Here is a 103,056-nt window from a genome sequence, read left to right as displayed (position 1 = left end):
GGGGCCCATTACTGGTACTGGTATGGCTTACTGTTTAAGCACTCAGGCAAGATTTCCAAAGGGCGTGAAAATGTCAATGGTAGGAATGATTTTCATTGCAACTGTGTATCATTCTTGTGTAACAACATACTTGTGAATAAAGTGGAGTTTAATACAGAACAAACTGATGCTATAGGAAAAGATTGTATGATCCGCACACCATTCCTTGCTGGTGAAGGTTAATATTTTATCCTCCAGTTTGCTCATTCAGTAGAAATAATTCTCCACAAAATTGGTGATTTAATGTCCAAGGACACTTTTTAAGCCTTCTGATTGAAACGTGTCTTTTAATTGTCCTTCAGTCACATCCTCTTAACTGTGTTCATGCTTCACCCCTTAGAATTAGCCAGAACACTTTGACAAGTACATTTTGCTGGTTAGAATTTCTGCTATTTCTGCCATCTTTATGGCTCTATAATGTACACTTTGTAAATCAGTATATACCTTAGTGACGAGGTGTGAGAGAGATAAACACAACAAACACTTATTGGATAAGAGATTTTTTTTACCTGTGATGTGGCACCATGTTGGACAAAACAGTAGCATTTCATTAAGGGAAGGTAGTCACTCCGGGGCTCCTTCATTAATCACTCTGGTGCGTTTGGTAGTTACAGACAATGGAAACAGCTCTTGCTTTGATGGTGACGGTGGTTAAGTGATAGGGGCAGTATGGGCTGAGAGCCTCTAAATAAGGAGAGAAGCTGCGGGGTGAAGTCCTCTTGTTGCAGGATTATACTGTCTACAGTACAAAGTCTGTAGTTCAGTCCGTCAGAGCGTCTGGCACACGGACAGAATGAGTCCAGAGCACTCTGCTATGATACACATCAACATGTTTGGTTGGACTCTCATCAGTCGTCGAAGGCGATTTGTGGTGCTGGTAGACTGGGTGATGAGCGAAGATGAGAAAAAAGTGTGTGTGTGTGTGTGTGTGTGTGTGTGTGTGTGTGTGTGTGTGTGTGTGTGTGTGTGTGTGTGCGTGTGTGTGTGTGTGTGTGCGTGCACATGTGCGGTGGTGTCGCTGGGAGGGGTGGGGTTTGGAGACGGGGGGTGGACAAGTGAGTGTCGTTGATGGCACTGTGGTCCTCAGAGCGTCCATCTGTGAAACACAGTGGGAGGAGAGTTAGACTGAGTCACCCAGCAAGGCTGTTTCTTCTTAAGTCTGTGCATGAGTCCAAGCACAGTGCTCTTGGATACACTTTAGTTTAATTACGTCGAGGAGTGCATCATTAAATTGTAGTACTGTATTGAATAAGTCCCTTGACATGATAGATTTGCCAATCCCATACTGAAGTTCATATAAGCAAGACAAACAAAAAACAAAAAGGATTTGTTTCTATAAAATGGGAATAACTTTGACCCCATCCCCTACAACATTATGCTCCTATACAACTAACCTGCAATTACGTTTCCAGGGAAACAAACAATGAAACAACTTGGTTAGGTTTAGTATAACGTATAACATCACAGTTAGGCTTAAAATGTGTCGTTTGGATGCCTCATTTTAAAGAGGCCCTATTTTCCTTTTTGGAATTTTCCCTCTCCTGTAGTGTGTTATAAAGGTTTATGTGCAAGATAATGGTTTGCAAAGGATAACATCCTTAGTTCCCTCCAGAGGGAGTTTCTCTCCCACTATGTATTTCTGATATGTCAAAAACACTTTGGTGAATAAATGTGTTTCCTTTTGAAACGTAAATGACAAGGCAGTTTTATTGAATGTGAACACAATTTTAAGGAGACCAGACTAACGAGGGACACCAAACTGCCATTTCAAGTTAAGTGGAAGAAAAGAGCATGTACAGTACAAAAATGACACAAAATCACTTAAAAACTCTGAGGATGAAATTGTAAAACATGCACATTTTCAGAAGGGCTTCCTAATTTTGGGTTTATTATCTACAGTACGTGCAATCAGTATCAGCTTGAGGGCACTTTGGGGCAAATAAAGAAGTAATTATTCAGCGCCTGCTCCTCTGGTGGCATACATTTTACATAGTGTTTTAGATCATTCATAATGAATGCCTTGTGATATGGCAGACAAGGGAATAAGGTGCGATAGGTGAGAGAGCATATATTTTGCATTCTTTAATATCACTTATCAAATATTGTGTATCTTTAGGTACCTGAAGGTTACATAAAACATTTTCTCAGCTGCTGGTTTGCTTTTAGCAGTACTAACGGTGCATGTGGCTTGATTTCCATCGTTTGTAGTTACTAATTACTCTAATTCATAGTGCTCGCCTCATGTTACCATAACTTCAATTGCTCTTCAATTGCTCTTGAATACAATCTCATTTAATTACCAACTCGGGGAGTGCATCATTAAATTTGGCATCAATGTGTTGAATATATCCTGTTTCATGATAGACTTCCCTGTTCTGAGGCCATAGAGGTAATCTGCCTGTGACAGTAAATTAACAAGTAAAATGGGAGCAATGTGCCAGATAATGAGGAAAAAATGTGATATTAATGTTTTGGCAGAACATACACTCTAGAAGAAATGCACTAAAATAAAAACTACAACAACAAAACAAAGCAGGTATTTTACCCTTTATTATGCAAATGTTCAGGTAGTATGTTGTTCCTCTACCTTCAAAAAACTCTTTCTTTGTCTCGTACTGCCTGTGCTGCAGCACTTCTTTTCAGCCTGTGTCTGTCTGCTCTGATTGGTTAGCTGGCCAACTCTGTTGTAATTGGTCAACGGCTTGGAGAGGTCCCACCCCTTAGCCATATAAAGTACAATGTGGTAGAGTACTAGCTAATTGCAGCACTAATGTTACGCAGTGATGTCTCAGAAGTAAACAAAGGAGTCCAATGGAGGCTTTGGTAGAGAATTTCAGAGAAACTTTGAGATTGTAGCCTTTGCTAATTATTTAATATATAATCGTTATTGAGTTTTGTATATGTAATATGTTAATTAATGTCCCTGCGAGTGCAAGTGATATTCAACAACATCAGATGGTAAGACTAAACATCAATACTGAACAACTTGTTAAGGAACATTTTGGAAGTAAAGGAGATCATTTCTTCAAAGACACATGCTGGGAAGATATTTGAAACAAGAATTTGTCTAATCTTTAAAGGGTAACCCACTGTGAATTACAAAATGTCAATGAATAATTTTTGAAAACACACATTGCACATACAGAAAATTGTTTGTGGAAGCACAGTGGAGTGAACCCACCTTATTTGTTTTGATTGCGGATTCGCAGACACCTCCTCTTTAGCGGCGGCTCCAGCTCGGGGCTCCCATCCGCTGATAAAGGAGCACTGATGGAGCAGGACAGGATGGCCGTCTTGTCAGCGCCGGGCTTTGGCACAGGCTGGATGACAACACAGCCTCCGGTGGACAGCAGCGGCAAGGCGTAGGCGTGTTCACCCTCCTCTGCGTTGGAGTCAGGATCAGGCTTACCCTCAACCGCTTCCGCCATCTCGTCTTGCAATGAGTCCCGCTTCCCCGGCTCCCAATCTCCAACTCCAACCGAGCAATTGTTCTCTTTCAGTGCCTCATGCTCAAGGTCACCGTTGGCTGGCTGTGCCTCCCCTTCTCCTGCCACACTGTTTCCCTCAGGGTAAGACTCAAAGGCAGGAGGGAGAAGCGGATGCCACCCTGAACCATTGACTATGACATTACACGGGGTAGCAGGGTTAGTTTGGAGGTGGGGTGGGGTTTGGGTCCATAGTGTGCTTGGCAAGGATAGTGTGGTAGGGTTAGAAATACAGGGATTTAGCTGGCTCACTGTTGGGTCATCATGGCAAGAAGGGCTGCTGTAGCTGGAGGGAGGACCTGATGATTCCAGTGTGTTTAGTTGTGTGGCCCCTTCCAGCTCCATAGCACTGAGGAAGCCCTGTGAGAGGGCCCTTTCTCCCCCATCACAACTCCCCTTCCTTTCCCAACTCAGCCCAGCAGCTGATGGAGATCTTGAATCAGTCTCTGCCTCTACTTTGACCTGGACCCCTGGTAGCATCCTCTGAATTACCTGCTGTTGGCACGTCCTCTGGCCCACGGTTAGATCAATCACCCCGTCCGTGGGTCCGGGGCAGGTGGTTGGACACAGGTTGCCTGAATTGTCCTCTGCCTTCACAGTCAAGTCCACCATCCCCGTCCTGCTTCTCTCTGAGTGTGCAGGAGAGAGACGCTCTACACCTGCTGGCTCTACTTTGTGCTCCGCTCTGTCCCCTCCAGAGGAACCTGGAGAGTGAGGCCCCGAAGCTGAAGATTCTGAGGACTCTGTAGCACTGCGGAAGGGGCCACTGCTCTCCGGCTTGTCCCTTGAAGCTCTAGGGTTGTAGGGAATAGGGATTGGAATAGGAATTGGGACTGGTAAGGGTACAATGACAGGGTAAGGGACCAAGAGAGTTGGCGGGGGTACCAATGGGGATAGAGATGGCATGCCAAAATTCATCATTGGGGGCATAGGAAACCGTCCATTGGGCATCATATTGACTGGGGGAAAAGGAGGGAAGCCTGGCATGGAGAAACCGGGGTGGGGGGGCATCATGCCAGGGTTGGGGTTAGATGAGGGGTGAACATGTGGAGACATCTGAGGCCTGTGCATTGGGCTCGACGCTGGACCCATGGTCCTCGGAGGTGGACCAATACCAGGGATCATAGGGTTTGACAGGGGGCTATGGGGCCCCCCTGGGTGGGCAGATGGCCGAAGATATGATGGACGCATCTGCTGCATCATTTGATGCTCCATGAACAGGGGCAGGGGCATAGGTCCCCGAGGTGTCATCACCATTGGAGGGCTACCAGGAGGAACCCCGACAGGTGGGTGCAAAGTCAGACCAGGCGGAGGGTGGAGTGTGGGGCTCTCGTGGGGTCTGGGTGTGGGGATCTTGGAGGAGGACGGGGAGCAGACAGCTGCTGAGTCTGAGGGGGAGGTGGCAGAAGAAGTGGAAGGGGCCATTGCAGAGGCGGTTGACGGCCCCCCTGGCGAGGGAGCTTTACGCCGGAGGTCTGTTAACGGCGTTCCCCAAGATTCAGGAGTAAGCAGCTGCACCCCTCCACTACACTCCATCTTACCATCACCTCCTCCCCCATGTCCTGGGTTACACAACGCTCCTGGCAGCGCAGCCTGGGTCTCCTTGTAGAAAATGTCCATCTTGTATTGGTTCAGGCATTTGGCACTGCAGAACTGCAGCCTCCGCTCACCAGCACCAAAGTCCAGGTACTCCTTAGTGTGGCGGATATGTTTGCACCAGTCACAAACCTGTAGCAGAAAACACACACAGTATACACACTGAATCAGCACTTGTCGCTCTGCATACGAAATATTTGTTTTTGAATAAATACAATTTAATCTCCTCTGAGGTACAATGATAAGCAAATGCTTAGCCTCCAAACCATCTGTAGATTTAAAAATATACAATATACTTTTTAAGAAAACTAATGCTGTTTGCAAATACTTTGAATGTACAGTATATCAAGAGCAAACAGTTACGTAAGTGTGTGTGTGTGTGTGTGTGTGTGTGTGTGTGTGTGTGTGTGTGTGTGTGTGTGTGTGTGTGTGTGTGTGTGTGTGTGTGTGTGTGTGTACATTTCCGAAAATTGTTAGATACAGAGAGCTAAATGTGCACAATGCCAATCCGCTGCTAAGTGGTATTAAAATGACGTTGTGTTTAACTTCCTGTCCTAACAAGGAATGCCCATTTACACCTTACTTTGGCAATTAAAGCACTTCCAGTCCCATTTAACCACAACCAAAGCACAACAAACTAAAAGATATTTCATAAAGAGAAAAGTCTTTAAGTGTATGGTATTGTGTTTGATGCAGCATTGTGTTGTTGGTTGGCAATGTTACAATCTTTTTAAACGAGTATAGCCTCAAAAGACCAGAATGCAATGCACCTATCTTTTTGAAATTTTTTCAAGCATGTTTTAGAAACTTTTTACTCAGAAAAGTGCATAAGATTAATATTTGTTTCTGCAATACATTTCAAATTAAAGCTCTCATCTTTCAGAACGTTGTGATTTAAGTGATCTGTGATCTCTTCTGTATGCAGAGGGAAAACAAGAGGAGGCTAAATTGAAAAGTTGTCTTTCTGGTAGTGGCAAGGATCCCAAAACATCCGGCTGCACTGTTTCATCACTGTTATACACCTTTGCAGCACAAAAAATGCACATTTTCCTTCGGGAAGCAAATGAATGTGACCCTGGTACAGCAGATAAGAGTGGGCGAGCCCCGAACACGGCGTTACTCGTCAGGCCACACACAGCTCACTCTGTCAGCTCTGGGAGGAGTGGCAGGTCCTCGCCGGAGATAATTAAGGCATTAATCAGTTGTCAGACCCCTCAACGACATCCATCTATCACATGGACCCTTAAGCCCCCCTGCTGAATCTTAATAAGTTGCAACCGGAAGGTGGATAAACTCCCCTTTTGCATGCTGCATTGCAACATTGGTTTAATCGGCAGGATCCTGTCTGGCAGCTGCTGAAAGACAGTGGACTCACATGCACTGTTCGGGCAGATGCACTGTAACACTGGCCAGGATTTCAAAGGCATACATAGCATGCTGTCCTGTAGCTGCTACACATGTAAAACATCAGGTTCCCAGCATATTTTATGAGTTTAAAAGAAGATTGTCGGCTGGATCAGCTCTAAAAGTGTTAGAGTTCTGCATTTGTTATTATCCACTATGCAGTGTCACTCAGGATGGATAACTTGCAAAATGCAATAGATTCTGACTCATGAAGGGAGCTCAGGGCAAGCAGCTGGAGAACATAAGGAATCAAAGCGAAAACACATCAGAGACTGGACTACACTCAAACAGCACGCTCCAGCATCTCTTCAGCATGTTTTAACTGCCCATTTAGTCCTGGCTAATTCAATGAGCCATGACTGAGTAAAAGTCAAAAAGGTGCTCCTGCAACTTGAGTTTGGCCCAGGATATTTTCAATAATAAATGTGCTGAAATTTTTCCTCGACTCAGAAAGACAGATGGAGAGCACTTAACGACTTTCTGCACCGCAAGTGAAATTTCACTGCGCATTACGCTAATGGAGTTGTGCTTTCTCTCCCTTCACTCGCGCACTCTCTCTCTCCACCACTACACAGATGTTTGCAGTTGAATGTAATTACGGTCATTTATTTTGATCGTGGCCAACGAAGCGGCGTCGGCGTTGCCGTTTAACCGTTTGCATTACAGCAATTATCGTGCTTGCAAACAAGTGCAACCACCTCGGCAGTCATCGTTTTTCTTCCTCTTCTCAAAGGGCCAGTGACGAGTCCGGTGACATTTAAGATAATGCACGAGCTAGTTTTATTGTCTGTTTAAATAAACAATTAAGGTAAGATGATGATCCGAGACGTTTTAGGTGTTAATGGATTGGATGAAAGACTCTTAAATTGAATGAGCGCGTTGTGGACCGACAGGTTGCAGATGAGGATGAATAAGTTTCCGGCAGTGAAGATGTGCAGATGTTAAACCGATTGCAGAGGATGTGGACAATTTAGATAATGAAGAGGAAGAAGAGGAGGCGGCTGCTGAGGGTTAAGAGGCTGGCGGGTTTCAGGCGGCGCAGAGATTGTAAGGTTTCCCCAAGAGTGCTTGAAGTGGTTTTATATGTAGAATGAAGAGGTTCAAGCAGTAGACGTGCATAAAGGGAAAGGCTTGTATATCACCCCCCTATTAAGGTTGATATGTGATTCTTTTGACCCTTCTCAGATTGCTGCTATAATCACATAACACAAGGATTAAACCCCAGGAAAATGAACCAGGTGCTTGGAGTGAGCCAGTCGCTTCTTTTTAGTCAAATTGTCTCACACTCCAAAACAATCTGTGGCAAAGTATCCACTCTTGACAATTCTAGTCTGTCAATGATGGCAAACGGAAACACAGGGCTTGTGGATTGAGTCCAAACAAAACTAGATTATGTAGCGAGAGGCTGCCATTTTAAAGCACCTGGTCCATTAGAAAGAAAACTGAATAAAGCTTCCACTTACACAAGAAAATTTAAGTTTGGCAGAGCTTAACAGACCATCTGCAACATGTGGACTTGTGACTATGATTAGCCAAGATATCAGTTTACATTGTCCTCATTTATTGGAATATCTATCATGGTGGTTATAATTACCTGGCTTACAAAAAGGGCAAACATATCTGGTTCAAATCCTTTTCCAGTGTTTTTTTTAATTGTTTTATTGGCTACACTACCTGATGTCTTCATTAAAACCTGAGTGGAGCATGAAAAGTTTAAGCTGCAGATTAAAGCCAAAGAAGAAGAAAGCTGCACTTCGTGTAAAGCCACTCTTATCACAGGCAGCCATCACCATCGGTCATTAAAGATGTGACAAACAAAGGCCATTCTCACTCTGCCTAGTGAAGCTCTATCGCACTATATTTAACAGCACACGTTCACGCACGCACAGTGAGTAAAATATCTCCCCTGTAAGAATGATGAGACAGACGGTGGATTGTGTTTGAATGTCATTGCAGCAGACTGAGACCAAATATTTCTTTTAGCATGCAAGTGCCTTAGCTTTTACAGGTGGGACATCTTTACCAAAGCAAACGTTTGACATTTTGGGAAATATGGAAATTCATTTTCTTGTAGATCCTTTCTGTATATCAGGGATGCACCGATACATCGGTGAGACATCGGCCGATGTTAGTCCTATGTACCACCATCGGCACATCGGTAAAATAAGGGGACATCACCGATGGCAGTCGCCGATGTTTATGTTTTGCTACGTGAACGGGAGAAGTCGCATTAGCGTCATTGTTTTTAAATCTGATGGACCAAATCTGAAGTCAGGGCATAATTTTAAAGGATTAGAACAGTGACTGTAGGTCTGCCTTAACTTTAAAGTCATTCGGGCATGCACACACGTATCCCCCACTCTCTCTCTTAAAGGGATAGGCTGCCGTCTGCGTTGTGCTACCATTACAGGTTACATAGTAAAACATCGGCCATCGGTATCGGCAAAAATGTTATTCTTAACATCGGTATCGGCCGACATTTTTGCAATCGGTGCATCCCTAGTAGATATATATATATATATATATATATATATATATATATATATATATATATATGAGGCTATGAGCTTTGTTAGTTTGTTTTTAGCATATTAGCATTAAGACTGGAAAATAGATCCAGTCCAGAGATGATAAAAATCAACGCCTGTAAAGCTCACCTGCTGTTTGTCTGGCAACCTATCAGCATTAGTTAGGTAAACTACTTTAATTTACATTCATTTTTCTGGTACCATGCACAAAAAACAACACAACAAGGACATAAACTACTTTAGATTAGCTTATTTCTGTCTGAAGTCACTCGCTTGCTGTTCCCTGCCAGTTTCAGTCTTTGTTTAGCCAAGCTAACCTTCTGCTCTCTGTAGCTTCATATTCAACTTAAGTTTAGGTTTATCTTCGACCAATGTCTTTAAGTCTTTTTTGTGGATCTTGCCACTATTTTTATCAGCTGTGATAACCCAAATATTTTCAGAGTCTGAGACCTGACACAAAACAATGTTAAAATATAAAAGTCCAATTGGGTAAAACATGAGCAGTCAGACAATCAGAATTAAAAATGAGGTTATTTAAACAACAATATTTATAGGTCAAATAAATGTTAGCTTAACTGTTGCAAATGCTAAGGTGTCCTAACAACAACAACAGCAAGTACAATAGGTCAAGTTCAGCTTATACTTTTAAATTAAGTTTTTTTATCCAAATTAGTTTGGCTAACCTGATGAGTTTAACGTTAATACAGAATGAATGCTATAAAAAGTATGGTTAAAATGAAAAAACGAGCAATGTCGTACCAATCATGAATCATACTTTGATCTCATTTAAAGCATATGTTAGTGGTGTAATATTCCATTGACTTTTCCGTTGTGATGAAGGGTTCACCAACTTTTCTTTTTGTTGTACAACCTATGTAATATATATATCAGATTGCTCAAAAATACCCCAGAAAATACCCAATCACATAAATTAGGTTCCTTGCATAATAACTACTAATCCCCAACAGAAGTCACTGAATATAATGTATAATGAAAATGAGCAAAGCAAATGATTACATATGAAAAAAGTTCAACTTAAATGTGTGCAAACTTTATGTAAAACATGAGTATCTCGTGTACTGTGTGTTAATTCTTGGTCTGACTTGAATCTGAAGGCTAATGTATACTTCTACAGAAAAGCCTAAGATGAACATCTATTAACATGTCAGAAAGAAATTAGTTGAAAATGATACACTTTTAACAAAGAACAACATCAAGACATATTTGTGCAATAGCTATCAAGCTTAAACTCTATCTGGTGTTAAATGTTTATGGTCCTTACAAGCACATCGCTGTTTGTCTTGAAGACAAGCCTGGGCGTGTCCTGAGTAAAGCTGTGCTGGGGTAATTTCCCACCGAGGCCATCGTCGTCTCTCGCCTGGGGGGGAGAAATAATGGCTGCTTTTTACGAATGGACAAAATAAACAGGTGAACAGAGGCAACAAGGAAACTCAGAAATGGAAAACAACAGTGAGAAAGATGAACATAAATGGTGACTTTAAAATGGGTGAACAGTCATTGGTTTGTGGACAAACCAATCAACAGGGTTCTCTGAAACAAAAATCTATTTGTGTGTGTGTGTGTGTGTGTGTGTGTGTGTGTGTGTGTGTGTGTGTGTGTGTGTGTGTGTGTGTGTGTGTGTGTGTGTGTGTGTGTGTGTGTTTACATGCATGTGCAGGTTGAGGAGTGTGCAAGACATTGAGTTTACACATTCAAAGTGCTGCCTATTATCACAGCAATGTGTGTTCATTGAAACAGATTTAGTCCAGATAAAAATTAAAAATTAAACACATTTAAAATAAATTTTAAAAAACATAGTGATCCCGCTACACTAACGTGAAGAATTTTAAATATATGGAAGGTATGGAAGACAGTCCCTAACTCTTCAGTAATAGTTGTTAACGTGTCTTGTATTTCCCCAATTAACTCAATGGGAAGTTAGATACCATATTTAAAAGGTCCTGTAAACCAACAGTTATACTTTTGTAGGATATGTGATTTTGTTTTCCACATGTTTGAAATTGAATACGCACCAAACAAAATGACAATGTGTCTGACTGTTTGTTGGTTTGAATGAATGTAATATTGTTGTAAAAATTCAAACACTGTGCTTGTTTTGGGGCTTTTTCGGGGGTGAACAGGGAAATCTTCTGGTGGGGGTGGGAGAGAAACTCCCTCTAGAGGGAGCTTTGGGATTTTAGCCTTTACAGACCATTTACATGCACAAAAACCTATATAACACACTAAAGGAAAGAGAAAAACCCCAAAGGCAGAATAGGGCCTTTTTAATGTATACTTGTGGAAATAACAGTTGTAGCTTAACTAAGAGAATGTTTGATTTGCTTAAACAGTTGCTGTTGTTGGTTTGATTTCCATGCTATCATATTAGAATACCAAACTCTAAACATTCACACCATCTGAAAAGGAGCAACTTCTCCTGCACTGACTCACTCATTATGCACAGTGTGAAGACTATTACGCCAGGTGTTAGCAAGGAAGTTATTCGAGAAGCTTTGTCTGGCTCCATGCCAAATAACTCCAATGTGTTCCATTGAATGAAACACACAACAAATACCTCAGTGTGAAGTGATTGGTTCATATTTTACGGCCACAGGGCACTGAGGAACGGCTATTAGAAATTGAGATTTCATGTCAATTTAACTTGTTCATCCTGCTGTTTAGAGCCCAGAGCTGACACTCCATGTTGAGCTCATGCCACTAACAGGTGAGTCACTTTGAGTCTTTCTTTCTTATCATATTCACTTTAACTTGCTCGCTTGCAACCTTTCATTTGTAATTTGCCCTCTAGCTCTGCTCATTGCTCAATAGCACCAAAAGACGATATAGTCTACATTTTTTTGTCCAACGACTGATTAGGTTAGCCTCTGTTTCCATCTGCTTCCCTCACCTCCAGCTTGGGTGTCCCATTCCAAGCATCACATAAATCAAATGTGTGCACCATGGAGATTTTCACACATGAACATCACTGACATTTAAAATGGAACGTTTTTTTCCCTTTTTTTTTTCATAAAAAGGTAAAACATAACCGTAGATTATGAGGTCATGTTATCTAGAAGCTGTCTTAATGAACAGTCGGTGTAGGCTGACCTATTGGGCTATTGCCTTTCACCCTCACACGCACAGAAAACCACAAATAGGCACCCTGTCTCGTCAGTTTGAGCACTCAAAGATAGGTAAACGCACATAAACATACGTTAATCTGGGCATGGAGTTGCGGACACACACACACACACACACACACACACACCATTGTGCTATTATTCTGTCTCCAGTTTGTGCTCTGACCCTCTGGCCCCGCGCCAGTTCATTTGCATATTGTACTAATGAGGTGTTGGCACTGTGAACGAGGCGTGAGGCACACAGGGAGCCACACACAGATAAAGGAGATGAGATTAATACAGACAGACAGACAGACAGACAGACAGACGGGAAATGCTGTTTTAAAGCTCATTTTGCTTTTGCTGCTCGATTTGGCCATACAAATTCCTCTGAGATTCCTTATATGAACGTCAGAGTGGGACATCGTCCGCCTCACTCCCCTCTGGCGGCTCCCCCGTCCTGAGAGGACGTCACACCAGCTGCTGCTGCTCTAGCTTCCATCTGGGCACGGATACATGTCCAGGTGTGTGTGCCCGTCACCTGCCAAAAGAGTACCGTTTCCCAAAGAAACACTCTCGTAGGCAGGCTTTCAAAATCCAAAGACAAACAGCCGAGCACAGCAGAGCTCATCCCAGGTCCTGAAACCAAGGTGCAGACCTGGCACTATGTGTATGACAGGCGAGAAAACAACAACCTTCCTAAAAAGACTAATTTGTCTCTACTTCCCATGTGTAAAAGCCATTCGGACTACTAATATGTTATGTATGTTAATATGTTTTTGGTGTAGAAAAAGGTTTTTCTCAACACGGAAAGATCCAAACAATAACAAAAGAAGGAGTTTGGTTGTAGTTTCATCATTGCGGTCAGTTTCTCGCAGAATTAATTCAATGTTTAATGTTCAGGAGTTTTTCATCAGTAGATTTCTCCCCTCCAAACAACCCCCACCAGATGCATACTGTAAATCTGTTAAAAACACTGATTTAATTAGATTGACTTTAAAATGTATTGTTTCTCTGTTTTATCTCCCACATGTCTACTGCAGGTCAATGACACTAATGTTTGTTCAGTTTGTTCTCTGATAACTTTAGATTCAGACGATAAATCCTTCAAGCCATCAAAGAGTCCCTTATGTACTTTTTGGGTTTTTCCTTTCCTGTTGTGTGTTATATAGGTTTTTGTGAATGTAAATGGTCTGCAAAGGATGAAATCCCTGTGTTCCCCTGTGAGTTTCTCTCCCAAACTCTTCCACGACTGTCCTGAAACGCCTCCACTGGACTCCTTTGTTTTTTTCCATAACATAGTGACCATCATAATGTAACACTCACTCTTTTGTCGGCTAGCACTCAAACACATTGTACTTGGTATGTTTAAGGTGGCGGGACATCTCTAAGGGGTTGACCAATCACAAAAGAGCCGACCAGCTAACCAATCAGCGCAGACTGGGCTCTGGTTTCTGACAGAGGGTGAAAAGAGATGCTGCAGCACAGGCAGTATGAGAAAAATAACGAGCTTTTTGAACATTAAAGCAGGGAGACATGTCCCAGTAGAGACACAAAATACAAATATGAAAAACTTAAAAATGAGCATGATAGAGTCCCTTTAAATATATTTTTAAAAGCCAGAAAAATCTAAAAGGTCTATCATGGCAACCACTGATGCATGTATATAGGGGATATTAATTTATTACAGGCGGCCAAATTAAAATGATCTGGGTTAAAATATGTGTGAAATCATTTGATAATGCAAGGTCTAATTTTCACTAGAATTTAAAATCCAGAAATGTTATATAGTCTACTATAATAATGAAAAGTTTATCACACCTACAAATAAAAAAAAAGACAAAGAATGTGTTCATGTGCTTAGCTCCACCTTTACAAACTCAACGCCTAGTTATCCGGGGTAACTTTTAGACTTTATTTGCGCTGGATGGCTGGCAGCTATGAGATAATCACCTTCCTCTCTGTGCCCTGAAGCTGTGTCAGGCAGGCCTCAAGGCTGCTTCTCCTGAGCGGCAATATGCAGACACATTTCTTCACACACACACACACACACACACACACACACACACACACACACACACACACACACACACACACACACACACACACACACACACACACACACACACACACACACACACACACACACACACGAATACAAGACACAGTTACACACGCATGCTCAGAGTCTTCTCTCTTATTCACTTGGCGTGCGTGGCGAGGAGCAGGGAGGCAAGTGTGTGTGTGTGTGTGTGTGTGTGTGTGTGTGTGTGTGTGTGTGTGTGTGTGTGTGTGTGTGTGTGTGTGTGTGTGTGTGTGTGTGTGTGTGTGTGTGTGTGTGTGTGTGTGTTCGAGGTGATGTGACATTTCTGGGCTGACATGAAGCGGCACTCTGCCCCCTCACGCCTGGAGGGAGCTCCCGGGGAAAGACACTGATGGAGGTCTGGGGTCTCCTGGGGGGGATTTCATGGTGTGAACAAAAAGCCCTGCGCTGCGGCAAAAAAAGACTCAAGCTAGCTGCTTTATGCTCTGTTGAACCTTGGGGAAGCAGAAGAGTGTTTACTTGCATGATGTAGAAAGATTTAAGGCACATTTTTAAATATTCACGCATCTTGGGGTGCTTTTCTAAATCAAGAAATTATTATAAATCACCCTGCAGATGACACATGATGACTGTTAACTCAAACAGGATTCTGAACCAGTTCCTCCTCCAGCCGCTTTTCAACCACAACATACCAGCCAACAATCAACCAGTTCTTTTTTTTTTTTTCCTGAGTAATTCAAGCCCGAAAAACTGCTGAACGCAAACCAAACTGCACAGAAAAGCAGATTGTCGGAGGTATTGCAACAGAAACAGGCAACATTTCATCACTTTTCTGTCACAGCAACAGCATCATTTAAAATCAGACCCTAAATGATATGTGAACATCCCTGCGGAGTATGAGGCCGTAGCAAAGCATCCTCACTCTAACCTACACCTGTTTTTTGCCGCTGTGGTTCACACTCAGGGTAGTTCATCATTGCTAATTGCCTAACTTAATCTTGGCACTGTGTCCAATGAGCAAGCATGTTTATCGGTGTATGTGTGGGCGTCAGATAGTGGGAGAAACCGTACGACTGCGTGTAAAAGCGTGACAGTTCAACAGCTTCTGCCTACAGCTGAAAAGCAAAACTCCACCATACATTTAATACCTTTAATCCGAAAAAATGTCAAATATCGCGCTGCTGTAAGTGTCTTTTCTCACATTACTTTCACTGTTGGCGTCTTTCTGACTCAAACTGGGTTTTGCGCAGCATGCAAACCTGTGTCTCGACCAATAGTGGACAGTCCAAAAGTTAATGAAAGTGAGCAGGCTTAGCGAGGTGACAGACATAATAATTATGTAGTGTGAGCATCAAGGAAGCAGCACCTTCCATACAAACTAATCCAGAAGCTTAAGGCATACAGTAAACACGCACATAAGTGATTATCCCCCGTTAAACTATCAATCATCTTTCGCCACACACAAACACACGCTATAATAAAGAGTTATGCAGCAGGGATGTGAGAAAGTAGCAACCAGAGTCACCCTAGGAGGGGATTGGGTTTCATGGATGAGGCAGCTGAAGATATTTCATGCAACATAATGCCAGAGCCATTGCCCCCCCCCACACACACACACACACACACACACACACACACACACACACACACACACACACACACACACACACACACACACACACACACACACACACACACACACACACACACACACACACTCCTCTTCCCCCACGTCTCTTCTCCACAGCACACACACAGACATGAAATACTTCTTTTCAGCCATGACAATATTTTTTTTACAGTTGGAAAAAAAGACAGAAAGCCTGCAGGCCGTGTTGTTGTGGCCAACCTTGTGGGTGCATGAGAAAAGAAACATGTGGGTATCGCTTACACAAATGGCCCGCATGAATGTGCCTGAGCCAGACAAAATATAGAATCCGAGCCTCTGAGGCAGCGCAGGCCTTTCCTGTGTTTGTGATGTTTGAGCATTCTGCTGATGATGGGTGAAGGAAACATCCAACATGGCCGACTGGCTTCTAACAGCAATGAGTGTTAATACAATGACTCCTTTAAACTGTGTGATGTCCTCTGAATCTGTGCAAAAACATTGATGTCATTGATTTACTGTGGTTGCACATCTCTGTACTGCTAATGTATAGATCAAATGATGGTCCATGCGTGAAACTCAGGAGTGGCTCTAGTGGTGGGCCAGGAGGGTCTGTTGTTGTTTTTTTATAATGTAATTTAATATAAGTGTAACTAATTAATTGACACACATTCTGTTACGAAAACAAACACCAATCATGGTATTTTCTGTGGTCTATAACTGCCAGTAAAAACTGTCACAGGACGCAATTATCAATACTATTAAATATGACAGCTTTAGTGTCTCGATTCTGCTATAATTAGAGCAAAACATTTACTTCATTAAGGTCAAATTGCTGCCTAAAGTTAAAAACAGCAATCTGATCTCTTAATCTGACAATAAAAAACTAAAGAAAGTAAAACAAAATTAAAATACTCACTTGACTTTAAATTTCAGTTCCTGAGTAAAATCAAAAGTAAACACATAATATATATCACGAGTGCTCACAATTATCAAAGCCAGTTTCTACAATGTTGAGATGAAAATGAATGTTATCATTTTAATTTGTATAACTTATTATAAAATATTTATGTGGTGGATGTTTTCTTTGGCAGAAATGGGCTTCCATACAATATCTACCTCATTATCAAGATGTCCATTCATTCTAATGATTCTAATATTATTTTGCCTCCAAGTTTCAAATAAGGAAAATCTACAGGGCCGTCCTCAACAGCTTTTTTTTATAAACACTGTCTAACATTCTTTGTAAGGCTAACAAAGTGGAGCACTTCATCTATTATAATTGCATAAGTACTGTTACTATAATGAAAAAAGTGGGTTTAAAGTACCATGACTGATTGCTAATTTATGAAAATGAAACACTACAAACCAGCAGAATTAAGGTAGTTTTGAAACTTTTTTGTTGGAACACCATCAAAAATAGTTTGACTAGCATGCTATCTATCCAACCTCATACTACAGTTATGATCTAATCTTTCTCTTTAAATTCAGAGTTTTACTCAACTATAACTTGAACAAAGAGCTGTCTCCGCAGTGAGAGGACATTCTTTGAAAAGACTCTCTGATGTTGATTAAGGGGAGAGCAACTTGAAAGAGCAGCGTTGCATCTTAGTTCTTTTTACATCTTTAAATCTTAGTCAGAGTATTCCCTGCAGTAGTGTTAGTAGAAACAGACAGGAGTGTCAGCAAGCTAACTAATGGTGGACATTGGCAGAACCATAATGTATTATTTCCATTACATATTATTTTCAGGCTGAACCAGAGAGATGTACTGTATGTGATTCCAAGATTAACTGAGGAACGGTTGTTTACCAAAGTTGTTTACCAAAGTTGTTTATCAAAGCGCTTTACATTTACAAGTCATCATTCAGGGGTATGGGGCTACCACACAAGGTGACACCCGCTCAGGTGAGCTACCATTCACACAGAGTCGGCCATCCATCAGGAGCAAGTTGTGGTTAAGTATCTTGCCCGATATATTGACGTGTCGACTGCAGGGGCCAGGATCTAACCCACAACTTGCTGATGGAAAAACGACAGCAATATCTCACAGCCACCGTCGCCAAACAGAGCTAACTTTTTAAAACACTAATGTAACACATTAGGACAAACAAACTGACTGTTTGAGGCAGGTGTAGACTGGCAACTCCCATGTTCTTTGAGGTATAATTACTGTTTTAGTCAATGGAGTCTGGTGGTTTTGCAGAAACCACAGATAACGACTTCAGTTACCTGTGGGAAATGGCTGTCTGACAGCAACGTAAAGCGTTGAAAATATTCTTGGGGTTCAGGTTGTCTTTCTCTTTGGTGTCTTTAATACGTTTTACTGTTGGCCCCATTTCACAGCAGTACAGTTCTTAGCTTCTTGCTGGTACTTACGTTTGTTTTTACAAATTTTGGGAGAGCCGACCATTCCTTACTGCAGGTAGTACACTCACTATGGGTAAGTACCTCATACAACCCAATTTCAAAAATCTAAATGTCCTTTTAACAACTTCCCTTATAGATTTCAGATTGATATGGAGTAGCAGAGACTTTTTTCCTGACCTCCTCTGAAGCTCAGAAAGAGAAAATGTAATTCAAAAGAAGCGTTTTGATCCCATATGAAGCTCTAATAGCTCCTGCAACTGTCACACGTTCTCCCGCGAGGTTTCCACATGTCAGACTCTTCTTGTCATCACCACGACAAGACAGATCATTTGTCATCACTTCAACATTTAGTGCAATGAAAACTACAGACTTTTCTATAAAAGTAAATGGTTCTAAAATGTTACGGTAGAAAATGAAAAACACATAGTATGAGCGACAGTACAGTAGACGCAAGGCTCAGCTTGATTCTCATGCTTTGGGAAAAAGTGTCAGAAAAGAAAAATAAATAGGATTTTACTAACTGAAATGAACAAATAAAGTCTAAGTGCACCCCTACTTATTCCTGCTCCAGTGCAGTGCTTAAAAAGTGATTATGTTTAGATGAATAACTGACTTCAGGACAGACAAGCAGGAGAGTAAAACACGTCATACTCACAGCGTAATTCCTTATATATCCCAGCTTTGGTACAAGAAAGAAAGGAGATTGTTTAACTACAGTCATTGGGCGGGAAAATGAGAACACAATAACAGCTTTGAAATGTTCCCTCTTGCTTGTTACACACCATGATGACCAAGTCATTTTGCAGTCACCGGCCTGAAAGTGTTTTTGTGGAAAAATCCATGATTCATTTTCAGTGGTTTCTTGGTATTTATTATGTATCATGCATTTTGTATTTCAACCAAACCTAACAAAGTAATGACGGGTTTTTTAAGTGAAAATGACCTTTTGAAGTGTTGACTCACAATTTTCTCTGGCTCTGATAAAGTGCCCACACGTTTTTGTAGGCCAACCTGAAGTCAGCGTCCCCGTGGTTCCCTTAACAAGAAGCCACTGGGATTTTTTCTTCAAAACTTGGAGTATTGCTAAAATAAGCTATGTGGAAAACCAAGCTTTATGATACTTTACTGTATATTTTTTGTTCAGTAAGATCATTTCAAAAAGCACTTGATTTTTGAGGGGTAAATGTAATCACCTGCAAAAAAAGCTAAAATCAGGCTTTAAACAAACGACATTACGGTCGCATGTCGCTTCTGTTTGACGTAATGTTCAGCAGTCTCTCTTGTTAACAAGGGCTTTTTTTAAGACACGCAAAAGCTTCAAAATTCACAAATATTTACCAGCTAATTTCTGTGTTTTAGGACATATTCCTGCAATTCTATAGAGATAAACCAATTGAACTTCCAGTTTTGATATCCCACAAGACCCTTATAGCAATATTTTAAGTGAATGTCCAGCTTTTGATGTGTAAATAATGTAAACATCTTACCTAGTACAATCATAGCATCACGTTAGCTAACCATCAGGCTAATATTTTCATTAGAGGTGTCGAGCTGTTGTCTGTAACATTCAGTTTGAAGTTAAGCGCAATCGTACAGTTAAGTCTGCATCTATCAGAGTTAAAACTGTGTTAGCTTCATTTGGAAATAATGTACGTAGAATTGTTTCCTCCCCACAAAAAGATTACAGGTAATATAAAAGGTATAAGAAACTAGAAAAAGCAAGTATTTCTGAGACTAAGATTGCACAGTAAAATGTAGAGTCTTGTCTGGTTAGTAGACTGCCATTTATACACCCTGTGTTATGTTCTTGTTTCCAGTACAACCATGAGTAGCCTACAACAACCTGTCATATTTCAGACAGATTATTTTAGCTAACCAACTTAACACTAACTTTAACTTAATTTCTACTTGTCTACATTTTTGAGTAATTTTCTGGTTTTGGGATATACGCTTATTCATCAAGAAATTGTTACACTAAAAGCAGTTTAAGCAGTTTTCTAATATAAACTTTTCTTTTAGCTCAATCGGGTAGCAGTGCATGTGTAAAGGATGCTTTACATTCCTGGTTGGTGTGTGTTGGGACCTTTAGTTCTACTACCAGATGTGATGCTAAGCTGTGCTAATTACCTCCCGCATTAAGCTGCCTGCTTCAAACACAGACATGAGAAGTGTATCTATATAATTGTATTTAAGTAGGTAAAGTAAAGCTAGTTAATGTTTCTATTAAATTGTGAAACTAATCCTTTATCATCATGTCCGATTATACAATTACATGTATATTTGGAGGTATATATGTATGTCGTGTGAGAGATTGGATCCATTCGGGACTCATTGATGGTGACCACATGTACTTGCCAGGAGATTTGTGACATACTGTATCTGCAAAGCCTATGAAAGAAATTGTAAGTGTTTAAGTGCTGGTTAAAGGAAGGAATGTTACCTTGTTTCTCTTGAAATAGGCTCTGCGGCAGGCGGCAAAGCACTTCTCGCTGCAGAAGCTCTTCAGCTCACTCCCCATGCTCAGAGAGTAGCGTTTGACGCCAATCTTCTGGCACCAGGCGCACATGATCTGCACGTTGGATGCATCTTCATCTAGAATGAAACAAACAATGGTGAAAGTAAGTCAGGATGGATATGGCCTTATGTAAGTATTCCTTTTTGCTTTAAGTGCAAGTCCATGGCAGAGAATGTCAACAAGCATGCATCAACTGGATGTATTAAACACAAGGACGGCAGGGCTTGTTTAACCACTCAAGCCACAAAACCACTGTGAGATTTATGAGCTGGGGTAACTGGAAGTTGCCTGTTTGTGGCTCTGCTCTGGCGGCAATAAAAGTTGAAGTGGACACAATTAAGGACTTTGGTGATGCTAAAGATCAGAAGGTCTGGTCTGTGGATGTGTATTTTGAGTGGTTGTGATTTGCTACATCACGTTTACAAAGAATTTTTAATTATACTCACAACTTGTGTTTTAACCCACATTTCCGATGGAGGAGATTTGTTTCACAGATCAATGCATCTAAGTACAAAACTGTTGAATTCAACATTTTAAGACAAGAAGAAACACAACTCAATATGAACTGAAGGAAACGCCATACATCCAACATTCAACCTTTATGAATTCCTCTAATTACTAACGATGAGGGCACTTGAGTGCAGAGAAATTGAAAAAAACAAGTGAAAAAAATAAACAGAAATAACAGACAAGCAAATATTCACATCATCAACGTTGAGTCCTAGTCATATAAAGTTGGGGCTTTTGATGTTAAAAGTGCCCTATTATGTGTGTGATATAGGTTTTTGTGTATGTAAATGGTCTGCAAAGGCAAAAATCCCTGTGTTCTCTCCAGAGAGAGTGTCTCTTCCACACCCTAATGCCTGAAACGCCTCCAGTGGACTCCTTTGTTCACTTCCGTAACATAATCGCATGTATGTTAGACTCACTATTCTATTGGCTAGCGCTCCAACACATTGTACTTTTTTTTACAGAGGGTGAAAAGAGGTGCTGCAGCACAGGCAGTATGAGAAAAATAAAGACCGTTTTTAACATCAAAGCATGGAGACATGTCCAAGTACAGGAATACAATTCAAATATGAACCTGAAAATGAGCGTAACGTGGCCCCTTTAACGATATGGCAAAGGATATGTTGATTGTAGAAAGGAACTTTGTTAACTGTTCAAGTGTAGAAAGTAATTTAAATAATGAATTTACACCATTAAGGCACAATTCCAACATAAAAGTACTACATTTAAAATAAAAATACATTCCAAATAATGTGAGATATAACTGAAAATACACAGTGTGTGATGCAGCAGGGCCCTGGTAGTTAAGGTCTGCAATATGTTATCAATAAATACAGTATTCCACTATTTCCTTCAGTTAATAAACAGTATGTTAGTCAGTATGTTTATTTCTCAGATATTGCTGCTTTGCCCGAATTCATGACCTGTGTGAAAGTGTGCCCACAGGGAAGGCATTCTCAAAATGATTGTACATTTAAAAGGTCAAAAACATGTGCTCTGACTTAAGATTTATGGTTAGCCCTAACACATTTCTGAATAAATGTTTAGTTGACCCCAACACATCTCTCCTTTAAACGGAATTCATTTGGTGCATAAAAAAAGTTTTTGGGAGAACACAATATAATCTACTGAAAGCTGCAGTAATGGCTTAAAACCCAGTTCCCGATTTGATTTAGAGGCCAGTGCAGTACTGCTGGGTGATCAGTGTGGGCAACGAATTATTTTAACAGAGCCTCAGTGACAGTGAAATGCCTCCTCTGGTAAACTGTGACTGCCGGTGATGATCTGCGGGCTTTTAGTGCCGTCGCTGTTGCAATAAGAGAGATCCTTGGAGATTCCCTCCAGTTTTTCCCAATTATCACATTATGACTACACGAGTGTGAGGGCGAAAACGCAGGCCCATTAGTCTTTCACCCCCGCTCACTTCCTTATCACACGCTGGCCAGGATTTTCACCTCTTGCTGAGCTTAATGGATCTGCGGGGCCATCAGATTTTAAGTAAAGACTAACTCACAATTAGGGGAATAACTCCCAGAGGCCCTAAAGATAGCACCGTAGACTTAACATGCATATTTTATGTCTATCCTCTCCTCTCATTCCAATAGTCTCCCTGCCTTTTGGTGTGTAATCTGGTTTGGTTCCTGTTGCAATGATAACAGAAAAACATCCTGGGCTGAGTCGTTGGGTGGATCGGGGTTTCTACAATTCTCAAATATGTCGGTACTAAAGCATGACGAACAGGATCGAAGGCCAACATGAAATCACAACATCTTCCATATTATCTCAACATTTTCATACAAAGAGACATCTTGAGATGGAGTTGTTTTTCGCCTTCCCATGTCCTGGCATCTCGTAACAAGCTCAAAAACACTCACATCTGCATGAGCGGGGAAAAAGCCGGCAGTAATTATGCACTCTCCGTGATAAATGCCACCATCATCTGCGTACCTGCACCTCAAAAGGTCCTTTGTCGGATTTTTGCGGGGCACATGAATAATTCAGCATATGTCTGAGGGTTGAGGGGGGTGGGTGGCCGGGTGGCGGGTTGGTGCTGGGCTTTAAGTGGGACCGCACCATCTGCTCTGCGCCTGGGCAGGGCCAGCGGGGACTCCTCTTGGGCGATGCCAAGGCGGTGCGCTCCCTCCGCTGGGGCGTAGCAGCCTCCTGTGCAACAGCAGACGCAGGGGATAATGAAGCCCTCTGTCTGGACCAGGAACGAGGACATTTCCACAGAGAGTTGACAGGGTTATATTGACACTTGGGCAGGTGGAGGAAAACAAGGTGTACAGCAGGTAGCTAGCTCATTAGTAGCCTGTCCTTGCCTGCTTCGGATGCTCTCACGTCGCGCAGACAGAAAGTTGATGCATAAACATTCCGTTTTCTGCTAAGTGCTGAACTTAGCAATCAGCAAGTGGGTTTTTACTGTGAATACATTTATTCTGTGGGTGAGATATACTGTATGGCAGTGCTTTGTATTCCTCCTGTGGAAATGATTGTGGGTGCTTTGTGGTTTGGTTCAAATTGACCTTTATAGATCTTTCTTTTTAGAAACGTTAAATATAGACATTTCAATGCATTTCCGATTTTTTGCAAACGTGCTTCAACAGCCCAAAACGCTTCCATTAAGAGAAAGGCGTAGGACTTTTAAGAACGATGCAACAACCGCCATATAGCTCAGTTGGTATAGCTCAGTTGGTAGAGCTGGTGGCCTATATACTTGAGTTTGGTTTCCAAGCGCGCCATTTTCTGCATGTCATCCCCTCTGACCACTACAGTAAAGGCACTAGTTTCCCAAAATAAAATGCATATATAAAAACACAAATGTTCCAAAACACAAGTACCAACTTGACCACAAATGCAGCATTTAGAGAAACATTCACCAACATGCGCAGCATTTACTAAAAGCGCTGCAAAAACGAGATGATGCAAATATGAAACGCTACAAATAAAAAAACAATGTAAGAAACTCAAAACACAATGGAAACAGGGACACACAAAATTGATGCACACAGCTGGAAGCGGGGCGCTTGTTGACGTCTGGGGATTATGAAGTTGGCAAACAATCAAGTCACTGGAAAACTTTCCAAAAATGTACGTTTTATTGGTTTATTTTAACAATCTGATTGCATGATTCCTTCCGATATTATTGCAGATCTGCTATAAGCTAGCTAACCTAGTCAATTTCAAATATACTGACAAAACACTTACAATTATGAACCAGACTAACTGCCAACAGACAGTTTATCATTCCTGAGTGTCAACAACCTCTCCGGTCCCAACTGTGTCCCCGTTTTCCATTGTGTTCTGAGCTTCTCGAAGACACTTATTGTTGGCAGTGTTGTCGCGAAGTTGGTGAATATGTTTCTTCATTTATCATTTGTTTTCGGCACATTTATGTTTTTAAAACAGTGCGTTATTTCTAATGGAAGTGTTTTGGGCTGTTGTAGCTCGTTTGCCCTTGTCTAAAAGGTAGTTTTACTTAACAAGGAGTTATATGAACTATTTCTCAATCTCAGTGTCTTTCCAAATGTCAGCACTCCTTACCAGTGGGGGGCTTGATCAGTGGCGGGGGGATCATGGGGACAATGATGGGCAGATTGCCATGTTCCTTGGTGCCGGGCATGGAGGTGGAGGGATTGGTGGAGGACTCTGTGACTCCATTCCTGGAGCCTGGCAAACACTGGGAGCTATTGGCTCGATCCGGAGAGCCTTCACCGCTCTCTGTTGAGGCTGGGATTTTTGGCAACAAGTTTTCTAGATAGGGGGGAAATTGAGCAAAATAATTTAGCATTACTGAACAACTAATGAGATGCTGTGCAATAATCTGTAAATCATGGAATCATTTAAAAGCCCAGTATGGCTTAATCTGACACAAAGGGTTATTTTGTTACACATAGTTGAGGCACAAGTGATAAAGCATGTTAGAAAAAAGGTATTTTAACAAAAAGCTACAATGGAGGTTAAAGCCTAACTCGTTAAATGACCAAAATCAATGTGAAAGGGGTCCGTCATATGGACAAGGGGGTTGAATACAGATGTTTCCTTAAACATGGGATCTGATTAGGGCTGTCAACATTAACACATTAAAGTTTAAGATTATTCTGTAAACCTTAACGAGTTAAAAGGGATCACGTTACCAAGTAATCCCAGGGCGGATTTTTACCTCGAATAGCATGGAAGTAAGAAGGCAAAGAAAGCAGGGGAACTGTGCAAGTGTATGTCACTGACAGGAGACGCCTGGACTATCTATGTCACATCATTAACTTCCATACAAAAACAGCATACTTACAGTATTTGAAAATAAAACAGAATATTTGAGTAAATCTCACCTAAGTGGCTTATTGCCTAAACCTAAGAGATGTCTTATTAAGTGTTCAGTCCATGGCTCTCATTAGCCGTGTTTTAGTTGCAGCAGTAGTCAGCTGTTTTAAGTGGAATGTAATATCAGGCATTGAATGGCAGATTGATAAGCTGGTTAAAATTGGGGAGCATTCAACAGCTAAGAGGTCAGATATCTGCCCTCAGGAGTAGGGGGAGACCAAGACAGAGCTAAAAAGAAAGAGGTTTTTTTCGCTTAGATTTCTCAGATGGACTCAGACGACCCTCCAACTGAGTGCTAATGTCTCTCCGTGTCTCCTGGGAGAGTAGCAACAGTTAACTAACTGCTAACGAGCGCACCATGTCAACGTAATGAGATGACAGTGTGTCAATGTTGAATTTGCAGCTCATTGCATTGCTCCCAAGAGGCTTTAGTTAGAATTACTTCCATTTCAATTTAACAAACATTATAAACTGTCAGCTAATGTGGTTCATCAGAACAGTGTGGTAGTGGAGGTGACTTCACATCAGATAGACAGTTTAGGAAGCATGAGCTAACACTCCATTGTTGTGTTGTCTTTCGAATGCTGAACTCTGATTGGTTCATAGAAAGGATGTCATGAAATCACAATTTTCCAACTGAGCCCTGCCCACTTCAGTGCAGTGAGGATAAATATAGTCTTTTAACCTTAAATGTGACCTTTAAAAAAGCCTTCTTACTATGCATTTCACGTAGTTCATTTAATAAGACTATGAAAAGAGGTTTCATGTTTATGTTATGAAATATTAATAATCATTTTCAAGCACTTATTTCAATGTCTTACGGTGGCGGCCCCGCCAACATCACTAGAAGTCATAATTGAAGTGATGGTTTTTCAAAATGTTCTGATGTCTTTCATTGTCTTTCCATACCTTTGAGGACAGAGATGTGCTGTGGCATCTCGCCTATCTCCAGGTTGTCAGAGTCTCGCAGCTCCACCTTGTCGTAGCCGTACCAGCCCAGCAGCTCGTTCATGGTGTTCTCTGCAAAACTCTGCAACACAAACAGGAATCACTCAGACTAGCTAACATGTAAACATTATCCTATATGAGTTATTATTCTAGCAATAAAAGCTGCTAAGGAACTGATTTAGTCAATAAATAGTACGACTTTAAAGGTAAGCCTATACAGTATTTACCTGAAGCAAACGCCTGAACAGTTGAATGAAGAAGAATGAGAATTCAGGTTACTTGTATTACTCTGTTACCTTTGCTGTTTAAGACCTTGACTTCAAAACTAGCTCTTTGGATATGTCCACAATGCCACATTTCTTCAAGTAATCATGCTGAAATATTGCAAACCCCAAACCAATGACAAATAGAATATCATAATGTAGGTTTTTCCTCAAGGTCTGATTCATAATTGGGATTAACTCTGACTAAATGCTGCACAGCCAAACTAATGGTACTTACAGTAAAATAGGAGGGAGGACACAGAGTGTAATAAAGACTGTGGTCACAAAAAACTAACCACAAACACCTTATCACATAAGAGTAAAATAGAAACCACAGTACAGTACAGACATATTTACAGTCTGTCCCATTGAATTAAAAAATGTCCTTCATCAAACATGGCAGGGGGGGCCATACTTTATTATCAAGTTCATTTATGGTATGTTATCTTCATAGTTCTCAGTGCGCCCTTAACCCACCATAAAAGACAACTTAGTTATGGGTTTTAAGCCTTTATTTGTATCTTTATCATATCTACATGTTTTTATTCATGCATTTGATTTTCATGATTTCTTTTTATATAACAAGTTTAAAAAGAATGCCCGTTGGGGATAATAAAGTATGTCTTCTTCTTGAAAACACATGCTCAGCATTAAGAAAACATTCACCAACGTCACGAAACACATGCAAATGTTTTGGGCTGTTGTAGCACATTTGCACGTGTTGGCCACCGTACACTACATATAGTCTACATCTCCATCTTTTTGAACAACCAATAACAATACAGTAAAAACACTAATAAAGAGTCAAATACTATGGGATTTTAGTTGTCACTGAGCAATAAAGCGCACATAGTAACCATAGTCCAGGACACAGCCATGCCTTGTGACAAATGCCATGCAAGTTGCTTTGAGCGCGGCAGTAAAGTCCTAATATTCAGAGTGCTCTGTAGGTAGTTAGTGCAGGCATGCAAAAGTAAGTACAACTATATGCAGGTGAAACATATTTCATCCACAACAGCCACCGTCAGTAAACACTGTCCTCCAGATAAACCCTGCTAATGCACACAGTCCATTATCTATACACCTCTCCGATGGAACATTCCCATAAGCCTTAATTCACTGACCCAGAAACTTTGGTAAAAGGTTTAAGCGATCGTTTGACTCTAAAAAATGGAAACAAAATGAGGATGATCAGCTGTAATTATTTGGTCTGTGCGATTTAGTTTAGTCACAGGTCACTTAACTATCAGCTTAGAGATAGCACTGCTCCTCTGCGCTTTAAATAATGTTTACCACGATCGCTTCTGAATAGTTTCTCTGTACATTTTTGCTATGATGCTCATTTTAACACTAAAGGATTTCAGCACAACAACATCTTCTAGAGTTGTATTACGGGCCTGCCAGGGCACCATGCAGCAGTGAGTCAACGGTTCTATACGTTGCCAAGGAGATGACCTGCCTAGACATGCCATTGGTGGGTTTGTTCCAGGTCAACTTGACAAGTTTTTTATCTTATAGCCAGTCCCACTTTACTATGTACTGCATTATCTCATCATGTCACTACACACACAGGTCACTAAATCAGGAAGTTTAATGTCAATGTAATGTACATTTGCCGTGTCTAAACAGCAAAATACAGACAAATATAGATTCTTGGTAAAGCAAATATGTTAGTGAATCATCCATCACTGTTGCCTGTTCCTCTTTAAAGCAGCAAAGCCCCTATCATGTTCATTTTCAGCTTCATATTTGTATTTTGTGCTTCTACTGTGAGTAATTTGCTCTGATTGGTGAAACTCTTAGAAAGTCCCGCCCTTTAGCCGATAACGTACTATGTGTTGGAGCGCCAGCCAATAGGACAGCAAGTGTCACCAAGTGATGCAATTATGGAAGTTAACAAAGGAGCACATCGAAGCGATTTAACACATTAAACGTGAATTGATAAGAGGAGGGACATATCTGACACATAAGATTGACCACAACAGAGCCTTCCAGCTAACCAATCAGAGCAGACTGGTGCTGCAGCACAGGCAGTATGAGAAAAATAAAGAGCTTTTTGAACATTAAAGCATGGAGACATGTCACAGTCGAGGCACAAAATACAAATATAAACCTGAAAGTCACATTATATGTCCTTTTTAAAGAGAAAAACTTTGGTTTTGGACTTATGAAACAAAACATCTAAAAACAACCTCTTCAACTTTGAGAAACTGGGTTGGACATTTTCTCTATTTCTGACATTTCATAGAAAAATCGGTTAAACTTTGAAAAGAATCAGCAGATTAATTGATAAAGAAAATGATGGTTGGTTGCAGGCCATCATTGCACACAGTAAGTGTTTATCCCGAGAGGATGAGAGAGAGGAAGGTCCTAGCTTGAGTGCAGATTTCTCTGGAGAGTGTGCTCTCACTGCTGGAGGCAGGACTGAAGTATTGATTCGTGATTTCCTGTGGGTGGAAAAGTGACCGAGTCTGAAACCAGAATTTAATTCGGGCAAATAAACTGAAACTGCAAGGTCTCAGTGGAGAGGGGTTAGGGTGTATTTTCACAATAAAACACCTTATGCAGCTCTGGACTGGTGGAAAACCAACATGGAGACAGGAGGGTCCACTGAATCAATTAGTGAATACAAGTTCAACTAACAGGAAGCCAGCGCAGTTTAGCTATTGCTTACAGAGGTATTATAGTAAAGGTGATGTAAGCGGGAAAGAACCCACACACACATACATATGTATTGACACGTTTTGTTGGACTGTCTTTGCATATTTGAGACACTGTGGCCGATGTCCTACTGCTTCATCAGCACATTCATTCTGTTTACAGGCATTCATGATGTGATGTATTTGCAATTATTAAGAGTAGTGTCACTGCTCTAGGATCAGTTTTGCTTCGTTCATACAGAGCATAGGGTTTCTGATTTTCTGTGCAAAATTGAATTATCCACACCAAGTAAAAGGTTTAAATGCTGGAATTAAGAATGACAGAAGTTATTGATCTGCCTGTTATGAAATACCGCTGTGGTGGGGTTGTCAATGGGCAGACGGGACACAAAGGTGGACGGTTCACTTCAAGTCAATTACAGGTGAAGCAGTGTGGACAAGAAACACTGACAGGATTTGCGGTGATTATTAACAGTAATTAAAGTCTAATCCAAACACTTAGAATCTCCGGGTTTCTCTTAGGAAGGCTCGAGGTGAAAGCAGTGCAGGCTGTTCATGAGGACTTTGCTCATGTGAACATGCTGAGTGACAGCTCACTCTGCCTGAAGGTTCCTGGAAGTCAGATTTACTAGCCTATACCACTTCCTGAGCCAAGCTAAAGTTAGTTGCTGACAGTTATATAGATTGTGTTTTCACCCAGGGAGAGACAACAACTTGTGTTTCAACTGAAACGGCTAATTCATTTCTTGATTTCACTCGGGGACAGTTCGATTCTTGTCCATCCTGTGTGTGTTTTACATGTCTTCTATGTATATATTTGGGTTCCCTTCCAATTTTCAAAAACATGCAGGTCAGATTAGGTAAATGCAATAAATAGTCCAGGTATAACTGTAAGAAGCCCAACTCTGGTGTAGCTAAGGCCAGTGTATAAAAGAAGCGGAGGTAGCCAATGTGACGTCGACAATTGGTTTGTTGTTTACGTCTTTGAAGCCCTGAGTTTTGGCATTTTAGCCTTTGACATCTTGGTTCTTTTGGAACCAGAGATGACACAAGATGCTGAAGCTAAATATTTTCCACTGTTGAACACTTTTAGGCAACCAAAATAATGCAAGTAACTTTTATAAACTGGTTGAGCAATCTTTCAATCGGAAGGTAGCCCCACCTTTCTTTATTGTCTATTTCAATCATGAACATTGTGCTCTATTAAATATGTTTTAAAACTAATGATTGAGAAGATAAAACTTTCAATAAAAGGTGAAAAAGTTGTGAGTATAAAGATAACTACGGAGAGTCGTAAGCAGCGTCCCAGGTTTGTATCCGAGCTGCGGAACTTTACTGCACATTTTCGTCACTCATTCCATCTTCACTGTCTATCTTAAGGTGCACTTAAAAAAGCAAAACGTCAATAGAAAATAAAAATGTATAGGTTAGGAACATGTATGATATCTAAACCCAAGAAGATTTCTAATAAAGTCCCTGTTGCATCGTTTCGTAACAATTAACCAAAGTGTCTCAGTGCTCTGGCAGACTCAAAGTGAACACTGGCAAACACAACTGTAGCAACTAGCCCAACTTGAAGTATGAAACCCTGTGTAGAAAAAGTCAAGAAGAAAAACCTCCTTTTGAACGAATGAGTTGGAGCATAACCTGACTGGATGTCCTCCTGTGGCTGTAAAATAACCGCATCACAGAGACAAAAAAAACACAGCATCTCTCTGTGTCTCCCTTTCCTCTCTGCCATCCTGTCCTCTGTGTCACCCTACTACTTTGAGAAAGTGGGAGTAATATTAAGAGTGGAATCTAATCCCGGTTGGCGACTCATCAAAGCAGTGGCACCAGCTCTGGCTCTGGGTTAGCTGGGGAGGAAAAGGCGTTGGAGGCACAGAATGGGCTACCGAGGTCTATAAGTCACACTAAATGTATAGCCTTTTTATCTGGTTCCACACTTACAAAATCCCTTTTTTATATCAGCGTTTATTTATCCCAAAAGCCTCAGCTGAACAAAGGTCAGCTGGAAGTGCAGTTTATGCTTGAGGTTGCCAAAATGAGGTGATTATTTATCGACTTACAAAATTTGATAAAATGTACGCCTCCAGGACTTATTATATTGCTGCCCTTTTAACCCTGACCTTTTGTTTCCTTCCAAAATCAAGTCCAAAATCCCCCCTGCCAAACTTTCAGTCCATGTCAGGGTTATTTAAAAAAAATTAAAAAAAAGGCAGCAGCTCCATAAGATCTGCTCTGGTAAGCATGGTCCCCAGAGAACGATAACTTTTTGGGTGATTCCCAAAACTTTTTTCTACCATCATCACATCGATTTGTCCATTTTACGAAACACACCAAAAAATAGCTCATTCAAGACAAACCCTTTCCTTTTAGTGTCACCATCAGATTACAAATAAATCTATACATTTTACTGAGCATCATCCGTCCATCTTCTACTGCTTATCCGGGGTCGGCTACCAACGTGAGCAGTTCCAGCAGAGGGCCCCAAACTACCCTTCCCTGGTCACACTAACTACCTCTGACTGAAGGAATCTAAGGTTCTCCCAGGCCAGTGTGGAGATATAATTCCTCCACCTGGGTCTGGATCTACCCCTTGGTCTCCTCCCAGTTGGACGTGCAAGGAACACCTTACTAGGGAGGAGGCCAGGTGATTTACTAGGGGCCCGGACCACCTCAACTGACTCCTTTGTACGCAAAGAAGTAGCAGTTCTCCCTCCTTTCATTGAGCATGCTTATTTAAACGTCTTCCCTCTGACATCAACCGTGTAGTAAACTTGACAGTGTTTAAAGGGAATATTTCACCCCCAAAATGACCTTTTGCTTATCAATGACCCACTCACTTGTTCTTGTATGACTCACATAGAACGAAGGATCGAAAAACTCAGAAAATTCTTCTTCATTTGATGCAAATCAGGGCTTCTTTAAAGAATTGCAAAAATGGATAAAACATATGTTTGCAAACTGTTATTCAATTATTCTGCATAATCAGTCTCACACGTTACTTGTGCGTAATGTTTACACAGAATTTGGGGGTTTTCCGTTCACCATGGAAACATGCGAGACAAGCAAAAGATGTTCTTGAAGAAATCAAGGTAACACAGGTTACAATGAAGGCTCCAAGAACAACTAAAATACTGATGCGTGTAATGATAGTGCAGCCTTTAATGGCCATCACAGTCTTCACAGGTTTTGGCTGGCATTGTCAACAAAGCAGTAGCAATGGAAGCTAATTGATTGGATAACAGCAGGAACTGATCAAGGCAAAAAATGTCAAAAATGGCCTTTAATTAAAAGCTGTGTTTAAAGCAACCCTATGTAACTTCTGAAAGAAGAAATATCCCACTCGTGCTGTAAATATAGAGAATACACTGTAAATATGTCCACATTATTTCCTCCAAATTCATATATTATTCTATGAATGTCAGAATCTTCTATGTGTAATAAAAACGGCAGCTGATAACAAGTGACTAAATAAACTACTAAGCGTCATCGCAGTGAACAAAAATCAGCCTTCAGCTTAGCAGAGCTGATGCTCAGCACTTCGATGTAGGTGTAATTTATAGCCTAAAATTGGGTGCTTACTTCTGGCGACTGCATTTACATGTCAAAAATGTATGAAGTGTTGTTAATATGTGGAGAGTATCTTGTGGAACAAGACGTGTATATAAAGCTTATTTTCTGCTATGATTCAAACTCTAAAGGACAAATCCCATTGGCTTTCTGTCCAGAACTCCATGTGATGGTAACTTCTGGGTCGGCCTTTACTGTAAAAATAAGGGAACACTCCTGCACTCTATATACTCACAGTGTGTGATATTTTAAGATTATTGTGCACAATTAGGACTATTTGTGCCATCAGCTTTGAAATATCTCTGCTAAAGCATTTGTGCACTGAGGGTTTGACCTCTAATATGACAGTCTGACAATATTTTTTAGCATTTATACAAACTTTCAACAAGACGAAACCATAAGCAGAAAAACACCCACTTTGTCCTCGTTAAAGACAAGATGGTGGTTTTACAGAGCCTGTGCTGGACGATGATACTTTCACAACAGATTCACGAGCTGGCACTTCTCTGCCATATATTCAGCAGTGGACACTGATAAAAATACATTTAAATTCTCCACAGTCTTCCCCTCAGTTTGCCTCCAGTAAGACCCAGTGGTGGCCGGCAGGGCTTGTGGTAATGATGATGGTGGGAACTGGATACCTTGTGGCTAGAAACCAGAGCAGGTCACTGTACACCGTGATAAAATTCCCAAATCCACACGCCAACTTTCCCCTTTGCCTCCTCCTCCACTTTTCCACTCCTTTCCTCCTCTGCTTCTCCCTCTCTCCTCTGCTTTCATTCCCCTCTACTTTCCTTGATATCTGATCCGGCGGAGACACTCAGGTTACAGTTTTTACAGCTTAGCCAGCCCCGCGCTGTATACATTCCTTTCTCCACTGTTTCTTAGCCCACTCTCTGCAGCCCTCTCATATCCCCTCCATGCCCACTCCTCCGTGTCCTTGATTACTCACCGGGGCTTATTTTACCGTGGCACACATTAAGCAGCCAGATGAAGGAAACACTGTCGGACTGGATGATCCCTCACAAGGGCACATTGTGTGTCTGTCTGTGTGTTTTGGTCTGAAATATTGAGGATGAGAGACGAAACTGGGTCCTTTTGTTCTGAACACTTGATAGAGCAAAATCGAAGAGTTTTCTGCAGGAATTCGATACTTTTAACTTATTATTATGGCACATACTGTTAGTTAGGAGCCACTTGTAATGCTGCATTCAGATTTTCACGCAAATTTGCAACTAATGCTTCCAACCAGTGACCTTAATCAGATCAGATACATGTATATTTGTTTGACAACTTATTAACTCCTGTAATTTCACACTAACAATGAAGGTATTGAAAGAGAAGCTGCAGCTGTTTTTCATGCATCTGTGGATCGCTGTTTTCCTAAATTAAATCTGTAGACAGCCGCTTTTGTGTGTGTGTGTGTGTGTGTGTGTGTGTGTGTGTGTGTGTGTGTGTGTGTGTGTGTGTGTGTGTGTGTGTGTGTGTGTGTGTGTGTGTGTGTGTGTGTGTGTGTGTGTGTGTGTGTGTGTGTGTGCAATAGGATATGATATTCAAGGTTATGTAATGAGCTACAATCAAACTTGTTTAGCCTTTGAAAGTGTTTTGACACCTTAACCACATCTGCTTCTTCATTCAGTCGCTTCTCCCTGGTATGGACGGAGATAAAGCAGTTGTTGTGGGGAGAGGTGTTTTTCACCAACAATAAAACTGTGTTTTTGACTGACATATCTATGGAAAAAAATCAACAAGCTACAGCTATTTTCATTTTGTCAGATATATCTGAGTAACTGAGGATTTGAAATTGCAATGTCAAGATTATTCTGGCCAAAATATTTGAGATTTGGTATGTTATTCTGATTATATACTGTTTAAAATGTGCTTACTTAAATTGGCACACAAACAGATTGGAAGCACAGGAGATTTACAATTCTTAGGAAATAAATATATTTTGTTGCATCACAGAAAGGACAGATTTTAAGTAAACATAATTTTAAGGAAAATAAATAAAGGATTGTATGAGTTTTCCTGCCTTGAGTAAATCAGGCTCTACTTTTTCCACTTTTCTACCATGACAGATGAAAGCTTCTTAATGTCACTCATGTGAGGATATTCATAGTTATCCAGATCATTTAAATTCCCAACAATCAACTTACTTAGTGTTATAATAATATCCTACATCGTCTCAACCCTAAGTACATCTTCATAGTCCCAACTCACAGCCATGACTGATAACCGTAGCTACATTGTGCTTACAAATCAAAAAGACACATTAGGCTGCTTTATCAAACTAAATGTTTAACTGACATGTTAAAAACATATTGTGAAATCTGTCAATTCCCTGAACCCTGAATGATGACCCACGTCAAACAGCATCTATCATAAACCCGCAAATAAAACACCATATCTGACTGACATCACATAATAACTCTGTCTATCTGATGAATTACCACAGGAGACATTTAATAGATTTTCACAGTCCAAATAGATTTATGGTAATATTTAGCTCTGAAAAAAATTAGCAAATAAAACCGTGGACAGACAAGATTGTGTTTAAACGATGCTCATAAAGACTCCATTCATTCTCAATGCTCCACTGAGATTACTACAAGTGCTCTCCTGATAAGAAATAAGGAAATGTCTCCATGGAGAGACCCTGGCCGACTCCATTCCCCTCCCACCCCCTCTTTACCACCACCACCCTGCATCCCCGCCTCCTGTCATCAAGACCAGACAACACTAGGATTTCTTTTAAAACTGAGGATCGTAAACCTTTTTTTTCAATTATCAGGAAAAATTTGCAGTTCGTGCTGTTATTGAAAGAAACTCCCTTTTTGTATCAGTCTGAATGTTTATAAGTGTGCAATCAAATAAAATTCCTCAAATTCAGTAGATTACACTGCTAAAAAATGTATTCAAATCATCTTATAATGTTACTGCATGATCCTTTATTTCTCTATGTTAACCACCAACAAAGCATCTATTGTCAGCAATACAAGAAGTGGTACACTAACGCGCCTGGTATTTTGGAGAGGTCTCAATGCTGAAATAAAAAAGGCTTCTTTATCCCAGGGTTGTTTCAGGACTCGCTCAGAGGCAGCACCCTCGCGTCTCTCTCTGACAGCCTAAAAACCCTCATTTTCACAATTATTCTCCCCCACGTGATCACCTGCAGGTCCACCCGTAATAGGGCAAATGTGTCTCCGGCCAAATGTGTACAAACAATGAGGAGATGAAGACAAAGCGGACACACATCCTTCCTTCCTCCCTCTCTCTCTCTCTCTCTCTCTCTCTCTCTCTCACACACACACACACACACACACACACACACACACACACACACACACACACACACACACACACACACACACACACACACGGAGCACTTTCTTTCTCCACAATGAACTGCACAGCTCAGAGCTCAAAATATCACAATATGCACCAAAAATGTAAATAAAAAAAGAAACAAGGTGTGGGTGAATATTGGGGATAGGCTGACTGGAGACAATGTGCTCCTGTCGAGTGCGTAAAGCTCACAGACGCACATCTGGATTACGCCTCTGGCCACACACACACACACACACACACACACACACACACACACACACACACACACACACACACACACACACACACACACACATAAACAAAAACACACACGCAGCGTGGAAATGCGTGCGTGCCCCCCCATTGATTTATCCTAATTATGCACATTGGTCTGCTCTCCGTTGTGCCGTAGTGTAACAGTATTAATAGTAATAGTAGAGGCACTGTTGACGCCTTCACTGACGCACTGGATTTTCCATTAACTCCATGAAAGGCAGGCAGGGCAACACAAACGGATAAATGATGGCATGAGGGCGACACACTGTATTCCTCATTGATTCCAAACTTACTACAGGAGCGGTGAATGGGTGCCGCATCCAATTGTGCGAGGCGATTAATACTGCCGCTGCTCATGCTGCCATTCAGCGTCACAATAGAACTTGGGTATTAAAAAATAAATCATAAATCAAAGTTTCACTATCATGCAGCCTATAGCACTTGAGTGTATTCCCACAGAGGTGCAAGCACTCCACGCGTAATCACATGCAAGTGTGCACAGAGCCTGTTTACCTTCATCTCTTCATTTATTTCCCTTTTCACCGGGTGCGCTGGCTTTCGGCTTCTTTTATTTTCCGGAGGTCTGCCCTCTTTTTCCATCTCTGCCATGTTCCCTCTGAGATACTTCTGTCAATATTTGCGGTTGAGGAGGGGGGGTGAGGAGGGGGGTGAGAGAAGAGAGGCAGCTGTTTACAGTCTCCAGACGGCGAATGTCTTGCAGCTTTTCAGCGGCCCGCGTGACGCTGCTGGTGATGCCGCCGAGGGCTTGCGGTGCCCGGCTAAGTCAGCCATCTTCTGCCCGTATCCTCCACGGTCCATGCGCCAGTGGTGAGCCGCCTCTGTGAGTCAAAGGAGAGGTTGAGTGAGGGGAAAAAACGAGACAGGGGGAGGGGCGTGCGCTGAAACATTATATGACGCGTTGGTGATCAGAGGGGGGCTATTTCTTCTCGCTTTCCCATGGAGTGCAATCAGAGCAGTCACATCCACTTAACGTTGCTCCCTATGGTGGGGGGCTGTAAGCAGCAAACAGGTGCCCACACACTCTGCAGTCCCATTTGTTCTTCAGGGGAGGCTAACCCACTGGTTAAAATACAATCTTGTGTTTCTTTTAGTTTCTTTACAGGTTTAGACACAAACTCAAGTTGAAGTTCCAGAGAGTGAGCCTTAAAGACCTCATGACACCTAGAGACTACCTTTTTTTATTTAGTCTAAAATAACTTTTATTTTCGATTTGAAATACATAATTGTGATAAATATGCCCGGTTCTCTGTTATTTTCGAAATTTGTACGCAAGCCACTGAAATCCACAGGCCAGTGTCTTGACAACGTTCCAACATAAAGATGACGTATGCTCCGGAACGCTTTTAGACCTGATTGCACCTGCTGCCACCCTTGACCTTGATCATTTCTAGTCACAGTAAGTCGTACTCGCAGTTTTAGCATCTTTAAAGTTTTGTTCTTAATATTTTTGTTGAGAACATGCCTGAGCGGTGTGTTGCAGCGTATTGTTCAAACACCAGGGAGAACGGTTTTACCCTTCATCGGTTTCCGAAAGACCCTGCTTTGTGTGAACTCTGGACGCAACAAGTTTGTAGGACAAGAGCTGGTCCGAAAGGAACAGTATGGAAGCCAAGCTCGTCGTCTGTACTTTGCTCAGCGCATTTTGAAGAGGAGTGCTACGACTCGATCCCCGCTCTGAAGGAGCAGCTTGGTATTGATGTTCGTCTGAAGAAGGTTTTGCTGCCCAATTCGGTTCCGCGTATATTTCATCGAGGGACAAGCTCGAGGTTAGCCCCGGGGGCGAACGGCGACGTCAAGAGCCGGAGGTCTCATGCTCTGGAGAAAAGGCAGAGATTGGAGGTACGTACCTTCTTATTTTGGACTATATTTTAATAATGGAAGGGAAATGAAATGCAAAGGAATGAGTGTTTGGCACTGTGTAAACAGCTTGCGGTGGTTCTTCATAGTTGAAGTTGGCGCTAGCTCTGAACACTTCAGCTCAGCTGGCTACTAGTGCTAAGTGCTTTAGCTATTCAGCTAAGTTCACCTCAGAGTGTTAGCAAAAAGTCAAGTCTCAAGTGTTTGTTTTAGGTTTGCGGTAGCGTTTTTTTCCCCCTCCAACTCACGCTAAATCTTGTGATTTATTTATTTATGTTTCAGGTACTACAGGAATGCCAGTCTGAGTATGTTGCTGAAGAGGAAAGCGATGACTTTCCTGACGGGGACCCATCTACTGATGTAAGTTTTCGGAAAGCGTTCAGGTCAACTAAGTTACTGACTAAAGATTTTATTTGACTAACTACACACAGCATTACAGTATATCAAGTGCCAGTGCCCCCTCTCTCAGACCTTCACCCTCACCATCTCCAGAGGTGTTAAAAGTAAAAGTACTTTTGTGGTGTAATTACAACAGTAGCACATATAACATAACCGTTACACCATTTACTCCATTGTACCTAACTAGATAGATGGACTGTCATTACTGAAAAACACTAAAAACCTAACAAGGACCCACCACAAACTCAATTCAACCAGTGCAGAATCAGCTGATTGTAAGACAAATACACTGGTCTACTTTTTACTAGGTTACCTGTGTTGGAAGGAAACTCTATTTTTTAGTTTTTTTTTTAACTTTTACACACACACACATATGTATACACACATTTATTTATTTACTTACTTATTTATTCAGGTGAATTCAACAGAAGATCAGCACAGTGACTTTTCCGTTCAAGTGTGTCTGAGGCCACCAACAAGGACGGTGGCTATGCAGTTCAAAGGAAGGGGACGGACTAAAGGTATTTTATCATTTATGTACGTATTTTAGCCAAACAGATGTCCGGGGAAACGGGTCTTTTCAGCATTGCATCTTGTGTAGATAGATACATCACTAATGACAATCCTTTTCTATGTCAAACATCTATTTTCACATCTACACAAGAATGTTGGAAAAACTATCTGTCTTAGGAAAAGACTATTTTACAATCTACAAATTTACTAGTGCGAGCAAGCTTCACAAAAAGTTGTGTGTATTGAATGAAGATTTCCTTCAAGCTGACACTGATTTCTATATACTAAACATTGTTTTTTCCCCAGGTGTGCAGGCTACTACATCAATGGTCACTGTTGGGACTCAGACTGAGGATGACTGCTTTTGCTTTCACAACACCGACAACTCAACCTCTTGTGGCTCTGACTCAGATGACAACATGTCGACAGATGATCCCGACTACAAGCTGCCGTCCTCTGATGATTCAGCTGAAGAGAGTCCTGAACACAATACTCCACCAGTGCCGCCACCTGAGGCGCCAGCAGGTAGCGTTTTTCTTGTGTTCTGGGAATGCCTGGTGACGCTGTTGTCAACATGGTGCAGCTGTGGACTTTGTGGGAGCAGGTCACTGTCCTGGCAGTGTAAAGAAGTAGGAACACAGTTGCAGGTCACCATCCAGTGCGGGGGATGTGGGAACCAAGGACTATGGAACAGTCAACCTTTCTTCGGCAGAACAGCAGCTGGGAATGTGTTGTTGTCCGCTGCCATTCTCTTCAGTGGGGCCACTGTCACCAAGGTGCTGCGTGTCCTATCCAGATTGGGCGTTGCTGTGATGTCGGAAAGATCGTTCTTCAGACATCAGGACCAGGTGCTTTTCAAAGCTGTGAAGCGAGTTTGGGGCGAGCAGCAGTTTGCCATGCTCTGTCTGCTACAGGCAGAAGGGGAACCCATCGTGTGTGGTGGTGACGGGCGTGCCGACACCCCAGGGCATTGCGCTAAGTACGGCACCTACTCAACAATGGAGCTCCGGAAAACAGCTGTTATTGACGTACAACTTGTACAGGTACATTTCAGATGTATTATGCCTCTATGTGAGTCCTGCCCAGTATAGAAAACACACTCTTCTGTCGTAGTAAGGACAATTTTATACTAGTCAATGTTATGCTCATCAAAATCTCCTGCTTTTTATGTTTTAGAGCAATGAGGTTGGAGGGTCCTACCACATGGAGAAAGTGGGACTGCAGCGATCCCTTGAGAAAGTCCAGGGCTTTGTGGATGTCGGAACTCTCGTGACAGACAGACACATAGGCATCAACATGATGATTAGAGAGGACCATCCAGACATCACGCACCAGTTTGACATATGGCATGTAGCCAAGAGTAAGTGCAACATGTTTAAACCTGTTTAATGTAATTTTTAAGAGAGACTTGAAGCACTACCTTGACATTCCTTTTTGAAAGATATGATTTTTTGGGTTTGGACAAATTTTATGTGTGAAATCCTTGTGTGTGTGGAGGACAGGGCCTATTTCAGGCTATTACAGGCTGTTCATGTATCTAAAAAGGGTTTTAGTTATGCCCTTGGAGTCAAGACCTTCAAGCAGTACATTAGATTTCTATTTATTTATTCATCTACACATGTTTACTCAGGTGTCAAGAAGAAGCTGCAGAGCCTTGGACAAACTAGAGGTTGCCAGGACCTCAAACCCTGGGTGGGAAGTATTATAAACCATCTGTACTGGTCCGTGGTCTCGACGCCTCCTGGCAGTGGACAACTTGTGGTGGACAAATGGACATCAGTCATCGATCACATCCACAACAGGCACACCGGGTTCGAGGGACTGTTCTCTTCTTGTGCGCACGGAGTCCTGGAAGGCAGGGAACAGCGTAAACCGTGGCTGAGTTGTCGTTAGTATACTCCTAATGTTTATTTTACAGAGATTGTGATCACAGTATCATGTTGCATCATGTTGCATAATTTACATGTATTTTGTACAATGTTCTTCAGATACGAAGGTGTCTATTGAAGTGGAGAAGATCATCCGGAACAAGAGGCTGTGTGCAGATATACAACGCCTGTCCCCGTCACACCAGACATCCTACCTCGAAGCATTCCATAGCGTGATTACCCACTTTGCGCCAAAGATGTGCCACTTTTCATACAAAGGGATGGAGAGCAGGTAATCAAAGAAATATTCCGTGAAACATTCTTTTAGGACATTATTACATTCTATTACATTACACTTGCCAGACGCTTTTATCCAGAGCGACTTACAATCGAGGACAAAATCACAGCTTGCAACATTTGCAGTGCACAGGAAATGTACATGTCCTGAAGTGGTTTTGTAGGCAAGGGTCAGGGCCTTGTGCCTGGTTTGGGCAGCCACTGTTAGGCAGTGCAACCTGATAAATAGAGGGGTAACATGGGCTCTTTTGGGTTGACTTGTTTATGTTTCGCTGTTAAGAATGGTCATCTTGTTCCTGATTATTCTGTTTGTGTTCTGTTCTTAGAGGGATCCTGGCTGCTTTGCATTTCAACGAGAATGCCAACAGGGAGCAGCGGAGCAGACACGATGGCGAGATGATGTTCAACCTGCGGTATCCAAAGTATAAGAAGGGCGGCTACATTGTGAGGAAAGTCTTACAGGAGCCATCTTTTGGTAAGCATAATAGAAAGTTGATTGCAGATATGATTTGTATTTTGAGATGTACATAGTCGTGTGTCATATCTATGGTTGGATTAATTTGAACCTTGTCCCATATTCCTCTGCAACAGGCTATGCTGAAGAGCTGATGCGGATGGTGGAGGCCATGTGTCGAGGTGAGGACTACAACGGTGATGACTTTGACATCCCAGACCCGTCCCCTGTTACAGAGCCACTCAATGCATCATTCGAAAAGCCGGATAAGAGGGCAGCAGTCAATGCACATATGACCCGCTTTAGCATTACAAATAACACCTAAATGTACACATGAGAACCGGACTGAATGGAATAAACACAAACTTAATTTCATCTTTGCCGTGAGTGCTTTGATTTACTGTGTTGGGAACCTCCTGCTCCATCCTCACCTTGGTGTTCTGAAAAGTGTCATTACAGGGTGTGTAGTATGTCTGTGTTGCTACAGTTTTCCCCCTTATCCATGTGGGCTTGTATTGCATTGTCCCTGAAGTACAGCACATCTTAGACACCGTATGATCAAAAATATCAGCTACCCTTCCATGGTGAAGGTGTAAATTGATTTGCTAGGCCTATTTGTTGTAAGCTGTTGTAAGTTGTAAAAATGAAGACACATTCATGTGAAGCCAGAGGTATCATGTATTGACATTCATTTTCATGTATTTACAAACTCATGTATTTAAACTAAAAAAACAAAATTAACAAGTTAACAGCATACATGTATCATCACGGGCTGTTGGTGTCCTGGAACCCCCTGTAATCAATGGAGGGAAAAGTTCTCCGGATACACCACACCACACAGGAAGGTATGGGGACCCTGACATGTCTTCCCAGGTACTCGTAGCACCATCGCACAAACTGTCTGTATCCAGTGTACCTCTTCCACCTAAAAGTTGAAAGAAAATCAGAAGAAAAACACAGGTGTTTTAGATGTAGGCCTAGGCCTACTGTAACCTACATGACAGTTCGTTTTACGCATACATTTACGTCATTGGTGATATCAAATCATACAATTCCTACTAGTCCATACAAATGATTTTACAATAGGATTGTATACTCACTCGTTTCCCTCTACATCCCCGTATTCTTGCCGATAGTGGAAATGTGCGGTGCGCAGAACATGCAGATTCAGACAAACTGGCTCAAAGCCAGAATGTTCTGTGATGCAGCGGGTGTCTGCTCCCTCCTCCTCTCTCCTCTCGCACACTCTTGACTGTTCGCGGCAGCACACCGACTCCACTACCAGTGGCATTGGCTCACATCTCCCACAAGAACACCTAAAATATAACAGATAAAGGCAAGGGGCTTGAAACAATCTTACAATTGTCACAGAACTTTACAAAGTGTCAATGTCATGGGTTGATTCGCGTGAAAAGCCGACGTAGAACTAGCCTAATCGCGGAAGGATGGCCACTGGTCAGGAGCTAGGTTATAGCATAGGCTACTACTGGGTTATAGCATAGGCTACTGTATGAGTATGACGCAGGGCAAACTAATATAGTAGACCTAATTGGTATTTTCATCGCTCTCAAAAAAAATAACATAACTAAATAAAGATTAAGACTATGACAAGCACCGGGAAACAACAATGGCCCTTTGCGATCTGTAGGCTAGTAATGGTGACTATTTGGCTAATTCTGGGAGGTGAGGAGGCAGACTGCACACACACATGCTCGCTGGTGCAAACGCTGGTTGTGGTGGATATTACAAAGTACAATATCTTACGGAGTGTTCATTGTCAGAAAAGTGAACAAGAAGGAAGTTACCATTCCACGTGCTGTAGTCTGCCAAAATCCATAGGCATCCGACCGTCTGCCACAGCAGCACCACCAACAGCGCCTTCTGCCTCGCCATCCGAACTTTCCGTAGAACCCTGTGGCTCCAACTCATCCAAGTATGGCTCGTATCTATAGGGCATAACGCCCCTCACATTGTCCTCCAGCATTGGGTCGGACTCTGCCACTTCGAAAAATGTGTCAGGATCCGAGGATGAATCGGAGTTGTCAGAATCCATGTTGTTGACAGGTGTCAGGATAGTCGTGAGTGACAGGTGGGATAGTGTCTTGACCAAGGAGCCGTTCCGGAGTGTACGTCATAGGTCATGTGACTGACTAATAGGAAGGTCGGTAGCAGATCGCAAAAATCGCACTTTTAAAAGGCCGTACAAACTCAATTTCTCTATCATAATGATTAAAACCAACTTCAAGTGACTATTTTGTATGTGTACTTTCAATGTGTGTATGTATATTACTTTATTTTCCACGTGTCATGAGGTCTTTCACTAGAAAAAGATGTAACCTTGCTCAATGAATACTTAACCTCCAAAATGATCATCTGTATATCCGTGTTTCACCTGCTGTTACCTTGAATTTTTGAAAAGACCTTTGTTTTATCGCATTCCTTAACGTTGAATGAATAATCCAACACATTCTTTTGAATTGAAGTAAAGGGGGCTGTGTTTCACAGCGACACATTTATATAAAAACCTTTGTTTTCAAACTCTGACACAAATTGCATGATATAATCAGAATATAATTTATCCAGTTGTACGCTCACCGCTTTCCAAACACATGTGTTTTTGCTCAATTGTTAGTCTTTCAGACATTTCTAACCCGTCCAAATTTTGCGAGTGAAGGTCTATTGAAAATGCAGTTGAATGGATAAAAGAGACATGGATGCTCTGGCCCAGTTCGAGAGTTTGTTAATGGATATTATCACTGAAGTTTATAATGTCCTTCAACTACCTGAATTCATTGAAGAATTTGCTCTTGTTTTTGGGTTCTTCCCTCATACCAGAGAAAAGATTTCTTGAAGATTTCAAGGGAACACAGGTGTTTATTGGGGGGGCGGGGGGTAGATTATACAGCGGCCAACAGGTGAAAATAGCTAAAAAGTCCAAAAACATTTCCATTAGGAGAAACGTGCTGCAATTTCAAAAACAATGCAAATATAAAAACAAACAAATGTGCTGAAACACATGCAAAAGAAGATACATCTTCACCAACTTCACAAAACATGCCAGGGTTTACTAAAAGCTCTGAATAAACGAAAGACTGCAAATAAAGAATGCTGCAAGAAGCTCAAAACACAACAGAAACGGGGACACTACAAAGTAATGCTCATAGCGACTGGAGCTCTTGTTGTATCCGGGGATTATAAATTTGGCCAACTGTCACAGTCACAGTTTTATTGGCTTAATTTAACAATGTGGTCGCATGATTCCTTCTGATTATATTGCAGATGTGCTCTAAGCTAGCGAGCAAACGTAGCTAACATAGTCATTTCTAATATACTGACAAAACACAATTATGAAACAGACTTACTCTACCAACAGTGACAGTGACAGTTGGCCAACTTTAATATTCCTGAATGGCATCTTTTTTTTTAAACTGCAGGGCGTTATCCTTAATGGAAATGATTTGGGCCATCGTTAAAGTATACCTTTAAAAAGACAGTGGTCAGTATGTCAGTGAGAGTTGCAGGGATTAAAAGCCAAGCGATGTTTGTCTTCCGGTAAGAAATGTTTTTGATGAAAACAGGAGCATCTACAGAGGTGCTTGATGATCACAGTATTCTCAACTGAGTAAAACACACTGTGTATGTCCAATGGGGTTAAAGGTTAAACACTCAATTTCATAAAACATGGGATCCATTTACTCATTATGTGAGTATGTTGCCTGGCCTGGAACTGTAGCTATATGCTGTCATTGTCCATGTGCTGTTGATCTGTCCTATTCATGTTGGAATATGAGATGCCTTTTTATTTTTGTTTTGTTTGGTTTTGTGTTTTTATTTTTTTATCAGTATTTATTTATTTATTTTATTATTGTTTCCCTTATGTCTGTCTAGTAGCGTGTCGTGAGAGATGTCTGTTGTTAGTGTAACTATATGTTATACAACTGTGAAAATGTAATCTGATATCTGTTTAAAGTCACCATAAATAAAGTGGGGAAACAAAAGAAAGGTTAAACACTCTCTCATAGGAACAAAGGGAACATTTTATAATAATGCATAAAATATCAAAAGATTCCAGTAATCCTCAGAGTGTTGCTTCTTCTGCATCAGGTTGTTCCCTCAGGCAGCAGCATGTTAGGCACACGTTTTTTCTAGGTGTCTGAAGTATTTGCAAGAATCTCAAGGTTCAGTTATCAGACTTTTAAGGGAATAGAGTAATTAAGGGTAGCAAACATACTGTAGGTCAGATTCAAACCCAAGATTAACCCATTTTCAGCCTTGAAGTGGTTTTGTAACTTGTTAGATTTGCAACACATTTCCAAAGAACTGCTCCAACAGTCTAACGGTTTCAAGAAATGACAGCTCTAAAACTGATTTGCAATGTTTTTTCTATAGGAACTTATCCCTTCAAGTCTAAAGTTAAAGCACAATTAGCCATGTGTTGCCACAGTTACTCTTTTTTATATAATTTTGGTTTCCTTTTGTAGTCTATGTAATTTGGACCAATCATGTTTGAGTGTCCATTGGTTGACCGATTTTTCTTCTAATCCATATGCAGATATCTGTTTAAATAAACTAAGCTTAGGAAAGAGCTCAACTCCAACTCCGTTTTTGCATTTTAAGTTGCTAATCGTCCTTTAAACAAAGACCTGTACACAAAAAAAATTATTTGGTCTGTTAATACCAGTGTCGTAAATTACAGTAAAACCGATAGCTGAAGAAATACAAGATAGTAGATAATTACAATGCGTCTACAAATGTTTTGTTGATCCAGATTTCCACATACCTCTTCCATAGAAAAACATCGAATGAACCAATGCATGCTGTAGGACTTCTCACAGCAGACGCTTCAGAAAGCACAGGTGTGATTGATTATGTTGATGCAGGGTCGTCGTTAACTCAATTAGTTTCACCTGTGTGTTTCCTGCTAAGTGTAATAGCTGCTGTGTAAAAGATACTCACAAACAGTATAAGGGAGTAACTGGTTACATATAACATTAATTCAATTACAAAACTAATTTTTGTAAGTTTCAGTTAGTGAGAAGAGCTTAATAAGTGTAAGAATATAACATGAATTCTGTGTTCAATCCTAATCCAGTTTGTATTGAATAACTGTTTTAAAGAAATTGACAATAATTAGTGTTGAGCACTGTTATAATGGTTTACACTGCTGGGTTTAGGTTTATTTTTGTAAGACTTTTCAGCTTTATTGTCCTGTAAAACATTGTTAAAATAAGAATCTGAATGCATTTAATAAGTAACGAAAACTTTACTTTTTTATACGGGGAACTAATAATACGTTTTTTTCAAAAGTAACCATCCCAATGCGTAGCATACACATGGCCACATATAAATATGTCCACATGTGCATATAGGTTTTTACCATAATGTGACAGTTCAGTTACAGCATGATGGTTTACAGTGGGTTTTCTCAGCTACGGCCACTCATAGGGTCATTATTGGTATATAAAACAGTTGCAGATATAAAAATCTTGAGGGAATAAATAAACCTGTTTCATGTGTGTGCTACATGCTGTCCCCTGACTTGAGCTGGAATGACAATGAGTCGGCAGGTGAAAAAAGTGCCGGGGGGATGCTGCTCATGGCATTGTGACACCCATGTAAGCCGGAAAATCGGCGGAAACAGAATCAGTGAACCGTGGTGCAGGGTCAGGGGGAGATGACTTGTGTGGTGGCCTACAGTGCTGCTCTTGTCATGCTTTGCAAACCAGAAGCTCACCTGAACAACAACACTCAAAATGTGTGTGATATTTGCTGCAATGTTTTTGCTATACCTAAATGGTTGTAGCATGTTACGGTGCTCTGAATCAGGATGGATTATTAACAAGTTAAAATGCAGTTTGCAGATAATACATGGATATACTGTATGTGAGTTTGTTTTGTAATCCATAAAGCAAGTTGTCCTTGACAGACTTTCGGTCCAGTCCAGTAATAAGTACATTGTGGAGGATTCAATGAAAGCATTGTTAAACCTAAGGCTGCTGAGGCACTACTCTATCAAATTGGTGAACTGTTATATTGTATTACATGAACTGAAACATGAGTTGGTTCTTTTCCCCAAAAATGTTAACACTTTGGCTTAGCATAATTTATTTTCATCTGGAAGTCGTTTAATTTGAAATCTCAGCATTTGAGTTACATAAAATCCAATTTGTGGTTTGTTTTCTGACACTGGCCACAATATAAACATATAACAGGACGGGACTTCAGATTCTATCCAAAAGTGTTTCCACATTGGTGTAAAGTATGTTTTTGATTCTCAGCAATTGGACTTAATAGGAAACATGCACACAAAATGTCAGTGATGTTTCAGTGTCAAATAAATGAAGAACGCACTGTAAGGCAGAACTGTCTGTTAATCTGTCAAGAATAAGACGAAGATATCAGAATAAATCCATAACATTACATTAAGGGGTCTCTCCCACAATAATCGTCAAACATGCATCAGATCACAGATCAGTTCTGCCCTCATGCAACAAACAAAAACATCCACAGCAAATGGAAAACAGATGGGCATCAGATTACTGACATAGGTTGTGTAAGACTGTTAGAAGAATAGTGCTTGAACTGAACTCTTATATTCTATCTCTGTCCTGGACAGATGTTTTTTCATCAGCTAATCTTAGAATTTGGAGCCTTTATCTTTATTATAGAAAACTTAAAGTAATTATCTTTCTGTCAGAATTTAGTGTTTTTGTGTCACAGTTACTGGTTCAAACCAGAGGTGGAAAAAGTGTGTTTCTGTAATTACATAGCTGGTGGACAGTGAAAACAGGTGTTAATCAACTGTAACATTTTACATTTCAGAAGTGTCACTTTGTACATTTTATACTTTGCGAAAAAGCACTGGATCATACCTTATGAATGGCCCCATCTCACGTTCTTCCAGAGTGTAACTTAGACAAAAAAAAACAAATGAATATAAAAGCTTCTCATTCTCTTACGGAGCTGGCAGGAAGCGCTCTCCATATATGAATTTAGCAACAAACGTCATTACGTTGGACAGCGACGTAACGTATTACGCGTTCAAAGATGGCAGCCTACAGTGACAGGTCGTGTGTTGTGAAACACAGCTAGTTATTCACACAGTAACAGTATGTTTTATCTGTCAGAACAGGAAGTGATACGTTTTAATTCATAATACAAACACGGTGCTGTTTAAGAGCATGCCATTACATTAGCGGGCGAGTCTGGCTATACAATTTAAAGATGGTGGAAGGTAACTGAATTACACTTTATGCAACTGTCTCACTACCAAATACATTAGAGTCAGAGAAAATGTTTCCTGCTACATGGTCACGACTGTCCCGCATGGCTTTGTCCAGCCGAGGACGGAGGACTCTGAGTCTGTTCTCCAGCTCAGCACCCTCCAACTGGAGCAAAGCGGTCGCAGACGCAGAGAAGATCGTCGGATATCCAACCTCCTTCATGAGCCTCCGCTGCCTGCTCAGTGATGAACTCAGTAATGTGGCCATCCAAGTGAAGAAGCTGATCGGGACTCAACACCCTTTACTCCACACTGCGAGGTAACATTGCACACATGATCTTGGTTTCCTTTAAGCTCCGACTCCGGGCTTGTTTTCTCCATGTAGTAATCGCCTAACCAAACTGCCTTCAATTATCTGACAAAATAACATGACTCTGTCTTTGAGCAAAGCTTAAAAGACATAAAATGAACATTCAGAGTAAAAAATGACTACCTTTCCTCTAAATAAATTGAGCAATGCAAGTCCAGTGTTCACTTATGGAGCTCACTCTGTGTGCCTTTTTAAGTTATAGTAGTTTTCACTTACAATAGTTGTGCACTCGAACAGTTGATAAGCCTCCCTATTGTTAAAACACAAATACATTTGGAAGCACTGCTGTCATTGTGGAATACATTTATGTAAAAACATAAACACACATGACCTCATCTACAGATCCATAGTATCGTCTTTCATCATTGCAGACTTATGGGTAAACAACAATCGTAGGAAATCAGTAAATCTATTTTTGTGTCAAGCAACAGCCATTGTCAGCGGTTGGGGTCTTTTATGATAGCTTTCAGGTGCTAAAATATTAGTACTACATTTTTGATAACCACTTAGAAACAAATACATGCGCCTCATATGTACACTCACTGGAGTGTTTGAAAAAAAGTGAATTTTAACCACAACAATCATCATTTTGTAACAGCTCCCTTAGACAGACTCTAAACTATAATGTATTGTGAGATTATCATCATCCGTCCCTGCAGTGTTAAAGATTATTGTTTGCTGATCTTTGGCAGGTCAACTCACACTTAGTCTAGTGAAGCCCTTAATTGATCTGACAAACTCAAGCTCAATTGTTATAGATTTTATAACTACAAAACAGCCAAGGGATTGCAAAACATTTGCTATCCTTTCCTACTGTTTTGGGGAATACACAAAATGCCGTTTTGATCCCAACTGAATGCACCAGTTCTGTCATTTCACCTGCCTTTGTGTTCTCACTTCTTATTTTTCATTTCCTGACTGATGTGCTTATCCAATTGCTGTAATCTGTCGTACACTTCATAAATAGGGCTCACTATCTCAGATTTTCATTACAGATTGTGGCAACTAATCATAATATTGTGATAGGTCAAATTCTTCTTTCACGTAGTTTATTGTGCATTTAGTCTCTGTTTTGCAAATGTATAACAGCAAAATACAAATGTATACGGGTGGAGAAAGAGCCTTTTACCATAACTGTACAAAGGCTTTCGTTATGTGCTGGATTATTTACAAATCAGGCATTGTGTACATTAACATTCAGAGGCAATTTGTTGAGTTTGTGGGTTTCAACTGCAGAGATCTCCCCTGTGCTTCAAGCTGTATCTTAGGACAACCAGGAGCAGGTGGTCAGCAGGATTTAGTGACATTGAAAGGTTGTATGGTTGTAAAAGGTCAGAGAGATAGGCTGGAGCAAGCCCATTCAATCATGAAGCGGTTGTGACTGATATATAGTGTAGTAAAAGACGTTATAACATTTTATACTCGTGAATCAACTTGTTGAAACCATTGTACTTCTGTATCTGTCATAGGCGGAGCTAGTTTTAACTTTTAATTGTTTTTTTTTGTTTGCTACTGAAGAGAGTTTTTACTCTTTTCTTTCTTTTTAATATTTTCTCCCTTTTTAAGACTTTGCATAACTTGTATAATACAGTACAGCTGCTAAGAAATGGTGAGCAGTAAAAAGTCCATTTTATTATCTGATATAGTGACTATAATAAGTATTGTATAAGTATACAGCATCACACAGTGAAGTAATGGAGCTGTGTGTAATTACAGTCCTTTATTAACAATAAAATGTCCTTAGACTGAAATAAAGCCACTGATAACAATACAATTGATAATTTACAGAATGTTAATCAAACTATATGCATACTAACATGTATTAGAGCCACTAGCCTTGTGATGAAATTGTAAGATAAATTTGATTAATAAAAAAAATAATGTTTGTTCTTTACTTTACTGAATTGAATGAAAAAAAAATGGACTAAAGAAGCACAAACTAGCGTTAACTTTTAGGGAATCAAATATTGTGAAATTCTGGGTCTAATATAGCAATGTGTCCAATAGCCAATACAAATGTTTGTTTTGTTTTTTGTTTCCCTATTATTTAAACAAATCTTCTATCCCCTACTATATAACTATCTACTCCCTGAAAAGATTTCAATACTTGAATAGCCAAACAAAAACACTATTTGTGTGAGACTTGATTCCATGTTTTTAAATGAAAATGTAAAAGCAATAACAAACGTAAACTTTCATCTCCGACTGAGCAGCAGCAGTAGCAGTATGCTAGTGACTGGGATTTGTGCTCGTGAAAAAGGTTTTGAACACAACAATAGACTGTATATATATAAGAACAAAACAGATAAACATTGGCTACTGCTCTAAGGTTAATGTCATCTTATTTGCCTATAGGCAGATGACAGGCAACAGGGCAAAAGTCAGCCAATGCTGACTTTTGACCAATGAATTGGTGCATCCCAAATACTGTGTTGTTTTCTCGTGCTAAAAGAGGACCCAAGACAAGACATTCATCTCTGTTGCAGTCATGTCATTTTAGGTATTAATCAACCTAATTAGATGTTCCTTAACAGACCTGTGGCCATACCAGACATTTGTTTTCATAGTAATCAGATCAGTTGCATAAATCCAGACAGGACTTGAGATGCAACTGCAAAGCCATGCTTGTGCAGTGATGAAGGAGGAGCTACAACGGGTCACATCCTCCAAATATTACCACTTTATCACAGGAGTTGCCCTGTCTTTCATCTTATCAAAGAAATCAAGAACATGGAGAACCAAGGAAAGAGAACCAGAAGAGAGAGTCCTCAAACTCAATCCCGCCATGCAGATGGGTGTGTTGGAAACAGGAGCCCAAGGGTGTAATAACCTATACACCTAAATCTGATATGACAATCCATTTGGGTGTTGTAGCATGGGGGTGGTGGTGGGAGGGGGGTGGAAGGGGGGGAGCAGACCTCTTGACAGTCTGACTCCTCACTGTCAGCTTGGGTTGGCTGGTTCGTATTTCCCTCTGTGTCTCTGCCTTAGACGCGCGGCAGATAAAAATATCCACAATAGCAGACAGGCAGACCCTCGTGGAGTTGGGTTTCGGTTTTTCCTTTCCTTTCATTCTCAAAAACTGCAGCTCAGCTAACTTTGCCCCAAAGTCTGGAGTTACAGCGAGGGGACTGCGGCCCTGGAGAAGAAACTTAACTTGCTTTAAGGACAGTCCTTGAGAGTTTGACTTCGACTAGTATTTCCCTCAAGCGCTTTCTCGCCTTTTCTTTCTGGAATCTCAAGCATGAGCTCCAATATCTTGATCAATGAGATGACAGCTAAATTAAAGTGGTGCCTCATTAGCCTGCATATTTCAGCTTCATTGTGGACATGAACGTATGTTGAAGTGAAAGTCTTCTCCAGTCTGTATGACATGTAAAAATAATCTAAAGTTAGTCTAAAATGGGTTTTCCTCAAAAAGAAAATGTTATTAGCGTATTCGAGTTTCAGCCACCCTCAGAGCACTGGAGGTTTCAAGTTTCCACATCACAAGTTGCACATTGGACCAAAACTGGATATCTCTATGTGGTATCATAAAGTCCTGCTTGTACAGACATGTGTGGAACTCCGATTTAAGGTGAAAAACCTTCTAACTTCAACAGATGAATGTGAAAACAGCCTTCTAGTGTCAATCTAAGGGTACAGTCAGTGTATAGAGTTGGTGAGAGACTTGATTGACGCCTAAGTCAAGAATTGTTTGCCGTTAGACAGAACCTCTTGCAAAAATTAGTGTCTTCTACTAATAAAAAGTGATTTGTGCCAATGGGAAGCCTGGTAAAAAAATGTGAATATGCCTGTCAATGTTAACGCGTCAATGTTGTTCTTTAAAAAAATCAAGTCATTACATTACCAAATGTGACCTGGCTTCTCAATAAAACCCCAAAATAAATGTCCTTAAGGATTGGTGGTTCTCTGTTCAAATCTGATGCCTGCAGTGGGCCATGAAGCAGCGATTGAAGCATGTCCAACGACTGGTCAGTGATCTCTTTCAGTGTGTTAAGGCCTTCAGAGTGTCCAATGGGATAGTTTATGTTGTCTCTTAAAAGACACCACGGTAAATGGTTCTGAAAAAGGCTTAATTTGGGTCAGATGTTACCTCGCAATCAAATCACAAGCAAACTTTTATTCTTTTATTAGTCTGCTAGTTGGGTCTGAAATGTGTTTTGGATGTTACTGAGCACTCCTTGGGACTTTCTTTACGCAGCAATTTAAGCGGCTTTAAGTTTAACCCCGTAGTCATCCAATTTAAGTTAAGATCAAATAAAAAACAACACTTAAGGTTGTGTAGTAAGTTTGATTGTTTATTTTACTTTATTTTATCGTTTCAAGCACGGGTGCCAGTTGGTTCAAGTAAGAAACAGTGAAGGGATCTTAATGTTTTATAAAAACCATAGAGAATACTGTACTGTAGTCTTTTCTTCAAATCGGGAGAGTCAAGTCTTAGGAAATGGGAATAAACCTTGGGGGATTTTCTAGAAAAACTGCATAATCAATAAAGATATCTGCACTGTAGAGACTGATGCATTGCATAAACTCCATCATAAGAAAAGTACAAGCATATTTAGCATTACTGCAGTCTTTCAGTACTCGGGGGAGCCAGAGGATCAATAAGCCACCACACATGTGAGGTCATTCATTTGCATGCATTAATCTCAGCCCCTGCATACAGCCACTAAAGTTCCAGAATTCCTGCGCTGCGGTTGCGGAGCGGAAGGCGTAGTGACCTGTTCACAACCCTTTAAAAATGACAGCAGCCCATTCCTCTCCCTCCACTCCCTCTCTCCCTCTTCGAAACCCTCACTATCTCTCGCTTTCCACCTCATCCTTTGCCCCACCCCTTTGCGGGAGGGCGGTTGTGATTGATTGATGTATGCCGGTGTGGATAGTGACATAAATATTAATCATCTGCCACCCTCAGGCCACTGGCTTAACCGGACTCCCCAAGAGGAGAGCAGCTTCATCATTTTTTCACTCTCTAGCCGTTTTCTGTTCGGCCGCCGATGCTTCTGCATTCATCAAAGCACCAGGCTCCTATTTTTCAATTGAGTAAAAATTTAGAGTGACCATAAATAAATCCCAAAAGCTACGATAAAAGACAGCCCTACAGATGTCAGATGTATCGTACATGTTCGAGAGGTGTTTTATGTTTTCTTGGAAAGGATTTTAGATGTTTATTCCCCTTTTAGCATCAGAACACTGTGAATCACCGGTGTGTTTCTTCTGTCATCTTTTCTTGCATTTCTGCTTTTCCCTTCACCTCCCCCCCCCCCACCCGTTCCCTCCCACTCTTCATGCTTTATCTTCCCACATCCATTCTCTGTCTCGTTCCTCCACCTCCCCCTGTGGTGCAGGGGTGGGTCAGAGAGGGGGGGGGGGGGGCTGGAGGTAGCCGGGTTGGTGAGGCCGGTGTCTAGGCATGGAGCGGAGGGGGGCGTGGTCGCTTGTCTGCTTCGGAGCCCCTAACGAGAGCGTGATTCATGGCACAAGGGGCTCCCATAGGGACAGGATTAGAGGTGCTCTGTCTAAAACGCTCCCCAGAGACAGTAAAAAGATATTTAATCTGCCCACCACGCAGACAGATACCTCTGGGCTCTGTGGGTGTGTTAGCGCCCCCCTTCCTTAAAAGAAAAGCTGGAGAAATATACACTCCTACAGCAAACTGCGTGATTATTTTCCTTTTCTTTTCAGTTTAATCCTTTAACAATTTGTCATTCTTTGTCAGAAACGGTCAACATTGATTGGCTAATCATGAGGTCTTTTTCAATAGCGTCAAAGTAATGTCTGGAACTAAGAAGCTATTTTTTACTATACTGTGTATAACAAGTATTTCTTTTTTTTTATACCCTGAATAAATTAAAATATTAAAATACGTTTGTGTCTCTTGGTATAACCTTCAAAAATGAAAGCGTAAACAAAAATAGTAAAAGAAATGCATTTGTCTTCATTGGTTTTCCTGTTTCATTTTTTATTTTTTTTATGCAATTGAAATCGTGAAAATGTATTTAAAAATATTGTATTTAATAAAATAAAAAAAGATAACTGATTAATAATTTACCTCACATTACAAACATAAAATCAAAAAATGTAGTAAATACCGAAAATGTAATAAGTAGGGCTTGCTAGATCGCTCAGGCAATGTCTCCCCTCTTTCAACACTGCATCTTTCAATAAAAGAGCCCAAAACAAATCTTTAGAAATACATTAAAAAAGGAGTCAAGTTGCTCAATATTTCAATATGATAATATAATACAAACAAAATGAATATTCCTACCTTAACAAAGACTAATTGTAATAAAAACGGATTGTTTATAGTGAGGAACCCACAGAGAGTGATCCGCCTGCTATCAGCTCCCTTCAGCCCTATGTAGCATTTCAGCATCTTCTAACTCATTGTTTGGGTTTTGTCAGCCGTTAACTTTACGGTTTTGGTTTCGGTCTCACCACTCTGAATAATAAATCATTAGCATTTTATGTGTCAAACACTATTGTAAGCAGTCATGATGATTAGCAGGCTTTACATAGCATTTCACACCGAGTACCTTTCTTTGGAATCAACGGGACTGGGTTTCAAGACAAAGAAGAAAGAGCCTTACTTTGGGAGTGTGTCGTAATGATTTTTCTTAAACTACTTAGTCTCATGTTTGCATACTGGATGTTTTCAAGCTGTTACCGGTTTCTTAAACATTGAACAGGGTGAAGCAGTGGGAGCATAGCTGGACTCAGGCTCTTCCAAACAGATGGCAGCAGGTTGCAGGAAGAGATATTAAATGTACATGTTGCTCCTATTCATAAAGCCTTTGCTGCTCACAATGATTGGAAAAATACAAAATAGAGATATCAATGCAAACTGAGCTGTATGCCTGTGCCATATGATAGTAGGTTACATTTAAAGTACGTGCCAAACAAGGGAAGCAAGCTCATAAGAGAAGGAATTGTGGCTCTATCTATGACATCTGGGCTAGCTGTTTGTAAAAGTTGGGGGAAAATAAGTGATGCAGTAAGAAAGTGATGGTGAAGATTTAGCAGATCTTCGTATCCAGAGAACTCATTCAGACTTTTGACGGTTTGTCTATTTGTATTTTAAACTTCTGATGGTATATCTCTGCAGGGGTTTCGTCTTCGACAGCGGGAACCATCTCCCGACAAGAGGACTGATTGTTCTGCTGTTGTCCAAAGCAGCAGGGCCGAGCCACACAGCCTCCGATCTTCTGGCTCAGGACATGGTCAGCGGCATTCACACTAGGTAATTAAATCATGTGGCCAGTATTATCTCAGTATGTTGGGACTTGGCTTGAGAACTAGAGGGTTGCAGGTTCAAGTCTCAGTAGGGACCAAACACGTTCCCTAAAATACTTTTAATGCAGAGTCTAAATTTGACTTGGGTTTATTCTGTCCTTGTGAAACAATAAAAGAGGATTTCAAAATCCTCCATTTTCCATCCATTCAACCATTCACCATTTTTGGATGCCAGGAACCTCAGTTTTTGGGTTGACTGTGCGTTCAACTCCCGTGAACACGATATCTGAGGGATTCCTTCCAAATCTGGCTCAAATGTCCACTTGGACTCCAGGGTGAACTGATTAGATTTTGGACAACACAACTTAAGTCTACATATACTCGTTACTAGGGGTGTAACGGTATACATATTCATACCGAAAATATTCGGTTATGGGCCCTTCGGTTCGGTATATGTGTGTACCGAAGTGTACCAAAGTGTACCGAACGACTATGTGACCCGCTCTATCGAAATCAGTCGGAAGTCGCAACGGCTCATTTCCAGATAGACGTGGATCTGTGAAAAGAAACTTGGATTCAGGTTTTTTGTCTGATTTTAAATAAACAAAGTATTGGCTTTCAGAATATGCAACTTTTATTGCCAAATTCACGAGATAAATACAGTTTTGAAGCTTGTAAAGGGAAGATGACAAGCCTCTGTCAACTCGCACTCTGCTACTACTCAATGCCGCTATAATTTGCCGCTACACCCCTTTGCCAAGCAACACTTATTATTTAGGTGTCCTTTGATACGGAGAACACGCAGCTCCGCCCGATCACCTGCAGCTCCGCCAGTACGACCGGTGAGCGGAGCAAGTTAGACCATACACATGTAGCTATTTTATCTACCTCTCCAACAACATGAACTACTTATGAATACATTTTTTCTTTGTTGTCTGTCGGGTCACTCATTACTGGATTAGCAAGCTGCATGACAGAGAGTTATTTAACAGTACGGCGCACTACATTACACCCGACTGCCACTGGAACATGCAAAGCCACGTCCTGCAAACTCCCCCCATTTACAAACAGCACACAAGCATACAACCGGCATAGGTACTGAAGGAAGTAGTGTCAGAATGGAAGTTGGAGAGGCCGTGGAGCACAATTCCAGTCACAAAAGATATCTGCCCTTTCTGCAAGCAATGTGGACAAGTTAATTTTTCTGAAAATACAATGAATGTACAAGCTGACAAGCAAGTCCTAATGTCAAGCTGCTTATGTGAATGGTACAGTACAGTTCATTTTCAAAATGCTGCACCTTAATGTTTCATTTATTATATTTTGTATATATTTGAGAGAATATTCACAGTTTAATAATATTTTTTCTGCTGTTCCGAAAACGTACCGAACCGTGACCTAAACACCGAGGTACGTACCGAACCGAAATGTTTGTGAACCATTACACCCCTACTAGTTACAATTCCACACAAATATCTAATTGGGTAAATGATGAATTAGTGACTTTATTGGACAGACACAAATGAAAGCTTTAACTTGAGTAATTTGTGGAGGAATTCAACGTGGGGCGTTAATTTTAGTTTCCATTGGTTGAGTCAGAAGATGGTTAGGGAACATTTCTGTGCATCTACTGCTCAAAACTACTTAGTTCCTTATAATGTCCATCATTAGTCCCGAATATCCACTTTGCTGCTCTTCTGGCTTTGTTTACCGGTGTTCCTCACACTTCCAGACATCTGCTTTCCCCCTGAACACTTCAGCATGTTTGACTCTACAGCTCTGTATGGTGCATGCATCAACATCAGCAGGATGCGCTGATGAATCTTCCTCCTCTGCAGGAAATTCCCTAAAGCCTGCCTAACTGAGAAAAATGTAATTGGCTGCCATTGCATAAAATAAACATTGCACAGAAACATTGTGCCCTTGAGGATTTCCCCAAATGTTAAACTGTGTCTACCAACCTTAATCACAGTCATAGATCCTCTACGGGATATTCCCACTATCATACCAAGCAACTTGTTTGGTTCAGTGCATTAAAACCAAGCATGTAATTCTAATCCACACACATGTCTGCAACCACACACTAGCAGATAATCTTTCTTGTTTCCACATATTTTCATTCTCATGTACAGTAAGCACTGATTGAATGGAAAACAGTGGGCAGCAAACATGCATAATATTGCTTTTTGGAGCCATAAATGTGCATGGTAAGCAGACCAAGAAAGGTGATGCGGCTTTTGTCCGTGTTACATGGCTGATGAAGGATAAATAGTGAAATGAAATCCTCTTGTAGGTAATCCTATCGTGGCCTGTGTGGCTAAAGTCCATATCAATTCCTGTAAATGAAGCACTACATTATCTTGCAAATATAATGGATACTGAGAGTAAAATAACCACAGTTAGACAGTGTTGCGAGGCAGTCGTAAAGAAAAACAACATCCCGATCACGATGCGATAAAGTAGTCTGTTACACTGGTGCCAACGGCTGAAACTGCGGCAACAGCGACGTAAGTTAAAATGACCCCAGAGCTGTTGAGGTTTACAGTAAAGGTCAGTCTGTTCATATTATCTTTTCATGTATCAGTCTTTATGTGTTAAAATCCTGTCTTCTTCTGTTGGTTTCTCTGAGGTCAAACGCCCCCTTTTTTTCTCTTGCGCTATTTCGCTTTTCTTCAAAAAGTATTCCATTGTTTTTTGTGATTGAGAAAACTAATGCTCTTTGTTTTCAGCTGACGTTAAATTTACCAAACTTCTTTCTGTGGATTGATTTACTGCTTACATTACTTAGCAACGATATGTTTTCCTTAGCAGTGGTCTGTTAGCAAGAATTAACGACCTCTGTAATTTCCAAATTGACGGTATCGATTATTACACAGCTTAAATGAATACTCTATTCTGATTGGTCAATTTAAAGATTCTGAAGACTTTATTTCCATATAAGCGCCTGTTTCTGAGAACCAGCTCAGAAGCCATCATAGCCATGGTCCAAATTCCCTTTATAGCTCCTTTTAAATATAGAGTGTTAAATTAGGTATTAATGTACTGCTGTTAAAATGCTTCAGGTAGCACCCCAAGGTCCTCCCTGGCCTTCTCACACACATTGACTCCCGGCATGCAGCTCAGAACAGGGATGTGTGCCAAGTGGTTTCCAGAAGTGACTGCTGTGTTTGGCGTGGCTGTGCGCTGGGTGCGTCAAAGAACTCCTTTCTCACAGCTGGCTGGCACAGAGCTCACGATGTGTGTACAGGAGCCGCGTCTCTGCAGAAACATCCTAATATTAGACCTAATTGGGATAGCCCGGGCGCCATGGAAGTACGCTCTTTTGACACTGTGAGGTCGAGCCTTGTTTGCAAGTTGTATCTCACTACAGGACACACACACACACACACACACACCCTTCATGTCACTACCTGGCACTTGCATCATTGTGACATTGAATCACTGAACCCAACATGCTGCATTCCCTCAGTCATGTGTGATAGATAGCCTCAACCCAAACATACATACACACACACACACACACACACACACACACACACACACACACACACACACACACACACACACACACACACGCACACACACACACACACACACACCACACATACACAGCATGACTTGATCACCTCATTTGCACTGTCTTGTGCTCCCTTTCGACCCCCCCCCCATCTCTCCTGGGCTCATTAGCACCTCTGATGGAAGAGATGGAGGGATGGAGGGAGTCGGGGTGGGGCGGGTTTTGGGGTGAGGGGGTGGGGGGTGATTGAAACCTCCGGGGGACGGTCTCCTCCCTCCTGACAGGCAGCATTTGTAAAACATTTCCCACTCTGCTGCCTGACACTGATGATTCACCAAATCACCGCATAGATAGATGGATAGATAGATAGATAGATGGATAGATGGATAGATAGATGGATAGGTAGGTAGATAGATAGATGGATAGATAGATAGGTAGGTAGGTAGGTAGGTGGGTAGGTAGAAACACACATTCTTTTGCTCTGATAGTACAACTTCTAACCACCACACATCTTTATTTCTCATGACAAATGAGAGTGGTGCCACTGAACTCCTCTCTTGGCGCGTCTGATGGACAGGCCGGCTCTTTAAATCTCACACAGGGCCGCGCTCACATCTGCAAGGCTGCATTTGATGGCGAGGCACACTGCAGAGGGAGGAAAATGGAACAGAACAGTCAGGACAAGGGGCGTGGTGAGGGGCGTTACACCTCGGCAAGATGGCATCGGTTGCTATGCAACTGGGCACCAAAGCTATTTATACACCGGCCCCCTTGTCCCCCTTTTTTCCTCCCCAAGCTACTGATCAGGACTGCTGTACAGAGAAACAGCTTTGGGGATGTGTGTTTGCACCGGGGTTCATCTGATTTGGGTTTTTGGTGCACCATTGTTCAGCCTAGGCCTGTCACGATGATTACTTTGGTTGGACGATATGTTGTCCCCAAAAAATTGCGATAAATCATCATATTTATTGACATTTTTACAAAAAAAATCAAGGTCATGTCTCAATTTTGTAATCAAAAAGATGTATGTTTCCTACAGTATTAATTAATTCCTGTCGGGGTGGGTTTCCAACACGTCAATCATAACGGGAAGCCGTTAAAAGTGTCCGTGGTGGCCAGCATTCTGATCTCTTTGTTTACCTATGAATTAAGGTTTGGCAATATGAGGATATATATATATAATTTCATACATACTGCAAGAAGATAAGAAATGTCCCTTCACTTCTTCTATACTTTATATAATTATACTACCTTTGGGTGTATAAGGCCATTGTGAGTCCATTTCCTGTCTAAGATATTACAATTAAAATTCGTACAAACGATAAGACTATATTATTAAACAGGAACTCCATTGATTTTACACATTATGCTTTTCAAATCTGTGTACTAGAGGCCCACTCTACTCTCAGACTGTGGCCAAGCAGCATTGTGGGCCTTGTAGACCCCAGGTTCTGACAAGGAAGATAAATTAACTGACTAAATCATGCTTAAGATATCTTTCATTGAATTCAACAGGTGTCCACCATGAGTCCTTCAGTGTTATAGGAGTGTACTGCTAAATCAAAGGTCTATCTTAATTAGCTCCATCTTTTATTGTAGAAAAGTTACAACAGGTGGTTTCTGCTTGTTTGTCAATTTAGATGAAGCTACGAAAATGCTCCCTTTTTTAACATTTCTGGACTGCCGTAAACGTGTTTTCCACCTTCAAAGGTCATCACAACGGAGTGTTGATCTGAAGCATTTGCAGATGGCAGGTTTATCATAGATTTATTTTAGTGTTTGGCCCAACTTAAAGTAAAGTGCCATGGCAAGGCTGTAATTTTTATGACCTAAAATCAGCTCTTTATCATCTTTCTCTTATTCTTACAATGAACTCTCCTCTTGAAACCCTGCGGAGCGAAGCCATCACTCCGAAGCACCTTGAGAGCAAGCCACTGTCAATCTGCTAATTTCCTCTTATTTAAAGCCTGAACTTATTAACTCTCATTCGTGGCGACGGTGTTGTTGCTCTGCGTCAACGAGCTGAGAAACCAACCAGACAATGGATGTGATTGAGAGGCGAAACAGATGACATTATTGAATTTTAATCACATCTTCTCCGCGCCGTCGTCGAACACGGCAATTACCTGGCTGCAAGACGTGTGTTTGTGAGTGTGTGTGTGTGTGTGTATAGGAAGGGGTTGGAGCTGTAAGGCAGACGATCGGCTCATCAGGTTCTCACAGCGGCTGAAAGAAGGTCGTAAGTGGCTATCAGCGCTCCCAACCCTGTCTGCATAGATCCCTCTTGTCGCAGCATGGCGGGCTCCTTCCATATGGAGAGGGGCCTAATTACCCCCCACCAATGGCTGAATCAACATTTGATTATATCCTCCCCAAGGCAGCTCTGAAAGCCTCTATTCAAAGACCATTTTTATTATGTCTTTTCTCTCATAATCAAGAATGGCTGTTATTTGCTAATGATAAGTTTGTTATCTTTTTTTGACACAACCCCTGACACTGGTGCAGTGAGATGTCAATCATATGTTCTGTTTTAGTACGCTCATTTTGACTTCAATGGTTTTTATAACACAATTTTAGTTCTTAAGAACACCGATTTTTGAAAAATACACAGGCAGTTATTATTTAAAGTTGTCTGAATGTTTCAGATAGCAGTTGGTTGATGATGTTTGGAGCAGTGCTGTGTATTTTAGTCAAATCTCCGCAATCTGAATAATGCTGTTCCTTGGTGGTCAGCACACCTGTACGTGATGCTGTGAATGAATGCATATTTCACCAGCAAGAACACAATGAATATGATCCTGTCTAACTGTCAAACCTCTGAAACGCCTCTTGTAAAATTTGTTGACAAAAAAAGCTAAAAATGTATTTTTTGTTTTGTTACGTAGCCAGCGAAACCTGGCAGAAATCACCGAGTTGATCCACACGGCGTTCCTGGTGCATCGTGGGATAGTGGACCTGAAGGAGTGGACCATTTCAGACGGCCCGCTGAAGGACATGGAGTTTGGGAATAAGATGGCCGTCCTGAGTGGCGACTTCCTGCTAGCGAACGCCTGTACCGGACTTGCCCAACTGAACAACACTAAGGTACCCTGTCTGTTACTAACAAAGTTTAGTCTAACTGTGAAATATTTGACCTAACATCAGTTATATTTTTGCAGGAAATCCCGCCATGAATGATTTCCCTGTGGCCATTATAGCTTCACAAAACACTGTTGACCTTTATCCCAACGTGTTTTTTCCGCCCTTATACAACAACCACACTCAATTTCAGAGTTCCCACTGATCATGGAATTTGTGGAATATTATTGATTTTTGAGAGGTACTGACCATCTTTTTCCACAGCACCAAAACACTACATATCCATTTAATAGAACAACATTAAGTGGTTATCTGCACTATCTTTGTCTTTTTATTTTGTCTCCATCTGGATCTGAGTGTGCATTGGTGTGATTTTTACACTAAACTTGCCAGAGGTCAGTGAAGCTGAGTGATTTCCAACCTGGCGGACCGTGAGATAAATGTTAATGCCCGCGAGATGATCAACAAGATAAGCTTGCTTAAAGATCTCTGAATTTCCAACTGCATATCAGATTTGTTCAACTAAAATACATCTGGTGCTGTTCCTTTTTTACTGCTGCTTCTAGAGAAAAAAACTAGACTGGATAGTGTCTCAAAGCTGCTGTGCTCTCACCAGAAGTGACAGCTAGCTAGCTTGCAACTGTATTATTTGTGTTAGCCCATCATTACAGAATGCTTAATCAACGGTGGATTCTTTTTAACACTGGTACAGTTGTTTGTGAAAGACAAAAAATCTAAAATCAATACCTTTTATTTGTATTGTGCTCTGTTCAACAAAGCAAAACGCCACTTTGGTGTTTGGTTGGCAAAGCGGCGATTAAGGGTCGAACTGAGCCGCCAGCAATGGGAAAGAGATTCAATTTCAGTCAATGTAGGACATAAGATGTTTACAAGAAAGTTTGAGTGTTTTTTGGAGTGATGAAACGAGATATCGAACTAAAACTAAAATGGAGAGGGGCTGGGAGCTCTTTGTGTGCTGCCATCTCGGATCATCATATCAAAACTCAAAAGTGATAGTTTATGATAACGGTATGGTGCTATACGGTTTGATTTTTTTTGACACCTTTCCAGGTCATATTTAGTGTCTTTCACACTGTATTTATACAAAACCCTTTTCCAAAAATAAGTCTTTGAAATGGTTAAGAGTTTGGTCAGGAGACACTGTAAACATGTACGCCATGGGAATGCTTCTTATTGAGTTTTCTGGAGGTAAGAGTGGTGGTGGTCGTGTGGTCACAGATCAAATCACTTGCGTAGCCGGGAATACTCGATGACAGAAGCTGTCACCATGCTGCTTTGTCAGAATGTGGTTGCCTGAGTGGATCAAAATAACTATATCTCTGCCCCCCCTCAGCTGGACTGAGCCTTATCGCCTTCCCTGACGACTCTTATTCAGCACACAGCCTAGGAGCAATGAGATGCCCTCCCAAATCGAAGCGGTATCCACGGTGCTTCTTGTAAGGGGATCACAGCAGAGTAGCGAGGAACCAATATTTCCTTTATAAATTAAAGATAATTTTTAAGGTGTGGCATTTCCTTTCCAGTGCTAATTGGCATTCATTAGGATTTGTCACTGCAACAGTAATTGTGAGGTAATTGAAAAACTGGAATTACAGTAATGGGAAAGAAAAACACATTGAGAATGAAATGATGGCAGATCTGCTGATGACTTGAGCTAATGATGATGTAATCACATTAACATCCACACTGTGTGTTGGCACCGGTTGAATGGAAGTTTTGGAGCATCTGTCCCTTAAGTGGGACTCATTGTCAAGGTGAGAGCAAAGCAATTCAAACTCAAGTGGCACCAAATGACACCAGAAACTATTTGTCGAAAACAAACCTGCTGTGTTTGGATGGAGCGTAAGTGTAATGTGAAGCGGCCACAGGAAACGTCCCCCAAAAAGGAAGTTTTAAAGTAATACGGAGATGGACATCTGATAGCCAGCAGTTGCTCGTGTTTGAAAAGGTTAGCAAAACAAAATAAACCGAGGGCAAACCACGGCGTGCATTGATGCTCATATTCTGCTGTGTTTGTGTCAAGTTCTGTTCTTGAATGCCTTATGAACAGGGGGGAAATTAGGTTAATGCAAAAGTCCATCATTGGGAGTTTAAGTCAATGATGGTCCTGTTTACTCCCCCTCCTGTTCATGTTGACTTTCTCTCAATGATTTGTAATTGAACCTTATCAAATTATGTGCACTTTCATTTGGTTTTGTGTGAAAGAAAATAATCTATGTTCATGATTTTACCTGAAGTTGTAAATTAGGAACTTTGAGTAGATTCACACAACATCATCATCCTATTGTGTCTATATCTGCAGAAATTGAAGAGACTAACTATCCATTAATGGCTCTATTAAAACAAAAAATAAACATATTGTAGCTGGCAGGAAAATCAAGACTACACTCAAGTTGTGAGACCATAAAATGCACTATAATTTTCACAATTCGCACGGCAAAAGCAGATATGTCTAGTCTTTAGAATGGGTCAAGTTTCAAAACACTGCATTTCCTATGATGCAATTGGAAATATCTTTTATAGACCCCCTCCTGTCAACTCATTTTTTACCCCACACCTCCAGTTCATAAAAAAAAACCTTAAACATTGCCCGATTTTAGTGCTGCAAATAAAAAGACACTGCAATAATCTCAAAACACAACGGAAACGGGGACAGTAGGAAGTGATACATACAGCTGGGACCATAGCGCATGACATTCGGGGATTTGGAACAGTTGTGTTTTTATATTTGCATTATTTTTTTAAACTGCAGCATGTTTCCCCTAATTGAAGATATTTGGGCCGTTGTAGCGCGTTTGCACCTGTCGGCCACCGTACATAAACCAATATAAAACACTACAGGAAAGGGAAAACCTCAAGAACGACAATAGGGCCTCTGTAGTTTCAAAAGATTGTTTGACACAATAATCTTATAATTACATTACATGTCACTTAATAGACGCTTTTATTCAAAACGACTAACATACATTCAATACTTTGGACAATCCCCACAGGAGCAATAGGGGTGAAGTGTCTCGCCCAGGGACACAACGACATGCTGACTGCAGTGAGACTCGAACCTACCCTCTCCTGATCTGAAGATCAGCGCACTATCCCACTGTACCACAGCCTCCATATGCCTCCATATAATAATGAATATATCAAGCTTTGTTCCTTGGCTGATTAGGAACTTCCCAGTTTTAAACACTACCTCATTTTTAAAAAAGCATTCAAACAGACATTAACAGTTTTTAAACTTAGAATTACTCCCATGCTAATTAATTTAAAGCAAACTTTAGACATGTATAACTCTGCATCAGCTCCACAGGGTGTTAATCTGAGTGCAGTTTGAGTCTGGTATGTATGTAAACAGATTGCCTGTCTCTTCTTGCTGCTTGTGTGTGGCCATTGTCCCTCATCTCTTTAACGCACGGGGTGACAGATGATTCGTTCTTGCAGCTTTCGAAGTTTTTCTCATAAACCGGCCCTTTCCTCTCCTTCTTCTTTTAAGGCAGTGAGAGCGATGGAGATTATGTGTCGTGGCCTTGAGAGGAAACCTATGCCGCTACTTGTATAAACTGTAAAGTAATCTCACCGCCAGGCTCCGGTTTCTCCCCCCTCGCAGACCTGTCGGCAAAACACGATCTGGCTGGATTTGGGAATGGAGTAAGGGGGAGGCAGGGGGAGAGCTTATCTGATACTTTCCAAAAAAAGACCCCCACCGGCCCCCACTTTCCCAAGGCAGGCAGAGACACCACATCTGGTAATACTGTAGGCACATTGTCCTTCCAGGTCTGCGGGTGGAGCTCGGGTTTCCTCAATATTTTCCCCCAGTGGGTTCAGTTACCCAGAGGGCACGGTGGGGGCTGACGGAGCAGCGTCACCAGACTTTTCTGATGAACCAAGGATGTCTGGGATGAGCTGAAGGAGCTCTAAATTTAACCTCATTCAGTTGAACTGTACGGGCGTGGCCTCCACCCCTCCGTCCACACAGGTCTGAGGCTGTGAATGAAGGACGGAGACTTTCACATTTCACTCATTCATTAAATCCAGACCTCTCATTTGAAAAGATGCAGCCTCTCATCCGGGGGTTGATAATGGGCTGGCAGTGTTTCTCGAAGCTAAAATGTAGTCATGCATGCCCCCTGTAAGAGGAAATAGGCAACTGCAGCAAACTCTCACACCTCCACAATGCACTGTGTGAGACATTTAAGCTTTGTTTTGGTTGGTGCCCATTGATATATTTTATTTAACAGTCGGCAGTTACATTTCAGTTTTCTAAAAGCAGCATGTTTTTCTTTAGCCGCATATTGATTACATTTTAGTGAAAACAGTCTTATCGGGGAAATCTGTCTTTTTTTCCTTATTTTATTAACAGTAATATTACAGAAGTCACCAAAAAGCAAATGATACAAAACACCAAGATCACACAGAAACAGTCTAAAATACAAAATCAAAACAATGCAGCATGATAAAAACAAACATACATCAGCGAGCAGAAAAATAAATAAGAAAAATAAGCGGGAATATTTTTTGTATTTAAGGGAGTGATTTAAAATGTGAATCAAGAAAATAAGGAACCTCAAGACATGTAGATTTAAGTTATTCAGTTAAAAAATCCTTTCTCCTTTTCCAGTTTAAATATTTTCTTGTGTCTCTTTGTGCCTCTCGCACTACGAGTCATTAGTCGATTTTTTTATCTATGTAAACTAAGATTTCACTTTTTATGCTTTTCAACTAGAAATTGAAAAGCGTTCCTAGTAAACTCAAGACTTAAAGTGAGCTTCTGAATGATTCTCCTTCAAATCAACTGTTAGTTTAGTTTAATAAACCGTGTGAGTGTTAATCATCTAGGAAATGTTTTCTAGGATTTCTTTTTTGAAGAAGAGCCTATTCTGTAAGTAACAACTGATTATTATAACCAATCTGGTATGCTTGAAGTCCAAACTGCTATATCTTCTATAGCGTATTCGTATGTGTTCATATGATTAATAAAAGTGTCAGCAACTGTTCATAGAGTTTTGAAAAAGTGTCTATATTATACTGTCTATATTTAAACCAGCCCTATAGTTTATTCAGTATTTATACTAATGTTCATACTCTATATACTTTAGCTTTTTGTATAGAAATGCTTCTCTTGCACTTCTGGTCAGATGTGCATTTAGTTTTCTCAGTACTGTGTGCAGTGACAATGAAGTTGATTCCAATGCTGGAAAAAATGCTGATCCAAATCAAGTAATAAGTAAAGAAATCTGCCAACAGAACAAAAAGAAGATGGGATATTTAGATAAATCAGATCTTGATTAGCTGGCAAAACTTATTTTGAATTATATTTTACCAGAATCAGGACATTTCAAAGTAAGCCACAAATGCTCAGAAATGTTCAGTTCTCTGTTAGTTGGAGATTTTCCAATGAAAATTTCAAAACGTTTAATCTGATACAACCCAAAATATGATGTTTTCAAGAGTCTTTTTTACCAAACAAGATACAGTACTTAAGATGCATTGTCTAAAAGCAAGACCCCATATCCCACTGCATTGTTGCTCTTTAGGTTATTAGGTTAGGCTCGTTAACCTTATTTCCCCCCTGCTCACTGGACACAGTTCTATTTGGTTTCACCATCTGACTTTTAGCTCCATTTCAGCCCCTCACACCGGACAGACACCTGATCCACCTCTATCCTCTGGACTTCTCTATAAATACAAAGTATAATGAAGGAAGGTAATGAGCCATTGAGTTATCATCTCGCCTCTTGATTTCTTCACAACCAGCTGTTGAGATGAGCGCGGTCAGCTCTTGCTTCTGTCAGGGGAAACTGTTTTTATTACAAATGCCGCAGATGAACTGAGGACACCTGATTTACATCTATGTTTTAGGAAGTGACTTATAAAGAAGGAGCGGGTGATGGGTTCAGTGCCCGAGATAAAAGCTCAACAAGCTGATCAAACACTGCAAAAAGTAAATTCTCAATAATATAGAGTGTCTTAAATCAAGGCAATAGATGTTTTGGAGCAGTGTTTATGAGAGTTTCAATTATGTCCATCCCATAATTACCTTAACATGTTAGAAGGATTTTATTTCTGGTTCTGGGTACCTTTAATGCTTGAAGAATTACCAGTATTATAAAGCTATATAATCAAAGTCAAAGTAAACTTTATTGTCAATCTTTCAGTTTGTGTGTACAGACAGAGAGATCGAAATAGTTTCCCACAATACCAGGGATTTATGATTCATATAATAATAATAATAATAATAATAAGGATACAAATAATCATAATCACCATAATCATCAGGACCATTTATCTCTTCATATATATAAAATCAAATAGAATTCACAGGTTTTGAGTCAACCTAAATCCGTATTTCTATAGACAAATAGAGTATAGTACAGTTTTCCCATCTGGAAACGCACAGTGCGCAAAGTAAGAGTAATTTGAACTGTTGCAAAGTTTCTTATATCATACATACCATAGACTCACCATAGACAATATATAATCCATAAATACTCCCCTTCATTTCAAGGTGATAGCCCATTTCCCTACATGAACATCTATTTACTTTGTATCCAGACAAATGTGCTTGTTTTAAGTGTGGCTTTAAGATATCATTCGTAAACATTAGACTTAATTCAACAAAATAGCACCAGCTTTTGCTAAATTTGATAACGTTTCCCTACATATTGAGAAATGTTTGTATTTATTTATCTTTGAATCCAGACAAAAGTTTTCAGTTGGCTTCACGTTTGAGATACTTGTAGTGTTTTTCTTTTTTAAATTGACATGTAAATATTTCCTTTTCTGTTGGTGGATAATTTTGCTTAGTTTAAGTAACATTTTATTGCTGTTTTTTTGTATTATGGACTTTACTGTCCATTATTTAACTCAGTTGGAAACCTAACAGAGAATGACGTGTTAATGTATTGTAATTTTAAGTTCTGACGATGCTTAACGATTGAAATGTTCACCCAAAAGTCTAATGTTATTTTTTATGCTTTGCAGGTCGTTGAACTGATCTCGAGTGCCATTGGTGACGTGGTTCAGGGAATCTACAACGAGAACACCAGTAATTCCGAGGTAAAGCATCTTTGATATCGCAAGGACAAAGCCCATGAGACAGTTGTAAAAGGATGGTGATTTTCGATCATTTGGCTGCTCTTCATAACTCCCATAAAAAGACCAAAACCATCAATGAATACATTCTAACCAGTATTTTGTGTATGAAAAGCCTTTACTGTCAAAGTTGTCATTCATACCTTATTCTCAAAATACTAAACAAACCATAAATCTCCTCCTCAAAAACTCCTTATTCTTAGTATCCAGCAGTGTACAGAAATTAAATGAAATACTGCTTTGATAATGGTCCTGAATGTAGGCGCTACAAGCTGTTATTAATAAGAAAAACAACAGTTTGATAAATAATGGATTAAAGAGAGTCTTGTTTATGGTAACCGGGAGTTTCTCTTCATGTTACTCTAGTTTTAGGGTTCTCCAGCAGAGAAGTGTGATTGTGTAACTCAGAGTGTCAGTTGTGACCACTTCTTCTTTTGTCTGGTTATTCAAGAATATGCTTGAGCAATAATTGAATCTTTATAATGAAGACTGAAGATGCACCTTTTCTCTATTATGAGGTAATTTTTTAATAACTGCTGAAGTTTTTGTAGATATTTTGTTGTTTACTTCTGGTGCACAGTGAACAAAAAGATTGAGTTGTTTTGTTTGAGGAGTTGTGATGAAGTTGTACGGTGGCAGCAGTGACCGCCCCTCTTTGCTCTGCAGGAGCACAGTCTCGGTGGCAGTGTGGATGTAGAAGCATGGGAGGAGCACACCTTCCTGTCCCATGGTGCACTGCTGGCCAAGAGCTGCCAAGCTGCGATGGAGCTGGCACAACACGACACGGAGGCCCAAAGTCTGGCCTACACGTTCGGCAAACACCTGTCCATGGGCCACAGGGTGAGTCATCTGATGTTCCACCCACCACATGCACTGAAAAAACTGAAAGGTTGACTGAATCAAAGGTATTATGTCGTAATAAAATAACTGTATTAGGTTAGTTTAAGGGAATAATTTTTAGTTTAAGTAAAACCTATTAGGTTCAACCTAAAAGTATTGCTTTCCACTAACTTAATACAGTTATTTGAAATGTGTTGACATAAAACCTTTATTTACAGTCAACCTTCAGTTTTTTCAGTGTAGTTAATGCCAGGAAAGGTGTACGTAAACATTTTTTTTAAAAATCAGCTTCAAAATGCCGCTATAGAAAATGCAGGTGAAAGGTGTTTACTGGTAAAAACTGTTAGCTTTTTATGTTATTATTCCTTTGTAAATGCAGCAGTCTGTTGCCAATACATTCATTTTAAGAACCTATATGTCCTACTGTCCTCACACCAGAGACAACATGCATACAGTAGAATCAGATTAGGTTTACACATATTTTCGGTTCCATCCTAAAACCATATATAGCCCTCCCACTCCCTGTTAGACCGTCCTGTCCTGCTGGGGCTCCCTGCAGCGGACGGTCTGCAGGCGTCAGCAGCTACAGGGAATCCCATCAGGGTGGAGGAAAGAAATGATGTGTTTGAAGGACAAGCATCAGGCTAGCTGTGTCTTACAGTGTACTGTTCCTCACGCTGCTCATTAACAGGCTCACTCACTGTGCCACTGTAAGTGTACTCTCAGTCTGACTGTGCTCCATCTCCATCATCTGCAGCTCAACTCTGACCTGCAGCCTTTTGTGAAGAGCAGCGCAGGAGAGTCTGTGACATTCAGCTTTAGCGCCGCCCCCGTGGTTTTCCACCGTCAGATCGTCGGGCAGGAGAGGTGGAGTCAGCAGCTGCAGCAGGTAGGAATGACACCACTGCAGAAACTACATCAGCTCTATTTGTTTGAATGGAGTCTTACAGGCAATAGGGGATGTGTTGCATGCAAAATGAACAGATGTCTGAGCTCAACTTGTATAATCTCAAAGTGTAGCATGTTTTATGTTAGGTTAAATGTGTAAGATTTCAACATTATAATGTCTCAAAACGACTATATGTTGACAAAACTGAAACACAGAGACACCACATTTTAGTTAATGATCCGTTTCATTGGTCATGGCAATTTATCCCATTAGAGCCATGAACTGACTTTTTATTCTGATCTTTTTTACAAAACGGATTTTAGATCTTGGTCATTTTTTATTAAAACCGGATTAAGGATTTTAATTACGTTACGTATGGATCTACATTGTTTAGAAAAACAAAAGGCATTTTCCTTCTACTCTGTGAAAAGATTTTTTAACGAGCAATCAAACCTATCGATGCAAGCAGCCTGGATTTGTAAGACTTCTCGGCCTTGAAAATAAGAGAAAGAAATAATAAGGCCTTGGATGTTTTGTAATAGATTATTTTTTTCTAGCTTGAACAAATGCGATTAGATTTTTTTTCTTTAGATGAGTTGATTTTAGTATTATTTTATTTTCAAATATAGTCCATTTTAAAAGATTTGGTTGATTTTGGTTTTTATTGTTTTTTCATTCATAAATGTTTTGCCAAATGATGTAATACCTTTTTTTTATTCATATTTTCTTAAAGTAAATCTTCATTTCATTAAAAGTTTTTCAACGCTATGTTCGTATACCCTTGGAAACCTGTCACTGATAATGACTCTGTTCTCTGCAAGGTAAAAACAAGGAGAAATGAACTGGATTACTCAAAGGTAAGCCTGCCGGTTTATGTATTCCTTCATACAGAATCTGAATCCCACTATGTTACACAATGCTTGTACCCACTGATGCATCCTCAGTTGCTGCATTTCAGTTTTTATCATTTTACCTTTTTTATATTCACCTGTTTCCTTATCAGCAAGGCCTCCGACAGAGGGAGGAACAGGGCGTTTTCTTGCTGTAACGTATATCAAAGTTGCGAAACAAGCTTCCCAAAGTCAATGTGTGAGGGGAGAGCGGGGTGATCGGGGTGCAAGAGGAGAGCTGAGCTGCAGAGGAGGGGTCCGATGGTGTTGTGGGGGTTATCTGGTCCCGCCTGAAACCAGAGCAGGAAGGATTAGTTACCGAGGCCTATTTACGGAGGAGACACCGAGGCTCTGAGACAGTGGCATTGTGAGAGAATCTCCTTCAGCAAAAAAGGGGACAGAGGGAGAAGTTTGAAGGGAAGGAGAGATGAGAGCAGGACACGGGGAGGGATGCAATTTTTGGGGAGGAACATGAAAGACCTTGGGTGTAAAGTTTTTGATTCAGAACAAAGATTGGGATGCATAACTACAGGAACTTTTTTAACTCCGTGGCATCCATGATTTAAAAGGTGCTTTCATCCCAATAATTTTGATTAATAACTTTAATTGTTTGCAGAGACTCCGTCTTATACTGCTTTGTATTTAGTTTATTAATCTTAATTTCCAAAACATCCCTTAAAAAGACACCTTGTAGCAAACCGCTTTTCCTTTTGGCTTGAAGCAAGTTCTATGGAAGCCTAAAGAATAAGATTAAAATTAGAGTTTAATATGTACAAGTTCAGTTTATTTTCTTTTGCCGAAGTAATAATATTAGTTTTATAAACATATCTTAAGTCATTAAATGTAACCTATAATGTCTAGTCACTATTATATATTTATATGTGTATATTTACATAGTCTTAAAGTTACAACCCTAATGCTAATGTGGCCTGTGATGAAATTGAGTTTGACACCCCTTGACTAGTGTCTCAAAACAGGGCAGATGATATCTAGAAATAATGACTTGTTATTGTAAAATATTGAAACTTTCTCAAAATACTGACTATTTAGAGGTATTAAGTCAATAAATAATCTAATTAACCCTTCTGTCCTGTTGGATCCTCCCCTACTGTAGTGTTAATGTTCTAATCTGACCGTACTGTTTTATCTGCTCTGACAATAACACAAAAACCATTAACCATTACCTCATTTTATTTAATCCCTTTTAAACTGAACAATGTCTCAGATTACTGGTCTACATGAATACTTTATACGTGAATATACAAAGAATAGAAACTGTAAGTGTTTTCCAAAATCAACATTTAGTCGATTGTGGGTGTGTACTATCTGATGGATGAACATACTTTAGGGTTACCCATTTATTTTATATGGTGGTCATTTTTGACCGGGAACACCATACGTTTAGCAAAGTAGACTAAACCCCTCAAAATTCAATGAAAGGATCCGCAATTTGATATGTTCAAAGGCCTACTGTGGAGGATATCATAAGGCCTTAAAGACTTTATTTATCATTGATTAAAGTAGTAAATCGGTCACATTTGACCCGAACACGACAGGAGGGATAAACTGACTCACATTATCTTTTTTCTTTCATCACATAGGCAGGAAATGGGCTTCCATAGATTCATAATGTGGTAACTGTGAATATTATTTAAGGATATTCATATTTACACTAATAATAAAAGGAAATCTGACTACATGAATGAGTATGACTAACAATTGCCTAAAGCTTTTCAGAAGCTTCAACCTATTCACTGACATAGTGATGAGTTCAATGAGTAGAACTAGCTTGAATAAAAGTGGATAAAAAAGAAGGATCATGCAACATGACTCTTTTCATGTAGGAACATGAAAAACCATAAACACAGGTTTAAGTATTGTTCATTTTTCCAAAATCTCCATTTAAAATGGTCAAAGCTAGAATACGTACTAATAATTATGCTGTAGATTTTTCTGATAAGCTACACCTTAATTATGATGACATCAAAATGCACAAGATGGCATTTAAATCTGTAAAGAATAAGAATCTGGTGGAAGTGTATGTAGAATGAACAGGATGTGGAACTTTTAAGGTCACCTGAGAGGTGAGGGGACAACAAGTCAATGCAGAACAAACCTTAGCAATAACCACTGTGATATGAGGGTGGACATTTTTTTTGTTTTTATTAAATAAGCAGAGCCGTTTATGCAGAGTTCAGCACCTGCAGCTTTTGTTAAAGAGGAAAGGCCTTCAGGTGTTTCCACCTCCAGAATTCATGAGGTTAAAACTCCCTCAGCAAAAACATGTCCTACACACCAGCAGAGAGGCACGAAGAGAAGCCCAAATCCTCCCTAGTGTGACAGCAGTTAAAAGGCGCCCTATTATTTTAATGTTTGTATCCTGTGCCTCTACTCTGACATGTCTCCTTGCTTTAATGTTCAAAAAGCTCTTTATCTTTCTTATACTGTCTGTGCTGCAGCACCTCTTTTCACCCTCCGTCTGAAACCAGAGCCCAGTCTGCTCTGATTGCTTAGCTGGCCGTCTCTGTGTTGATTAGTCAACTTAGTGCTAGCCAATAGCAGCATAGGTCTTACATAGTGATGTTATGTTTGGGAAGTAAACAAAGGAGTCCAATTCAGACAGGGGGAGAGTGTTTGGGAGAGAAACTCCCACTGGAGGGGACAGGTATTTTAGCCTTTGCAGACCATTTAGATGCACAAAAACCTATATAACACACTACAGGAAAGGGAAAACCCCAAAAAGCACAATAGGGCCTCTTTAAAATAACACACACATTAAGGCAATAACATTGAAACATAAAAGCATTATATAAAGTTATCACACACACATCAATATCTTTTGGAAAGTAATACATTATAAAGCGGCTGTGCAGTGATCTGATGCCATTATTAACAGAAGCTGTGAGATGAAAGGTTAGAGAAATGAGATAATATAAAAAGATGTGCATTCGATGCTCATCTTTTAAATATAACTCACAGTGATGAGTCTGACATGTTCTCCTCATAGTTAAAAGAAGTAGGCTGCCTCCAGCAGTGCCAGGGGCAGCATGCAAGGAGTGCATGATTGTGTTACAGTGGCTTTTCTGCTTTGCTCCAGTGCAATCCAGGTGCTTAAAAAGTCCCTTACTTTAAGGCCTAACTTTCTCAGTCTCTCTAACAGTTTGCAGTTGGAGAATAACAGAAGTGACACAAACTAACGTGTGTTTTCATCCCTGGACAGCTTTTGGCAGCAGTTAAGTCGGAGAAAGGCGTGAACACAGCAATGGACTTATGCTGTTACCATGGCAACAAGGCTCTGGAGGCCATCCAGGCTTTCCCCTCCTCCGAGGCTCGATCCGCCTTGGAGAACATCGCCTCCGCCATCACCAAATTCTGACCTGTGCTCACACACACGTACACACACACACACACACACAGAGTGTCTTTGTCTGCGACAGGATGAGGAGCACTGAACTGTTGACACTTAAGAGACAAATCAACTTCTTTTGTGCCAGGTGCTGACTGCTGGAGAAACTGTTCTGCTCCGCCGAGGATGACAGTGTGCATCAGAAATGCAATGGCTGTAACCATAAATGGTCATCATTAAAAACAAGGAATAAAAGCACATTACTTCAGCATCATGTCATGCATTGTGTCGGCTCCAACACATACCCTTCCTCTCCCAGAGAGAATCTCATGCCAAGCTGCATTTAAAAACCTGGCAGTTTATACCACCTGGCTTATCAGCTGAGGCACATACCAGGCAGAACATAATTTAAGATGGTTTGAAGTATTGTTATTGTCATCTGGAAAATGTGCCATGAACGGCAGCTGATGTACCAAGCAGCACTTGTTCTAACAAAATGATTTTCCTGGATTCACCCAGGTTCACCCCACTTATTACTGCACACCTCAGATGATGCTGAAATCATAGCTGCTGGATGTAGTGGGTGTGTGCCAAATTGAAAAAAGCTCAAATCCAGTTGTAGAAATGCCTCAAAGTCATGTTTGCGCTTTTTTTTTAAGAGTTTGGCGTGATGTTCTCTTCACAGAGGGGGAAAGGGCATGAATCAGGAGTAATGTCATCCATGTTGCTTTATTATGTCTGTCCCCACGCCTGTGTATGTGATCCAAGTCAACCCAGGGGCGGGGAAAGGTCACACAGTCTCTCCCCTTGGCCCAGCCAGTGAGCGCATTGAAGCTCCGCCAAGCAGTAATTATTAATGAAGAGACCTGAGCAAATGGACAGGAAATGCAGAGGTATTGATTGGGCCGGCTGCCCTGCTCCAAGCCGTACAGGCTGGCGCCAGCCTGGTGGCCTGTGGTTTCCCAGGCTGCTGCCTGCAGGGGGGGGGGAGGCAGACAAGGTGTGAAACCAGGCCACTGTGGCATCTGTCTGTCACATCCTGGCCACACCTGAAGGACAGAGCAACAGAGACGGGACAAGAAGAGAACTAGGACTCAGGGAACACGCCTAATGTTAGTACAACATGTCAGTTTGAATTAAGAAGAGCAAGAATGACGAGCTAAAACGGCCCCAATGATGAATGGGATGGTTTAAAAAGAAATAATAAGAGTTAAATTTGAGAAGTTGGTCAAGGTTTTAACCATGCTAGCCATGTGCTCCTAGGCAGTGTAGATCCACTACTTTGGTCGCAGTAGAGGGAGTGTCATGACGGTCACAGTCCCCAGAGGATGAATCTTTGTTGTAGCTGCCCTTTGAATTTAGCGCTTATTAGTAAAAGTTAGCTTGCTAAATGTTGGCATTGAGACAAATGTGCTTGTCTTTACACTCAGTCTTGTATATTGAATGTTTCTGCAAAGAAAAACAACAACACGACTTCCTACTTGCAGCAATATAGCACATTGTAGTTGTCTTTTCTGAAAAATGATACACGAATCATATTTTTTAGCAGTCACCAGAAAGTCAGTTTCAAACTGGTTCCCTTAATAAGAAGCAAATTGTATTTTTCCTTTCCTTCCAATGTTTGTTTTTTTCAGATAATCCTCACAAATAAACCACCTTTATGATTTTGAAGCGTCAAGGACATTGCCATAAGTACAAGCTAATGCTAAATTATAAACAAACGACACCAAGCTCATGTTAAGCAGTCACATTTAGCTCCTTGTTAGCAACCAACTTGTTAAGGCTAGTTAAAGCTTCAACATTAAGTTAGGTATTCAATAAATAATTGTCAAAATCTCTAAAGATTGTTTACACAAGCCCTTATTTCAGGCATCTAACAACTAAAACATTTGAGACAAATAAATGCAAAAAGGCTAACTAATTTCTGGGTTTACGATTCATTACTGCACGCTCAAATGTGAAGCTTGTAAAAACAAAATGTAAAGTTTTGCTATTTCCTGCATTCCTATTTTACAAGTGTCTAGTTTATGGCAGTCTTAATTATCCAATCAAATACCTCAATCAGTAAAGAGGTTTTATACGTTAGGCCGAGCATTAGTGTTGGGGAATGTAGTCTGAGCATGTAGCCTGGATGTGGAAAAAACATAGGGTTGGAAAAGGGGGAAGAGGAGATGATGATGATGAGGAGGAGTGAACTTTTTCAAAAACAAGCCCCTGTCTGTTGTTGGGTTGTTTCTCCACGTCCTCTACTGTTTGGGTTTCCGCTGCTATGGCTTCCTGGGTACAACGAAGGTAAAGCCTGTGCCAGGATACGCCTCCGGCTCTTCATGAAATATTTATCCTTGCCGTGAGGAGACATGTGGAAAGTTACATGGAAAGTTAAAAGGCCCAAACAAGGAAGGAGGCTGGAGCACTGCCAGAATAACAAATATAGTTCCTAAACAGATTTTTTTGGAAGACACAAAGTCTGGCCTCAGCAATGAAACTGTTACAAAGACACTCCCTGTAGAAATCAACCAGGCAGTGCAGAAGACGATTTGACGGGATGAGTTTTTTTGTTTGTAACCCGAAAAGAAAACAGTTCCTCAAGCTAAATGTTTAATGCAGAACAGAATGTGTAGCTTTTGTTTCTTCCCAGACAACATTGCTGCTGCCAGCATTAATCTTTGTGATATTTCCTGAAGCCCGAATGAAGAGCAGAGTGGTTTGTCTGCTTTTATGACCTGCACACTGTGTTTGCTTACAGTTTCCAGTTTGAGAGTCTTGGGTGTCATGAAAGCAAGAGTTGGCAAGACTATAAGTTTACATGCACAACATGTAGATGGTAACAGCGGCTCTAGTGTGCCCGGCCCAGACGATGAGAATGGTGTAATTACAACAGATTCCATTACACACACACACACACACATGCAAATACCTTTGTGGATGCTGGGGTCAGAACCACTGTCAGCTCAGTCAGACAGAAAAGATAGTATTCGTAAATTGTAAATTTCTTGTGTTGATATGCCGAACATGTGAAATATTCCAGTATTTTTCTGTTCCTACTTGAATTGGCCTTTTTATATTTGGGGATGCTTCAAAGCTACACAACAGATAAGAAACTTATTTTAGATCAGGTTGGCTGAGAAGCAAAAATTATCTTTCCTTCCAGAATTTTTAAAGAAGGAATTTCTTCCGTTTTTTTTCTCTCTTTCTTTTATCTCTAAAGAGCTCGCTCTAGCGTTCTAGGGGCTTATTTTCTGTGCTCTCCATGTCTGAATGCAATCCAGCTCAAGGTTCTTGATCATTGTCTCCTGTTTAATCAGGGCTGAGCTTGGCGCTTTTCTTTTAAATGCTGCACCTCAGCCAGGAGAGCCTCGTTCATTGTGAAGTTCAGTGATCTGCTCATCTGCAAAGACCTACAGCTCAAGGCAATCTAGCGGGAACAATATTGCTTCTTCTCTGATGGTGGTCGGGCGGTATCTTCTCTAAAGATGTTGTAGTGCTTTGTGTATTTGATCTTTTATGCAGTATGTTGATTGTTCTCTCAGAACCAGCTAAATACAGGGGACCGGTTGAGAAATCTTCAGAATTGGTCAGGCAACCGCTGTGTCAACTCGTGGCTGCAGCATATGTCTTGTCAATTCTCCAGCCGTAACTTCATTATAAACCCTCAGTGTTTGCCATCAAGTTCCAGCTCTCCCATGTTCTCATCGTTTCAACTCCATTTTTCCAGAAGTTTCCATCACAGTATCTTCTCAAGTACTGCTGGTCGGGGCCGTATCTTCTCCTCCGATGGTGTTTGAGGCAGTATTTGTTTTACTTCTCTTGATCGGGGCATTAAGTAATCACATTTGTGGTCTGATAATCTCTGTAAAGAATGACCACCGAGGCAAAAGGTCAGAGTTTTATAATACATGATTGATTATCTCTCGGTTTATAAACCCTGTGATGGACCGATGCCCTTGCCATGGTGTAGCCTTCTCTCCTAGTGTATGCTGGGATGAATTCCCCGCAGCCTCTGTGACCCTGTTAGGAATAAGCCAGTATGTAAAGTGACTGAGTGAATCTGACTGTGGAATGATATCAGACCCTCCATTAGTCTTCGAGTGAATGGCCTATCAGTAAACACCTGCTAATATCATCATGTATCTGACGGTGATGGATGAGAGTCATTCTCCTGCGATGGGAACAGTATGGCTGATTGGCCTCCCTGACTCAGACGAGCATATTGGCCAAAAATGACACTTTAACGAGCTCTTCCCGGGTGTTAAGTGCTGCATGCCGGCCCCTCTTCGCAAGCCGACGCCTGGCTGACCCCGGGCCGTGCTTCCCCCTGCACAGGGCCGGCTCGCTTCATTGGCTGACAGATCAGACTGCCATGGAGACAGCTCATTAGTGGAATAATGAGAAGCACACCAGCCACACGTTGTTATATCATATCTGTATCGACATATTTGTGGCAGAGGACAGAACATTGGGTACTTGTGGGTGCATGAAATGATTAAAATAGGATTACGGCATTGTTCATCTCTCACTAACTGAAATCTTTGTTCACCAGGGGAACAAATTCACCATCTTTGCCTAATGCCACATCTAATTTCCTCTTATTAAAACAATACAGAGTTTCAGATGATTGCCCTCTTTTGATTAGAATTCTTATAGTTGCTTTTAGCTGCCACTAGTTCCAAGATGATGTATTTGACAGAACTTTCTTTATAGTTTACTTTTTACTTTATACTTTTTGAACTCTGATTCATACGTTACGAGCTCCATAATTGATGTACGATGTATTGATGTGTATGTGAGGTTATTTGTTGCCAAAGGAGATGAAAATCCCTAACATCAGAGATTTTTTTTCACAACCAACAAACACACAGGAATACTTCTGTTAGATGTCTCTACATCAGTATGCTTATCCTAAAAATATTATTTATATTTTTTAGGTAGATATTGTCGATATGGCTTCTATTCCGATATAGGTCCTCCTTTCTCTCAAATTAAATACATATAGGTTTTTGGGGGAAATTCAAAATATAAATACTCTTTACGAAATAACTAAATCAAATTTGAAGTACTGAGTATTTTAATTAAGACCTTTAGTGCAAAATGAACATAAGGGTATCAACAGACTTTGATAGAAAAGCAAGAAATCAATATTTTTAAGCTGTACACTGAATATGTTTACATGCATGCACACAAATACGGAGCAATCAGAATAAAGCAATAGTTTGATTTAATTCCACTGGGGTATTGCATAAACATAATTCATGGGTGCAGACAGTCAGCCTAACGCAGGAGTTGTAGTGTTAAATACATCTAATTCTAGCACCTTCATTTATATACTTATTAATGTGGCTTTTGGCCAGGAGAGGATGTTGTCAGGTGGCATCCAACTCTCATCGGACGATTGAACCCTGAACCATATCGTCCTCCTGTCGGCGGGTCGACAGTGATGGCCAGTCACTGCCCATCCTCCCCTGGCTTTCAGTACAAATTGTCCAGCCTGTTCCAGAGCCAACAAGAGGCCCTTCTGCTGCCTCCCCCAACCTACGAGCAGCTGTTTTTCGCTCCCTACCTGCTATTCCCAGAGCTTTGAGTGTCTTCCATCAACTGGGAAAAGCAAGGCCTGCCACACTTTGACTCGGCATTGATGAACCAGGTCCTGGTACTTGGTGGTTTTCCTTTCCGAGGTCTCTTCGCACCCATTTTCCCAAGGGACTGTAGGCTCAGTAATGATGATTTTCTTTCCTATTCCGACTATATGACCATGTCAGGCCTCAGGGGTCAGCCTCACGCAGGAGTTGTACATTGTATTGTACATAAACACTGTAATTACTCAGTTTTCTGAATTATGGCTGAACTGAACTACTGTAGCAATGTTTTATTTACTGAAACAAATGAAAAAAATATCCTTTTCTTCGTAAAAATTATAAACAATTTCCAAATAATGACTTACGATATCAAAACACATATCAAAAGGATTCAGTATATGGAGGAACATGTAAATGGCAGGTTTCTGTAAGTCACTTATATCCTCACAAACAAGTCTGAGGTTTTTTTTCAGTGACCTCAATCTACACCAAGTCCTTTAAAGTCAGCAATGCATTCATATACTTGTTTTAAAAAAGGCATGTCTAAATCGGGGAAAATTAGAAAATAATTGAATATTATTTGGAGTCCGTGCTGATCCATCTTTAGATAGATAGAAGATAAAATTCAGACTTATGGCCTAAATGTAAATGGTGGACTTTTCTACAATAACTAACATGTGAAACGTTTGTATGGAACTATTTATAGCCAGAATATTTTGACTTAAATATATCACTATGAAACTTCATCTTCATTCATCAAACTTACAATAGATGAGTGAATGATTGATGAAAATCATGCAATCAGAGAAACATTACTCACAGTTTACGTTAACCAACATTTGTGGATCGTTACACATTATTCTCCACCAATTATTGTCTCCTGAGCCAAACGCAATTTTGTGATCTCGGTTAATGGAGTTTAAAAGTTGGAGGATTTGGGAGGGAAAGGTTGCCAGTCAGAGTCCAGTTTGTTAATGTAGCAATGGTTGGTAATGTAAAGTGTGATGTAAAAACCAATGATATATTATCAACAACACAATATAAAACTCAGTTTGAAGCAAAAACATTGTGAGAAACGCATTTATTAGCTAAAAAAAAAAAATCAAAATGATTATACATGTTGTAATATGTGTATTTAGAGCTTCTTATCTTAATCTTCTCTTGCCTTACATATACAGCTCAGAAGCTCCGAGTGTGTGAGTTTAGTAGACAGGTATGATCAGAGCTCATTCTGCAGTTATCTTTCTTTCCACTAGATGACAATGTTGCCCACATAATGAGCTCTGTAGTTCAAGGAGAACAGAGACTGTGCCTGCAACAGGAGGTATCACTCCTGCATACTTCTGCTTTACGCAACAACTCTTTGGACTACAGGATTAAGAACAAATTACCAGAGGTGGGAGAAGTACTCAGAATTTATACTAGTAAAGTAAAAGTGGAAGTACCAGAGACTAGGAATACTCTGCTACAAGTAAAAGTAGAAAAGTAGTAGCATCCAATCTACTTAAAGTAGCGACAGTAAAAGTAGTCATTGTTTGATTGGTCCATTTCAGAATAATATATCTGATATGTTTTATACCTATTGATCATTAAAGTGTTCTCAGAGCTGGTAAAGGTGCAGCTAGTTTGAATGGCTTTGTATACTGCAGGGTAGCTGCTGATTTACTCCAGGAGAACTAAAGTCTGATTTAAGGGTTGATCGTATATTGTTTATCATTAATCCAAATATGTAAAGTATCTAAAGGTATTAAATAAATGTAGTGGAGTAAAAGTACGATTTATACCTCTGAATTGTAGTGGAGTAGAAATACAGTATTATGAGAAAACGTAGCCTAATGTACCTCAACATTTTACTTAAATCCAGCACTTGAGTAAATGTACTGAGTTACTTTAAAGCTCTGGCAATTACTTTACCTATCGACTGTTAGATCTTATTTATACAAATACAAAAATATAAGATACATAAAAATATATACTGAATATTTGAAAAACGTAGTCTTAACCACAGTATTGTTAAAAATGTGAAGTTACTTTTTTTGTTGTCTTGATTTGCACCTAAACAAGTAGTATCCTGATGCCCAATAACGACTTATTGTGACCAGAATAACTTGAAATCCTTCTCACATTATGATTAATTTATATTATCATCACAATGTAAAATATATAGTTGTTTTGCTCTACTACGGTATACAGCACATTAACTACTACTCAGGGTATTCATCGAAATAGTGATCATTTACATTATTCTGTATTTTAAAAGAACAATTACTACATGGTTATTACTGTGATACCACAGCATACTATACAATATCATGTTGCTCATTTGGTATTTAACAGTGTCAAAAAGCCTATTGAACCAACCAGTATCAGGAATATCCAATCATCTACATTTTATACAATGGTTAAACAGAATTCATTTGATATTAGACTTTGGGCCAATAAAACACTCAAGTATCAAAATGTACATTACATTTAAACAGAAAAATACCCATTAGCCTATTAAGGTAGAAAAGGCCTGTCTCAGAATTATATACTATAGATATACTTTTGGCTTTATTTTTTCAATATTACCAGTACATTAACATGTGAAGACTTAATGTTGTATTTGGCCATTCTTTCAAATATTAGCAATTGTTATTATTGTTTATTTTTTCTTCCGTTGCCTTTTTTATTTGTAATATTTTTAGTTCTCCAATTGTTCTTTGGTATATTTAGAAATAATATGGATGTCTTTTTGTAAGTTGTAGACATACAGCCTTTTTTATTTCAGTATTAGTTGGTTTACTTTGAAGTCATCAGGGTTTGTTTCATCGAAGCTTTCTTATGTCATTGTAGATTTCTTCTGTTTAGTTTTAGTTTATTGAATGCAAAATAAAATAAAACACTAAAGCTAAGTTATCAAGTCACAACACTCGTTACTTATCACTATATATATTTTTTAGATTTTAGAATCTTAGACATTTTTATTTTTATTTTAAATTTGTGTTTCATATCCCTGTGTGAACCTGTACTGTTTTTCCTCTTCTCTGTGCTGCATAAACACTCGAATTTCCCCACGGGGATTAATAAAGGTACGTCTTATCTTATCTTACTGTAAATAAATGTGCCTCATGCTCAACATAATAACCATGTTATTAAAAAACGTTTTTAAACAGGTTGTAAAATTGTTAGGATATAATAAGATGAGTTGAAAGGTAATGTCATTTTACTTAGACGGTATTACAACTTTATTTTTCATTTTTTCACCTCCATCACAGCTGTGCGGAAGTGACACAGCATGCGCGCGCCCTGTCACGTCACGCGAGAAAGCAGAGAAGCAGAGCGAGAGAAAAAACATCAACAACACTCCGCTGCAGATCTAGCCCGCGACAGTGCGCAGACATGTCCGACACGTCGTTAAAAGCCCTAAAGGACTGCATGGACTCGTGAAGGTGAGCTCGAACCAACGGTCACGCGCCTTTACCGTTAATTTAACAAGAGTCAGAGCAGGAGGGGGACTGTGGGGAGGTGGGGGGGGGGGGTCCACGCAAACATTGCCGCGTCATTAAAAAAAATCCCATATAAATGTTACACTACTAAATAAACCCTGTGCATATGCCTTCATAATGGCAGCGGGTTGAGGTGTTAATGACATGTTGGTGAAGGTGTTTCTAAAGAGTCCCCTCGCACAGCTGACATGTATTGTGTTTTGGTTCAAGGGTTCATGGGCGGAGGAATGAGGAAGTAACCTTAACGTACTAATAAAGGCTGGAGGAGAGATAGGAGGCAACTCAGAAGCACGCACAGCGAAGTGAATAAGCTACTTAGTTGATGTTAGTCCAAACCAAATAGTACTCATGTCGTTAGATTCTATCAGCGTTACCTTGCAGCACGCACGCTTTAGCAGCATACAAGTGCATGTGTTTTGCTGCAGCTGGTCACATGCTGCTTGTCATAACGGTAGCATAGCAGCTACCACATGTTAACTACTAGTTTGGGGTTTTGTAAATGTGTTCATAAGTCAAAAATCGTTTGTGATCCTGTGTTTCTAATTATTCTCCCTTGTTGGAATTAAGTTGAGTTTTGATATTTTTGTCAACTAAGGCTGCAACTAACTTAATTTCAATATCAGTTCATGCACCCAATTATTTCTCTATGAGGGTTTTGGTCTATAAAATGTAATTAAATCTTAAGATCACAGAACCAGTTGGGATGATTTCAGATGTCTTATTTTTCAGTCCGTATACCAATGGCAATCATTTTACAATCATAGAAGAAAGCAGAAATATATTAGAAAACCTGTTACTGTTGATCTTTTACTTTAAAAATACTACGATTATAAAATGTGTTTTCAGTTTCTAATTGTTACAGCTCTTCAATGTACACGTTGACTTATATTTTCATTGACTTGATGTTTGTATATATATTCTAGGCTATGAATTCCTCTGAGCATGGAGACGTTTCAGATGAAGAGATGCTTGAGAAAGGTAACTTCTACAGCATGTATCTGTACCTGCAAATGTTTACTGTTTTAGTATGGCAACCCATTTGTTATCAAGTTTAAAAACACTTTAATATTCACATACTACATTTTTCAGAAGATATATAAGTCAATTCAATCATTAAAAGACACAAAACAATATCAAAGTGGTAAAAAACAAAACTGATCACATGAAGTCTGCTCATCTAACAAGATATCATGCATCTATATCATTATTATTAACACGTGTCTTTACGAATGGCGGCCAGAAAATGAATACTTAAACCAAGTGGTCTCATGATTTACAGAACAGAAGCATGCGCAGGATGTTAAGGAGGAATCAGACGACTTGGCTATTTGCGAATCCCCTGAAAGACTTGGAGGAGGATCTCCTGCAGCCACCGAGGCTACTAAACGTCCCGCTGCAGAGACGGACCCTCACACAAACCTGTCCACCAGCAGCAAGAGAGCCAGGGTCTATAGCGAGGTAACTATTAGACCCTTTTATCTAACGAAAAGCCGAAGTACACAGCACAGACAATGTGAATATTGTACTTGTTGTAAAGATCGAAGTTCTCATGTATTTAAAATGTTATTTCCTCTGTCTAGATGAGGCGGCACTTGCTGGATGACAGCAGCAGACATGAGCCTCTTTGCCTCACCACAACTGGCGAGAGGGGGACTTACATCCAGCAGAAACCCCGAGTGTCCTACAGAAAGCCTCTGTTCAGCATCTCCCACAGGATTTCAGAGAAGAGGAACACACCAAGTCTGGAGCAGCAGGCCAGCATCCTCTCGTCAAAGCTCCGAAGTTCGGAGGAAAATGGCCCATTGGATACGCTGCCCACCATAGACGCTTTAGGGCAAGCTCCGTCAACGGACTCCAGCCTTTATCCTCTCATTGAGAAGATGTTTCTCATTCTCAATACCCTCAATTCAAGCATGACACAACTGCATAGCAAAGTGGACGTGTTGACGCTTGAGGTGATGCGAATAAAGAAGCAGATCAAGCCAGCTGAGATGGTGACGGAGTTCCAGCCTCCTCCCGAATACCTGCTAACAAGTGACGAACTGAACCAGCTGATGGAGCAGACCTCCAGCGCAGGGGAGCTTGGGTGTCGGCTGCTGGTGCATCTCTTCCCAGAGCTGTTCAAAGCCAGGGAGTGCTCTAATGAGTGTATGGCCAGCAAGAGAACGCTGGAGTCTCTACATCTGCAGCTGATCCGGAACTATGTTGAGGTGTGCTACCCTTCCATCAAGAACAACAGTGTCTGGCAGGAAGAGTGCCTCCTGCAGATTAATGACTTGTTTAACCGCTTCTGGGCACAGAGGGACATGGAGAGTGCTCGGCTGCTCCGGAAGCATACAATCACGGATGCTGGGATAAAGCCTGAGCGTCCTCAAACCTATCGTTTCATTAATGAGCAGGGTCGGGAGGAGCACATTTCTTTAGATAACCAGCAAAGCAGCGAGGGTGTGGCAGACCTTGCTTTCAATAACCAAGCCACAGAGGAGCTGGACGAGTTCTCATCACCTGAAGACTTTGTTATCTTCCTTATGCACCGTCTCTTCCCTGAGGTTTTTGAAGAGGGGAAAATGCCAGAAGGCTCCAGCAGTTTCAGTAGCGTGGGGCAGCTAATTCTGGACTCTGATAAGATGGAAATAATAAGAAAGTATATGGAAGCTAATTTCCCAGATGTGCCTGAGGACAGCTGGCTTCAGGTGTGCATTCAGCACATGGAGGATGCACTGGAGGGTCCTCACAGTATTGGCAATGGGAGCGAACCTGACAATATCAACGACGAGGGCTATGACCTGGCGAGCCTTCCAGAAGATGTTTCTATAATTCGGGTTCCAGAGGCGGGTGATGGTGAAAGGCCCAGTCGCAAAGCCAAAAAGTCGCTGCTTTCACCTGTGGATTTTGACAATATGGAGATTCCTCTTCCTGACTTTACCGTCCCCCAGGAGTACCTCCTGTCCAGGGAGCAGCTGAAAAGCAACTATGAATGTAGCCTGTCCATCGGGAACTTTGCTTCTCGGCTGCTGGTGCTCATGTTCCCCGAGCTCTTCACCCAAGAGAACACAAGGAAGCAGTACAACTGCAGCGGTTCTCTTGGTAAAAAACAGCTGGACCCCGTTCGTGTGAACCTGATCCGTCATTATGTGCAGTTAGTCTACTGTCGGGCCAAGAACGACAGAGTGTGGATGTTGGAATTTGTGGGCAAACTGGATGAGAGGTGCAGGAGACGCGACACGGAGCAGAGAAGGTCCTACCTGCAGCAACGCAAAGTGTACGGTCAGGACTCGGATCAGGACTTCCTTTGCCAGCTGAACCAGCTCAATCAAGACAGCATGAGGGAGGATTCAGACGTTCCTTCGTTACCTCCTGAGAAAAGTAGCAAAGACTTTTGTAAAATTCCCCTAGACGAACTGACTGTATCCAAGCCCGACTTCCCTGTACCTTCTGTCTACCTGCTCTCGGACATTGAGGTACGGGAAGTCGTCCAGCAGAGTCTCTCTGTTGGGAACTTCGCTGCCCGCCTTTTGGTGCGACTCTTCCCTGAGCTCTTCACTCAGGAGAACCTGCGTCTGCAGTACAACCATTCAGGGGCCTGCAACAAGAAGCAGCTGGACCCCGTGCGCCTCAGATTGATCCGTCACTACGTAGAGGCAGTGTATCCTGTGGATAAGATGGAGGAGGTGTGGCACTATGAGTGTGTGCCAAGCATCGATGAACGCTGCCGGCGCCCAAATCGCAAGAAGTGTGACATTCTTAAGAAGGCCAAGAGGTCAAGCACTGTGTCCTAGTTTCTTTTCACTTAGGCAACACCTGTTGGAATTAAAACAATTGCACAGTATATAAACTGAAAGCGCATCTATGAACTATTCAAACAGTCCTATGTAGGATGAAGCCAATCTGTTATGATTTCTTTCAGTACTATTCAGTCATTTTACCTTTTGTCTACAGCAGATGTTGTAGTTTATGTAATCATATTAATGTTGGATAAATAGATAAAATGCTTCTATTTATAAGCCTATTCTGTCATAGCTTCTCTAACATACTTTGTCGAAAAATGTTGTAGCCTTAACAACAATAACAATGATAGTAGCATATAGCATAGATCACACTATGGATAGAAATGAATCACAATGAAGTGAGACATTTCCGTTGCAGTTACTGATGTAGCATTGTGCCATCACGGTTTTAATAACAATGTGCTTATGTTAAGCCTTCTTATAGAAGTTTATATTATAAAAGACAATTAACATGACAATGGATCATGGTAACTATTTCTAATAAAACCACAGCTATAAACATGACATTTGATTGCACTGTTTTACATAATGGAACTGCTCTTTTTGAGGTATCTAATTTGGACTTAGTGACATGCAGCGTTAGCCCTTTTACTGAACACTCTCCAACAAGCTCTGAACTACACAAAATAAATATTGCTTCTACAAGTACTTACCATTTATTATTTTTGCCTCAATAAAAAAATTGCAATAAGGAATAACGAAAAAGATATAAGGAGTAACTAAACCTTCCAAAAAGCTAAAAATGGTGATGAATATTCATTAATTTGCTCTCACTAACACATGAAATCAAAGTGTCAAAGTGCACCTTTATTGGAGGAGTCTCACAGTATAGCAGGGAAACATAAACACTAAAAATATTTCTCTGAGAAAACTGCTTAAAGTCTTCCCCCGCTAAAAACCTTTACATTACACTGTAGTTATCCATTAGAGATACGACATGTTGCAGATTGCCAGTCATTTGACCGCATTCACTTCTGCCGGTGATGTTGCCTTCATGGACAAATGGTTTCAGTCAACACTGTCCTGTTCAAGTTCATGGCTTGAAGGCCTCCTCTATGGGTAGATCTAAACTTTTCCATCGTCGTATGGCAACTTTGTACTTTTCTGTGGTGCTCATTTCTTCAAAAACCCTCCGGAGGCAGACTCTCATCAGAGTGACAGTGTTAGTTTCTCGGTTCTCCGATATTACCAGGTCCAACGTGTCCCCAACTTTTACCTAAAAAAAGAAAAAATAGGAGCAATGAAAAATAGGATTGAGACACGTGTGGAAAAAACAAGTACATAGAGTAGGAATATGTTATTTGTTACTCACCGTTTTACTTTTCTTGATGAGTTTTTGTCCGTTTAGCCTGAGCTTGTTGTCATAGAAGGACACCTCAATTTTACTGGTATAAGAGAGCAGACAGTTAGTCTATAAATCTAATGCTATCCTATAAGCACAAATCTGAAGACATTGATTTGAATTGGTCGAACCGTTTAGCTGATAAATAAGTATGCTATTGTTATATTGAACTTCTTAAATATATCTAAACATATATTGCACAGTAAAATTCATGTGTTGATAAGCCCACTCTTCAAATAAATTCAGTCAACTGAAGTTGAAACATTTCTTCACAAATCTTAGTTGATAAAAAAAGCCCAATGACTTATTTGCACACCAAGCTTGAAATACTGTATACCCTTCCTACATCCCCTTATTATAAGCAAGCTGAGGCTCCTGTTTTATCATGAGATGAAAGTATGTCTTTGCATTAAGAAACTCACTTGCGCGCCATGTCCAGGCCGGCTTTCATTATGACGTCATAGCGAAAGGATTGCACGTGTTTCTCAATGTCTTTATAGTCCTTTGGTAGATTCTCATCCACCTCCTCCTCCTCCTCATAATCACTGTCCTCTGGGTCTTTTTTATCTTCCTCCTCATCTTCCTCCTCGTCATCTTTAACTGTCTTAGCCGCACTTTTCTTCTTGTGGCTTTTAAACCTCAGAGGATTGACGGACCATCCCCTGAGAGCGTCCCGGCATCGGAAAGCCGGCCTACTGTGACAGCCGAGTGCAGGGAAGGCCGAGCAGCCCCACAGCTGCCGTGTGTGGAGGGTCCTGGGACACCATTCAGCCTGCCTCAGTCCATATCCAGCAGCCAGCAGATGGCGGGGGTTTAACCTTCCTAGCTGCCTCATGGCGAGAGCCTGCACTACCAAACTCTGCATGTTGGCACTCCACCCAGTCACTAGAAAAACACAGATGGTTAGGGAGCATTGTGATAAATACATGCAACAGCTAATATTAAATCTCATTCATATAATTCAGGTACAAAAAAGCCAGCCATTTTGCTATCAGAAAAATATTCATTCAGTGTCAAGACTTATTCATAACTGAATGAGCTATTGCCTCTGTTGAATCACCTCTTAAAATAATTAAAATGTCAAATATTTAATAGCATGGTTCATATTTTAAACTTGCTTTGCATTAATGTCCTTTTTCAATATTCAGACAAAAACGTTTTTATTTTCTTTAAATGTGAAATACTCTCTTTTTTGTTTGCTAAAGCACCTTGGTAAAGCGTCATGTGAGCCAAATATAAAGCTGCATCACAATCCTAAAAGCCCCTTCAAAGTAAAAGCTTCATGTTATTTCTAACCCCAGTTTTGTTATATATCATAATAATAATTTAAATGGAAGACTGTTACATCAAGTACTCTGTAAAAGAACAACAGCACAATGGGGACACATTTGAGCTTAACTTTTTGTGTTCATGTGTATTAATGTTGTGTTTGTTGATTTAACGGAAGTAATATTTTGTTGTCTACTTGACAGCAGCCGAAAACAAACATTTATGGAAAGTAGCGCTATACCTGTTGAGCAATGTTACATAATGTTATCTTTTAATATAACATGCTGTTGATGTACCTTTATGCGGAGGTTGTCTCTGCTTGGTGGAGCTTGACATGTTTCACGGTGAAGCTGAAGGAGAAACTGCTAGCTAACGTTAGCTCAACTTCTCTTCAGTGAGCACGTGCACTCATTTCTATCCTTCCTTGTGCAACAGTCGACGAGCCCGTAACCAAAAAATAGTTTAAACCGTTTACCTTTAGTGTTAAATATCACATTTTACTGCTAAGACGCAATATATAAACGGTAGTCCACTCACCGATGGAATAACCTCCTTCTTCTTCTTTGGATTCTACAGAGATTGCAATTAGCGTACTGCTGCCCTCTAATGTTACTGTTTGGTATATTTTCATTTGAATACTTTTACAGTAAGTAGCCTTCTAAACCAAACCAACAATGCCCCAAACTCAATTTATAATAAAAACTAAACCTTTTCTACTGAATGACAAAAAATGTTTTTCACAAAAACAATCTATACCTCTGTTTTGTATTTCCCCATTCCCCCCCTGTATTTAACTGACATGTTTATCATTAAAGTTCTTTCTGGAAAATAATATTATGTCACGTTTAAATTGTGTCTGTCAAAGCAAGCATTCTTAAACAAGTTATTGCTGCCTAATTTCCCTTTGTGTGCTGTTACCCACATACAGTAAAGCCAGTGGTGAACGTAGCAAAGTACATCTACTCAATTACTTTACTAAAGTACAATTATGAGATACTTTACCTGAGTAATTTTAGTTTAGGCTACTTTATTTTTGTACTCCACTACATTTTAGAAGTCAATATTGGGCTTTTTACTTCGCTACACTAGCTTGACAGCTAGTTGGCAAGTTACTAGTTACTTTTTATTTTTCGATTATTAGCTTACACAAAATATTAATCAATTATTAAATAAGTCGTATAAAAATATAAATATTAAGGTTAAAATATCAAGCAGTAGTTTATTCAGCTATTCAAATTAGCTTTACATATACCAGCTGTGATGAAAACATTAATGCATGGACAATCATAATCCAATAATGAAATAAACATGATTCTGGAATGTGCCATTTTGCATGACGTGTAGGCTTCTTTTAATTTCAGTGTTGTTTTTTATGCCAATTAAATACCTTTTTTACTTTTACTTTAGTGAGTTTTTGATGTGGGACCTTTACTTGTAACAGAGTATTTTTACAATTTAGTATTGCTATTTTTACTGAAGTAAGTATGTCGGAAATTGAATTGAATTTCTCTTGTCAAGACAGAGCTGCTGCTAAGACACTGCATATTATTAAATTGCCTGGTTTATTGTTTTCTATCCACCATAATATTGCCACCCTTTTGTCCATAATATTGCCACCCTTTCTGCTTCAAGAAGTATAAGTATATAGGCTACTTGTGCAAACAATAAGTAAAACAAAAATAAAAAATAAAATAAACCAATATTTTACAATTATTTATCGCCATATTGTTTGAAAGTATTTCAATTTAAAAAAGTTGTAGTACAACTCACCAGAAAGCTTAATCCAGTCAGTATACAGTACATTAAGTGTGACAGTCTGTCAGCATGCGATACAACAACCCTGAAATCAAATAATAAGATGTAAAATGAGCCTTCAATCATTTTATTTTTTACAACTGTGTTATTCCAACAGCAAGTTTTCAAAATGTGTTCAGTCAAAAATGTTTGAGGGTCCGAGTCAGGATCATGTTTTAAACATACATGGATTTCCCAAAACATTTATTGCAACTTTTCCAGCATAAGATCAATTTGAATACACAATTTAAAATTTAATCAAGTTATTTATACAGCCCATTTGGTTATGTGGATAACATAATTTCACAAGAAGCTTTAAGTGGTTGTTTTTAGTCTGAGCATATCAATATATCAGCTTGAATACTTTATATTTGAAACAAATTTACATCAACATTCAGCTTCACTACAATTCATAATGTCTAGTGTCAATTCAAGTGCATAATACTGGTGTAACAACAAAGTAAGAATAAGAATTTCTAGGATGCATACAATATGTTCTTGTTAAAAAAGTATTATAAAGGTTGTATGATGTCCACGTGTAAACAGAAGTGCTTTGCATCCTTGCATATCTCCCTGTAAACTCTTCTCAAATGAGTCAGAGATGAATCAACATCTTTAGGAACATGGTGACATGTTGGTGTGTGCTGTGCTCCACCACTGTCTGAGCACCTTCAACATACACTTGACGGTGCTATTTTATATTTTACAGGTAAAAAATGGAGCATTGTTCCTTTACTATAGATACATAATGAACATATACTACAATATATCATATGCTGGTGGTTTACATTCAGGTGTGGTTATTAACACATTTTCTTAGCAGAATGAAATCATGCAAATGTGAGCATAGATTGTTCAAGATATTTTTGCAGTGAAACACACAGTGTGGTTCCTCCTGTTTAAACGTGTGGTAGAATGAATGTAAACCTGTCTTTTCTGACCACAAGATAAATGTGATGACATGTATATGTACCACAGTTGCCGGCATGTTTAGTCGTGGCAGTTAAATTAAACTAAATTTAAAATAAAAAGCACTCACTGAAGACTGATTTTAGTCCGTTTCCTAGCTTAGTTGATACTAAACAGGTGCCAAATGTCAAATAAAAATTCCAACCTCAATATATGAACAGAAATATGAGTCACTGGAAATGTGATTGACCCAACTTCATTAGTTGCATTAAACAAGATAAACAAATTAAAATTCAGTTTTAACTAATACATTTAATTTCAAATAATGCTAGTCAAATTCAAGTTGAGCAATTACTGTAAAATTTAAAAAAGATTCCGATTAAGTGACACAAATATTTTCCCATATTAAACACATTAACAATGTTGCTTTTCTGCCATTTTTCATCACATTTAAATCATTCCAACACCTACATTAGAGGTTTGTAGGACAAAATGTTTCAAAAACATCAACTGTAAACATTAACATTAATATTATCCAAAATAAAGGCGAGTTTCTCTCCGGAGCTGCCGTATAGCACCAACAGTCAACAGTCAAATAGGGTGAAATCAATTGTAGAATAAATACATCAGTTGTATCAAATTCTTCATCAAACAGAAGCCTCGATAAACTAAAATGCAATTCGACCACAATAAACTTTGCTTCAAATAAAGGGCACAAGAATACACATTTATACCAGCTTTCTGGCGATGTAAAAGGCATTCTGGGGAATGCACGAACTCACTTATAAAAGTAAAAATACATTTAAAAGAATTAGGTACTCGCTATAAAGTAAAATAACAATTTCCCCGTGATGTAAAATGTCATCGATTGGTATAACTGTGAGTGAGTGAGAGTATCAAGGAGAGCCTCTGTCTCTTCTGGATTGAGGGTTTCAAAGTTGACCAATGTCTCTCTGTAACATGCATAAGCCCAACATATTTCAGTGATGTTCCTCCTCACACTTTTCACTTTTTTTTCAAAGTTATTGCTGTAAAATCTGACTGGACTGAATGATTGAGATGTCTAAACCTGCCCGTCTCGTCCTTGGCCTCGGAAAAGGTCTTATGAGGTAACTACAGCTTCAGTTTCATATGTGTGTCAAACATGAGACCTTGAAAGCTATGGCAATGATGTCCAGTGTAACAGTCTGTGTCTGCTTGGTTGTCATTGGAAGCCAGACAGATTTATGTTTTCTGTGTGTGTGTGTGTGTGTGTGTGTGTGTGTGTGTGTGTGTGTGTGTGTGTGTGTGTGTGTGTGTGTGTGTGTGTGTGTGTGTGTGTGTGTGTGTGTGTGTGTGTGTGTGTGTGTGTGTGTGTGTGTGTGTCGTAGTCGGTTTACATACCAACATCGCATTGTTCCCCTTCACATATCATTGTGATTGCTTTGGTGATTCTCACAATCAGGCTTCAGGAATTTGTTTCAGGTAGTGTGATGATACAGCTTGAATCAGTATATCTCACAGTAAGAGGTGTTCCCATACTCTGTTTCTGATGTCCAAAGTGTTTGTCTGCTACAGAAATGCTACTGTTTTGTCAGTAGTCATAAGGAAGTCTCCACACAGGAACCATTCCTGTGCAGGGACCTGTGGTTGTGGCAATTCTCGCTACAGTGGACAATGAGCACTGGGTAGCAAAGTGCGTCCTCGTATACTGGGGGTTCCTCTTCATCTGTGGCAAGGCGCTCTGACAGACAGCGGGTGTTTTCGCTGGGGCTCTCCTGGTCGTCCAAACTCCCGCTCCTCCAGAAGCAGCTGCGCTGGGACCCATAGCGCCGCGCTAATGAGAAGCGGCTGCCACTGAAGGGGATGCGGGAGCTGGCACCGGTACAAATGCTGAGGGCGCTCCTGGAGAACACTGAGGAGCAGCTGATGGCTCGGTGGCAGCGCTCACAATTCTGACGGAGCCCGCTGAAGCTGGAAGGGCATTGAGCAAGGTCCATCAGGCCAGCCTCAGAGTAACTGGGCACCAGTTGCTGATTGGACCTAATGTGCCATTCAAGTTCAGTACTGTCAATGGTATTAACACGAGGGATACGCCGCCAATATGGCCTATCATCACATGGTGTCACAGGGATGTAATCATGCCCAAAGAGCTTCTCAACGCGATAGTGAACATATGCAGTGTGATACTCTGTGAAAACCCTGAGAGGCCAAGAGAAAGTGAGGAATGAGGCGAACCAGAAGACGTAGTGGGACAGATACCAGGGGTGGTGGTCTGGGTCGGACAGAACCATGACATACTCCTTCAGGTCAATATTCTTCAGGTGCATGCCCTCCCTGGCTTCCATATAGTCATCAAGGCCCTCATTGTCGGTGAAAAACCTGGCTCGCTGCGTAAGGTAGGAATTCTCGGACTCTACGTTGGCGAAACTGAAGCACTTGGTGAAGCGCATCTTAGTGAGAGCAGACTTCTCCAAGCCCAGCAGCTGTTTGGAAACATCTTTGACATTACAGTGACTGTAGTCAAATTCAGCTTCTGCCACATGTGTGTTGACACGTTCGTGGTAAACCTGGGTACTAGTGTAGGCGTCCCCATTGCGATAGCGCGTGACTTGCCGCGTTCTGCGAACATAGTGATAGCTGATGGCCTTCCACCAGATGCAGGGCTTGGCTTCCTGCATCCTTTGGATGCGCTCATAGATTCCCTCCACATCCACTTTGTGCTGCAGCTCGTTCTTGACATGACAGTGCCAGCACTCCACAAGATAGACCAAGTATAGCATTCCCAGTAGGGCCACGGGGATGTAGATGTAGCCATCAGAGCAGGGACTGTCATGGTACATCATGGATTTCCCTTTGAAGGCACTGTCAAAGGTGAGGCGGGTCACCTTGGTGACATGACACCAAACCATGGCCCCCATGCAGCCATACATGAGTATGGACAGGAGCAAGCATTTCCAAAAACTCTCCCGGCATAGTGACTTGCTCAGAGACTGCTTCAGGGGTCTTTGCTGTTGAGTCGAAAACAAAACAGACAAAACAAAAGATGAAGTCATACATAACTAATGTATCCTCCACCTTAAAAGTATTTGATAACTGCAACACGTTAAGCACATTTCAGGTCATGTAACCCTACCCTTAAACCAAAAATTCCCTTAATTTAATGAAGAAGTTTATTCAGCTCTGTAAAAAATTATTGTCATTTTTTAGCTAAGCGCTAGAGGATATATGCTGGCTCACTACAGCAGATGCGAGCTGAAAGACAGGTAAAGATGTTAGGATAACAATCACGTGGCCAACCATTTTTTACTCTGCATTCATTAAGGTTTATGCTCACAATCCTCCTATTCTAAACTGAATTAAATGTATTAGTAAGACAAAATGAATAACTGCAGTAACATTCTTCAAACATGGATCCATTATAGGCTGCGACAAGACCAACAGAACACAACAAAAGGAATGTGCTTATGAATAAGCCATGCTAAATGACAATACCTCCTCTCTGGTGTCCTCCTCCAAAACGGTGGTGCTGCTTTCACTCGCTGTCGCAGCCGATGCTGGGGGGGACATTGTGCTGGGATTCTACTGATAATAATGATAGGGCGTGGAGTAGGAAGAGATTTTACTACGTGGCTCTGCAGAGACGCCTAACCAAGATAAGCATGGCATTTGTTATCATTTATTGACACTCCACCTGAATTTGGTCGACGGAGGCATGAACGGGGGGAAAAAACGGATCTCTCCGGTGGCTGAGAAACTACAAGCAAAACACGGAGGAGGTGTCTATAGGAAAGCCCGCATCCTCCCCTTCTTCTGTTTAGCTGTCAATAGCGCATTTACATGACCGTAGAAGATGCTGTATTAGCAGGAAGTTATTACAAAATGAACATGCCCTGCCCCCCCCCCCACCCCCACGGGCCTCGTTGGTTGTGCGGGGGCTGACGGTGCCGTTAACAGGCGGAAGAGCTGGTGCTGAGGCAGGTGCACTCTGAGATGTTGTTGCATAGGCTAAATCTGTCACTTAAAGGGAAAGTCCACCGTACAACTCAGTCCTTATGATTCCACAGGCAAGAGCATGTGTTTTCATGCACATGTAAATTTTCTGTGTGGGATTTGTTTCACCTTTTTTTTTTACAAAATTGTCTGCAGCTTCCTACTAGGGCATTTTCCAGTGGTGTCAAGTAACTAAGTATATTTATTCAAGTACTGTAGGTGAAAATGGGGTATGAGCCAGTGGGTAAATTGACCCACCCCTTTTATCTAGGCAACTGCGCAGATTTGATGTTCCTAAAGCACCCATCATTTCTATTTGACTGTGATGGCGAGAAGCACATGGTAAAGTGATAAGTGTGTTTTCTTCACAATAAACAATGTTTTGCTTCTCAAAGTACATTTTCAACATATCAGGTATAATTACTGTTATGTCAAAGCAAATATATCCAGGTCTAAAAATATCATGTATGTTGGTTATTTAGTATGGTTATAAAACCATGTGAATCATTTGGCAAAAGATTTGCATGAATGACTAAACTGGACTTTTTAATTGGCTGTGGGGCAAAGTGAGCCAGTGGTTCAATTTAAGCCCCCATCAGGCATTGAAATTAAGTTAAGTCTATGTAGTATAAAATGCTATTTCAATGTAGTTTTACCCAACTCATTCGTTTTTTTAAATGTTTCAAACATTGTAGAAAAGCTATCTTGCCAAGAAAGTGCAAGCGAAAGACTGACTGGGGCTCAACACCCCTTGAGGAGATGGAGAGAGCAGCCACTTATGCCTGAAGCAACACCTTTGGGAAGGGCTAAACACTTCAATACAACTATAGGGAGGAGTTCTTTGACAATCTGGTTATAGTGATATACAGATGATATAATAACCACATTTGATAACATGAATAATCATCAATGACTAGCTTATATAAATAAGTAAAGTACATTTACATTTGCAGACGGGCACCTGTGTTTTAACTAGGTCCTAAATAGTTACGTTACTGGAGTAAAACATAGACGTACACTGAACAAACTGGAACATTGACTTTAATTCAATGTATTATGTCAACAAATTTCACATAACTATATGAGGTTCGTTGAAAGCAATAATATTAAGTTTAACCTTTATAAACTTAATATTATTGTTTTCAACAAACCCAATAGGGTTATTTAGAGAAATGTGATGAAATAATACATTTAATTCATGTATGTAAGCAGTAAATCTGCACTTACATTTTTACATGAAAAATATTAATGATTTGTATGATGTGCTGTTTGATGCAACAAAGAGTGAAGCTAAAACTACATCATTTCCTTGACTGATTTACAATTAAATATACACACATAAATAAACTATTACAGGAGTAAAGTTCCACTGAGTTATGTTTTTGCAAGTATTTAATAAATATAAAATACCAAGGCAGTTTCCAGAAACCAGTGTACCAAACAAAACCTGCAGCATAGAGCAATGAGTCAGAAATATCAACACAAGTTGCAGTTCACATGTGGAATTGACTATATGAAGCAAACACAATTTAAGATCAACATAATATTAAAAAAAAACATAGAAAAACATGCATGTTCTCATAATGCAGCAACAAGCCATGAAAGAGACTTCGCAAATATCAAAATCACAGGAAATTATGGGGCACAATTATGTATACAACTTCTTTAAAAAATACAAAAAATATTTCAGAGACCCATTCACAATCTTTGAGGGTAACATTTTTAGTTTCTGTTTGGTTACTGTTTGATACATTTTCAAGAGGTTTCTACATCACTAAATTATTATTATTATTATTATTATTATTATTATTATTATTATTATGGGGTTTTAACAGGGAGATGAATTTGAATGAAAACACCTAGATGGTGAAGCTGTCCTTTTCAAGATATTGTTATCACAAAACTGTTTGTTTGTCCTAGTGTAGGCAGTCCAAATTGCTCGACTATCGCCAGCCGCTTTAAAAAAAAAAATAAAAAAAAGATTCAACTTTTTTTATTGTCATTGCACAGAGTACAAGTACTAGGACAACGAAATGCGGTCTCTGCATTTGACCCATCCTAGTGTTAGGAGCAGTGGGCTGCCATTATGTACGGCGCCCGGGGAGCAGTGTAGGTAACGGTGCCTTGCTCAGGGACACCACGGGAACAACTTGGTCTTTCGGGGACTTGAACTGGTGACCTTCCAGTTCCCAGGCCAAGCCCCTATGGACTTTGCCACCACCGCCCTTTACCTCTCCTGTTGTGTTAAACTGCTACTGCTTTTCCCAGGGTCTCCTTTTCTGATGACGAAGAGAACCCTTGAAGGAAAGAGAAATAAGGTTATGATTGAACAAATATCAAGGTTTATGTTTCATTAAATACATTTGTAATTTTGTAAATCGAAGTTAAGCTTTTGGTAACATTAGTTTTTCCGGTCCACTAGGTGGTGCTGATGATGTTTTTTTTCTGATGATGTCAACGGGATTGTCAGGAAGTAATTAAAAACAGAGATGGAGCTATGAAGAAAGAAATCAAAAATGTGTTTTAGATAATGCAATAAAATAGATTAATAGTGAGCAGTAGAAAAGGTAAAAAAAAAAAGGTGCATTGTTACACAGATTAGGTGTATATTCTTTCTGATTGGCTAATTTCGACGATCTACAGTCTGTTATTTCTGTATAGTAGACCGCTGTAAGGATGCCCTGACCAAGCAACTATGTGCAGTCATATCAATCCGCAAAAAGTAGATCCGGTAAATGAAAATACAATTTTGGCCAAAAAAAATGACATTAGTAAGGGCTAATCCATCAGAAAACTGATAATATGTAACAAGGGGCCTCTATTGAGTTCTAATCCAAGGAATCATAGTTTTTGGTCATCTTCCAGTCATAGATGCACATGCATGAAAAAACATGAGCCTTTTTGACCAATCTGATCAGACCAAAATAAACATGCAATCAGAAAGATAACCTGCAATAAGAGTTTGAAAAGCAGCTCCTTACCGAGTACATGTTGGAGAGGTTGTTGAAAAGCTCTTGGCCTGCGCTCACTTTGTTCTTCACTCCTCGTATGGTCCCATTCTTGCCGCAGATATTAATCCGTTGGTTGCTGAAGAGCCTCTCTCTCTTGGCACTGGCGTACAAAAGCAAGTCATCCGGTTCACAGCCATTCTCGTCCGCACTAGTTTCCACCACCAGACCGTTCAGGTGGCGATTGGCCTCGCTGGTGGGAGGCAAGCCCCCCTGCTCTGCCTCTGGGCTACTGCTGGGGCATTCAGAGTCCACTGAGTCCGACACCGAGCCGCCCCAGGCCCTTTCATCCTTGAACACCTCCGCCAAGACCCTGCCGCTGTTGGCAGACGCCACTCTAAACCTCACGGTTTTCCCAGACCTTTCTTTCGCCTCTTTCACTTTTGGCCCCTCCATTGACTGTCCCACATGGGTCACATCCCATTCAGAAAAGCCAGTCGTGCTCTTTCAGGCACAGCCATAGTAAAGTGCAATTATCAAACAATAAAATCCCCATTGATACGACAAAATGGGCTGAACGGGTGCAAAACTAGACACCCAAATGGTTAATAATATATGAGCTTCTGCCATGGTAACAGCTAAAATAGGCCAACAGTAAATTGATATTACCAGGTTCAATTATTGATCAAGGTTAGTTTTCAAACAGCAAGTAGACTACACCTGTGGCTGCTCTTTAATTCCAACAAGTGCCCTTAAAGACCTACAGATAACCTTCTGCTGCAAACTCCATTACCCTCTGTCCCTGAAGTAAGAATCATGTATCAAACATCAACCAACTTTTTGTATAGATTAAATTATAGTATTTTAGCATTAAGAAAATGTTTCTTTGCTTGGTAAAGGTATTGATTTGTTCTGAGGGATGCATTTCAGTAGGAGTTACAGTTGGCATAGGTAGCAACAACAAAAAGCAAGAAATTCATAACATTTTTTAAATCAAGGCTGCTATCATAATAAATAACACAAAATGCCCCCCTTCCCCAATATCTTGTTAAGAAAAAAAACCATATATATGTTTTGCTATGCCACCAAGGAAAACCAAGCACCACCTGCCGAAATATGATCTGGAAATGTAGTTACACTGTATATTAAATTGCCATAATTATCACTACCACATTTTCCCCCTATTCTGATTCAATTAGGACTTAATTCTTGTTGTATTGCTCTTTTTTTTCTCAAAATATTACAACTTTTCGCAATACTCAGATATGTTATATATGCTTTGAATATGTCACCCTGCTGCGCAAAAGCGACCCATGGGGTTTTCTTTCCAGGTCCTACGTCTTTTCTCTGTCCCTGTTGAGAGGTAAAGAATATTTTCAGAATGTCAGACTATTTTATTATTTCACAACAAATTTACAGAGAAATCTATTAAAAACCAAATGTGTTTATTCAAATGAATGATTAATTATTACACAAAAAC

The 103,056-nt window shown here is 40.4% G+C and overlaps 7 protein-coding genes across 8 annotated transcripts; 3 read left to right on the top strand and 4 right to left on the bottom strand.

The window, feature by feature from the left end:
* Nucleotides 1–3,221: 3,221 nt before the first annotated feature.
* On the bottom strand, nucleotides 3,222–37,195 carry sobpa (sine oculis binding protein homolog (Drosophila) a). The gene is given in 10 exon segments (XM_063908872.1): nucleotides 3,222–5,252; nucleotides 10,335–10,430; nucleotides 18,847–18,870; nucleotides 20,632–20,783; nucleotide 21,562; nucleotides 23,290–23,385; nucleotides 23,387–23,481; nucleotides 24,760–24,969; nucleotides 26,446–26,566; nucleotides 37,100–37,195. Coding segments are annotated over 10 exon segments (2,922 nt in total).
* Nucleotides 37,196–37,752: 557 nt separating this feature from the next.
* LOC134881493 (uncharacterized) lies at nucleotides 37,753–42,370 on the top strand. The gene is made up of 9 exons (XM_063908877.1): nucleotides 37,753–38,446; nucleotides 38,747–38,824; nucleotides 39,279–39,384; nucleotides 39,683–40,419; nucleotides 40,553–40,736; nucleotides 41,007–41,264; nucleotides 41,365–41,536; nucleotides 41,868–42,016; nucleotides 42,133–42,370. Exons 1-9 carry the CDS (start codon nucleotides 38,066–38,068, stop codon nucleotides 42,318–42,320), a joined length of 2,253 nt encoding a protein of 750 aa, XP_063764947.1. The 5' UTR covers nucleotides 37,753–38,065; the 3' UTR covers nucleotides 42,321–42,370.
* Nucleotides 42,132–44,307, bottom strand: LOC134881509 (uncharacterized). Its single transcript, XM_063908900.1, has 3 exons — nucleotides 43,801–44,307; nucleotides 43,096–43,311; nucleotides 42,132–42,920 (listed from the first exon to the last, which is right to left on the bottom strand). Exons 1-3 carry the CDS (start codon nucleotides 44,046–44,048, stop codon nucleotides 42,761–42,763), a joined length of 624 nt encoding a protein of 207 aa, XP_063764970.1. The 5' UTR covers nucleotides 44,049–44,307; the 3' UTR covers nucleotides 42,132–42,760.
* A 4,721-nt stretch (nucleotides 44,308–49,028) lies between these two features.
* Nucleotides 49,029–76,761, top strand: pdss2 (prenyl (decaprenyl) diphosphate synthase, subunit 2). The gene is made up of 8 exons (XM_063908894.1): nucleotides 49,029–49,536; nucleotides 56,696–56,830; nucleotides 63,226–63,424; nucleotides 70,418–70,492; nucleotides 71,195–71,368; nucleotides 72,126–72,257; nucleotides 73,079–73,114; nucleotides 76,368–76,761. Exons 1-8 carry the CDS (start codon nucleotides 49,289–49,291, stop codon nucleotides 76,521–76,523), a joined length of 1,155 nt encoding a protein of 384 aa, XP_063764964.1. The 5' UTR covers nucleotides 49,029–49,288; the 3' UTR covers nucleotides 76,524–76,761.
* Nucleotides 76,762–85,333: 8,572 nt separating this feature from the next.
* Nucleotides 85,334–89,846, top strand: bend3 (BEN domain containing 3). The gene is made up of 4 exons (XM_063908873.1): nucleotides 85,334–85,497; nucleotides 86,478–86,532; nucleotides 86,834–87,012; nucleotides 87,135–89,846. The coding sequence occupies exons 2-4, from the start codon at nucleotides 86,481–86,483 to the stop codon at nucleotides 89,331–89,333; spliced, it is 2,430 nt and encodes an 809-aa protein (XP_063764943.1). The 5' UTR covers nucleotides 85,334–85,497; nucleotides 86,478–86,480; the 3' UTR covers nucleotides 89,334–89,846.
* A 282-nt stretch (nucleotides 89,847–90,128) lies between these two features.
* On the bottom strand, nucleotides 90,129–92,546 carry mtres1 (mitochondrial transcription rescue factor 1). 2 transcript variants are annotated; one of them, XM_063908898.1, is made up of 4 exons: nucleotides 92,491–92,546; nucleotides 91,107–91,569; nucleotides 90,655–90,727; nucleotides 90,129–90,558 (listed from the first exon to the last, which is right to left on the bottom strand). In XM_063908898.1, exons 2-4 carry the CDS (start codon nucleotides 91,547–91,549, stop codon nucleotides 90,376–90,378), a joined length of 699 nt encoding a protein of 232 aa, XP_063764968.1. In that variant the 5' UTR covers nucleotides 91,550–91,569; nucleotides 92,491–92,546; the 3' UTR covers nucleotides 90,129–90,375. The 2 variants fall into 2 exon arrangements, with proteins under 2 accessions (XP_063764968.1, XP_063764967.1); XM_063908897.1 differs by having other exon boundaries at nucleotides 92,250–92,532.
* Nucleotides 92,547–96,045: 3,499 nt separating this feature from the next.
* On the bottom strand, nucleotides 96,046–98,488 carry LOC134881499 (transmembrane protein 151B-like). The gene is made up of 2 exons (XM_063908886.1): nucleotides 98,131–98,488; nucleotides 96,046–97,646 (listed from the first exon to the last, which is right to left on the bottom strand). Exons 1-2 carry the CDS (start codon nucleotides 98,203–98,205, stop codon nucleotides 96,237–96,239), a joined length of 1,485 nt encoding a protein of 494 aa, XP_063764956.1. The 5' UTR covers nucleotides 98,206–98,488; the 3' UTR covers nucleotides 96,046–96,236.
* Between the last annotated feature and the right edge of the window lie 4,568 nt (nucleotides 98,489–103,056).

This window comes from Eleginops maclovinus, chromosome 19, assembly GCF_036324505.1.
Source record: "Eleginops maclovinus isolate JMC-PN-2008 ecotype Puerto Natales chromosome 19, JC_Emac_rtc_rv5, whole genome shotgun sequence".
Classification (NCBI taxonomy): domain Eukaryota; kingdom Metazoa; phylum Chordata; class Actinopteri; order Perciformes; family Eleginopidae; genus Eleginops; species Eleginops maclovinus.
This window is presented reverse-complemented; position numbering and strand designations above follow the sequence as displayed.

What these genes read in the sequence shown, in the direction of transcription:
- LOC134881493 (XM_063908877.1), top strand. Translation starts at nt 38,066, where the DNA reads ATGCCTGAGCGGTGTGTTGCAGCGTATTGTTCAAACACCAGGGAGAAC. An exon ending in ACGGGGACCCATCTACTGAT is followed by an intron (nt 38,825 to 39,278) that starts GTAAGTTTTCGG and finishes TTATTTATTCAG; the next exon opens with GTGAATTCAACAGAAGATCA. An exon ending in CATATGGCATGTAGCCAAGA is followed by an intron (nt 40,737 to 41,006) that starts GTAAGTGCAACA and finishes ATGTTTACTCAG; the next exon opens with GTGTCAAGAAGAAGCTGCAG.
- LOC134881509 (XM_063908900.1), bottom strand. Translation starts at nt 44,048, where the DNA reads ATGGATTCTGACAACTCCGATTCATCCTCGGATCCTGACACATTTTTC. An exon ending in AGACTACAGCACGTGGAATG is followed by an intron (nt 43,312 to 43,800) that starts GTAACTTCCTTC and finishes GTTATATTTTAG; the next exon opens with GTGTTCTTGTGGGAGATGTG. An exon ending in GGGGATGTAGAGGGAAACGA is followed by an intron (nt 42,921 to 43,095) that starts GTGAGTATACAA and finishes TTCAACTTTTAG; the next exon opens with GTGGAAGAGGTACACTGGAT.
- pdss2 (XM_063908894.1), top strand. Translation starts at nt 49,289, where the DNA reads ATGTTTCCTGCTACATGGTCACGACTGTCCCGCATGGCTTTGTCCAGC. An exon ending in CCCAACTGAACAACACTAAG is followed by an intron (nt 63,425 to 70,417) that starts GTACCCTGTCTG and finishes TATGCTTTGCAG; the next exon opens with GTCGTTGAACTGATCTCGAG. An exon ending in GGAGTCAGCAGCTGCAGCAG is followed by an intron (nt 72,258 to 73,078) that starts GTAGGAATGACA and finishes GTTCTCTGCAAG; the next exon opens with GTAAAAACAAGGAGAAATGA.
- bend3 (XM_063908873.1), top strand. Translation starts at nt 86,481, where the DNA reads ATGAATTCCTCTGAGCATGGAGACGTTTCAGATGAAGAGATGCTTGAG. An exon ending in TGAAGAGATGCTTGAGAAAG is followed by an intron (nt 86,533 to 86,833) that starts GTAACTTCTACA and finishes CATGATTTACAG; the next exon opens with AACAGAAGCATGCGCAGGAT. An exon ending in GAGCCAGGGTCTATAGCGAG is followed by an intron (nt 87,013 to 87,134) that starts GTAACTATTAGA and finishes TCCTCTGTCTAG; the next exon opens with ATGAGGCGGCACTTGCTGGA.
- mtres1 (XM_063908897.1), bottom strand. Translation starts at nt 92,289, where the DNA reads ATGTCAAGCTCCACCAAGCAGAGACAACCTCCGCATAAAG. An exon ending in GGCCTGGACATGGCGCGCAA is followed by an intron (nt 90,728 to 91,106) that starts GTGAGTTTCTTA and finishes CTCTTATACCAG; the next exon opens with TAAAATTGAGGTGTCCTTCT. An exon ending in TCATCAAGAAAAGTAAAACG is followed by an intron (nt 90,559 to 90,654) that starts GTGAGTAACAAA and finishes TTCTTTTTTTAG; the next exon opens with GTAAAAGTTGGGGACACGTT.
- LOC134881499 (XM_063908886.1), bottom strand. Translation starts at nt 98,205, where the DNA reads ATGTCCCCCCCAGCATCGGCTGCGACAGCGAGTGAAAGCAGCACCACC. An exon ending in AGGAGGACACCAGAGAGGAG is followed by an intron (nt 97,647 to 98,130) that starts GTATTGTCATTT and finishes TCGACTCAACAG; the next exon opens with CAAAGACCCCTGAAGCAGTC.